Source organism: Brachypodium distachyon, chromosome 4, assembly GCF_000005505.3.
Source record: "Brachypodium distachyon strain Bd21 chromosome 4, Brachypodium_distachyon_v3.0, whole genome shotgun sequence".
Lineage (NCBI taxonomy): Eukaryota > Viridiplantae > Streptophyta > Magnoliopsida > Poales > Poaceae > Brachypodium > Brachypodium distachyon.
The window spans coordinates 17,688,281-17,827,239 of NC_016134.3; the positions used below are offsets into that span (position 1 = coordinate 17,688,281).

At 44.6% G+C, this 138,959-nt stretch overlaps 13 protein-coding genes, 2 long non-coding RNA genes, 1 other non-coding gene and 1 pseudogene across 20 annotated transcripts; 6 read left to right on the forward strand and 11 right to left on the reverse strand.

The window, feature by feature from the left end:
* Positions 1-1,477: 1,477 nt before the first annotated feature.
* On the forward strand, positions 1,478-7,829 carry LOC100835563 (glutamyl-tRNA(Gln) amidotransferase subunit B, chloroplastic/mitochondrial). The gene is made up of 9 exons (XM_003575943.4): positions 1,478-1,634; positions 2,633-3,313; positions 4,042-4,251; positions 4,935-5,075; positions 5,163-5,366; positions 5,465-5,662; positions 7,028-7,096; positions 7,304-7,420; positions 7,516-7,829. Exons 2-9 carry the CDS (start codon positions 2,690-2,692, stop codon positions 7,594-7,596), a joined length of 1,644 nt encoding a protein of 547 aa, XP_003575991.2. The 5' UTR covers positions 1,478-1,634; positions 2,633-2,689; the 3' UTR covers positions 7,597-7,829.
* A 1,074-nt stretch (positions 7,830-8,903) lies between these two features.
* On the reverse strand, positions 8,904-14,123 carry LOC100823511 (dr1-associated corepressor). Its single transcript, XM_003577444.4, has 6 exons — positions 13,965-14,123; positions 12,080-12,152; positions 11,605-11,698; positions 9,886-10,002; positions 9,746-9,800; positions 8,904-9,672 (listed from the first exon to the last, which is right to left on the reverse strand). Exons 1-6 carry the CDS (start codon positions 13,995-13,997, stop codon positions 9,277-9,279), a joined length of 768 nt encoding a protein of 255 aa, XP_003577492.1. The 5' UTR covers positions 13,998-14,123; the 3' UTR covers positions 8,904-9,276.
* Positions 14,124-18,976: 4,853 nt separating this feature from the next.
* Positions 18,977-27,786, reverse strand: LOC100823815 (HIRA-interacting protein 3). The gene is made up of 9 exons (XM_003577445.4): positions 27,586-27,786; positions 26,616-26,721; positions 25,129-25,406; positions 23,138-23,243; positions 22,661-23,014; positions 22,511-22,587; positions 22,311-22,435; positions 21,564-21,803; positions 18,977-19,289 (listed from the first exon to the last, which is right to left on the reverse strand). The coding sequence occupies exons 1-9, from the start codon at positions 27,684-27,686 to the stop codon at positions 19,267-19,269; spliced, it is 1,410 nt and encodes a 469-aa protein (XP_003577493.1). The 5' UTR covers positions 27,687-27,786; the 3' UTR covers positions 18,977-19,266.
* An 11,203-nt stretch (positions 27,787-38,989) lies between these two features.
* LOC100824124 (uncharacterized protein At1g10890) lies at positions 38,990-43,562 on the forward strand. The gene is made up of 4 exons (XM_003577446.4): positions 38,990-39,308; positions 40,787-40,972; positions 42,636-42,855; positions 43,008-43,562. Exons 1-4 carry the CDS (start codon positions 39,178-39,180, stop codon positions 43,272-43,274), a joined length of 804 nt encoding a protein of 267 aa, XP_003577494.1. The 5' UTR covers positions 38,990-39,177; the 3' UTR covers positions 43,275-43,562.
* A 652-nt stretch (positions 43,563-44,214) lies between these two features.
* On the forward strand, positions 44,215-46,781 carry LOC100824431 (protein AUXIN RESPONSE 4). Its single transcript, XM_003577447.4, has 2 exons — positions 44,215-45,477; positions 46,143-46,781. Exons 1-2 carry the CDS (start codon positions 44,230-44,232, stop codon positions 46,296-46,298), a joined length of 1,404 nt encoding a protein of 467 aa, XP_003577495.2. The 5' UTR covers positions 44,215-44,229; the 3' UTR covers positions 46,299-46,781.
* Positions 46,782-50,242: 3,461 nt separating this feature from the next.
* LOC100835872 (uncharacterized protein At3g49140) lies at positions 50,243-53,562 on the reverse strand. The gene is made up of 11 exons (XM_003575944.4): positions 53,224-53,562; positions 52,963-53,107; positions 52,461-52,563; positions 52,258-52,325; positions 51,984-52,127; positions 51,759-51,890; positions 51,520-51,640; positions 51,326-51,420; positions 50,971-51,123; positions 50,752-50,847; positions 50,243-50,613 (listed from the first exon to the last, which is right to left on the reverse strand). Exons 1-11 carry the CDS (start codon positions 53,478-53,480, stop codon positions 50,512-50,514), a joined length of 1,416 nt encoding a protein of 471 aa, XP_003575992.1. The 5' UTR covers positions 53,481-53,562; the 3' UTR covers positions 50,243-50,511.
* A 2,715-nt stretch (positions 53,563-56,277) lies between these two features.
* LOC100825040 (transportin MOS14) lies at positions 56,278-71,100 on the forward strand. 4 transcript variants are annotated; one of them, XR_732268.3, is made up of 21 exons: positions 56,278-57,015; positions 57,109-57,192; positions 57,277-57,336; positions 58,052-58,180; positions 59,084-59,145; positions 59,288-59,344; positions 61,068-61,188; positions 61,555-61,674; positions 61,953-62,036; positions 62,718-62,831; positions 62,941-63,020; positions 63,104-63,239; positions 63,781-63,930; positions 64,658-64,743; positions 65,882-66,069; positions 66,165-66,257; positions 66,584-66,771; positions 66,881-66,992; positions 67,722-67,879; positions 69,017-69,249; positions 69,420-69,536. XR_732268.3 is itself a non-coding variant. In XM_003577449.4 (21 exons), the coding sequence occupies exons 1-21, from the start codon at positions 56,371-56,373 to the stop codon at positions 70,248-70,250; spliced, it is 3,015 nt and encodes a 1,004-aa protein (XP_003577497.1). In that variant the 5' UTR covers positions 56,282-56,370; the 3' UTR covers positions 70,251-71,100. The 4 variants fall into 4 exon arrangements, 3 of the variants coding, with proteins under 3 accessions (XP_024319110.1, XP_024319111.1, XP_003577497.1); XM_003577449.4 differs by lacking the exon at positions 69,017-69,249 and adding an exon at positions 70,020-71,100 and having other exon boundaries at positions 56,282-57,015; XM_024463342.1 differs by lacking the exons at positions 69,017-69,249; positions 69,420-69,536 and adding an exon at positions 70,020-71,100.
* Positions 71,101-79,537: 8,437 nt separating this feature from the next.
* LOC104584533 lies at positions 79,538-80,455 on the forward strand. The gene is made up of 2 exons (XR_732270.3): positions 79,538-79,952; positions 80,023-80,455. It is a non-coding gene; the product is annotated as an uncharacterized LOC104584533 (long non-coding RNA).
* A 1,401-nt stretch (positions 80,456-81,856) lies between these two features.
* On the reverse strand, positions 81,857-82,852 carry LOC112268649. The gene is made up of 3 exons (XM_024454569.1): positions 82,346-82,852; positions 82,106-82,265; positions 81,857-81,999 (listed from the first exon to the last, which is right to left on the reverse strand). The coding sequence occupies exons 1-3, from the start codon at positions 82,811-82,813 to the stop codon at positions 81,857-81,859; spliced, it is 771 nt and encodes a 256-aa protein (XP_024310337.1). The 5' UTR covers positions 82,814-82,852.
* An 889-nt stretch (positions 82,853-83,741) lies between these two features.
* Positions 83,742-87,781, reverse strand: LOC100836180 (UPF0481 protein At3g47200). The gene is made up of 3 exons (XM_014901888.2): positions 87,572-87,781; positions 86,984-87,437; positions 83,742-84,810 (listed from the first exon to the last, which is right to left on the reverse strand). The coding sequence occupies exons 1-3, from the start codon at positions 87,688-87,690 to the stop codon at positions 83,992-83,994; spliced, it is 1,392 nt and encodes a 463-aa protein (XP_014757374.1). The 5' UTR covers positions 87,691-87,781; the 3' UTR covers positions 83,742-83,991.
* Positions 87,782-91,897: 4,116 nt separating this feature from the next.
* On the reverse strand, positions 91,898-96,342 carry LOC104584975 (annotated as a pseudogene).
* Positions 96,343-96,605: 263 nt separating this feature from the next.
* Positions 96,606-96,711, forward strand: LOC112269037. The gene has a single exon (XR_002960627.1). It is a non-coding gene; the product is annotated as a small nucleolar RNA R71 (small nucleolar RNA).
* A 1,779-nt stretch (positions 96,712-98,490) lies between these two features.
* Positions 98,491-100,157, reverse strand: LOC100836795 (UPF0481 protein At3g47200). The gene is made up of 3 exons (XM_024455373.1): positions 99,981-100,157; positions 99,439-99,886; positions 98,491-99,365 (listed from the first exon to the last, which is right to left on the reverse strand). The coding sequence occupies exons 1-3, from the start codon at positions 100,109-100,111 to the stop codon at positions 98,586-98,588; spliced, it is 1,359 nt and encodes a 452-aa protein (XP_024311141.1). The 5' UTR covers positions 100,112-100,157; the 3' UTR covers positions 98,491-98,585.
* Positions 100,158-103,086: 2,929 nt separating this feature from the next.
* On the reverse strand, positions 103,087-105,255 carry LOC112268965 (UPF0481 protein At3g47200-like). Of its 2 annotated transcripts, XM_024455372.1 has the most exons (3): positions 104,860-105,255; positions 104,136-104,772; positions 103,087-103,989 (listed from the first exon to the last, which is right to left on the reverse strand). In XM_024455372.1, exons 2-3 carry the CDS (start codon positions 104,724-104,726, stop codon positions 103,198-103,200), a joined length of 1,383 nt encoding a protein of 460 aa, XP_024311140.1. In that variant the 5' UTR covers positions 104,727-104,772; positions 104,860-105,255; the 3' UTR covers positions 103,087-103,197. The 2 variants fall into 2 exon arrangements, with proteins under 2 accessions (XP_024311140.1, XP_024311139.1); XM_024455371.1 differs by having other exon boundaries at positions 104,136-105,255.
* A 1,876-nt stretch (positions 105,256-107,131) lies between these two features.
* Positions 107,132-110,020, reverse strand: LOC100837413 (UPF0481 protein At3g47200). The gene is made up of 3 exons (XM_014901889.2): positions 109,812-110,020; positions 108,657-109,718; positions 107,132-108,126 (listed from the first exon to the last, which is right to left on the reverse strand). Exons 2-3 carry the CDS (start codon positions 109,269-109,271, stop codon positions 107,374-107,376), a joined length of 1,368 nt encoding a protein of 455 aa, XP_014757375.1. The 5' UTR covers positions 109,272-109,718; positions 109,812-110,020; the 3' UTR covers positions 107,132-107,373.
* A 3,760-nt stretch (positions 110,021-113,780) lies between these two features.
* Positions 113,781-115,047, reverse strand: LOC112272307. Its single transcript, XR_002965936.1, has 2 exons — positions 114,616-115,047; positions 113,781-114,533 (listed from the first exon to the last, which is right to left on the reverse strand). It is a non-coding gene; the product is annotated as an uncharacterized LOC112272307 (long non-coding RNA).
* A 503-nt stretch (positions 115,048-115,550) lies between these two features.
* On the reverse strand, positions 115,551-116,979 carry LOC100838504 (probable BOI-related E3 ubiquitin-protein ligase 3). The gene has a single exon (XM_003575952.4). It carries the CDS (start codon positions 116,838-116,840, stop codon positions 115,851-115,853), a length of 990 nt encoding a protein of 329 aa, XP_003576000.1. The 5' UTR covers positions 116,841-116,979; the 3' UTR covers positions 115,551-115,850.
* Between the last annotated feature and the right edge of the window lie 21,980 nt (positions 116,980-138,959).

The window sequence follows — 138,959 nt, forward strand, 5'->3', positions numbered from 1 at the left end:
CGGCAAAAAGACAAGGCCTCCTTGGTTATGCTTGTTTCTTGGGAGATCTATAACGAAAGAAATGCGAGATGTTTTGAGAGGTTTTCTATGTACCACATAAAAAAGGGGTTGCCACTTCGGGGGTCCCTTGTGCCAACCTTCTGAGATCCACGTCCTGCCAGGAGAGTAGTCTTGCTTGTAAGTCGATTCAGCTGGTTGTTTGTTTGTTCTTCGTTTTATACATTACTCATTCCGTTTCATAATTCTTAACGCAATTTTGTTTAGATACGGATCTAAACGCATTTTAGTGCATAGATTCGCACGTTTTAAAAAGAACTTGCGTCAAACAATCATGGAAAAGAGAAAGTACTTCTTAATCAATGTGATGCCTCCGTTTTTGAAAGAAATAACATTCCAGCACTTCCACCAGCCCCTCCCACCCCCACCCGCACAGAATTGTGGAGGCATGCACTCGTGCTTTAAGGGTGTATTTGGGACAGCTCCAGCTCCACGAAATTGGTGGAGCGGGTCATTCATAGCTTCACTTTTTGATGAAGCTGAAGCTGTGATTAATTTGGAAATGCAACAATATAAGATCAAAAAACTTCTTCCAATTATCCACAACTCCAGCTCCACGAAAAACTGGAGTCACAAATAACCCAGCTCTACCAAATCTGTGAAACTGGAGCTGTCCCGGTGTACTAGTGTACTAAGTGGGGTATGAACCATCCGATTTTCAACTTCCGGCTCAGATTAAACATTTGTTCATTTTTCATTTACCCTTAAGTTGTGTTAGAATAAACCCACACTCCATCCTCCCTCTCTCAGTTGTGGTCCCGTTTAAACCCTTAAGTTGTACCAAAATCAATCCGCAGTCCAACACTCTATCTCACAAATACTACATATTGAAAATCCGACGATTTATAATAGCTTAGTACACTAGTACAATCAAACTAGCTAATCGTACATAGCATATGCCCCCAGAAGAGTAAAATGCACTCACAGTCACTAAACTTGGTTTTGATTCTCAATTTGGTCACTATGTTTTGGAAATCTGAAGTTACAGTCCGTGAACTTGATGAAATATCCCACCTACGGTCACCGGTACCGTATTTCGTACGTATGGGTCCGTAGCTCACCTCAGATTTTTGCATTTGCCCCTTGAAAAAAAATGCAAAAAATGTGCTCGGGTCCCCGTGGATTATTTTTTAGGGGGCAAAATGCAAAAATCAAAACTGAATTGGCATACGCTACGAACTCATACGTACAAGATACGGTACCGGTGAACGTATGTGGAATTTTTGTCAAATTCACGGACCGAAATTTTAGATTTTCAAAATAAAATGACTAAATTGAAAATCGAAACCAAGTTCAGTTACCTTGAGTGCATTTTAATCCCCTAGAATTGTTGCAGCGTTGTGTTCAAAACTATGCATGAGGAGTTTGATGCTGCTACAATCCGACGGACGAGATTAGAGGTTCTAAGTACATCTGACGGGTGGACCAGGGCAGTACCCCTGACGCCTAGCGCGCCCCATTTTCTATCTCTTCGGCTGGGAAGCGGCTGCGGCGACCTGCACGGCGGTGGGCCGTTGGCAGCGCCGACCTCACCGGAGCTCCTTCCCCATCCCGCTACCCCGTCGTCCCGCCTGCAGGTACCATTCCCCCTCTCGGTCCTTGCTGCTGCGTGCTGCTACTGCCTGGCGCCACACGCGAGGTCCCTCCCGGCGGCGGCGTCCTCCCTCCTTCTCCGGCGCCGGTGGTCCTCTCCCTTCCTGCCGAAGCTCCCTCCCGAAGAACTCGCCCTCCCCTCCCATCTCTCTCCTTTCTCTGTGCTGCAGCTAAGTGAGACGCGACCCGGCGGCCGGCGCAGGTAGCGGCGGCCGCCTCTTCGTTCTCCTCCGGCGCCCGCGGTCCCCTCCCTTCCCGCGCCCTCCTCCTCCGGGTGGGCGCAGTGCCGGCATCCTCCGGCCCTCCTCCTCCAACCGCCAGCTCTCTGCAGGCCGCTCCCTGTTCTTCTGTCTTCTCTATCGGCCTGGCCACCCTCTCATCTCTCTTTTCTCTCTGTAGATCTCTCTTTTCTCTTCTCTTCTGCAGGTTAGGAATATTACAATGTTGTGGCTACAATGTCAAGATTACAGTGTTGTGGTTGTTGTGTATATTTTTCCAATGCATTTTCCATGTTTTTGGGAAGTTATAAGATGATACGACCATAATATTTTCTTGTCATCTTTTATTGTTTTATGTGATATATATAGTTATTCAAATATATTTCAAATGTTATTATACACAGAACATTTTGAAATGTGTATAAAACAGTATAATGACCATACTCATACAACTGCAATTCATCACTTTGACCATCCAAACAGGATTTGGCATTCAACCTCAATTTCAAGTTTGGGATTTCGAATACCTAAACATCCAAACAGAAATATTGGCATTTAATCTCAATATCCTATGATATTGATATTGAAGCCAATGCAATGCCAAACCTCCCAATGTCTACATCCGAACGAAGACTAAATTAATCTGAGATCTTGTGTCTAGCACGAAGAATTCATACTTATGTTAATGCAATTATATTTATCTTCTGTTATCTTTAAGTTTCAGTCTATTCAACTATTCAAGAGTATTGTTCTTTTCCTTGCAGGTTGTGAGCCAACCAGTATATTGTGAATTGCAATTGACGAGAAGTCTTTTGGCCACAATGGCTCTAACGCTTCTCCGAGGGATCAGAACTCCAACTTTATTTAGAACGAATGTTGGTTTGTTCTGTACCGCTCGACATCCTCCACTGGCCCACTTCACAACTAGGGCAGGGGGTATGCAGACTACTGAGCCTAAAGCAGCACCGAAATCAATTCAACAGGCTACCAAGGAGGCGGCGGAGCATAAGACAAGAGGTTTTGAAGCGGTTATTGGAATTGAGACCCATGTCCAGCTCTCGACCATTACAAAGGCATTTTGCTCCTGTCCATACAACTATGGCTCCCAGCCAAACAGCACTGTCTGCCCCACCTGCATGGGCCACCCTGGGACATTGCCGGTTCTTAATGCTAAGGTTGTTGATTGTGCAGTGAAGCTGGGCCTCGCTCTCAATTGTGAGATCTCTATGACATCCAAGTTTGATCGCAAGCAGTACTTCTATCCGGATCTGCCCAAGGGGTACCAGATTTCACAGTTTGACATTCCCATTGCTGAGAAAGGTTACCTTGATTTGGATCTTCCAGTGGAGTTTGGTGGTGGTCACAGGCGTTTTGGAATCACAAGGGTTCATATGGAAGAAGATGCTGGCAAGCTGCTTCATTCTGAATCCGGGAGTTACTCTCAGGTTTCTCTTGTTAATCCTGGCTAAGTACATGTTTTTTCTCTCGATTTTGTACTCTTGCAAAGTTCTTGTGCTATTCTGTTATGCTATATATTATGACTCTGGAAGCATGGAAAAAATTGACACTTACCACGTTGCAACAGTAGATTTTCTAAACCAAGCATTCGTTAATTCTAAAGATGGAGTGCCAGGATATCTACTTGAGTCAAATCCTCCAAAGCCCCTGCCTATAAAGTCAGAAGATCAAGTAATACAATGGGATTAGGTTTCTTATTCATTTGATGCCAGAGAGAATATAAATAAGAGGAAATCACACTTATCTATCAGTATAGTCTTTGGTTTAGACTCTGCCTGTGATACAGATTGTAAGTACCAGTCCCATTCCAACTGAAATTCAAATGTGGCACACCTCCACGGGGCAAGAGCAGCTGAACTGCATCTATGTCAGCATGGTAATGCCTTTGCCAAAAGCTAAGAGGCCTTCTCAAGTCTGATACACAAAGATGAGGTTGTGGCCATCTGCAGCAAGGCAGATACATGTGTAGTTATGTGAAAGTATTGCTAAATCAAGTGGTTACTTATACCTCAAATCTTAAGAGAATCAATGATGGGGAGAAAAATAAGATAGAGTGAATTCAACATCACCCAATCATTTACTGTTTCACCATACCAGTAAGTAGTAACTACAAATTTGAAGTGATTGACCGGTAGTTTCTTTTCTGGTTGGCTAGGTTGACCTAAATAGGGCCGGTGTTCCTTTGCTTGAGATTGTCTCAGAGCCAGATATGAGGACAGGGATAGAGGCTGCTGAGTATGGTGCTGAGATACAAAGGCTTGTTAGGTACCTAGGAGTGGGCAATGGTAACATGCAGGAAGGTTCCCTTCGTTGTGATGTGAATGTATCTGTTCGGCCCATTGGGCAACCAGAATTTGGTACAAAGGTAATGCTCAAAACTTTAGAACTTCCCAACTGATTATTGTTCTATATTCCGTGTCGACAACATCTGCAGCAGTGTTATGATCTGATGATTCATTAATACAAAACTTAATAAGGGGCACATGTTATATTAAGGCCATGAGGGCCTAGGTTAGTTCTTACAAATTTAACAGTTTAAATAAATGATGTAATCCCTTATCTTTAGAAATATGAGCTCGTGGATTTTCTAGTACTGCATACATTGCATGTTATATACCGAGCATGTGCAAAGATTTTGTCTGGTTAGCCATCCGGTGAGATCATGAAGTATGGAAATGTTCTCAAAGTTTAGAGGTTTGCTTCTTTGTATGGATGTTTTGACCAAACGCTTGTTAATTTTATTTCTGAAAATTTAGATATTTTCTCTTATATCTCCGAGTTATTTTATTTGCCTTCAAAATATCATGTCTTACGAAAACTGACTGGAGAGTCATGGACGCCAACAAATTACTATGCTGTTAAGAACGTTGCTACTGGCCATGGACATTACAACAGAAACATTTTCATAGAATTAAGCTGTTCCTTAGATCATTAGTTTGTTTATGTCTCATTATTTTAAGCGGTTATAAATTCCGAGTTTGTTTATTCACTTTTATTGTAGATGGCGATGTCGCATCACATGCTTCTTTTGGCTATAATTTCTGGCAGGTTGAAGTAAAGAATATGAACTCATTTTCTGAAATAAGTAGGGCAATAGATTATGAGATCTCCCGACAGATTCTTCTTCATAAAGAAAGCCAGGCTGATCAAATTGTACAAGAAACCCGGCTGTGGGATGAATCTTCTCAGGTTGTTGCCTCACCTTGTTGGTTAACTTGCATTTTCATGTGTCTTCCTATCATTTTTAAATTCGTTTTTCCTTATCTACATCCTCAGAAAACATTTACAATGCGAAAAAAGGAGGGACTTGCTGACTACAGATATTTTCCTGAGCCTGATCTTCCTGAAGTTGTTCTCACTAGTGAGTACATAGATGAAATTCGCAACTCAATGCCGGAGCTTCCAGAGGCAAAGCGTAGGCGTTATGAGAACATGGGACTCAGCATGCAAGATGTTATTTTCCTTGCTAATGACGATAACGTAATCTTCTCTCGCTTTGCTTTCATTTTTTACTAGTTGTGTATGTGGATGTTTACTGAAGTATATTTGGAAGTCTGATCTGTGTATCTTCCTCCCAGGTTGCTCATTTCTTTGATGCTACACTTGAGCGTGGTGCTGATGCAAAGCTGGCTGCCAATTGGATCATGGGTGACATTACTGCTTATCTGAAGAATGAAAAACTGTCTATTGATGAGATTAAATTAACACCTCTGGAGCTTTCTGAGCTGATTGCATCCATAAAGAATGGAACTATCAATGGGAAGATTGGCAAGGAGGTAACATTTCCTAAATACATTATTTTTTGGTACGCTTGTTGTATACAACACTTCTGGGGTTATATGCAGTCTCTTCCTTTTGATTGTCCTAAACTGCTTTCACTGATTATGATGGCCAAAACTTGAATTTTGACAGTTTCTTTTGTACTTGTTGGGCCTGAAGATTTGCATAGTGGGGAGGGTATGGTAAAATAAGTGTTTATCAATAGGAAAAGAAAACAATTTCTCCTCTCTCCACCACTGCCCACCAGTGAAAGTGTTTACAGATTGCACAAGAATGAACTTCAGTATACTTTATTTGTTCCTTCCCTGATGCATTCTGTTACAGACTTGCAATCTGTTCAGATTTTACCATTAACTAGTGTTATAAACTTATAAATTATACCCCCTCCTTTTTTCTCAAAGTAAGGCATAAATATTGTCAAGTCAAACTTTTTTTACTTTTAAAATACCAAATAAATACATTACTAGCACAATACCATGCATTGCTACTATAGTTGGCCATTGGGCCAGCCCAGGGCCGGCCAGGCATGGGGATAAACAGGCTGGGCTGGGCCAGCCCACATCGGTCGATGGCAGGACGGGAGCCTAGCCGGGCCGGCCCCGGCCCGTTTAACCTGGTCCACATACAGAAAAATGCTACTCAAAAGGGAAAATGTAATAAAAAGAAGAATGCTAGACAGACCGGCCTGTGGGTCTGAGGCCAAGGCCCAGTCACGGCCCAAGACAGGTCGTGAGCCGGCATGGCCCGTTTGGGTTTCATATCTAGCCTACCCGAACTTGCTTGGGACAAAAGGCTTAGTTGTTGTTGTTGTATAAGTATTTAAAACGACTCATGCATGTAATATATATTCCCTCCGTCCCAGTTGATCCGTCGTCTTAGAAATTCTGCAAATACTAAGAAAATCGCACCCGGTACAAACAGACCGAGGAATTTATTGCGTGCCGAAAAAAGCACAGACTGCATCAACGTAATTGGCAGCCAGCTGGCGAGGCGAGCTAATCCCTACGCTAAAAGCCCAACGGACCTCCAGGGTGCTCTACGCACCTCCTGATTAGATCTAAGACGACAGATTCTTTGGGATTTTTCAGAAATCTAAGACGAAGTTTAAAATGGGAAGGAGGGAGTACTTTTAGTTCCATAGCAACGCACGGGCATTTAGCTAGTAAGAGTAAAGGTACAACATATTTCATAGTTGATATATTGGTATTGATTTCATATTGTAGATGTTGATATTTTTTCCTATAATAAATTTGGTCAAACTTAAACAAGTTTTGACTCAAGACAAAACTTATATGCCTTATTTTGAGAAAAGCAGGAGATCTTTATAAGAGTAATACCTTCCATGTGATTCTGCCCTGCAGATTCTGGTTGAGCTCATTGCCAAAGGCGGAACTGTAAAGTCTGTGATAGAGGAGAAAGATTTGGTTCAGGTAAATTTGGTCACACTGGTTACCATTTGGAAATACAATTTGAATGTCTAAAAAATTAGTATAAACCTGTGGCCCTGCCACCAATGTCAAGCATGTAGGTTGATATTTAATAGTTGCCCCATGGTCCACTGTAGCTGATGCGATTTCAGTGCTTTTAGTTTCTACATGTGTTTCTAAGTGACAAGTTGTATTACTGGGAAATGGCAGATAGCAGATCCAGCAGCAATTGAAGCCATCGTAGATCAAGTACTCGCCGACAATCCAAAGCAACTTGAGCAGTATCGGGCTGGGAAAACCAAGTTGCAGGGATTTTTTGCTGGCCAGGTTTGTCGATTTTGAATGTGGTGCTGTGTTTCCCTTGCGATGTTCGTTTGCCCCTGCAATCATGAGAGCTGATCATGTTATTCAATTGATTCTAGGTGATGAAAGCATCGAAGGGTAAAGCAAGTCCTGTTTTATTGAACAAAATCCTAGCCGAGAAGTTGAAGGGCAATCAGTGAGAGGGTTTCAGCACATGGAGAATATCAAGTAGTTCTACTGGAAACACATTTTTTTAAGGGGGGGAAGGTTGAAATTATCTCCAATTCTGGTTTTGTAGCTCTTTATTTCTTACTTTGAATGTGGAATGTGATTCCACCTTCCCTCTATTTTCCTTGGCAAACGAATTTTGTAAGAACAATACACTTACATAATACAAAAATGAATGATATATGTGTTCGAGCTGATAATAAAATGGAGTGGCGTAGTATACAGATGAATATCGTTTGTATAGATTTGTTAGTCCATGCCATTTAGTGGCGTTTTATTACAGATGAATATCGTTTGTATAGATATGTTAGTCCAATATCCTGGAACTCACCGTTCTGTGTGCATATACTTTAAATTGTACGCAACTGTAACCACCTTTTCCATTTGGATATTGGACCGCTGCATCTGTTAGATCCTGACTGCATCAATTGTTTTTGTTGAAATGATCTGATCCTTTTTGTAAAGAATTTTTCAAAATCCGCTGCAAATGCTTGTATGGCCGGTAGAATTGTAAGCTATCCGTGGAAGAGGTGAAAGCAACGGCAGTATTTAATTTGACCGAGAAGCACTTCACTGCATCACCTTGCAAAATGTAGGAAACACGTTTATATAACTTATCATTTATGCTGACCTAAAATCAAGTTGAGATCACATGGACACCTGGGCACGCCCACGGGGCACAAGGCTTTTCTTTTTTTTCCTGTGAAGACTCCTCTACTCTTGGCGTTCCTCATTCTTAACGCTAGCAAGCACCACTCTGGCTAGTGTGGAGCACGGGAGGGATGAGCGGCGATTTCGCTGGAATGGCCGTGGTGGCCTCATCGGCGGTCCGGTGCAGCATCCCAGCAGCATCGACCTAATTGCATAAGTTCTTGCTATCTCCAATTGTGGCTTAGGGTTTTGGATGTTGGAACTGATGATCCGGCATGCATAGTAAACAGAAATACTTTAATGCTTTGCTACAGTGGTTACCAAAATTACACGCTCCAGATTTTGAATTTGTGGCCGCTATGAATTATGAACATACCCTTCTCATCCTAGCATACTCGGTCGGCGGCGCATCAAACATTCAAGACGTTGTTCCCACCAAACTTGCCAAGCGATTACAGCAAGCGTCCTACAGCCTGAACTGTCCTGAATCTGAATGGCATGAATCCATTGTACGAAAAAAAAATCCTACCAATATCTGAGCACGACATGAATTCACGCTATGAAGAAATAAAAATGAATTCGTTGCGAAAAACCCTATCAAGATCTGAATATATCCATGAGTTCACAATGCGAAGAAATGGCATTACCTCATGAGCAACATACTCTAGTTGAAGGTTACAACAAGATATGATAACACAAAATTACTGTTGGTTACAAGTTACAATGTAACAGGACAACAGAAAATTACTGCTGCAAATACATGGTTAAATTAACCTGACAGAACACTTCCTAGTCAATTATGTCAACAATGTGAGGCAACTAACAAGCAATTATTGGGAAAAAGAAACAAGTTACACAGGACAACTACATAACTGCATTTAACATCAGCAGCATATCACAGCCAGCTGCGGTAAGCCGGTAACTACTTGGAGCTATATTTACATTGTACAACACCAGGAGAACTGTCCTGTTAGTGCACATGATGATGATGATGACTATGCCTAATCCTCGTTGTCATAGTCCTCGTCTTCATCAACTTGCACCGTCAGATGTCCAAAACTGGATGGTCCAACACCAATGCCTCCAATGGCGTCTGGCATAGGCCAATCTGGTTGATGATTGGTGCTGGCTTCTTCCACCTTTGAAATTGCAGCTGGCACCCCAGTTGATGGAGCATCTGCTGGAGGATTTGCACTTTGGGGAATACTCTCACTGCCACATTTGGTCTCTGGAATGGCGTCATCTCCTGGTAAGGATTCACTTTGTTCAGTAAACATGCTGCTCTCATCCTCAAATTGAACGTAACCAACTTCCTTTCTCTTGGTTGGAGGCCGTCCTCGCCCTCTTCCTCGCCCTCTGCCTCGTCCTCTGGGACTGGTGTTCAAGCTTCTTATGGGCTGCAAAAGTAACAATTCTGTTATCAACTCTTCCACTACAAAATTACTTTGGTGATATATGATGGAAGTGTACCATTTTGCTGGAGCGGGGTTCCTCGTTTTCTGGGTCGCTTTCATTTGACAACTTTCTGGAAAGTGAATTTCAAGCAAGTCAGGTGCCTGTTAGTTGTCACAATTGAGTCCTGAGACGCTGGTTATGTTATCTGAATTTACCTTCTTCTGGGCAATCCTCTTTCATCTCCACAAGAGTCGGCACCACCAAGGTCTGGCACCTTGTTGACAATCTCAGTTAGGAAGTCAAAAGAGTTGTATCTCTTTACACATTGCTTCCTGAGCATCTCCGAAGAAGTATATAAGACATTATTAGTCACTAAAGGCTCAAAGTTGAAGCACCCAGCATAAATTAATTGTGCAGGCATGTTGAGAAGTGCAGAAACATAAAAGTGCATGATTTACTTGTGTAACTAACAAAGCCGTCAAAAATGGTGGATGACAAAACACCATTCAACCACATGCAACAAAAAAATAAAATTAATCACTCGTCTAGATTAACCTCATACAATACTTCAGATTTACAGATGAAAGTTTCAGCTTATAAATAAATTGGACAAACACATATTCTACGTATGAGCAGGCCCACACAAATTCCATTGGGAGGGCAGACCATCTTCTTATCCCCTAGAGCTCAGCATATGAGCCAGAAATCACACTACAATATTTTCCAGTGAAAAGCATATACCAGTTTCCAATTGGTTACCAAAATGAACCAGTCCGAAACTGACCTGTTGGTAAGCCTAGAGCCTTGAAGATATTCGTTCAAAGTCGCTTGTGGTAAAGGTGAAGGCAAAATACCAATGGTGCTTTCACAGAGGATAATGCAGAGTGGCTGGGGTGTTATAATTCAAGATGAGACTGGTAGTGCTGTGGCAGCCAATGGTGGGGGAGAGAGCACGTCAGTGATGCTTTTTCTGCCAAGTTGCATCCGCTTCTTCAAGCCATTTATCTAGGTCCTGAGATTGCAAGCTTGGTGACTGAGACAGATACTAGCTGCTGGCTCATACTATCGAATATCGAAGATAGAGAACAAGATGTTTAGGCATATGGAGTTCTGAACCAGGAAGAAATATTTTTCTTAGCTACATAATTGAATTGGTCTAAAGGTGTGTGTTTGTTGCTCGGTCTTGTAATGATATACGTGTTGCATGATGTCAGATGAGTACTGTTCCAGCTAATGCAGCTGGTGTTGTAGCAGGCTATTTGCCTTCCCAGTATGAGCAAATCCTAATTGACTTCTCAAAAAAAAAGTTTCGAATATATTCAAGTTTTCAAGTAGAGTGTTCTGAAGCCAAGACTTTGGTAAAAAACGTGTATACAGAAGTGAGACAGAAACAGAAGCTTGGTGTAATTATTTAAGTGACATTACTACAGATTAGATAATTACTTGAGGTAGTTATATGATCTAATCAATTCTGATTTGTTTACAGGAAACATATCGATAGTGCACATAAAAAGTTAACACATTTCAAGAGGTTTAAGCTCCAAGAGACCAGCCATTTTAGGATTGTGCAATCTCTAATCTTTACACTATCTACTGTCGTGAGAATTTGCAAACACACAAATAGAACAATTTTCTAGGTTCAAAATCAATAGATTGATAGATGAAAATTATATTGGAGAAAACAACCATATTACTACAGAATCAAGTACTCCCTCCGTCCCATATTAAGTGACTTTCTATTACATGTATCTAGACGTATTTTAGTATATAGATACGTCCATATTTAGACAAATTTGAGTCACTTAATATGGGACGGAGGGAGTATATGGTTAACCTCTGAATCATGAAACTTCACAGCTTTTAGGTCTGGGTAGCATCAAGGTATACAGTACATAAAAGCATAAAGTAAAAATAAGATTCAACATAGAACTCACAGGTGGAAGGAATTCAATGTCTTTGCCCCACTTTGAACTGTAATATTATATGAGCGGTCAATTAAATCTTGTAGAAACAATTCAAGCGCTCTTGCTGCATGTAAAAGAAAATCTGGATGTCAAATAGTCAGTTTATATGATTTATCATAGTTTAACTAGCATTATAACAGATGTATTATGTAAAGAAAACAATGATGTCCAAAAATCTAACAACAGAAAATATTGCCCAAACATACAGATTATAATATGAATATTAAAATTGTTCTAACGGGCAAAAAATATTACTCAGATGTAAAGTGTATATGATGAAAAATGGAGGTTGCAACAGTAACAACTTTAAGAAAAAATTTTCATTGTGGTGAAAGATGTAGCATAATACTTGCTAAATAATAAGCATTACCATATTTACTTTTATTTAATAGGTAAATTTCTAGAAAATGCATGACAATACTATAAATATCCTTGCCGAACTTACAAACTAAAACAGGCACAGCCAAAGCAATCTTGCCAACGTCCTCATCTGCTTGCATAATCTTTTTGATCCGTGCCTATCACAAATGAAAGATAAAATTAGTGATTAGAAAACATTTCACACAATTTACAAGTGGGTAAATCCTGTAGCATGCAATCTAACATGGAGTGAAAGAGCCACATGGCCAACACAAGGTACTAAGAAAAATTAACATGGGAAATAGCTACACGACAAGCTAAAACTTCCAATAATCAGTAGAGACGGGACTGATGCATCAAAAACTTAGGTTGGATTGCCTTTGCAGCCCAAGCATTGCGTGCAAGAGATGCTCCTCCATAAAGGTAGTGCTTGGAAATGGCCAACTCATGTTGTTCGTCTTGATTACTGGATTGATGGCATGACCATCAAGTACTTTGCTCCAACCCTTTAGGCGTTGGTGAAGCCCAGGGTGACAGAAAACAGGACAGTGGCCCAGTTGCTTACAGAGTTACACATAATACATGGGTGAGAAACATTTCAGGTGCCCTATCAATAAAAGCCTTGCATGTGTGTCTGTTGCTATGGAGTCGTGTTCCCTCCACGCGCCTCAGCGATCTCAGTCTAGCCAAATTTGCAGTACTATGTTCAATCAGCTTACAGAGCCCTCTTGCTTGACAAGTGTTTCTTCCCTTGCCACAGATCCCTCTGGGAGGCAAAGGCGCTGTCGAAATGACACTTCTTCCTCTGGCTGCCAGTGCAGCATTGCTGCTGGAGAGGCGTTTGCCTGGAGCGATGTCAGCTGTTTCACTGTGCTACGGGCAAGCTGTTCTCCCATGATCCTGAAACTGCTGGGCATCTTTTCATGTGCTATTCCTGAATAGCAGATCTGGCGCACCATCCTTCGCTGGGCCGTTGCTGCAGCATCTTTTTGTCTGATGACTGCAAAGCAAGATCGGTGCCAGACTCAGTGCACGAAGATCCTAAAGACCGGTGCAAGGATTTCGGTTCCAAGGTGGCACCAAAGCGAACATGGAGCATTGATGCCAAGCTTGTGTGTGTTAAGTGCTGCCAGGAGAGTCGTATTGTTTGGCCACTGCCACAATCTCTTATAACTTTGCACTTGCTTCTCTACTTAATGAAAATATGTGTAAATTTGCATGTAATTCAAAAGACACCATGACATGTCACACGAATTTTTTTTACCAAAATGACTATTCCACTAAAAATCATACTAGGGACTCCTACAGAGCAAACAATATAGGTCACAGGTAATCTCAAACCCGACCTCATAACAATAGAACAGTGAAATGTTCTAAATGTTCATGACGACATAAAAGCTCGCTATATAGATTGCACATGTCGAATCGTAAAGCCATCTTTTTCCTATCACTACGTCAGCACATCTTGTAACAAAGTGCACATGCTACCAGCAGTAGTGCATTGGTAGATCACAAATTTACTTCTTTTGACGCATCAAGGACACCAGAGAGATATAGCAGCAGGCACCACAATAGGCGAACTTGCACAGAGCAGAGCTCCTTTCCACTCTACCAAACAAAATCCAGTAGACTAACGAGTTCACCTTTCCTCCCTCCATCCACCACAACCAACGAACTCAACGCACACACATAAAAATATCAATTTCACTTATCCATTCTAAACAACAACGAGTCGATTCCTCGCCCCGCGCACCCGCAAGGAACACCAGCCGTGACCGCGCCTCCACCGGGGCCGGCGCCTCGGCGGCGAAACCCCGCCCAGGACGACAAACAAAGCGCGAGTCAACGGCGAGATCCGCGGAGGGAGAACCGAGATCCGCCGAGGCGGCAGCGAGCACGGGGCAGATCGGGTCACGGGCGCGGCAGATCAGAGCGAGACAGAGATGGGAGCGAGGGGAAAGAGCACGAACCGCGGGGAACCGGGTGCCCAGCTTCTTCCTCATCTTCGTCGTCGTCCTCCTGCCTCCGACGCCGCGTCGGGCTCGATGCCGGCTATCGTAGTCTACCTTTGGTTTTTTTTTTTTTCCTCTCTCTCTTTTTCTTTTTGGACGCTTTGGATTTCTTCTTCTTTTCTTTGTCTTCCACCAGCAACTTGCACCACCATGGGCACGGCACGCCGACGTACCTCGACGAGACGAGGCGCTCGTGTTCGCATCCGAAAAGGCAGGTGGCGAGGGCCGGGCCGGATTGTGCTATGGGCCTGCCTCTCTGGCCTAGTTTTCGGCTACCAACCATCCAGCCAGGAATTTCACTGGATATTTTCCCGAAAAAAAAAGGCCAATCTAACGAGGGAACGTGCCCAGCGTTGTCTTATCATGCCGCGCGCTTGGAGATTCGGACGGGACCGATCAAGTGGCTGCAGTGTGTGGACGTTGTTTCTCTCCCTCCCCTTCTCGGCTCCTCCTCTCCTGCAGTAGCGCCGCAAGTCCCGCATCGCCGCTAGCTGGCTGAGTCTCCTGCGCCAGGGCCGGATGGGAGAGCAGCCTCGTCTGGACCTCCCACGCCGGTGCTGTCCCGGACCTGCCTGGTAGCAGCGCCGGAGCAGGTGCCGCTGGAGGCAGACGAAGTGAGCAGCAAACGCGGAGCAAGGGCAGCGGTGGCAGGCTGACCAGGAGTAGGCCGTGACGGCAGAGCAGTGGCAAGATCTCTTTGAGGCCCTCCTCCTTCAGCTCAAACACGCCGTGCCCAACGAGGAAGAAGGATTAATGGAGGAGTGTGAGCTTGGGACGGAGGAGGAAGTGGACGCGTTAGCGCGGATGGCGAGGACGCTGGCGGCGAACGACTGCGTGGACATCTACGTGAAGACGTGGTACAGGCGGGCCGCCAGGCCATGATGAGGTTGGACCTGACGCACCTCAAGGCGTACACGGCGGAGGCCATTATTGATGGGATGGAGCGGGAGGTCGCGTCGCAGCGGCGGCGGTGCTGGAAGCACGCGAAGAGGAGCAGCAGGGGCAGGCCGCGGCGTGCGCCGGAGGCAGGCACGGTGACAAAGCAGCACGCATAATGGAGCAGTAGTAGGCCACGACAAATGATGGAGCAAGTACGACGACGGCAGAGCAGGCGCTGTGTAGTAGGGCGGCGGAGCAGCAGGTCACGTTCGTGCCGTGATGGTATAGCAGGTGCGGCGGAGCAGCGACAAGTCGCTACGTGGACAGTAGCCTGCGGGTACGAGGAGAAGGAGCGGCCATTGCTTCCGACTCGCGCAGAATGTCGCATCTCCTCTCGGATGATATTGTAGCGGCAGGGATGGTAGATCTAGCTCTTCCCTATCGATGTGTTTGTACTCGGTATTTTAGTCAATAATGCATATGTTACCAGGCATAAAGATATATCTCAAACAAGTGATTTTTCACCTAGTAAAACAATGACCATAACCCGGTAAACAAGTAGTATCAACCCGATAAAACAGTGACTATAACCTGTTAACGAAGATGTATTATCCTGGTAAACAAGTGACTATAACCTGTAACCAAGTAATTTTTAACCTGGTAAACAAGTGACTGTAACCTGTAACCAAGTGATATTTTAAGATGGTTACCATGTGGTATAATATGGTGAACAAGTGTTTAACGTGGTAAATCACGTGGTCATGATCCGGTAAACAAGCAACCATAGCCCAGTAGGTTCTGACGAAAAGAAAAGTTGTTTAAACATATCACCATGTTGTGTGATACCTAGGTGTTATGTTGTTTTTGACATCGTTAAACTGGTAATTAGATACGGATAACTTGGTAAGTAGGCTTAAATTAACTTGGTAAGGCATCGTTAACCTGGTAACTAGCCACCCTTAACCTGGTAACTTTGAACAACTAACCTGGTAAGTTGGCACCTTTAACTCATAAATACACACAATCAACTTGGTAAGCATGCATGGTTTTTTTCCAACATAAAACTTACCATCCATTAAAATATAAAGTGACCACTCTTTTTACTAACATGTTACCACGTGGAAACCCGCATCCAATTAGGACGTTGACTTGTTTATTAAAGTTATCATCCATAATGTATGAAGTTAATATGGTGTTAATGACAAATTACCATGTTTACTCCTTCCGAGGTAGGATGGCCACTTGTGCAATCTGGTCTAATAATGGAAGGGTCCGAAGTTTTTTCTTGAAACATGTACATGTATGATCTCGTTTTGAAGCACTCATCGATACAAATCTAGCGGTGAAGACGGTTTGTGAATTTGACACACGGTTTGAGCTATAACTTTTTTTGAATCTACGCAATCAACTAGTACAAAAATGCTCAACTAAAAGCATCAACTTTTGCATGAACCGGATGCAACTAGTAAGTGTTTGGTTCACCAAGTCAGGCCGCTCACGCGGTGCCAACTGACTCAAAAATATATTTGCTCGTGTTTGACTGTTGGGTGTGATTAGGGTAAGCCGTAAAAAGCCCCAAAACGGTAGGTGCGCGTGAGCCGTGAAATTGGCCGACTAACGCGGCTCACGATGGGTCGCATCTCTTGCTCGTCTCCCTCGCGCTCGATGGAACCTCTCTCGCTCGTCTCTTTTGCTCCCTGGCTGCCATCGCCGTCACCGGAGCCCGCCCTCCTCGAGCCAAAGCTCATCCACCTTGCCGGAGACGCCGTCAGAGCTCGTCTCCCTCTCCTTCGTCAGCCGCAGATCAGCCCCTTCCCCCTTTTCTGGACCAGCCCCGCCGGAGTTCTCTCTCTCTTTCGGTCTTCCATGCCGAAGCCCCTAGCCTCCAGGCGGCCAGCCGGCAACGCCACGAATCGCCCTTGGCTGATCCCGGCAACATCGTAGCGGTGGACTCCGTGGAGACACATGGCGTCGGAGCAGGGAACAGGAGGAGCGCGCATGCCTCAAACTCGGCAACGGAGCAGGGAACGGGAGGAGCGAGCATGCCTCAAACTCGACGGCGAGCGGCGGCGGCCTCGAGCCTGACGGTGAGCAGCTCCAAAGAGCAGCATCGTGGAGAAGGGGAGGTGTCGCGCGGAAGAGGAAGACGACCCATATTTCTTTAATTAAGATGAAGCCCTACCCAAACGTGAAAACTGGTTGACCCAATTTTTTTTTAACCAAACGTGAAATTGGTTGATTCCGCCCCTAAAATCTGGTTGGGGCTGACTCAACCTTCACCACTCACCAACCAAACACACGTTAAATCGTCTAGCTGGACCGCACTCGTCACCCGCGCCCGCTTGCTCATGCCCGCTCGCCTCATGCCCGTGCGTCCCTCTCGCCCCACTCTGCGCGTCGCTAACGGGCGACACGCACCCTTAACGGGCGTTGCATGCAAGCTTTGTGGGGCACGTTGCTTCATAGTTCGGTCCAAAAAAAAAGATGTCATTGGATACCAGTTGCTCCATATCCTGGGAAGTCACTAGGTACTGGTTGTTCGTATACACTCCAAACCTAAGGGCGTATTTTAGGAAACTTGCCCGTTTTTGTCGACCCACAAAAAAAAAGCAACTGTGAATGCATTTTGCAACAAGAAGGAGTTCCAAGATGAAAAATGGAATGTTCTAAAAAGTGTAGAGTCGTCGTGCATTCAGTCTTAAATCACACATTTCAAATCTTCCAAATAGAGAAAACACTAGTTCTTGGTTCCAAAAATCCATCTCTAGAGGTGTAAAAAGAACATACATCGCCTTCTGCGAGAGCGTAAGTTTGGATCTCAAGCCCCATGGAGCCTGAAATTTTCAAAAATCGAATATGATATTTAGAACTTACAGAAAAATTGAAAAATGCGTGTGTTGTGAGCGTCTGCGTGACTGCGTTTGTACTGTATTTCTCAAAAAATATATTTAAAAAACGTTCTATATGTACATTTGATTGTGTACATTACATGCTAAATTCCATTCAGACATAAATTTAACATGTGAGTTAAGGTACACAAAACACAAATATGTGCATGTAGATGCAATTTTTTTTGTAGCATACAAATGTAACAATTTATTGACAATATTATGCATGTACAAGTTAAACAAATCATCTGTATGCGTAGAATTGTTTTCAGAATTTTTTAACTTACTGATTTTATTTTATTTTAAATAAAAAACATGATTCATGGAACTTGAGCTCCATGCCTCCTTTAGGCCTTGTTTGGCACTAGGGGTTTTCTTTCCTAGTGTTTGTAGAGTATTATCCCAAATGTGAAAAGTACTAGAAACCCCAAATGAGCCGTATGGTAGGCATGGATTACAAGAATAATCACTAGATTTCTCCCACAAACAATCTCATTTTGTATCAATTAAAAACTCTTATTGTATTAGTGTTTTTGGCAGAAGGAGATCAAGAGCATCGGGTGAACACCCAATCCCCACGAATATTTAATCTTGCTTAATCCACTTGTGTCAAACAAGAATAAGGGTTTTCGCTTTGTGTCTTTCCTGCTTCCTCATACCAAAGATACCATGGCCTTTTATTTAATAACAGGATTCTGAAAACCACGAAAAGAATACCACGAGACTGAATTTGGACCGGGTGTTTGTTCAATTGCACCACAAGCAAAACAAATATATCTTTCACAGAAAAATGTTTTTTGAATCAATGGATGTTTTCCTACAAAAGGTAGTGCAAGAGAATCTTAAGGACCCCTTGATTTGTGGGATTCTAAAATCACGGAATTGTTATTTGAAAGAATTTCTATAGGATATTTGTAATCACCTCCCGCAAGAACAAGAAAAATCCTTCAAGTTGAATCAAAGAGGCCCTATGGTTCTTCAATGGTTGAGACGGGGCATATTATGAAACCCCTAATCACATTAGCAATAGTTTAGAACTCATATATAAATCATTTTTTATACTCACTCGGTCCCATATCAAGTGACTTCCTATTAAATGTATCTAGACGTCTTTTAGACATAGATACATCCATATTTTGACAAATTTGAGTAACTTAATATGGGACGGGAAGTATAAAAATGCCCTATCTTGTATACCACACCTGGTTCTGAAATGTTGAAGCTTCTTTTAAACTAGCACGATACACAATTTAGAACAAGATGATAACACACGTTATATTACACATAAGGTTAAGAAAGTACAGCAATAGACTGCCCTAATCTCTTAATCTAAGAGATATGTTCAGCTAATAAATAATAATTCTATTATTGTCACGCACATATAATGACAGAATAAATAGACGTCAGGGAGTTAACTTCTGAACAACTGGGTTCATCCACGCCCACAGCCAACCAGCCAAAGCTGATCTGCGTCCCCTAGTAGGCCGCCACAGTCAATCGCTCTTGTCTCCAGCATCTGGACCATACAAACACAAGTGTGTCACTCATGTAAGAAAACAGATGTGGACATTCCAGATATGCCGAGCTAGAAATTGATGGTAATCCGGCATGAGTAGATTTGCCATATAAACAACAACAAATAACTCAGAAAGCGAATGCTTAAAGTTTCGCTTTTGTTGGTTAGGTTGTGCAGCTCACACAAGCTTAAGCTACACAAAACCTAGGCTTTTCAACCATGTTAATCAATAATTATAGAAAAACAATGATGGTCCCTCTGTTAGTCTGCGTAGAAATCTACATAACAGATGCAAACGCAGGTGTTCGCTGGAACTAAATAGTGTAAAACATGGATGCAGGAGCTAATGGCATGTTTCATTGAACTCCACACTTCGTGTTTGTGGCAAGCCACAGTTTTTTGTGGCAGAAAATTTGGCCATCACACTCGTGACAAAAAATGGCTAGCAAATGAGTCTGGTAATGTGGAGTAAGAGGATAAGGAAGTGTGGCATGCCACAACCGTGAAGCCAACCTTGTCTGTGTGACGTTTGGCGAAGTGTTGGCAGGCCACAAACCAAAAATTTCCGTTACTAGTAGGAATTTTGCACAGAATACTAGCTAGTTTCCTAGAGTCCTCGATGTATGTTGGATGTCTAAGGCCCTACGAAGTTTTGAAGATCAATCCCAATAGTATTTGCAGGATAGGGAAGAGGATAAATATCTATAAACAATAATGTGGAATTCAAAGCATAGTTGAACCAAAACAGAAATAAACATGAATAGTGGCATGCTTGGATATTAATCCCGTTGCTTGGACTCTATTCATATATATTGCTGCCTGCAAGTATCCTTGATGCAAAGGAAGTAAGGAACTCAGCCAACTCAACGGTAATAAAAGTGGATCAGCTACATGGGGCAAAAGATGTCTTTTCTTTTCCAATTTTCCAATCTGTACTGAACCGGTTGTTTTTATGCTAGATATGACTTTCGTTTACGACTTATGAGTTGAAGGTAGAGTAGCTTAGACTGATATGTGTCAAAATCAGCTTCTTTTTTTATGGCCTGGCAAAAGAAATTTGATATGTGCTAGTAGTACAGTGCTAGATGTGTCAAAAACTCAAAATCAACTTTCAAGCTAATTTTCTTAGGGAGTGAGCAGAGCTCATTCATTTTGAAAATAGCGTACTTCGGTTGGCACCTTCAGCACTATAATTTTCACCCCATGGTAAAAACAATATAAATAAAGTTTAGACTTGACAAAATAACAGCTGAACAGACAGCTTGCCTTGGTCGATGGAGATTAGAAAATACTCACTCAACTTATCAGATAAGAAACAAATCTGATTTTCTTATCAATAAGTAAACAAAATCAATGTGATTGTTGATTGCCTCAACAGGACTAATGTCCCAGACAAAATTTGAGGATGTTGATGCATTTGTGTTGTCATATATGCCATGCATATGGCTGTGATATAATTGGGGAAACACACATAGAAGGTACTCCCTCCGTCCAACAATATGAGGCGTATTAGCTTTCTTTTGACCAATGCTTTGACCACGAATTACTCTATTAATATATAATTATATGACATAGATTCATATCCATTATGTTCCTACTCAAGGATATTTGCTTATGATTATGATTTTGATCACATTAGTCACACATTCATGAAGTAATTTGTGGTCAAAGACTTGGTCAACCAAATCCTAATATGCCTCATATTGTTGGACGGAGGTAGTATATCAAAAAAACAATCAATTATGTGCTCATAGTATATCAATCTAGAAAACACATATAGAAAACACCTACTCTAAAATTATACATACAGCTGTGATATAATTGGGAAAACACACATAGAAGGTATATGAAACTTTTCTTTTCATATGGCTATCCAAGGAAAATCGAACTACTCCATATATATAAAAAACTACTAATTATCATACATGATAATGGTTCCTCAAACAAAATTCACGAATCTGTTGTTTCCAAAATACTAGCCCATGCATGTGCACGGGTTGATGACTAGTTGATGTAACAGTGATTAAAACTGTATTAACACTATTCCTATTGCTGGCTGGCAGTTCCACATCTTTCGAATGCGGTCAAATTTGATTTCAGTCTTGCAAAGCAGTAAAAAACCACCTCTCCTACATCTTATGACTTTTTAGAACTTCCCCACAAAAGGAACTGGAAATAATAATGGATATTTCCCCAGAATACAATAACATTAAAATATTGAAATAACAATGCTTGTGACAGGAAACTTAAATGTTACAGATGATTGAATCATACCATCAGTAGATCCATCACCAGCTTCTGAGTCACCATTATCACCTTTATCTCCACCCACTACATTATCATCATCTTCTGCAAGGTCTTCATCATCATCGTCACTATCAGCCTCAAATCTAGGCATTGGCAGAGGTATAAAACTTGAAGCACTTCTCCGACGAGAACTCGTAATAATATTGCTCATGTCTATGCCCTCAAGATCCTTTGCTCTTTCCTTTCTTTTTTTAACTGCTTTAATTTCTGTGCAAAGAAAGCATAACAATAAACAGGCATGACAACTGATTGAATATATAGGCATGCTTCAAGTAATGTAAACACATCTCGAACTCTATACAGCAGTCATAAATTAATATAAAATATAACCTGCTACAAGAAGACATGAATGAGGTCATCCCATCACAATTCACAACAATATATCTTATTATTGGGAACAAACACTTTCTATAATGTTAATAGTTTGTGAAAAACACAGGACAGTTGTTCCTTTCTTATTCAAGATGCAATGGATAAGACTTATTACTCCCACACTTTTTGAATGAAGGCGGAAGTGAGCCTTGAATCTGGTGGGTGGAATCGCAACCTTGTGCACCCACCACTAGACCTTACACCCAACGAGAGTTCTCAAAAATTGACGATTTGATAACCTAACACCCTAATGCTACACTACAGATATAAATTTAGAAAAGAAAAAACCTAATAGAAGCTTCACCAGATATTTATTATAAGTAATTCAACAACAAACTGCACCTTTCTCAGAAGGATTGGAAGATAATCCTTCCTTTTCAAGTATATCCTCCAACTCCTTTATCAAACAGGCCTCACGATTGCTCTCAGGTGCCTGCTTTGCCCTCCGATACGTAGAAGGTGGGATACTAGTTAAAAGAAACATATTAGTAAATTCTTTGTTCCCAAATTCATTCAACCTGCATTCAAGTATGGAAAAGTACCTCATTCCACAAGATTTGATTACACACTTTAGACGCTCTACTCGTCTGCCATACACTGTTGCTGGCTGTTGTTTTTTCTGCAAATGAAAATGTAAAACAAGTAAGCTAACATAAGGAGCGATCAAGTACTCCAGAGGCTAAGATAAAAACCTTGCTATCCTCCTCAGCAGATGAATGGGAACTATCTTCTTCTGCATCTCCACCTTGCTTTTTACTACTTTTATCCAAGTCCCGTTTTGCAACCTTTTTAACCTTGGAAGTTGACATTTTCTTCTCCACTGTAACTTTCTTCTGCCGTTTTATAGCTTTACCCTTTTCGGACCCTCTCTTTTTTGGCCTTGTATCCTCGTCACTGTCTTCCCTCTCCCTATGGCTATCACTTATTACAGAGGTATCTGAGTCTTGACGAGCTCTTTTCGAGCCTTTACTTGTTTTCCCGTCAGCATCCTTCCTAGACTCCTTTTTATTATGCTCTGTTGTCCCATTTGCAGGTTCTAGCAAAACCTGTTATATAGAAAAATAAGAGAAACACCGACAAAAAAGTCATCACAAACTAAAGTTAATTCAAGAATCACACCACATGACCTAAACAAATAGACATGTTTCTAGCGTACATATTAAACCTACCTTGTCTAATTCTGTGGAAATAAAAACCTTGTACGCATCCAAAGCTTTCTTCTCAAGCTTGAGGTCTTCTTCTAAAGTCCGTCGAGCTCCTTGTAATGTAAGAGTTCTGCATTGCTTTCGTTTTGTGAGTAAATGCAAAATAGACAAACAATATATAAGAAGGTAAAATGGATGCTAATACAAAAAATGTTAGTTATGCTCTCTTACTTTCTTTTTTTAGTAGCAGCATTTGTAATCAAGACTCCAGGGTTTGAACCCAAAATCAAGTAAAATACAGAACTACATGCTTTTGGCGGAGTAAAATGCCTAGGAAGTATGAAAAATCCGAAGTATATCCTTCTAATACTAATCATAATCATAGATACCAGATTTGCAGTTCACTCGTTTAGCAATTCATCACCTTCTACGAATCAGGTTTGATGTGGGTGGGTGGGAGGGGGGGGGTATACATCTTCAATTCGCAAATGGGAGACAGGGTTCGCGAATCAGGAATAGGATTCGCAATTCGACCACATTTCTTTTAGACAACGGAACTGGATCACATAGGATTGTATTTTTAGGGGTAGAGTGGTAGATGTATAACAGAAAAGAAACACATTTTTAAGGGAAACAGAAAAGAAACAACTAAAAAAGGAAAGGGTGAGGTGCAAATAAAACATCAACAGCCCAGCCCATGTTGCTAACCCAATCAGCCTTTTACACTTAAGACAGTGTGCACTGCCAGCAAAATCAACTCTATGTCTCTATCCCTACCCTGTTGCCTTCACCACTGCTGCAGCACGACGCAACAGCTCCACGTCAGACCGGCAAGCGAAGTGCTCGCATCTCACCGGATTTTTGTGCTCCTCCTTCCCTCTGCCTCTCCACACTCTTCATGTAAATGTTCTTATCCCTGCGACGTCGGAGAATGAATTGGTAGCAATTCCGAATCACGGTCTACATCGAACGATCTAGATCAGGGTTCAACACCATTCCAGCAAATCCGAGAATTATGAGACTAACTGTCAAATCTCCGAGCAAGACAAGCTCTAAGTGTATACTTTAAACTCAAATGCAAAATTATCCGCACGTCAACAATCAATACCTAATAATTCATCCCAAGATGGGCACGGTATAATGCAATTAAGATTCCAAAAATTGCTTGATATAGGTCCAGTTCTATAGCTTCCGGCTGATGAATTATGCATTTACAACACCACTGCAAGTTATGCCGCTTTTTTTTTCCATCTGATCAAGTATGCATTTACAAGACCACTACCTGGACATCCCTATGTCACCTTTTCTAAATGATTTTGCAATTTTGGTAATCTGCAACACTAGTGAGAATGTGAAGCACTGAGGTGTAAAACAGCCAGTAACCAGAAAACAGACAGTTAACCAAGCACACTCTACAAGACAAGCAGATTAATAGTTTGTTATTATCACTTTCCTAATGAATAATATGGTCACTCCAAAAAACTAGACCTCACTGACTCTTTTTTCAAGTTCCACATCAATGCCCTCAAGTTTGCGCCAGCTTTGACACCACACCACCCGCATGTTTAGGCGCTATGCACTGCATATACAAGATTTCCCACCCTAATAGTAATGACAATTTGAAGGTTCAAAATTCCTAGCATGACAGTGTTCAAACAACTGTTTACTGCACATACAGAACTCAGTACGGTCACAACTATAAACATCTACAGTCTGTTGGATGCAAATTTAACCCTTTTTTAACCGTAGTACTAGCGAGATTATAATACACGCAACACTTTTCATGGTATGTGTGCTTATGTAATTGAAAGCTATATGTTTATGATCATCTTAGACACTTAGTCATTATTGAACAAACCCGTAGTTTTTTTTATTGCATGAATTCTAGAGCGTAAGACTTTTGACAACAAGGGTAGAATGGCTTCTTGATTGGTAAATATGACAAATGATAATTTTGAAGTACCAATCAACCATTAATGAGCATACGTTAACAATGACAGGTTGAGGACACATACCCTGAGTTCTCTCTAAAATAAGAAGCCCTTTTGCTAATAGCTTTCTTTATCTCCGCTTCACTTATATCACTACCATAAGTTTGATTTTTTGTTCCCTCTGGATCTTCCTCTGTTTTACTGGATCTTGCCCCCTGCTCATCAGCACCGGAGGAAATTTTGTTTGAACCAGACATCGGTTGGGCATCTTCTGGTACTTCTTTAGATGAGTTAATATGATCTTTAGCTTCAGCCTTCTCTGATCCATTATTAGCATCCTCGTCATCAGAATCAGAAAACACCTGGTATTGTACTTAGCCCAAAAAAGGGCACAAATGAGGATTACAGAAAGCTAAGTAAATAAAGTCTGACGAATACAAAGCTATAAGATTTAATCTGAGAATATGAAATATATACTGAGTGAACTAATTTTCTGAACTTCAAAGAATAAAAATTCAGGGAAATAGCATCTGAACTATGGCACCATTTTATAAAATATATGTGGCCTCAGTTCCTAACTATAGAAAGTTTTAGAAGCTCAACAGCGACTTGAGTAATCATGGAAACCAAGGCTTAACATTTGAAATAACAACGCATTAGCTATTTAGCTACAATATATCTTTCTACCATATAGCGTAGAAGAGAATAAGGAATACACAGTCCTCATCATCATTTCTTTATATATTAACTTATCACACGGAAGATAATACCTAAAGATCCTCCCGACTCCAGCTCATGGATAATGATATGCTATATATTACTCAAAGAAACAGATGATATCAATACATATAAATTCAAGAGATTTCATTCTCAGTTCTGAATTTTATTGCATGGTTATAATGCTTAGACATGAGTGTATCAGAAATTTAGAACTAGAAATGCATCGAGCCAGTACTGCTCAGTACTCACAACTAAAGGGTGATGTGAAGTGTTCGTTTCTACAATGTACTACATGTTATATCAAGTAAATGGTTATTCTGCGGTCTTTAGAAAATCTGTCATGGGTACTCAATTTTTACATTCATGTGAGAGGTTGCACATGGTCATGAAGAAATCAGCCAACTTTGCAACCAAATTTGCAGTGTTCTAAAAGGGACTAGGCACTAGGTCTGGTTGACACCTACCGCCTACTCAGGGCTAGGCAGAAGGGTGGCGTCTAGCTCCTCGCAGTTTTGAGATAAATTTCTTGATGGTCTTGGTATAGCATGTCCAGTCAATATGCAGAATACAATATTTGTAAGTTGTGACTCCATACTAGCTTAGTAGGAAATAAAGAAATACAATTACACTTCCATGCAGATAAATCAAATAGAGCCTGCATACATTTATATATGTCAGTACAATATCCCCTACCTTCTATAAATGTTAGAAGTGACGATCAAAGAGTTAAGGAAAGTCCGTGTTAAATGCTTAAATAGGGAACCATTAATTGCATCGGTCATTTTTTTCCATGTTATAATTGTTGTGCCATTAGAAGGCCCGTGTACATTGTCATCAAACGTCCATTGTACCTTTTCTACCAATTGCTTAATGAACTTTTTATGAGCATCAAGTGAATGTAACTCCAAATCCATGTCCTTCTCCAGTGTTCTCCTGACACCTTCCAGGGTCAAGGAGCTGAAAAATAAAAATGTGGTGTTATATTCCTCTTCATTTACCAAGCTAACAAAAGGTGATCACAAATTTCCAAAATCCTAAAGTAAGGAGGTAAGAAGAAAACGGGAAAACACTGGCCTCTACAGCCAGCAACCAGCTGGAGGGTACTATCCAAGGCAGCCAGTTCTGCAGCCGCACCTGAAGTTAGTTATCCTCCATTCAAATATCACATTTTTATGGCCTACAGCTTGCATCATATGTAAAAGAGAACAAGAAATCTGCTGCCCAGCCAACATTATACTTTAATAGCTGAATCCAGTTTAGCACCTGCAAACAGGTTTTGCAGAATACTGCAAAGCAGAAGAACCAACCACGCACATCACACTACAAGAAACCAGTCCAATCTCTCTAGTAACCCACGTGCACATACACAGCAATACAATCCCGCAGCATTGATAAAGCCAGCAGTCCACGACAATAATCACCCACCGGGGTCCATTTCCCTCTCCCTAAAGGCTTAAACCCTAGGGTTTCATTTTCACCCTCAAGAAAAACATGAATCCTAGGAGCTACGGGAACTATACCCCGTAGTCAAGACGGGCTTGGAATCAGTGCCTACTATTTTGCTTCTCCTTTCCTAACCAACGCCGTTGCACAGACCAAATCGAGTCCAGCAGTGCCAAGCAATTGAACAAGCGCCGAAAAGCGACAGACTGAAATTCGAACCCCGGAGCTGCTCCACCCCGTCCCCGAAACCCTAGGGCAGCAACACGCTCGGCGCCGCACCCAGCCAGAAACCCTAGAGAGCGTAAACCGTCGGGGCACCGCACAACCAACCAGCCCGAGGAGGGGGAAGCGAGGAACGGGAGAGGAGAAGACGCTCACTCGGCCTGCTCCTTGAAGAGGGAGATGCGGGCACGGAGTGCCTCCTCGATCTCGGCCTCCCGCACGGCGAAGGCGGCGGCGGCTGCGTCGTCCGCCGCCATGCGACGACGGTGGTGGTGGTGGTAGAAGCGGGGGCTAGTTCGGGTGGTAAATGGGACTGACCCGTCGCTTGCCTGCCTCGATTTGCTTTGCCGCTGCAGTTTATTTGTCCTGGCGCACGCGTATAAACACGCGGGGGAATGCTTGCGAGTATAGCTGGCCCGCTCGGCCCGGCACGACTATAAACGGGCCATGCCGGCCCGTGACCCGTCTTGGGCCGTGCCTGGGCATCAGCCTCGAGCCCGCGGGCCGGCACGGCACGGCCCGTTTAACATTGTTTTATAGGGGATGGATAGGGAGTGCCCGTGCATTTTTTGGCATACGCGGTGCTCCTTCGGACATTCCACAATAGGAAACACTCGAGCGGTTTGCTTTCCAAAAATGGCCTGACGCATGACGTGGCTCGTTCCACACACACGTTGACACATACACCCTGTCCGTTGCTCCCTCTGCCAGCTCTGACTGCTGCGGCTGCCACAACTCCGAAAAATTCACAGATATATGAAAAAAAAAGCGATCGATACATGCTAATAAAAGTCCCAGCAACACTAGATCGATCTATTTGTTCATCGACAACTAGGATTTCCCAATCTTCACAGTCGGATTTAGCTTTCAACATGTGATAAAAACCGGCAAGCTGATATGATTGCATAAAAAATAAACCTACCTGAAACAAATATATCCAACAAAATATCAACATCTTCTTCATTTTTCCACCGCCGTCACCTGCTCTTCCATATTGTATCTCCTCATTTTGTTTTCGTCGAGAACCCACTCATCTACCAAATTTTAATTTGTCCAAGGTCACAATTAGAAGTAACTTTAACATCGCAATTACATCTAAAAAATCAGAAAAGTAACTCGTAACATTAAAACTACATTTACTGGACTCATGAAAGTAACTCAAATATTGTAAAGCTACATGCAGCAAAAATTAAAAGTAACTCCTCACATCAAAACTACGTCACTAATCTCGTGAAAGTAACTCACATGTGTTAAACTGCATCCACCATAATCTAGAAGTAACTCCCATACTGAAATTTACATCGAAAAAACAAAATGATATCTTTGTGAAAGAAATTCTTAACTCAAAGATGTTAGTATGGCTAGAGGAGCAGAGCCCAGCGGCCGAAGAATAGGCCGGGGAACGAAGGGTGCTGACCGGTGAACCCATTGGAGGGGATGTTCAGCACCTCGATCGCCGGAAAGAAAGACTCGCCGGCGCTGGTGATGGAGCTCACGGGGACAAACTCGCAGGAGAGCGAGTTGGCGCTGAGATCGAGCACCCTGAGCGCTTGGAGCCGGACGATCGCAGCCGTGGAGACCCGGCCACCTTGCAGCGATGCAGCAGCTCGCGCAGCAGCAGCCGCAAGGGCGACGATGATGGGGGGCATCGCGGTGGAGAGCGGCGGCCGCGGCTCATGCGGAGGAGCGAGGGGGCCTCAGTTCGCGGTGGAGGCGGCCGTGCGGCTCATGTGGAGGGAGGCGGCAGCAACCAGCGGCTCCGGTGGAGGAGGGAGGTGGTGGCGGAGGCTCCCGTGGGGCGTGGGGGAGCTGTGTGCGTGCCGCATCATTGGGACTTGGGAACATCAGGTGTGAGAGGGACTCGTTTGTGAAAGGAGAGAATGTGTGGGGGAAGGAGATAGGGATGAGAGAGAGAAGGACAGGAGGAAAAACAGATGCGGTCCACAAAAATCAGGAAGAGAAACGCTCGAAATAAATAAATAATCGTACAATCTCATCGGACGGGCTCTCGTGTGCACACTGCGCGCAGGCACAAATAAGATTAGGTGTTTTTTATATTATTTACAGCCTACGAGAGAGAAATCGGTACATCACAAAATATTTGCAGAGGGAAGGACTCGAACACAACATCTCCACCTCACTAGCAAGTTGCCTGACCACTTGACCATGTGATGTTTTGCGACTAATACTACCATGCGGCCGTTTTTATGCTTATTTAGTTGGAAAAAGTTAACTGGGCTGCAACTGGACCGCTGCCAACGGTGATGCCCACCGTGCTAAACGCCTGGAACGGGTCGGCATGGCACAGTCCGTTTATAGGTGGGCCTCACGGGCCTGGGCCGTGCCGTGCCGGTTAAGTCGTGGGCCGTGCCGGGCCCAGCCCGGCCCGTTGGCCAGCTATCCTTGCGAGAGGGATCCCACGGCGGGCTGGTCTCGGCGCGTTGGTGGGCCTAGTATTCTCGGGTTTGGCTGGGTGGGCCTTTTGGCAGATATGGCACGACATTTTTTTTTACGGATATGACACCCCAGATGACAGAACGACTCGAGAGAGACCTCACGGAAAAACCCTGCACCTTGTTTGGATATAGGGGCTGTTTGGTTTGAGCCCCAACAAGCCCCACAGGGGCATGACCAATTTTTTAGTAAATAGATGTTGTTTGGATTACAACCAATGTAAATGGCCAAGTTTTTGGCAATTGCATGCTGCTACAGTTATTCATTGCAAGACTACCATGATCTACTTCTCAATAGTCAATTCAAGATCTAGAAGTAATCATGGATTAGAGAAGGTGATTAAGATAGAGTTGAAAAAAGTTTCTCGCAATAAAAAGGGGAAGTGTTGTTGAACATTTCATTTAATGCAGCCGTCACTTGATAACTAGAGAACATAGAGATAGGTAAGATCTTATTAGATGCGTACAGGCCCGAACAGAAGATACGCAAGGCTGTACTATTGTTCGTTTGACAGGAGGAGGTAATTAGCCATTGACCGAGTAAACAGGCTGGGACCCACCGTGGATTAAAGGGCGATGGCGCGTTGCCAATGCTCTTGCGAAGTTTTTCTCCACCCTCAACTCGCCAACGATTTCCATGGGATAGCAAGGGCGCGCCCGCGGCAGGCTGGGCGAGCCAAGTATTCGGCCTTCGTTCAAACGGTGGCCAAATATCACGGGCGGACCAATATTTTGGTAGGGTCAGTTTTGGTTGTAAACCAAACAGCCTGATAGACCCCATTGGACTTGGTATTAGACATTGACATTGTATATGTCCGGAATGTCAAGATTTAGGTTGTTTGGCGGGTCTTGACATTGGTTCGTGGTATTGGAACTCAATATTGAGCAACGAGTACCCAGGCAAATTTTGATCGGACATGATGTCGAGCAAAATAGTTCGACGTTGCTTGGCATTCGGGGATGCCCTACCGTTTCGACGCCCGATCCAGGTTCGACCCAAGCACAAAGCAAAAAAGTCATTTTCCCGATTATCCTCCCCAATGCCTCCATCCCGCACGAGATCCAAGACCCACCGCCCTCCTCCTCTTGTTTAGCATACGTGAATCCTGCTAGCTAGGGAAATCATCTTAATACTAGTGAGGGTGCACGTGCACGCACGTCCTTAAAATTTAAAGACAACTACTCGGCAATATTGCATCAGATAAATTTAACATGGTCTATCTATATAAACCCGCACGTCCAGTATACGATCCATGTACATTGCATCAGATAAAATCCACAGACACAATAAATTAAAATTAGTTGAAGAAATATTTAGCCCAGTTTAAAGCGATACTTATAGACAACTACTCGGCAATATTACTACAAGTATATTACATGCTCATTCGTAATGGACTTAGCATTTGAATATCCAACAACTCGTTAAATGAAAAGATTGGCTACTTCAGAACATCGAACTTTGCAGGAGGCAGAAAAGGTATTGTAAATAGAAAAAAATAAATTCCATCTCTAACCTTGACGCTCTTAAAATTACCACGTGGTGGCCTCCTGCTATAAGCTGCAAACGAAGCAAATATATGAAGTCAAGCCAGTTCGTAAATATGTGCAACCTCCAATTCGTAAAGCTTCAGATATCATCAACAGCTCATTGGTTTAGCTTGTGTTGGAATTCTTCCCCTTCACAATCTGGCCAATTACAATTATTTATACCCAATCACTTAAGTTTCACTGGATGCTAAAAGTATGACTCATACAATTAATATACCCAAGAAACAAGAAATTGTAGCACATAAAGTTTGAAACTTCTGTTTGATTCTTGAATAACCAAACCAGCAGACCTTGTGGTCCGTTTGGATCTCTACCTTACCACAAATTAAAGCTAGCTCAGCTGGTCATAGCTAGGAGGAGCAAGGCTTGTAGTTTGGTTAATATCCATTGCAAGCACAACGTCAGCAACGGTTTGCATAACAGAAAGCAGCGACGTGCGCTTGCCCGTGCGGGAGAGCAGAATTGGCTCTCTTCCGATGGCAGAGCAGTTACGGGATATCTTGCCAAGCAAAGCAAGACTTTTTAACCCCTACCAAACGAAGGTCATGACTGAAAACTCAATCTCATGAAATGGATACTATATACCTTCTTTTGCAACCTCTTAATTTGCTTACCTGGCAAGCATCATAAAGGCCAATAACCTTATTTGGCTCCATCAATTATGCGTAACAAAAGGCAGTTTATATACTGGATGATCATCGAGATGGGGTAGCAGAGAGCCTTATGTTTGGCTGAAACAGAAATCTGCCACCACAAAAGTTCACTCGGAATTAAGGCAATTTTGCTATATAGTTGGCTCGTATTAAGAATGCAATCCAATTTTAACTTTGCAACAGGTCATTATTGCCCATAATGACTCACTTTAGGAAGAGCACGGCTGAGGAGAGTCAAGATATGCTATAATGACCAAGGCCCTGCTAGAATTCCTAAATATTAAACTACAACCCGGCTTTGAGCAATAATGGCATTGTTATTATTATTGTCATTACCCGACATTCAGACAATCATCTCCGGCACATTGGTATAGCTTCTCCTCAGCACATGCCAATAAGTCTTTTTTACCTCTCTTCGCTGCAGCCATGTCATACCAAAACTAACAAAACTTGCAGTGAGATAGTTTGAAGCAACACAAAATTGTAAAGATGGTGTAAATTCAGTCAATTCCAGTTTGATGTAAATAGTTGATTGAGTCGAGTTTGTACCATAGCATGTCCGCCTGCGTGTTGAGCGGCGAGTCATTGCTTGGCTCTGCATCCCAAGAATGAATGACACATCAGATCAACCTATATAGCAAACATACAAATGCGGATAGTCCATTTGCTATGGACTAAAACCACGAGTGATGTATCTAACCAAACATATATACCTCTCGGAAAAGTTGGTCACAGGCATCTTAATTTCATAGGTTTGACATCGAGCTGCACATTGTTATATTTCCTTGTCGCTGCAACAACATCGATCCCAAGCCTTGCAAATACAACTTCAGTATCAGGAGTTGGGACGTCCATGTTGTCATTTTGACAAGCATCTGGTGTGCACAATTGAAGCATCAGAATCAGCATGTTGATAGACATATTGATTGTGAGCTGAGCTGCAGAACAATAAGATTTTGAAGTAATTAAACAACACAGCCATTTGATCAATACACACAGAATCAGCGCCCAAGTCCAACCTTATTGTTCATTACTAAATCGTGAAGCCTATACTCATATCATTAGAGTTCTTTGTGGATCTAAATCTTGCAACCTAATCGCAACAAAATAAAACCAAATTAGGATTGAATTTTGTCACCACAGCCAATCCAGTTTGGTGAATCCAACATCCTAACAAATAAGTCATCCAGCCCAAATTCTAATCAACCATCGAGCTAAGAACACAAGTACAGCTCGGCTGGCGCGTTAGGGCGACAGCGGGGATCGCGTGAGGGCGACGGGCGTGCTAGGGCTCGTCGGGCGCGTTAGGGCGGCGGCGGGGATCGCGTGAGGGCGACAGGCGCGGCAACATCGGGCGCGCGAGGGAAGCGGCAGCGGGAGGGCAGCGGCGCGCGAGAGCGCGGGTCCGCGGGGCGCGAGGGCTAGTGCAGCCGCCGCCGGCGGGCACAAGAGAGGAAGGCAGTGGAGAAGAGTCATATCGGGATGGGAGAGTGCGTCGTACCTAAATTAATCGCTAGAGGTACACACGTAAAAAAACAGCAGACCAAACGTTAGTCGTTAGACATGATTTAGTGGGTCTAATTATTTGGTAATTGTGAGGTGAGAATGGTTTGTGTACAATTTGTAGGGTGGCTTTAGGAAAGAAAATGTTGATGCCTTTATAATCATCTTAATATCAAGTATGGGTTCCGAATATCTAGACATCCAAACATAAATATCGGCATTCAATCTTAATATCAACTAGAGGATACCCGCGCATTGCTGCGGTAATATGTTGAAGTACTATATATACACGAAAAGCTAATAAGAGGATCCTAACTTTTCTTATTACTTTGCTTTGAAACCATGCCAGCTCTATATGAAACATCTCGACGTGTTACATTCATTAGCGGTTGTTATACAAATGGGCTACAAATGGCAGAAATATACAACCTTAAGCACAAATCAAAGGCAGCATGCATTCTCATGCATGATATCCACTTACCAAAATTACGGAAGGTTTGTTTGCTTGGTCCTACTTATTGCCATCTAACATACCGTGATACATAGAGAAACGGAGAAACGAAGTAATACAGCCGTCCATGACTTAAAATTCGGCCCGAAAAAACCCGGCCTAGCCCAGTAATACACATTGCCCAACAGAAAACCAGAGGAAAGGCCCGTTAGCCAGCCCAGCAAGTCGCTCGCCCCATACATCGGGAAAATTTCCCTAACCGAACACTAGACCAAATCCCCCACGGCTCCACCTTCCTTCCTCCCGCACCAGCACGCATACAGCCGTCCGCTGGCGGCGCCGCATCCATGGCCCGACCTGGCAAACGCCTTGGCCGGGGTGGTTTCTCGTCGTAGCTTCGAAACCGCATGCTGGACGCCGCCCGCTCAACAGGGGCAGAGGTAGCACCCAGGCCGGCACGGGCCCTGGCCCCCCCTAAGATTTGGAATTTGTAGTTAATCAACTTCATAACCTTTTCGACTTTATCCTATAAACTTCAGTTTTTATGCTTCAGCCCTCCCAATAAATTATCTCTTCTATTCTGGCCCTCCCTATGTTCTTTTCCTGCCTCCACCACTGCCGCTCGACCCTGCTGCTCGATGCCGCCCGCTCGACCCTATTGCTCGATGCCGCCCGCTCGACCCTGTTGCTCGATACCGCCCGCGGAGAGGCCGGAGGAGCCGGACGGGGTCCGGCGCGCCGACCTCGCGATCTCCCTCGCTCCGGAACCCGTTCACCCACCGCTGACCGTTGCGTCTCCTCATCGTCGGCCCTCTTCCGGGTGAAATCGAGGATGCAACATTGAGCTCCGTCTTTTAAAAGGGAAAGTTGGCTGCTCAACCACTTGATTCCTGGAATTCCACCGTCGGTTCCATGAGCATTAATGAGCAGGGGAGGGAGATGAATCGGGCTTGCATGAATCTGAGGAAGTGGATGGGTTATGTGCGTTAATTTCTGTTGATGTTTCTGGACTTCGAAAAGATACGTACGCTTTCTTGTGTTAGTTGGTGTTGCCTGCCGATGTTTGTTCATAAAAATTATCTAGTGGGCATATAAGAGATAATGATGTGGATAGGCTACATGTTGAGCTTGCTAAATTAACTGCACTTGGTGGGCTTCAACTTTATAGAGTTTATCGACATCTTGTGCTATTGATAGTGGAGTCAGTAGAATGCCAAGCCTCCTAATGTCTACATCCAAACAAAGCCTAGTTGTTTTCTTTGGAAGAAAGTTCAATCTTAGACAGTTTCACAAGTCTCCGACAGCTGATTTGATGTTAAGAGCAGGGAAACCACGATTCAACACCTGACATCTAGTTTTACGATCGTTCTTATTAGGTTTGTGTGTTGTTGACAATGTGTGTTGGAAATGGAGACAGTGTTGTCTAGACTAATGGTGTCATGACTTTATGAAGTAGACTGTTGTGCAGAGGGTGTTCTTGGACATGGTGTGTTCAATGATCTTATGTTGCCAATATCTCTGGTGGGTGGCCTATGTGTTTTTTCAAACCTATGAAGTTAGTCCAGCTTGTGAAAGTATGGTATTCTGCAAAGTAGAATCAAGATGCGAAGCGTGAATCTATAGAAGTTGACTTCGAAGGATCATGATGGAGCTGTTGATTTTATCGGGGTCATCGCAGTTTGCATTCGTTTCAATTGTTAGAAAAAATGAAAAGGCTAATTAATCATGTGTTGATTAAAAAACAAGGACATCATGTGGGTTATTTTTTCTTTGAAAACAAAAAAATCATGTATTAACTCTGAAAGATCGGTATGGTCGACTAGAGAGGGGGGGGGGGGGTTGAATAGGCGGCTAACAATTTTACCTTTTCTTTTCACTTTTAGGGATACAAGCATCAATACATGGGTTCACTAAAATATCTAAATGATGAACACCCCTAGTATGATGCAATACCCGAAGCACTAACACAAGCACAAGCAATACATAATATTGAAATTTGCTTGATAGCCGAAGCACAAGATAAACAATTAAGTTTAGCAAAGAAGTAAAGGGGTAAGAATGATACCACACGGGAGACGAAGATTTTCTCCGGAGTTCCACCTTTTGGGATAGGTGTACGTTTTCATTTGGAGGAGTGCTCTACCACAAAGGTAGAGGCGCCACAAAGGCTCACTCTATTCTCCTCTCACGACACCACAAAGGTGATGTGAGCTCCACTAATGGCTTCCTTGAGAGCGAACGCCGAACCCTTACAAACTTACCCGGGGCACCGCACCACAAAGAAATTGCTGGCTCCCAATCCAATCTTCGAGCTCAAGAACACCAAGAATGAGCACCGAGGCGACCGCTTCTGTCTAGGGTTCCCAACAATCCAAGAGAAACAAAATCCACAGACGAAACAAGGGGAGTCAACGTTTTGACTTGGTGAAACCCTAGATCGAGCTCTTCTCTTGCTATGCTCAAAGTATTGGCTTGGGGGATCAAGTAGGGAGAGAGATCTCTTGATTTGAAGCTTGTTTGTGAGAGAGGAATGGGGAAATTTTTGGGGCTGGGTCGGGCAAGAAGCCCGTTGGGGACGAAGGGGTATTTATAAGAGGTCCCCAAATCTAACCGTTATGCACTGCTCAGACACAAGCCTGAACTTCTGGTCCGGAGCCGGCACTTCCGCATATTCCCGTGGGAACAAATAGAAAGCAACCGGAGGTTGGGGCAGAAGTTGCACCGGAACTTCCTCCGCCTGATTGGGGTGGAAGTTGCACCGAAACTTCCTCCGCCTGGTTGGGGTGGAAGTTCCGGGTGGAACCTCCTCCCCCTGGAATGCAACCATCACAACAACAGTTCTTTGGAAATTGGTTTCTTCTTTCACTTTTTGGGTAGGCCTTTTAGTGGGTGCAATATATGTATTTGTGTATGTGAAAGTGATTCACCCATTACCTTCTCTTGTGAACTCCCTCTTTATAGGACAGAGTTCCTACGACTCAATATAAATAAAAAAGCCACTAAACACCGCTACGCTTCTTTCCTTTTTGAGGGCAACGAATCGTTTTGTGAAAATGATCTCAAATCTAAAACACTCAAGCACACAATTAGTCCACGTGTCATGTTGTCATTAACACCAGAACACTTAGGGAGGGAAATGCCCTTTCAAACTCTCCCAGGTCTATGTGTTTTTTTACTTCTAGCAAACAACGTGTCGTCTAGAGTGTTAGCTCAGATAACGTGGCATGGACGAACCAACTCTTATCACACAAAATGGTACCCCGCACAGTTTTATGATGGCATTGGAGGCGGGCAAACTTGACCAACATTTTGTTTTGTCAAAAGAAAGATTAATATGCACTAATCCATGAATTTGTAGCATGAGAACACTTTAGTGTACAGACCTACAAACCCCTCAATCAAGTCCATAAACTGGTTTTCCATAAACACTTGAGTCAAAAGTGCGCCAACGAGCATGCCCCCCCCACCCCCAACATAGCATGCTAACTTGGCACATGGACTCGTTTGGGTAGGCTATTGATGAGAACTCTTACCGTGCACATGAGGCACTCGAAGCATCATGCATCTTTGTTTTACCATCCACTTTTTTGGCGTGGGAGTCACTTCTCTCTCTTGTCTTCATTGTGATCGAAGTGCTTGTACTAGATGAAAGTAATTGACGGGTCACCTTGATGGCATGATGACATTGTTAACTATGAGAGCCCATCGACACATCAACGTCTAATCATCAAACCCCGACCCTAATCACCGTATAACCTTTGAGCGAGAGAAAAGAATGGGAGAGAGATTCTTGGATGATACATATCGTACAACACAAGACTGGTGGGCGGGGGCTCTCATGGTTCTCTACAGCGAGGTGCCAATTCTGAAGAGCCGCTAGTGATTGTCTCCCATTGCGAGCACTACGGTCGTCACCTATTTCACCACACTTCACCCCGCCTAGAACACAAGCATTCGAGATAGAAGGGTTTAAGGGGGGAGGAATGCAAAAAAGAAAAGAGATTGGGAGATACACAACATGATGACCGCCTTTCCATCCAAACGAGCCCCCATGCCAACCCAGTGCGTCTCTGAGACCCTCTTTGGGTGGTTGCCTAAAGGATTTGCAAGTTTGTGAAAAAAATGTTTTCATACTGCAAGTTCATGAATCAACAGTGTAGTTTACTCCGGAACAAATTATAAGAAGCTCATATCAAGTAAATGATTTTCTTGAACCTTTAGGGGCATAAGAACTAGAAAGTAATAGCAATAAAACACTGTTGATTCTCATTGAAGTATTGATCAACTACAATCTACAAATCTCGGTATCATTGAAAAGCGTTGTGATCTATGAAAGACACATCGCGGAAAATTTCTCGTTGGCTTCTGTCATGTTTCATGCATCTGCTTCTAGCTTTAGAAAAGGAAAGAAAAAACTTTATAGACTCTCTTTCATTTGCATGATCATTCATCTAGACCGAAACTCTTATTTTGGAGCTCAGGCTCCATGAAGCCTGAAAATTTAAAATTTCAAAATCATATTTTTGAATTCCACAACATTATGAAAATTTTCCGGTGTAGAAATGGATGTACATTGCATAACTTCGAAATTTTCATTACAAAATAAGTTAATTTATGATCTTTGCAAAAATCACAATTTCTGGATTTAGAATAATATCTTTAAACCTATTTAAAATCTATGTTTTTTGTTTAGGTTACAATCAACGGTATATTTTATAATGAAAATTTACAGAAATTTAACATATACTCATATCTGCATATATTTTCTAAAACTTTAAAAATGAGATTTTCGATTTTTTTTAAACCGGAGTCATTGTAGCCCAGATCTAAAACGCAGCATTAGCCAAATAATCTAGAGCGTCCATTCCCAACCGGACGGCCAAGACGTCGTGCACTTGTTAGCTGCGGCGTATAGCCGGTCAGTCGGTCACTGCTGGTAGCTGGGCCCACGACCTAGGTTTTCCTCATCCCTCCCGTGACTTCCCACTTTTCCCAGCCTCCGTCGCCATTGCCGTGCGCCCACAAAAAACACCCTTCCCGCATCGATCGGCGGCCAATCCGCTGCCGTACGTCCCCCATCTCCCGGTCTCCGGTCAGATCTGCTCGCTCCCGGCTCTATAAGGTTGAACCTTCCAGCCGGATGCCGCGCGACCTGTCGCGGTCGCCTCCGCGGCGGCGCCGGCGGTCGCCGTCCCCGCTTTACCGCGGCCGGACGGGCCGCAGGGAGCGCGTAGCCAGCCGCAGCAGATCCCCTTATCGCCCTTCCTATAGGTGATCTCCCCTGTCACACGCGACCGTAATCCGGCGCGACTTCTCCTTTTATTTCCACTCGTCAGTCTCCGTTGTGGGTTGTTGTGTATACTGTATAGAAACGGCAGGGAAGCAACAAGGCGACGCTAATCCGCTGATTAATTGTTTTATTTATTTTTGTTATGGCGTCGCTGTATTATATATATTGCAAACTTGTTAAATGGAATGGAAATTTTGGGTCTCCTCATGGTTGTTGGATCTATGGATGCTTAGTACGTGTGTTGAAGTGATTCTCAATAACAGTAAATGTGTTCTGCTATTATTGTGGTTCATGTGATGTTTCTCCGATGTATATAGTTTTCACAATGTTAAGAGCAATTAAGATTACCGGAGATGTCGTTGCATTTTATTTGTTACCTAGGTGTGAAATTACTAGATTATCAGTAACAGTAAGCTTGTGGAATTGTGGATAAGGTTCATACAGGGATATGATACTGGAATCTATTTGGGCACCTATTTTCTAGTAGGCCATAAAATCTTCACCATTCCATGAGGTTAGGCAAAAAGGGAGGATAATAAGTTAGTGTTACATGCGTGGTGCACCTTTGTTCACTTACATGGTTAGCTCGTGTCTCCCTCTGTGTTTTGTTTGGCAACAACCTTTGTTGCATTTGCCATCAGACAGCGGTGACATTCTGGGAAACAAGCATAAATTGAACGAAGAACGTCAAACACTTGTGATGATATCCTGTACTGATTTAGGTCGGCAGTCCAGCCTAGATAAAAAAACACTAATGATGGATCATACTGGTGCAGATGAGCAGTCCTGCGAGCTGCTCGACTTCTTCTGTAATCCTGACCCACGGCATACGTCTCTGGACTACCACACTTCCCATCCGCTTTTTTATCACCTGCATCACCTTAGTCACCTGCAATTATCAATAATCATCTAAATTTTCAAGAACATGAAGCTATTGAGATGAAACAGAGGAATGCCATACCAGGGCACACTGTCTTCTGGTACATCTTTAGGTAAAAATAGGACACAGGCCAAAAAGAGGTGAAGGGGAGCAATGTTTCTAATGGGTGGTTAGGTGTGAAATTGCTTATGTTACTGATCTATAACCTGTTATAGAAACCACTAAAATCAGTGGCATTCGTTTTAAATCCAAAGCAAGAAAAAGTGTTTTAGGATACAAAAGAAGGCAACTTAGCACATATGAGCAGATGATACTTGAATATAGTTACCCGTACCCTGCATTGCTTGCCTGTATAGACTGACAAGCGACAAGAATTCCTTTGTTTAAAAGCATGGCACCTACAATGGTTTTTACTCTATGATGTATTGCTGTGGAATCCGCCAAAGGTTATTCTAACAATGTTTGAGGTAACTGCTTTCGCTCACTTTTTAGGGCTTCAGTAAGCGACAACCAGTCCCTGTTTTATTTTATTATGCTCTTATGTTTTATCCTCACAATGGTAACCTTGGTGCATTGCAGAAGGAAGAGCCCTTCACCTTCCCCTCCTAGGAGGCGCAAGAGTCGATCTCCATCAGAAAGACGTTACAGAAAAAAGAGAAGTCGGAGCGTCACTAGTTCTCCAGTTGCCAAATCTAGTCCTCACCTTGGCCCTCCAGAGAATAAGAATGCCATTGATAAGCAAAAGCTAGAAGAAGAAAAGAAAAGGTGGGGAGTATCTGCTTTGCTCTTTAGAATCTAGATTACGCCATCTATGAAACAAACTGTTTGATACCCTCTTTGCCATACGTCTTTTACGATGTGAGCAAGCTATTCTTTAATGAATATTTTCGTAGTGCTATCATACTGTATTCATCCACCTGCTGTTTTCACCAGAACACAAGGTCAGGCTCTGTTCGGATATCTGTGCTCTCAATTACTCCCTCCGTCCCATATTAAGTGACGAAATATTGCATGTATCTAGACACTTTTTGGGTATAGATACATACATATTTGGACAAATTTTTGAGTCACTTAATATGGGACGGAGGGAGTATATGTTTTCTGAATACATGTGTTGCAGTTTGCACTATAATTTATGTTTTTTTTTCTGAATATACATGCCTCAATTTAATAATCTGTTTTTTCTCAATATGCATATCATAATGTAATTAAAAAATTTGAACAATATTTAAAAATGCTTAAAAAATGAATGTTACTTTTGAGAAATTTTGCTTAAATCTGCATTGCTTTGTTAATGAAACAAATGCACATCAAACTTACCATTTTGTTATGACCTCTTTCTTTTCATTTGTATATAACTGTGCTTAGCCGCTTAGGGTGTTGCAAGCTCGCTCAGGATAATTCTTGTATAAAATATGGGCAGAGTGCATGTACCTATGTTGAATTAATTATTCTGAGTGGAAAATGGAATTAGTTGCCTACTTTTAAGCATTCTAATAACATCAGTGCTGTTGGTATTTCTATGTTGTCTGTTGAATTAATAATTGCTTTGTTACTAGGCTATTTAGTCTGGTTGCCTGATGCTTGCTATTCTGATGTTCTTGTGCGTATTCAACTAAAAGTGCCCGGTAGAATTTAGGATGGCTAACAGGTGATGACATTAGATACTGGCCAACGGTTTCAGTTTGATGGTCTTTCTTGTTTCTTAGCTCTTGTTTTGTTTTGGCCTTTATGTCAAAATAATTTTTGTTTTTACTTCTAACTGCTCTTCTGGCTGACAAATTTGGATTAATTTGTTCAGTGCACTGAAATGCCTATAGAAGGGAATGAAACCAATGTGGCCTAATTTTGTATCTGTACATGGTGTGGTTTCGGTTCACTTCCGTTCATGTTTCTATCACCTGTCATTCGAAAGTGTGATAATATTTTTGCTCCCACTAACAAGTGATGATAAGCAAGTCAATCTGTATTAAAAAGTCAATGCATGATTGGTTTGGTACTTGTTCTGAGTAGATGCATGAAAAAAAATACGATTTAGTCAGAATATTGGATACTTGCATGATTAGCTCTAAACCTGCCACAAGTTACTTGACATTCTTCTCTACAGGCTTTTCCGAGGAAGCTACTGCTATAGTTCCACTTGTTATATTTGATGATGCAATTGGTGATCCTTTATCTACTCTTGACCAGTTTTGCTAATTCGTTTTTTGGATCTGGAATCATAATAGAGGTATGCCTAAAATGCATTAGTTTGTATTCAACACTATCCTGATCAAAGGTATAGTTGGTGATAGATAGTGTTAAAATTGTAAATCTCGCGCTTTGCTTTTGGCTGCTGCTGTGGCCTTAAATATTTGACGGAAGTGTTGGCCTTGGCAATATTCTGTTTTCCAAAGTACACTTGATTAACTTCTTGTCGCAATTGCAGGCGCCAAAAAGAAGCTGAACTGAGACTATTAGAGGAAGAAACTAAAAAAAGGGTCGAGCAGGCTATTAGAAAACATGTCGAGGATAGTTTGAATTCTGAGGAAATCAAACATGAAATACAAAGACGAATTGATGAAGGGCGGAAAAAAATTCATGAGGAGGTAGCTTCCCAAATCGAGAAAGAGAAGGAGTCAGCCTTGGTTGAAGCCCAGCGGAAAGCAGTAAGCTCCTTGCCACTGCCTTGTTTTTTACTGCTTCATATCGTGCATCCTTTGCATGATTGTTGCCTTGTTGGTTTTTCATGGCAGCACTGCTTTGAATCTTTGTTAAGGCTCATGAAAGCTTCTGTTTACCTTTCCTTTTGTTACCGCAGGAACGAGAGAAAATAGAGCGAGAAGAGCTAGAGAAGAAACTCGAAGAAGACCGAAAGAAAGTAGAGGAGGCCCAGATGAAGGTGGCTATGGAACAACAGCAGAAAGAGCTGGAGCGATACCAGGAGCTGGAGAGGCTTCAGAAAGAGAGGGAGGAAGCCATGAAGCAGAAACAGATGGAGGAACAGCAGCAAAAGCAGAACCAGATGAAGCTGCTGGGCAAGAACAAGTCGCGGCCGAAGCTGTCGTTCGCATTTGGGATGAAATAGAATCAGACTCGCCGACGGAGATTAGCTCTGTTAGTTCCATTTGTGACCACTTGTCCGAAACCGTTCATTGCTGGTAAGTCGTACAAACAAATTGACTTGTGGTAAAAGTTCTTGATCAGCTGTTGTAAGCTCCTTTCTGCGATGTGCGTTCCCGAGAGTGCGCCTCCTTGGGGCAACGTTGTTGTTTGGTTGTGATGACACATATGTTGTCTCGATTGGCTTGAGTGGGACGATGATCTCTCTTCAGCTTCATGTAAACAAGCAAAATGGCCAACCCGGTTGCAGGCATGAACAGACTCCGAGATTGCAGGGTTGATTCGGATGGATTTGTTGAGACTTGAGAGACGGCGACTACTACTACTACTAGCGGACGTACAGTCGTTGTTTGCTGACCCCGGACGTACAGCGACCAGCTTGATCATCTCTAGCGGAAACCAAAAACTGGCGACCTGAACTTTCGTTGTTTCCGTTGTTTAGTACTGAAAACGCAAACCGAATTGCGGAAGTTCAGTTCGCCCAAGCGTTTGGCCGAACAGAAGCTGAAAACGCAAAGCGAACATTTGAATTTGAATCTACCGTGAAATTAAACTATCGTCCAACAAAAGATGTCTTAACTTTGACTAAATTTGAATGCATTTATACACTAAGTGATGTCTAGATGCATCCAAATTTTGACAAACTCGAAACATCTTTTGTTGGACGGAGAGAGTACTAGTTCATCACAGGGTAGCTATTTAAACAAAAGCAAAAGAGGAGCCATTTAAACAAAAACAAAAGAGCTCCTTCTCGCCGGCTTCCGTTGCTTCACGTCGGCATTCCGCTCTTCTCGCCGGCTTCCTCGCGTCCGTGGCGCCGCTTACTCAGGTCGAGAACTAGGCGATCACTGCGAACACCGATCAAGTTAACTCTAGCGAAATGATTTGCTCTCGACGTGGCCAGCAATCTCAAAGTGCCCATGCTTGGGTGGCAAACCGGCGACATTCATCATCACACGCAAACGCACGCACCCGAAAGGTGCTTTCCCAAGCAAACCCGAGCAGACTTTTCCCACTCTCCCCCCCGCTCCCCACTTCTGTCGCTCCACCCACCCACGCCGCCGAGCGAGCCAGCAATGCCGGCCGACCCCGCCGCCGCCTGCTCGGCGCCCGACCAAGAGCCACCGCCGCCGCCGGCCCGGCCGCTCTCCCTCGTCTCCGCCATCCCCTTCTGGTTCTACCTCACCGCCGCAGTCTCACTCCTCGCGCTCCTCCTCCCCCACTTCCTCTCTCCCCACGCCGCCCCTCCCCTCCCGCCTCTCCTCCGCCGCCACCTCGCCGACGGCCGCATCCTCAAGCTCCACCCGTACCCCGACCTCTTCGCCGTCACCTCCCGCCCCGCCGTCCACTCCGCGCAACAGCAGCACCATCCCGTGCTCGTCCTCCCGGGCCTCGCCGCCGGATCCTTCTCCTTCCGAGGCCTCCTCTCTTCCCTCTCCTCCAGGGGATTCGTCGCCGCCGCCATCGACCTCCCAGGCCAGGGCCTCTCGCCGCCTCCTGCCGCCCCTCCCCGCGCGAACCCTCTCCGGGAGATCATCGACCGCGGCATCTTCCACGCCTTCGAGCACCTCGTCGAGACCGGCGAGGTGCCGTTCCAGGAAACCGGCCCCGAGCCGTCCCGTTCCTTCTACGCCGCCGACGAGGCGGCCGCAGCCGTGGCCCGCGCCGTGGACGCGCTCGGCCTCGCGCCTGTCCACCTCGTGCTCCACGACTCCGCCCTCCCTGCTGGGGCCGCCTTCGTGTCCGCCAACCCTGACGCGGTGCTGAGCGTCACTCTGGTTGACGCGACTGCCGCTTTGCCGGCGTTCCCTGCGGCGGTTTTCGACGTGCCGGTGCTGTGGAGGCTGGCGCTGCGCGTGCCCGCGTTGTTCAAGGGACTGATGCGTCTGTCCTGCGCACGTGGGATGGATGCAGAGGAAGCCGAAGCACACAGGGTGACGATGCGGGGGGAGGGGAGGAGGGAAGCAGTGTATGAGACTTGGAAGTCTCTGAATCAGAGCTTTGATTTGAGAGAATGGAGGAGTTCTTCAGAGAAATTGAGGAGGCTGCCGATGATGGTATTGTGGTCAGGTTCTTTTTCGGACAAGTGGATCAATGAGGGGAAAAAAGTGACCGCGGCGTTGCCGGACACCAGATTCGTCTACCATTATGGCGGCCGGTGGCCTCAGGTTAGCTTGATTGCTTACACTTGATTATCAGTTTCATTTCTAGGGAATATGTCAGGTGCTGTTTTGCATGAATCTAGTATGTTAGTGGAAGCATTACTAGTTCCTTTCCTGTTAACCATACACGAATCCTGCTCGCTAGGGAAATAATGTCTAATTACAGTTAAGTTTTGTTGTTACATCTAGGAAAGATGCATTCAACTGACTATATAACAAATAGAAAAAAAAAACAAGTGGTTTGAAAAAGCCGCCGCAAATTTCAACAAAGCTTTAGACCTTAGCTAATGTGGTTGGCCTGCTGCCTCTACTTCAAGTGAACTGCTTTTCATCATTGTGGGCAACAAGGTTGAGAGTTCATACAGAGTTGAACTGCACTTAAAAGTAATGCCACTTGAGGCATTACTTCATTTTTAGTCAGGCCTGGGTAGGGGTGCAACTTGGTGACCCTCAGGGTACCCTTTGACCCTCCTTAGTTCAAACAAATAAACTAGTTTTTCAAAAAGTTGTGTCATTTTAAAACTTTAGTTCATTTGGTTGAACTAAGGAGGGTCAATGGGTACCCTCAGGGTCACAAACTTGCAGCTCTAGGCCTGGGTGCATGACGGCCTATTGTAGCAAGTGGCAAGTTGAGATTATGACTCAATTATTTTCTTGATTTGGAATTTCAGGTGGATGCCTATGAAGAAATCTCCAATGTGATAGCAGAGTTTGTGACCTCGTTACCAAAATCTGTGGAGAACGAAAATGAAGAACACAGATCACATAGCATTGATCATTCATTTGATGAAGCAACAGATGGACAGAGTGATCGGCTAGCCGCATGAAACCATAGCAGTCAGATACATGCCCATGTTTAAGGATCAACATTCTGATTAACAAAATGACTAGCGAGCACTCATATGGCTCAGGGCCTCAGGCTCAACCAAGCTCTGCGCGTCTGCCTTGAACAAGTCATAGCTCCTACTGCTAGAAAGGGGATGATCACCTATTACATATGTATGGTATCTTCCTCCTGTGAAGGTTTTAACAAACACACGCTGATGTTTGAGGTGATGCTGTTGAAATGTGACTTGAAACTCTTTTTCTTCAGATTTCATGTTACGGTGTTCTGTATGGAAATTTGACTCGTGTAACCTGACTGGTGTAACATTGTTTTTGGTGTTACTGAATTGTTGGCTACTGCGCTGTAAACATGGGGAGACCCTTGATTCTGCCTAGCCTTTTGTGTTTTGCATTCAAGTTTGTTTGTACCTGGATCAATTCTGAGATATTAGCAATTGAGCATGTAAACTACGTTGTGTTCTTTAGCCAACCAGACAGATAGAAGTTCTAGCCTAGAATCATAGGGGTTGCGATTCTTATTCGAACTGGTATTTCTTGTTATGCTGTGTTCCAAACGGTCTTCGGTCTGCTTTCTTCTCCCATTTAAAGATGATAGTGTATATTCCAAAGATGTTGTAGCTATTTTTTCTCAGTTGTCTATCCTCCTCTCATCCATCATTACCTTAGATAAGTCTACATTTTTAGATTAGTTGGCTTAACCAGATTGGCAGCGATGTTTCTTCTGAAAATACATGGGATGAGTTCACTAACCAATTTTTGTTCAATGTCAACTAACCACATGTTACAAGAACCAGTTTTTGGCAAGAAAGAAGAAGAAATAACTGGGTATGCTGGATGCATCCATGTCAGGCTTCCATGACAACTCTCAATGCTTGAGAAAAATTAACAAAGTTATCTGAACGTAGTACCGAGCTATACTCGAATTTCAAATGAAAACCTTGCAGCGTCTGGAAGCAAAACCGAAGCCAGCGAGAGCTGCACTGACAATTTCGGATGAATGTGTCCAAAAGAATAAACAGAACATTAACCCCGAGGAATCCTGAAACATATCTAGCAACATAATCAAACAGAATAAACTTGTCAATGCCTGGTGAGCTTCATAACTTACTGCAAGCTTAGAAATTAGACTACTCATTGACTAATTAGAAACACGATTGCATCCTGACCTAGAGAAAAGAAACAATACTAATGTTTTCAAAAAACATTCGGCAGAGGAGTGCATCATTGACTGAATGTTTACAGATATCAGCACCAAGACCAGACAACTCGAAACTCAAAACACCAAACATTTGAGTTATCCACAACAATCAAACAACAATGGGAGATGCCAAATCAAGAGGAAGAAAACATGTGAGCTTTTCCTTTGCAAAAAACTCTTCTTTTGAGCGGTTCGCAAATATTAATGCTCATAAAATTGAATAATTACCGACAGAGACACAGAGTGTCTGGAGGTTGAATAATTATCAACAGAGACACAAAGCGTCCGGAGGCTTAAGTAAACAGAATTGATTGACATCCGGTAAACAGATAGCAGTTGTGATGTTCAAACTAAGACAAAATGGTTGGAGCCTTGAAATATTATGTGTATTAGTGCCATATGAACATAAGAGGCCCCTGTCATTGATAAATGAAAAGAACAATGCATGCGTGCTTGTGCTGTACTGTAACTTATCAGGTGGCATTGCAAGTTAGGGGCTTAAACACAATGATAAAAGATAATTACTCGGGTATCATTGCATATCCCTAGTCTACCTAATAATCTAGCATATGCATATAAGAAAGCACTTCTTTTCCTGACATGACACGTAGATGAACAAAAAAATTGAACTTGTGAACATAGAAGCTCACTACAAAACCTGGTGGGATATATATAAAGTGCCAACATCTCAACATAGAACTGGACAGAAGCACGCAATTCAGAAACTGTAAATTCTAGCTTACATAAATCGCCATCATGACTTATACAAAGACCTAATTTAGTCGTCCCACTCCAGATAAACAAACACCAAATTGTGTGTACCCTCTCTTGATCCTCTTGCACAGATCAAGACTAAGCTGATCAGTGCCTCTCATCTTGTTTCTGTCCCTCCAAAACCTCCTCCCCCTCCTAATACTCATCCTCCTCATACTCATCCTCATCCTCATCCTCATCTTCATCGAGATCGACATAGCCAACGGTGGCGAGCCGGGTTTTGACGAACTGCTGCAGCTCCCTCTTCTTGGAGCGGACGAACTCCCACGACTCCGTGACCGCCAGAGACGCCCTGTGGCGACCCTGGATGTCCTCCTCGGACCAGCCCATTCTGCGCAGCGTGGCGTCGTTCTTCTCCTTGAGCTCCTTGATGGGTTCGTGACTGATGGGCTCGTCGGGGATGACCCAGGACAGTATGCGGTCGATCTGCTCCTGCGGCATTCTACGCACGGGTTTCTCCTTCTCTGAAGTTTCCTCAAGGCACATCTCGGGAGTCAGTTCAGGGCCAGGCCTCGTTTTGCTTTCCTCCACTACTGCTGCCGACGAAGCCAGCGGTTTCTTCTCCGCCTCCATGGCTGTGCTGCACCGCCCAAGCGCAAAAACACGGGAACCCGCACCGGAAACGACCATATCAGCCGCCAGCGCCTTCTCATGCTGCTCCACCTCGAAGCCAGCCATCGCCTCTCACGGATCTGCCCTCCCTCGCCCTTTCCTCTCGATTTTCCCCTCCCTTGGAAGAAAGAGGCGCCTCCAGGTCTATGGATTTGGCGGTGCCTTGGAAGAAAGTTATATATATAGACTCAGGCCGACCAGGTCGGGATAAACGCCATGAACTCGGTTTCCTCGAGATCGACCCAGCGAACCGCCTCAGTGGGGTCCACAGGAATTCAAATCATTTAAGCAAGACCCTGAAAAAATCGTGAAATCGCTAATCATTGATGGCCATTTCTTTTCGGCTTTTTAAACCGGCTTTTTCGAGAAGTTGTCCTCTCCAGTTTCTTGGAGAAGCCGTCATCTAAATTTGATTAGGCTACCAAATTAGTTTGGTCTAAACTACTTTGGATGCTTAACTAAATCTGAGATACGGAAGAAACTACGTGAGAGCAGCTTTTAAGAGAAGCCGGTTCTAGAAGCCGAAAAGAACACACCCTAAAACCGTTAAAATTTCAACCCCTTCTGTCAATCTTTGTGTAGTCATGTCCTTTAGGTTGTGATTTCAATAATAATGAGATTTCGGGACAAATAATGCCTCCATTTGTTTTAATGCTTCAAGGATGGAAATTGCGTCTATCTCTTAAGTAGATCGCCCTGTAGCTTTAGGTCCTTAAGCTTTGCGGAAGAATGCAATTAGTCTGCCTGCCTGCATTAATACTCATCCAATTCTACTCACAAGCATCAGTTTCCACGATGAACATGGCAAGTGGTGAGTCTTCTTAGTTGGCACCTTGACCGTGGGTAGTTTTTGTATCGTCGCCATTTAGGATTCAAGGCCCAACCCATATAATGATTTTGTTTTACTACAACACAATGATTTCAAAATATATTGGTTTTTAATGTATTTTCAATCTGCATGCAAACATAGATGAATTTGTTCACACAAGGTATTTCTAGTTTTATGTTTTTTTGGAATTCAAATATTCTACTAGAATGGAGATTCCAAGTCTAGACATTAAATTTTAGAATGAACACTTCAACTAAATTTCCGAATTTTTAAATTTCTACACTTGGAAGAGACAAAAATTTTTTAGAGGAAATCGAATCAGAACCTGCTATATAATTGTTGCAAGTACTCATTTGTACTTTCAGAAATGTTAATTTCTAAACATTTACATATGTGAAATCTAGTTTTTCACAAATATTAATTTCTATTTATTTACATATTTCAAGTTTTCTTGAATAAGGTGAGGAAAAATACTTCCTAAGTTATTATCGGGAAAAAATCTACTCCCCGCCTGTCAAAAAAATGTTACCATGTCCCGAAAAAAACTGTAAAAAAATAGTTTACTTTACACCTCAATTGTCTAAACTAGGAAAAGGATCACCCACGCCTGGAAACCTGTTTCTCTAGTACGTCGAGCATGACTGGTCAACGTGCTCCATTTTTTTTTGGCTGCTTATACGTAATGTAATATAGAAATATACCATAATTTCATGAAGATGGCTAATTTATTTAGCTAAACTAATTTCCCCGCTAAATGAATAAAATTCATATCCCGATTACATCAAGACTCTTTCTGCTGGGTTTGTGGTGACTGCCCTTCTTGATGTATCCTAGGAAAGAGAAGTTCATGTATTTGCTTCTCTGCGCTGAACTCTGAAGTAGCCTACAGTGCAAAATATTCAGAACCACGTGAGAATGAAATGCAAATACCTACTAAACGAAAATGTTTATCCACCTTTCATCTATGTATCGCACATCGGACCTGACTACAAATTTCATACACACAAGCTGAATCACTGACCTTTGTAGGGAAAGCAAATCTCAGTGTCTGCACTTGTGTTCCTGAGCATAGTCTCAAGTCAAACCCGAGGCAGTCCACGCCGATAATTGCTGCTTCCTGCAGAAATATAGCCAACAGAACGAATTTCATACCAGTCTCAAGATTTGATGTCCAATGTACTTTTCTTGCACAATTTTCAATGTTACCAGAGTGCCAGCTAGCAATCTGAAGAAATTGTACCTCTACTTTAATGGCCTTGCACCTCCAACAGAGTGATTTCAGAGCTTGTGTTATCTTGTCTCCACCAGCTCTCAAGCGCGATATTATGTTTGGTGCCGAATGTGCGATGATGTCCGGCCTAGATCTCCGGTATTCTTCTATCTTTACCTTTGGCTACAAGTATTAAGACATGAAGAAGTTAAGCATGAATCCCCGCAAAACATGAAGAAGTTAAGCATGACTAGTGTTCAATAATGTATAATGGAAAATATGCAGTTAACTAACATAGTTTATTATTAATTCAGCCATGAACTTATTAATAATTCAGCGGTAGTTTGCATAAAGTACAAAGGCACATCAGATGAAAGAGACATACCTCAGTTCCATATGCAGTGATGAGCTCAATGCTCAGAACTTCGACCTTGAAAAATGTAGCCCCACTCTCCTTTCTATCTTTCAGTGGTTCATCACCTACAAAAAATTCAAAACTGTAGGAATTCTATGACCCAGACAAGGAATATCTGGTGAACAGAATGTTCAGTTTGAGGTTCATGGAAACAAGCCAACAACCATTCAATAAATGCCTGGAAACCATGGTGCTCTCTTCAGCAAAGGCAGGTCTCAGCTGACCCTCAACAACAAGGCTAGCAGGTGGCCGGTCCAACCAATCTATACTAGATTTATTCGCACTCTGGGAAAAAAGGTTAAGAGCACTACGGTTAATAAAAAATTGTCAGGGTCAACTGGTTAATAAAGTGATCAACAAAGAATGGTAATTAAACTGATGGGTATTAAGGTTCAATCAGTACCTCTACGATCATCCTTGCAAAGTACAGTGGATGGCACGAATTCAAGGTTTCAAGGTTGGACCAGCTAGGCGCATCTTCATCGTCGTCATCGTCGTCACCGCCATCTTCTTCATCAACATCAAACACACCCTCCTGCACGTTTTCAGTTACACATCATCACTGAGTTGCTCTTGGCAAATGGCAAGCATGAGTATCAAACAATCATTTGCGAAGGTTTGTCACCACCTCTTCAAAGTCATCTTCAAAGTCGCTTTCCTCATCATCTGAATCGTCATCGTCCTCGTCATCTTCTTGCACAAATTCAGCTGATGATGCTGCTAGATCCAAGTCGGCAAAGACCTCTGTGTTATCCAATCCAATGATAACATGCTGCAGGTACACAAAGCAACATATGAATTAAGGTTATGCACAACCATAACAATAATACATAATTAACCTGCTCATGCAGATAATTGGGAGACAGGAAAGTAAGGGGGGAATAATAACAGAATTTGGCTACCGCAAGCTTGTCGTCGCCCATGATGCTTTCCATGACGGTGTCTTCGTTGTCGACCTCGAAGTAAATATCTGAGTAGATTTCCACATAGAAGCTTCAAGGAAGAGAAATGACAGTGTCCCAAAGCAAAGTTACAAGAACATTTGGGGGGAGGGTGGGTAGCAGGCTGTGTTGTACAACTATCCCAAGTACCCAGCCGCACATACCTCCATTCTCGTCGGTCAAGTAGGGGAATTCTGGCAAGATGATCCTTTCGTGCACACCGTCGTCTATGAGTGTGGATATCATCACCGTCGCCTTGTTGTGCACCTGCACAATATGCAGCAGCAGAATTTTGATCAAGAACTGAACTGGGCACTGTGATATGTGCCACCAGTAGGAGTGATTCTCACTTGCAATGATATTTTGGAAATTTCAGTACATACCGAAAAATATTCTCCTTTTGGTCAAAATATTTCAATAATTTTAGTAGAACACGCGAATTCAGGTAGCATTAAAAATTATCAAAACCCCTCAAACTTTGTTGGATTTCAGTTAATTTCGAGCAGAGATTTCGGTCCTTCGGCCGAAATGCAAACTGAAATAGCCAAAATTTTGGAAATTTCAGTAGGGCCCAGAATATTTCCTGTACCGAAATTTGAAATCATAAGTCTAGTGAATGGCATTACCGTGGAGGGGCGTGATGGTTTGAATAATTCACTAACGTACCTCGACGATTGTTCGGGCGGATTCAGCGTCGGTGAGGCGCGCCGGCTCGCCGTCGTTCAGCTGCAGCGTCTCCGCGATATCCTCAGACGGATGGTAACTGCCGCCTCTCCCCGGCGGCAGCTCGTCAGGCGTCGTCGCACCAACCCTGCATTGCATTGTTGTTACCTTACCCCCCGCCGGCATGACCCAATCGAATCTCAAATTCAATTCAGCAATTGTACGGGCAAAATACACGATTAATTAAGCAGCACACACTCATACCGGCAATGGCGGCTCCGGCGTGCGTGCACATTGCCGCACCAGGAAGAAGGAGAAGAATGAGAGCGACAGTGGGAGGAGTGATGGCTCCGAGTCTGACTGCGACACCGGCGTAACTGGGCCCGCGGCGAGACGGCCGAGCCGCCGCCGGCGGCGGCTCTTCTCGCGGCGAAGAAACTAAGCGGCGGAGGAGGGAGGCGGCGGGAGAGGAAGAAGAAGGGGTGGTCCGGCGCGGCAGCAGCGGCGGCCGCCAGCAGCATGGTATACCATGGACCGGAGGTGGGCGAGGCGGAGAAGCGAAAGATAGTTTTATGTGGAGCTTGCGCTTTCCGGCCCGCCTCTCACTTCCTATCCCAATTTGTACATCGAAGCTGACGCGAATAATGCCGCGACGCGGACACTGTACAGCTAGCCAGCGCCGGCGATTTCGTTGCGAGCCTTCCGTTCCGTCCCCGTCAGGTATGTTTTTTTTCTTCCCAAAAGAGGATAAACCCGGTATCTGCATGGAGTGATGCACATTCATATACTCCATTCGTCTGGATTCGCAAGACTCGCGCTCAATTTTATGCCAAACTTTAATCAAAAATTACATTGGTAATAAAAGATTATTGCGGCACAAAAAATATATATTGTTGAATTCGTATTGAAAAACTCTCTCTAATGGTATAACTTTTATATACATACACTAAATATAATTTGAATAATTGTTAGTCAAAATGTGGCATGAACTTCAATAAGAGCCTTATAAACCCAAACGGAGGGAGTATTATTAAAGCCAGGCAAAGCCACGCAACAAAACCGAACAAAGTCGACCCCAAAATGAAAAATGTGATTTCACCAAACTACCACTAACCCTATGGTACATGTCGAAAACGAAAAGAAACGCAACTCCTAAGCAAAGTGTTTAAGGAGCGTCGCACGTGCGCCGATGATGACCAGTCCGACCTATAATCAAACTTGGGAATTTTCATCCCCAAGGCCAAGCTTCGAGCCATCATCTTCAATAAGATCACGACGCAGGTACGTGACGACATTGCCTAATCTGAGATCAAGTATTTTCACCGGAATTCGCAAACTTGACGTCGAAGCTGCATGTATCACCATCACATCACTGCCTCCAGACCAGTAACATGCATGATTTGACGCCTCGTCATGAGACATCGTGCATATCACCTGTGCCTCGCAGAGTCGCCGCCCACAGAGAAAAAGCAAACAAACATGTTACCGTCACGAATCACCAAATGCCAAGACACCAGATGAGTCGTCGCAGCACAACTAAGTCACGAAAAAAAAAACAAATCCACGAACTCGCAGAGCACGACGCCACCGCCACCATCCAACAGTCAATTTGGCACTGCCTCCCGCACTCCGTCCATAGCCAACAACACCTGTACCTGAGTCGCCGCCATAGTCAGGATTAGGATCACCTGCGGCGCCGCCACATGAATCACTGCCACGGGGACCCAAGTCCCCACCTCCATGCCGCCTTTATCAGCGCGTGGCTCTTGACGAGCCGCACCGCCATCGACGAACAGCGCCGCACACGTGCCGTCGCCGCTGGTCTTGGACGATCAACACGCGGGCCAACAGACCACGATGTTGCCCACATCTTCGCCACCGTCACATACGTCGATCTCCGCGCCCTGCAGCGGTCGCGCTCACCACCAACACGGGCATCTTGCCCCGACACCTCCACCTCCGCGTGGACAACCCCGACACCAACCACTGTCGCGATGGCCGACCGTCTCCATGGCTGCCCTCACGCAGCTACAGCCATCCCCAACCGCCTCCATGGCCGTCATCCTCGACGCCACCGAGCATAGATCCCCGCCATCCCCTTCACGGGAGGCCGCGAGGCTTCACCCGCCGGCCACCTCGGGGGACGACGAGGGAGGGCTGCGGGGGCGGCGCCTAGGAGGAGCAGAAGAAGGTGCATGGCCGCCGGCGGCTTGGGAGGCCTGGATCGCCGATCCCTTTTTTCTAGATCGGGAGTTCAGGCTCAGCCAATGATGTTGTAATTCCCCTCATCCAACGGTGTACAGTTTGAAGATGGCTTTTTAGACAAGAAGTTTGAGGATGGTTGGAATCAAAACGCAGGCTTTGCGTTTTGTTTTCCGAAAGAAACTTCACATAGGTTGCGGGATGAAACTTGAGATGGCTTTCGACTAAGATATGTGAATTAATGCAAAAATGTTGGTCAACTATACCGACTCTGATTCATAATGAATCTGTTCGGGACTTCAAATCTCTCCTAAGAAAGCCCAGCCCATGGTCTAGACCATGGATCCCCTCCTCTTTTGTGTGCCGCTCCGGAGACGGGAGGAGGTGGGGATCTAGACCTGCGTTGCAACGTGATAGTTAGGTCTCTTAGGTAAAATCACTGTGATGGATATGGCAGATCTGGACCTGAGTTCCCCCCTCACCTGATCCACCTCGTCGGGGCCTAGGGGGGACGGGACATTGCCTGCATACTATTTTGGAGTAGTGGATTAGTTTCGTCTTCGGGTATTGCAGTTGGTCTTCGTTTCTTGGTGCCTCTTCTCCGATCGATGTGGCGGCCATCTTCGACTTCGTCGCGGAGCTAGTGAGGTTAGGTCCTCTCGAATTTGTGAAATCACTGTTGCCGGCGTCTTCTGAGTCCAATCCTCATATTTCTCAGATCGATGTGCATCCGTGTGACGTGTGCTATATATCAGTGAGCTAACGTCACCTTGCCACAGGTGTTCATCGGACGCGTATTCTTGTGACTTAAGTTAGAGAATCTTCACGTGTGTTTATCATGTATTTATCGTGTGTTCAATATGCTTGAATCTGATTGAAAAAAGGATAACTTTTTTTTGGAAGCTTGCAAACAAGCAACTAGATCCGATAAATAACTGGGTGAGACGTTTGTAGCTTTGTTCATTAATGCTGTACCTTTCTTTTTGAAGATTATTCATGAATGCTGTATCCTCTTTTTTTAGGGATGTACTGGAATCATTTTTCTTTTCCGTGAAAAAGATCCCAGGAAAACGAATCGGTTCCCCCACTCGTCCCAATCAATCCCCTCCGTCCCCTTCGACCTTCGCTTCTCCCCACGCGAATCCACCCACCCGCCCGCGCACTCGCCCGCCCTCACCTCCCCGCGAAGCCGGCGGCGGCATAGTAGCGATGGACGGCGCCGAGGCGCGGGACCTCCAGGCGCAGCTCGCCGCGGCCGTGCAAGCGCTCAACCACGGCGCGCACCCGTCCGCGCGCCTCGCCGCCAACCAGTGGCTCCTCGCCCTGCAGGGCTCGCCGCAGGCGTGGGCGCTGGCGGCCTCGCTGCTCGCCTCCCCGGACCCTTCCCTGCCCGCCGACCTGCTCTTCTTCGCCGCCCAGATGCTCCGCCGGAAGATCCAGTCACCTAGCGCGCCGCTCCCGGACCCTGCGGCGCAGCTTCTCGACGCGCTCCTCCTGGCGGCCCGCCGGTTCTGCCTCGGACCCCCGCGGCTGCTCACACAGATCTGCCTGGCCCTCGCGGCGCTGGCGCTCCGCGCCGAGGGAGGCGTCGACGGCCTCTTTGCGCGGATGCAGCACCTGCCAGACCCAGCCCTGCTGGAGCTGCTCACTGTGCTCCCCGAGGAGGTGGCGCAGGACCAGAGCGGTGACACGGGGGTCAACGCCGCCGCACGGTGCAGGTTCACGCGCGAGCTGCTCGCGCACGCCCCTGCGGTGCTCAAATTCCTGCTCGCACAGTCTGAGAAGCCGGACGGCGCTGACGGGGTCTCCCTCCACGAGCGCAGCCGCAGAGTCCTGCGATGCCTACTGAGCTGGGTACATACGCGCCTTGCTCTGCTTCGCGCTCAATTCGATCGCATTCCTCTCTCCCTTTCTCTCCCTGTGCTAAGAGAAACGGCAATTTTGTAGGTCCGCGTCGGATGCTTCTCGGGAATGCCGGGAGCCGAGCTCGCTGCGCATCCACTTCTCACGTTCGCGTTCAACTCCCTGCAGGTGCGAACTTGCACCAGCTTGGAGGGATTAGTTGTGCATTCGCTTGTGCTCACTCGTTGTTTTGTTGTCATGTGGCTGACACAGGTTTCCTCCTCGTTTGACGTGGCCATAGAGGTTATGACAGAGCTTGTCAGCCAGTACCAAGTAAGTTCTGTTCTTCTGTACTGCATTGCTGCAATCAACTGATCGAGCGACCTTCTCTGTTTGAATCTTGTACTCCCTCCGTCCCATATTAAGTGACTTTCTATTACATGCATCTAGACGTATTTTAGTATATGGATACGTTCATATTTAGACAAATTTGAGTCACTTAATATGGTTAGGGGGGAGTATGAAACAGTGCTTGAATTGGGCCCATCATCAAGTTCTCAGTCTGCTACTGTATTTTACTGTTTATCCAGTGCATTTCTTTCAGTTAAAATGTAGTTATCTTTTGAAGCATCATGTAATAATCTGGACATGTCAGTTGATTCCATGCCAATGCATTTTTTGCCGCTTCTGTGTGGTTGGTAGCCTGGGAAGCCCCACTGGCACGGTATGAAGATACATAGCCTCAGTTCATGATTCGAATACAACTTGTCTTTCTTGTTCCATGATGGAGTATGTTGTTGCCTATTGACTGCCCTACTCAAATACTTCCTCCGATCCATAATAAGTGTAGTATAAATTTGTACTAAATGTTCGACACTTATTCTGGATCGGAGGGAGTAGTTGATTTGCAGCGCTCTTGACTTCCTGTTTCTTCTACTTAGATAACTCCTATTTTGAATTTACTGATTAATAACATACTCTTCAACTAATATACCTTCAAACTCATAATGAACGGAGAAATTTGATGTATGCTGCTATCTTGTTGTAGGATTTACCTCAGGCTTTTCTAAGCAAGATTCTGCATATCAGGGAAGTTCTTCTTTTACCAGCTCTAGCCAACAGAAGTGAGAAGGTTATCGCTGGTCTTACTAGTTTGATGTGCGAAGTTGGTCTGGCAGTAAGTTTTTTTTCTCTTGTTAAATTCTTGTGTTTTAGCATCATGATGTGCAGTGTAGTCACTAACCTTATGTCTATTAGTCAAAATTAATCTCCATTCATTGATCTGTTCATATGTTGGAATGGATATAGTAGTTGAATGACTAATATGTTCTGGATGTGCCCCCATCACTACATTTGGTTGAGTGAACTGAACCAAATGATACTGGATCAGGTGGGATACTGTGAATATTTCTAAAAAACCCAGAGCTAACTAATTTCCTTAACTAGGCTGGATGACGTGTTCCTTGACATGGTAATCCTCTTCTCACTCTTGTCTCTCATCGTTCTTCCCAACCATTTCTAGCTCCCTGTTCCACACTTCCACCTTGATGCCGTCTGCTCTTTCGTGCACTTGACCTCGTTTCTGGCACGACCAGTCTCCTCGACGTCACCTCCTCCCCGCAAGTTGCTACCTCTCCTTCTCCCCTGCTTGCGCGTCCAGGTCCTTCGCCGAAGCAGGGGTGGCAGGTGGCACAATGTCGTGTAGTTTCTCGGATCTTGTGGCTGGTTGGCCCAGGCATTTCATGGCTATTCATTCCTGATTCTGGTGCGTCAAAGGCTGAATTTTGGTGGGTAGCAAGGATGAGTGATTGTACCTTGATAGCTGGATTGCGCTGCCATTGGGGCTTCCACAAAACAGCTGTTGCAATTTCTGAGGAGTTTGAGCTGTTTTTGGTCCATAATGCCTAGTGATTTTTGGGATATGGAATTGTCCTTCAGTCGTGTTTGTTTGTATGTATCCTGCTGTCCTTCACTGATTGTGTACATAGTAACCTTATTTGCTTTTTATGCATCTTCATTATGCAGCTGTTCTTATTTGAGACTATGTTGAACTGAAGCTAATTAATGTTCGATTTCCTAGGCACCTGCTTTGGTTGCAGAAGGGAGTAATCAAGCAATTGCTCTTTCTGATGCACTTTTGAGGTCAATCTATTGTACTGCTTATGTGGTACTTTTTCCTGAGTTTTGAAGTTATTTGCTTTAAAACTTGATGCTAATGCTGCACCGCACTTCAGTTCACTTTATTACCTCTTATCATACTGAAGGACTGTAATATCAATTACAGATGTATAGCATTTTCTAGTGAAGATTGGGAGATTGCAGATTCCACCTTGCAATTTTGGTAACAATTTTTACCTTGTTATTATATTCATGAATCACACTCTTTCCTTTTCAGGTTTAATTAGCAATTAGTGCATGTACTTTAGAAACATACTATTCCTTCCATTTCTTGGTGTGTGTTGAGATATGCTTTCTCTTGTTTGTGATGAAATTTTGATTGTTGGGGTGGGTTGAAGGCCCATTTAATAGACAAAAGACTGTGACCAATTTAGAGTGAAACACCTGCTGGTTCTTCTAGTTGTGGCTGGCTTTTGTTCTTGCATCATATACCATTCAGTGTAATTTCACTGAGGTTTGGCACTTGGATTTTCCATATAATATTTAATTATGTGAACATCAGTAAAACGACAAAAATATTAGGTTGTACTCCCTGTTCAGGTATATAGGGCCGCTCTTAAAAAAAATCGTAATTCTGATTTAAAAGACTGCTTTTGCTACTTACCGCCCTCACGACTAGGGGTGGGCATAAAAACTGAAGAACCAAATCTGAGCTGAAAATTGAACCGGAATAACCGATTTGACAGGTTAATTCGGTCTTCGGTGCATAGACCGGTTAGTGATTTGGAGAAACCGAATTAATCTCGGTCATTACGGTTTTGACGCCTGAATTAACCGAAGTACCTACCCGGTGTCTTGGGCTGAACTCTGAGAAGCCCAAATTACCCAAGCGGCAAGTGCTGTGCAACTAGTGACTGCAATGTATGCTAAACTTTATCACAGCCACGATCTCTCGGCTTCTAAAGCAGTAGGAGGGAGCGCTACGTTTACTTCATCCCATTGAGGTAGTAGCATGGTAAGTCCATGACGGCAACCACAACACAGCATGACAGCACACCATACGTGGTTTCTTTCTTGTCCGTGGTTTATGACTATGGCCACACCACTGGATGAGTGTGATGTATGTATCTATACATCCATGTGTATGGCTGTACTAGTATTGCCCCTGGTATTGATGTGTTTTTGAGTTTGATCTCATGCATGTACAAATTACACATGCATGCAGATCGATTTTTTTTTTCTTTGCAGTAATTCTATTGCTACAATTAATGCTACTGCGGCCTGGTTAGTAGGTCCACACTGATGCATTTTTGTTCTGCATGCACGATCTTGTTTTGCCGCATGCAACTGCCGTAGCCTCAAACTGCAGATCACTTGTTTATTCACCTCAGCTTGTTCAGTTATGACCAAAACCGAACTCAATTTTTCAGTGCACCGAACTTCCGGTTCCTGTAAAGTTGCAGATTGGTTCGGTCACTATTTCTAAAGAACTGAAATAAATTAGAAACCAAGATAATCGAACCAAAATAACCAAGATAACCGAATGCCCACCATGTGGACGCCAGCTTTGGATTTGATTTCAGGAGGCCTGGGAATTGGAAACGATGGCATTAATTGGAGTATTGGAGGGCATGCAAATTACTCCCTACTACATGACGCTGAGACTTGCCCTTCCTTCTCCCGTCCACCCCACGCTTCATTGGAGCAATTTGATGGCATTAATTGTAGTGATCAGAAATACATGCGCAGATTGAGGAATAGCTGTTGCGTGAATGTTGGCCAGCAAATTTTCTGCTCTGATGGCCCTGTCTTGGTTACAGCGTTTTTTGAGAGCGGCCCTATGTACCCGAACGGAGAGAGTATATGTCTGCATATTTGAGTATCTTTTCCACATGTTGCTCTTCTGAAGTAAAGCTAAGGTCTCAATATATATCCACTGTGTACAGGTGCAGTTTGGCACATTTTCTTCTTGGTATTGATGTGCAAGCAGCCAAAAGGAATGCCACACGAGAGTTATTTCTACCTGTGTTTTCTTCACTGCTAGATGCTCTTCTATTTCGTGCTCAGGTTTGTCTCATTTCCCTTGATATCATTTACTCCCTCTGTTCCATAATTCTTGTCTCAAATTTGCCCAAAAATGGATGTATCTATTCCTAAAAAGTGTCTAGATACATGTAAGATTTCGACAAGAATTATGGAACGGAGGGAGTACTTATTTTCTCATGATCAAGTGATCAACTGAAGTTCCTTACAAATGCTAGGTTTTGGTTCATAATATACATTTATACTTAATTGAATTTCCTGTTTCACCCTTCATTATGCCCAAGTCAGTTCCCTATTCCCTATTGGTGATTGGTATATCCAATCCTTTTGTACAAAACTTCTTTAGATCCAACTATTTGCTCATGCCTTGTAAACTCTGATAATTCATAGATTACTGACACTGATGGAGTATCTACAATACCCGATGGACTAGCACAGTTCCGACTAAACTTGGAGGAGCTTCTTGTTGATATTTGTTTGCTTCTAGGTGCCCCCGCATATATTAATAAGGTATGTGATTTTTGCTGAAACGTAGCATTTTCTTCCATGGCACTTTTTATGGATCGATCGATGCGGAGGTCTGCACGTGTTTGTCTTGCATTGTCCAGATGATGTCTCGCCACCCAGATGCAGGTCTATAAAAACTTCTATGGGTTTCATGTAATGTTACTTACACGTGTGATCGCTTTGAACCTTTTTGTGACATTGTTTGAACATTTTTCTTATGCTCTCTTTCTGAGATCATTATGTCGACTACTTCTGTGCCTAACCCCTTGCTTTGCATGTAGCTTCTTTCTGGTGGTGGATGGGGTTTGTCTACCCAATCAATTCCTTGGAAAGAGGTGGAAGTTAGAATGTACGCACTTAGCATGGTAAGCGTGTCATTTCTATTTCTAAACTAGATCGATCATTTCCTGGGATAAACATTGGCAATTCTTATTATTATGGGATGTAAATGCAATTTGATCTGCATGTTGATTATGCTGATATTGATCTGCTTATCCTCCAGTTTCATTCTCTTAATATTACTTGGTTGTTGGTTCAGATCAGTGAAAGTCCTGATCGCTTAGTATTAAGTTGGTCCAGAAGATGATATAGTCTGCTTGGAGGTGCTTATGATTTTTTCACAAGTGTTAGTCCATTGGCAGGTATCCAATGTAATATATAAGAAGGCAAGAATAATCATTTTGAGGAGTTTGTTTTTACAGTACCCTCAGAAAGGTGTCCTAGTTCAGGGATTACGAAACACATGCTTTGAAATTGACCATAGGCATCAGGCATTACGAAACACATGCTTTGAAATTGACCTCTAAAACTATGTAAAATCTCTTATCTGTTTAGTCTTTAGCTTCATCAGTGATGCACTTGGGTATTGATCATATCAACCCTATCTAGAGTAAACTCTTCCACCCGCTTGCTTGTTTATTTTGGCACTCCTATATTATTCTTTCACTTATGTCTGCGTATGCATGCTGCTATGTAGTCAGACATAAGAATGCAGGAAATTAGTATGCCTGATCTACATGGTGTGCTCATAAGTTACCAAATTTCAGGTGTCTGACACAATTTTACAAGATGGAAGTCCCTTGGATTTTTCAATCATAATGCATTTCGTGAACATTCTGTCCAGCAGAACACCTGCTGAACTGAATGGATGTCATTTCTTGGTAAGACTTCCTCAATATGCTTCCTAATGTTTGTATAATATTATCATATATTTCCTTTTTGTACTTTGTGAACCGAATGTTCCCTTTTGTGCTTTCCTATTTGTTCTAGGTATACAAATCGTTTGGCGATGTCATTGGTTCTTATTCAAAGTGCTTATCGTCTGCGAAAAGCAATATTAAACCATTACTGTAAGTATTTTCAAAATGTATTGAAGTTTAATGTTCTTTTTATGTATTTATGATACTTTAATATGTTTTACCTTTATTTTCAGCCTATTCTGTGCTTCAGGAATTGCAAAATCTGTATCAGCAAATGCTTGCTCCTTAGCTTTGCGTAAACTTTGTGAGGATGCCTCGTCATTCATCCATGATCCTCAAAATCTAGAAATTCTTTTCTGGATTAGTGAGGTAATACTATTTGTACGATATCAATATATTCTGCCATGATATTTTGTTGGTCAGAGGCCAATGCAACCCATAACTTCTAGAACAATGTATTTATTAGAGATTCGAAAATGGCTACTCCTAACTGTGGGTTTTATTCCATTAGCAAAGAGTTATATATCCAGGAGAGACATGGGACACATGTGCAAACTTAGATTATGACCCTTATTGGCCAAGTCATCCTAGACTATTGACTTGAACGGAATGTCTCCTTCCAGTCAGGACATGGCTAGATGCACACTGAACAAAGATCATGCAGCCTTTTTATCTAGAAAGAAAACTAACTTTGATAACTCTATGCTCTCTGAGAGGTGAAAGCTTGTATTCGTCTTTTCTTTGACTGTAGTAGTCATATGTACGTACAGATTCATGTTTTAGCATTGCATGATTTAATTTAGTTGCATGAATATGGTCTACCACATGGCCATCTGCTTGGTCAATATAGCTTATATATTCATCTTGGGCTTGTATTCAATGTAGTATTCAAAGAGCAGTGTTCTTATAGGGTATGGATGAAGGGAACCTGCGGATAGAGGATGAAGAAGAGATCATTAGTGCTATTACACATGCTCTATGTTCCGTTCTTGATAAAGAGTTGAGGAAAAGTTCGCTGTCCAGGTTACTTTGTTCAAGCTATTCAGCTGTTAAAAAGATTGTATGTTTTCTTTCCTTAGTGCAGCTTTGCTTCAAATACCTTTTGTTTTATTATTTTCAGTTATTTTATTATGTTCAGTATCATTTATTGGAGCATAAGTTTAGAACCATGTCCAGTATTCATTAACAGCTTTACTTGCATATTTTTAACATCTTCACTAAACTTTAATCTCATGGAGTAATCCGGACTTATATTTTTTGAATTTTAGAAGCAATTTCCAATGCAAAAGCAAAGGTTTCTAAAAATGCTTTTTTATGGTCCACTCACGTGCTTATTTCATCAGGTGTCGGGCGCTCATAGGTGGTTGAACGTGTTCTCATTGTTGATTTTGAAGGTTTTTATGCCAGTACAGGAGTTTGATGTGAAATATTAAAAATATGTCTTTTCAGCTTTAGAGAATAATTGCTGCTGCTCTTAGTTTATATGAGGCTTTCTGTCCAGGGTCCACTCTAATTTACAATTGATAGATGACCCATGCTAAAGAGAAATAAAGGCTTACAAGTTGCAATAGCCTCAGTTGACTTTTCCTTTTTTGTGCACCAAGCCTGTCAATCTGTATTGTAATTATAACATTATCATGCTGTGCTTATCCCTCCTTTGTTGTTTCTCAAATATAACATTACCATGCTGTGCTCTACATGGAGTAATAAACTTTTCCATTCATGAACTGTTAATTACTGTATTATCTAAAATGTAAATCCATTTCATTTTCCTTTTACTTATACAGAATGACGTAGACAGAGATCAATCACTAAGGCAAGGCCCTGGTGCTTACACACAAGCCTTGAACCTTGCAGTTCGTGGACTTCACAGGTGCCTACATTTTTTTATTTAACTATTGTATGTTTTGCTTTGCTCTATGTTCTTTTAGATTTTGCTAGAAAGGATACTTCACCAGATTGCATATACAGATATACTTTGCGGTAACCATGCAATGTGATAGACTAATTCAAGCATGGTCCAGCTAATGGTTAAACAAATTCTTTTGCCACTTTGAAGGAAAAGAAAATATTCATTTTACTCTGAAGAAAAGGAAACCATATCTTTATGGCTGCATTATGCTTTGCGTCCACAAATAACAGACTACTGTGCTTGAGCTGTCGAAATGTTACATGTCGAGGTAATGATATATGATTGCAAAAGATGTGTACATAAAGGAGTACATTTGTTCTCGCAGTCATCAAAAAGTTAGTCGGCTAAATAGTAGAACTGCAGAAGTGCCCAATCTTTATGTATATAACTCTGGGAAAAGCTTCGCAGCATTGCTAACTATATTAGAGTCAATGGAGATGAAAGTTAAGCCATGTAGAGTCATTTGTAAGGATGGTAATTGACTGCAGCCACAATGTCAACTTTGTTTGTGGAAACCTAAATCAATTGAGATTAACGCTGAAGAACAGAAAAAGTAGATGAGCAAAAGCATGGTGGCAGGCATCTCCCTTGATCAATGTGCTGATATCCGACCAATTCATGGATGCATCATTGGCTGAGCATTTCCTTCCCCATCACAAGAATGTATGCTCGGGCATTCAAGTTAGCTCGTTGACTGGCAGAGATAGAATCTCCCCTCATCACCATATTTCTGTTTTGGATCTTGGAAATGTGGGCATCGTCCCACTTATGATCATCAATGGTCAGCTATCCAAGGAAATATGATATGATTTGACTAGTTCAAACACATTAACAGGGGGTATTAACGTCAAAGTTGCTCGCTACTAATCAAACATCTTTTCTACCCCCCTGGTGGCAAAACTTGTAATTGTTGTTGCTTCCCTTCTTAATGCAAATGTCATGCAAAGCTTTTGGATACTCCCTCCCAAGTCTGCCTTCAAAGCTTTTGTATACTCCCTCCAAAGTCTGCCTTTAAAGCTTTTGTATACTCCTCCCAAGTCTGCCTTTTATTTTCTTTTACAAATTTTACACTATAAGTAAATGCACCGTTGTCTTTCAGAATGGGCGCTTTGTTCAGTCATTTGGCAGCATCGGTTGCATCTGGTCTGATTGATGATGATACAATTTCGGTTCTTCTCGGTATATTCTGGCCACTCCTTGAAAAACTTTCCAAGTCATCTCATATGGAGAATACTAGTTTATCTGCAGCTGCTTGTCGTTCTCTTTCTTCAGCTATTCATTCTTGTGGTATGTTCGACTGGACTTTTAGATTGCAAAATTTCAAGCTTTGTGGCAGGTAGATCATTGGGCTGAACTGCTGATCAAGAGTTTACATTTTACAGGACAACATTTCCAAATTTTGTTACCTAACATTCTGGAATGCTTATCTACAAATTTCTTGCTGTATCAAAGGCATGACTGCTTCTTAAAAACAGGTAACAGTGATACTTTCATACGCAGTTAAGTTCTGCTTGATTTAATTCAACTCTACATGAATTTTCCTGTACACCTTTTTGTTCTATTCGCAAGGGATTAACGTCGATGTACACATAAGGTTTGGGTGGCAGTTTGCTGCTACATAACTTACAAGCATCAACTAAGCTCACCTGTACAATCATGTCGTAGTCTTGCACTCTCGCATTGAAATATAAATAATGATGCCACACCGTAAACTGATAGCATTAAGATGCTACTTACTACTGCAGCATCTTATTTCAATATTTTGAAGTCTAATCTACCTTGACATCATCTATATTTTCAGCTGCTAATGTAATTGAAGAATTTGGCCACAAGGAAGAATATAGTGTTGTATGTGTCAGAACTTTTGAAACGTTTAGCTCTGCAGCTTCACTGTCGAATTTGAATTCTTCTTATACATGTGATCAAGAACCCGATCTAGTTGAAGCCTATGTGAACTTCACATCTGCATTTATACGCTGCTGTCCAAAGGTCTTTTTCTTTCTCATGTCCCGTATGTTAAGGTGTTTATTCTTTATTATCACATGATATGAACTGCCTGTTTGACACCAATTCTTGTTTTGATTTCATGATTAATCAGGAAGTTATCTTTGCATCTGGCTCACTGCTTGAGTTGTCATTTCAAAAGGCAGCTATATGCTCTACAGCAATGCACCGAGGAGCAGCACTTGCAGCAATGTCCTATTTATCATGTGAGTGTCACTTATCCACTCATGTGTATAGCCTGATGCTATATCAGTTAACCATGATGATTGCTCCCAGTTTCTGTGGATAGGTGTGCAGTGAGTAAATTTGCCTGTTGTATAAATGAAGATTAAGAGATAAACTAGTGTGTGGGCTGAGGACTACTGGTAGAAGAATGATATTTGCAAGTTAGTTTTTACTGCAAATGCATTAGTGTAAGAGTCAAGGATGAAGAATACTTTGTGAATTGCGATCAATAAAACAGTACTCGGGCCATAGTCTGCTCAAGTGCTGATATGATATAATTGTGCGGCACAATTTGTGCCAAGTTAGTATTTTTACTGCAAATGCATAGTATCTGTCTAGTTTCTGCATTTCTGGTGTTCTGGATAGCAAAGGCAATTTGTATAGCAACACAGGAGCTACAGTTTATCGCATTTAGTGAGTTTTTAGTACTTTCTGATTGTGTAAAGGATTTTTTTTAAGCCAAGTTGTTATGTCACTGGAAAGCACCATGGATTGTTTTTAATTGCCGGTTGAACTTCCAAATCTTATTGTACTTTCTGCATTGTTCGTGTTTATTTGACCGATCATGGACTGGTGGAGGCCTTACCAGTTTATCACCTGCCATGTGGCATACTTAAGCTCAAGCTATTGCACTTAACATGGTGACAACTATTGTTGTTCTTGTTTGATCATTTCAATCTAGGAGTTATAAAGTTACGTGAAACCTGCAGGTTTTCTCGATGTTAGCCTCACTGCTGTGCTGGAATCTCCAGAATGCCTCTCTGATGGATCACGTGATGTGGTGCTAGTTCAAATTTTGGCACGCTGTGGTGAAGGTCTTATGTCTAATGTACTTTATGCTCTACTTGGTGTCTCAGCCTTGTCAAGGGTGGGTACAATTTGAAGAGTACTTCATATTTGCTTTCATGTCACTGGTCCTTACACCCATTTTCTTCTTCTATACTCACCATTTGCTTATATGAGACATCAAATCTGGCCATGTCATTTTGCTTGTGCATCATCTGAATTTTCCTCTGACATAGGTGACGTAGGCTAATAATGATGATCATGCTTTTACTTAAAGAAACTTTCTTCTGTTCTTCATCTGTAGTAGTACTTGTCATATCTGTGATTTAATTTATGCTCTGCGTAGGGCATATATTTTAGACTAGAGTGCACCAGGCGTCTGGGTGTCCAGGCATCCTATATTGGGGCGTCAGTTTGGTCCCAATAGTATGAGAGTGCACCATTGGGTCCCGAAAGTGCCTTAAGTGATCCATTGGAGGTCCTAGGTCAACCAATTGCCGTTTTACCTGCATGCCTGGATGTTTGACCATTTATTACGAGTCGCTCGACTAGCTGCAACAGTGCAACTAGTCTAGCAGCCGCAACCTGGGTGCAACTAGGGACTTTGAGTTCACTGGTTGGGGCAGTCGATCAGATGTTAGACTAGTTGCTCAAACAATTTGAGTTAAGACTCAGACTAGACCCCCTGCCAGGCAACATGTGAGGATGTATAAAGGCTTTCCATGGAACCCTAGCTTCTCCATCCTCCAGGTTCCGGAACGAGTCGTACCTCCTCCTGGGTTGAACATGGCCTTGGTGGACCACCGCCACCGGCAAGCAATCTTCTCCTCTGCTCACCTTCCCTCGCTCTGTTTTCCCCTCCTCTCCTTTCAATCCTATATTTCCAGAATCCAGATCTGTTATTCTATGAGTCGATACCCTAGGGACTAAAATCGGCTCTTAACCCTGACCATTGTCACATCAGCTGCATCATCCTAAATAAATACTCCCTTTGTTCCAAAATATGTGGCGTATTTGACTGCAACCAATAATTAATCCATTAAATGTGGGTAAATTTGATACTATTGGATTCATATTCAAAAGCACTTTCTTTATATTATTATTTCGTAACTACCAATAGAACATGGTACAAGAAATTTATCACCGAAGTTAAAAAACTTGTCAATCAAAACACAAACTACGTTTTTCAATTGAGGGAGTAAATTTTACATTTGGACAGAGTTGAGGAAGACAAAGGAGGCTTCCAGCGAGATGGGGAACGTCAAGGCCGCCGGAAACATCTTCTCAATGGGCACCTATGATGAGTTCTGGTCAAGATGCGGTCACACCTTGTCACCTTATGTCTCCCTCCTCTGTGTCACTCTCACTTTCACAGTGGTCCCATGAGTCAGACATATGTGAGCATGGCCTGGGCATGCTGAATTGCTATGGACGATCGGTGACTCAATTAATGTACTCTCGGGACCCAAAATCTATATTTTCAAAGAATCAGAACCTAGCCGACACCCTGCTGATACTTTGTGGATCCGCGGTGCACCTGACTATAAATTTTAATTATGGTCAGAAACCAAATCATGTGATCATAGAGGTGTTACAGAACATTGACTTTTTTTCCTTAACAGGTGCATAAATCTGCAACAGTGTTGCAGCAGTTGGGGGCATTGTGCAGCCTCTGTGAGAGAACAACATGGAAGGCTATTCTTTGTTGGGATTCCCTTTGTAGGTGGCTGCAGTCAACGGTAGCATTTCCACAATCACTTTCGTTTAATTGTGGCAGGCAATGACGTCATATTTTTCATTTTTGTTTGTGTTCAGCTAACTTTGGAAGTATCAACATCAATATGCTCTAATTTATATGACCACTTATGTTCCAATTATCTGTTCCAGATGTGTGAACACATGTTGTCATGACGGTACAATTTGAAAGTTTAGCAATGCTATGCTTACTGATTATTTCGCATAACTACCTCTAGTGTTTGAAACTTATAACAATGAAAGATAGATTAAAGAAATCATCAAGATGATATTTCTCTTCACTAGCAAGTTGAATGTATAGATGGAGATCCATAGAATGTAGTCATGTTAGACTAGTTGCAGGCTGTCACTTATTGACACTGAATTTTTTTGTTGCCTTGGTAAAGAAGCTATATTTGCTGTTGTGATTTTTCTTACTAGCTGTTCTGTACTTCTGTCCCATTTTAGCTAAAATGATTCTTGATCAGGTGAAATCTTTGCCCTCGGAGTACCTAAGGCATGGGGAAGCTGAGATGATAATTCAATTATGGCTCAAGGTTCTTCAGGATGCAGCCTCAGACTATCTTCACAGCAGGACCGTCAGTAATGGCAGAAACCATCCTGGTTACATGCAAGGAAAAGGCGGAAGAACCCTTAAACGCATAATTCGAGACTTTGCAGAAAGCCATCGAAATATTCCAATCCCGTGCCCTGCATGATAGCCGGTGGAGTGGCCTTCGACAGTCCTGTTTAGTTTGTTGAAGAAGCTTCCATGAGCTTAAAGAGGGTCTGTGTTTTGGGGTCACAGTGCATAATGTTGATCCAAGGTTTTATGTCCGTATTATCTTTAAGCTGGCCAAGCAGGATGTTTGTTGATTTATATGTGAAGACTGGGTTGGGAGCTTTGGCCTGCTTTCTATGCCATTTCACTGAAGAAGGGGACGCGATCAGCCAAGACAGGTTGCTCGGCTGAATATTCTTTATGAAGCTATCCAGTATGTTAATGCAACCCGCTGCACTGAAGAATGAAAGTTAGAGATCTATATCCCACGCTTGTGCAACGCTTGTTATTCTTGGAAGCTTGGAAAGAAGAATAGGGAAGGAACATGTGATGGTTGTGCATATTATTCTTTTGCAGTTAGGCTGACGTACAAAATCATCTGCATTATTTGTTGCAAGATGCAAGAGGGATAAGAATTATCCTTGGCACTTTAAAATTTAGGGTAAACAGACTCAAAAACCTTAGTGTGTGGGTTCACTTCCATGTGTGCCCATCGCTGCACCTACACCCCAGGAGAGTCATAAAAACCTTATTCGGTATTACAGGGCAAAGTGGCATTTAGTCAAATATATTATAAACTGAGGGTTTCGAAGGCAACATTTTTAGGACTATGTATATTTGTTACTACATCTGCGTCGCCCCAGCAAATTTTCACCCAGTGAATATGCTGGTTATTGAAGTCCTCTTATTTGCCAGATGGGAGCATTCCCAATATCTTCTGCATTGAGTTTGGTGTTGAAAAACAAGAATTGATCTCTTTGAAACCGTACATGAATTTTCAGCTGTCTGCATGAAGGATTCATTTACATAATCAGGCGTTTCTGTTTGAGTTATTCGATGCTTGCCGTGACTGTTTAGTTTTTAAATGCTGTGCGCACTATTGGAGGGCAACTTCTTTACAACCTTTCCGTACTGTCTGATTTTTTCAGAATAATACGAGTCTACGAAACACCTTACAATTGGACAACACAACATTTGTACTCAACTGTTTAAGATACGATCGTCTTGCATCCAGAGGATGTGCATAGCAATAAATTGTTACATGTGGGGTAGAAAGTAAAGGGGTCATCTGAACTGTTTAACTTACGTTTGTATTTGACTAGGTTTATTAACTTTGGTAAAAAAAATATAGTTTTAAACAACAAAAAAGAGATAATAAATTGAGCGGCATCGATTTCAAACAAGGCGTCGTATCAGGTGAAAACTGGTATTCGGTGCAAACATGCAAACTTTTCTTATAGCCCATTAGATCAAAAACGTGTGGCTGAGATCAAAGGTGGGAATCCCTTGAGCCACCTAAACATGTTTTACAGATAACTCCTGTCCTTACCTTCTTCCTCGGCAATGATTCATAAAAAAAAACACGGGAGGCGATTCATCTTCGATCGGCCATGGTTCCGCTCCTAGGCCGAGCGCCGGCGCTGGTCCTCTGCTGGCTCAGTTCGCCACGGGATTCAAACAAAGCTTGATAAAAACCCATGAAACCCGATATTCAACATAATACATGCACCAAAGTTTTCGCATACGGCCAGTAAACGATGAAGAGTTTTCATGTACACCAGGACAGAACATCAGACTGGCAAGCGAGTGTTAAAAGCGCCAAAATCTCACCCTCAAATCCATTAAAAACAAGATCAAATTGCTTTCTGTGAGCTGTGCCAACCCATGGGTTGTCAGAAATCAGTAAGCCTGTAATATCATCTTGAGAGTGTCTATTTCTCGGTCGACTTAGAAATAGTTATTTTTCAGTCGACGATCATAGCTATTCAATTAAGATTTTTTTATCATTTTATACTTATATGAATCTTGCACGAATATCAATGATTGGATCAGATGGTGATGGTTGTTAGCGTCACTTAGATATAGTTAGTTATTTTTCAGTCGGCTTATAAACAGCAGACCTGGCTAACCGCTCCACGGTTGCCCCAAAGCGTAACGCCACCTTGAGCCTAGCCGTCACTCGGGCTAGTGTCTGTGTCACTGCATACCCCCGGCGGCCGCATCGCACAACTAGGCGAGAAGAAGGAAGGTGATGACTTCAAACAACTGCAGCCGGACAAACAACGGCGGCTCATGGGATTAATTTCCATGTTGCCGGCGTTACCACAAACTTACACACATTATTTAGCATGATTGCATGAAGCAATATAAGCAAGCACCTCTTTGGCTCTTCCTTCGTCCAAAAGGCTAGAGCCGTCCAATCGACCAAACTAATTAGGTCGCTCAAGCTAGTGCCTCTAGTGACTTTAAGTGTTAACTCCATTTTTACAAAATTAAGCCGTGAACGTGTCGTCAAGAGTTGTCACAGTATAAAGCTCCTCCCATTAGCATCACGGGGTCACGCACGCCACAAGTAAAGCGCGCGCCACCGGCCAAAAACAAAACCAATTGCTGCCTCCCCCGGTTAGCCGCGGAATATGATGAACTCCACTGCCCCGATCTGAGCACGGGTTCGCATGTCGTCTTGCGCTGAAGCCCACGGCGCAACAGTTTCATAGGCCATAAAAAAGCGCACGCGCGCGGCTGCGGGATGAGGCTGCGCTGGCGTCGTCCATGCATGGAAAGATTAAAATTGTACTAGCCGTCAGGCACTTTTGGTTGGGTTGGGGTCGGTGTTGGTGTCGCAGCATACCACCACCCAAAGCTCGTGTTAAATACCTGATCCTTCTCTCAGTGACCGTTGTCTGAAGTTTTCTTAAATTTAAGTCAAATTTCTGATCCTCTTGATTAGCACCAGGCCATATTTAATAATCTTCAAGTTACTCCATATATTACGCTATACTAACATCGGAGAAAGCTCCTGCCAGTGGCCCCCCTACACCCTGCAGTAGGAGTACGATGTAGGAGTCACGTCCAAATTGCACTATGTTGGCACATTCTTAAAGAGTATAATTTTAGACTTACTAGTGTGCAATATTAGATGAATAAAAAACTAATAATGCGATGTGCTAAATACATGATACTCCTTTGCCATATCATGGCCGCCGCCACCAACTTGCACCCTCGTTTTTTTTCGAGTAAATTTCAAAAAACCATACTTTTTGCGTGTAAGTTTTCACAGAACCACATGTATTGCTAATAAATCAGGTGACACGTGTTCCGGCTGATCTGTTTCCTTTGACACCTATGACGTATGTGGCATGTATGTCAAGGAAACGGGCTAGCCGAGTTGGGTCCAAATCTGACGTGTGACAAAGAAAAAGGGCCAGTCGGGACACGTGTCACCTGACATGCAGGCCACATCTGTCAAATGGCGGTTTAGTCTACCGGATTTGGGTTATGTGTGAATGTCTGCCTGAAGAGTGGTGGATGTTTGATGCAATTAATGGTAACTTTGATTCTGTGAGACATAGACACAAATTAATTAAAAAGGAGTACAACCTACCTGGTAAGCGGCGATTCTACTGGCTCCGCTACGTAGCGGTGTGTTTAGAGGCTGCCACGTGGTATCCGCTCGGACCAATACCATATACCATTAAAAATATATACCATATTCCATTGAATTTGGCGTTCGCGTACCATATACCTTTACTATATACCATTGCATATACCATATACCGTTGCATGTACCATTGATTTATACCATATACTAATGAGAAGCAATAAGTGAGGTATGCCAATCCAACCACGCATGGCAGCCTCTGCAGGCACCGCTACATAGTGGAGCCGGTAGAAAAGAGTTTCCGAGCCTACCTTGTCACTCTGTTGTACTGCTAATGTGCTTGAGCATATACAATGGTGAGATTAGGACTTGTACAAACACTACTACAGAAAGGCTTATCAGTAACGGTCGAAAAACAATATCAGTAATGGTCGGGGCCGCCGTTGCTAACTTCGTGTTACTGATGATGGGTATCATCAGTAACGGTCGCGGTGACCGTTACTGATGATATATACATCAGTGGCGGGCGGGCCGACACGACCGTTACTGATGTATATATCATCAGTAACGGTCGCGTTGCCACATCAGTGTCGGTCGAGCGACCGACACTGATACATTTTCAGTATTTAATTTTTTTTTAAAAACCACAGAAAATAGACAGGAAATACACATAATTGTATATACAGCACAGCACAGATTGTGTATACAACACATCACATAAAAATACATATAAAGCCGTATTACATCACAGCACAACACATCACATCACATCACATCACATCATTTAAACCATATAAATGTATATAAAACCGCATCATTTAAAGCATATAAAGAATACAAAAGTATCTCACTTCACGACATTGATTACAAAGTGTCAAAATTTCATAGAAGCATAATTACAGAGTGTCAAAATTTCATAGAAGCATATAAAGAATACAAATGTATCTCATTTCAAGCTAGATCCTAATGTTGTGGGTGAACCCTAGACACCACTTGTTCCACACGTTCGTAGAAGTCCCCACTAGGCTTGATGACCTCATTGTTGATGAGATGGGCGAACTCCCTTTGACTGTTATACACGACCCATTTAGGTCGGTGTCCCATTGTCATTCGGGTCCGCCAGTACTCTTCCATCGCCGCGACTGATCCCTTCCACTCAGGTTTGAACATGCTGGCATTCTTCATAAGGATGTGACAGCAGTAGTAGCCACAGAACACACTGCCGGGCGGCCGTTGCTGGCAAGGAAACCTGTAGTTGTGGTGAGGCTCGTCTTTATAGCCTTACCAACTAGTTTTCCCTTGGTCGCCACTTTCCAGGCAGTGTTAATGAGTGATTTGATGGGTTTCCCGAACCTACCGCGAACACCCTTCTTCGGAAGTAGTGAATCGAAGTAGTACACCACGGACCAAGGCAAACAAATGAGTAGTGTGACCCAATGGTCTCTGTTTTCAAAAGAAACAAACTTTAGTATCTAAGGATGTATAAGAAAGACTGAATTAGAAAAAACAAACGGTTCCATATATAAAATTGAAATTACTCCAAATTAAGGAAGAAGAGGATAAAGTCGTGGTTTGCGTATTTTTCGAGACATGCCACCAAGTATTTAGATGCAAGGGTTCTTGAGGCATCATTTTCTGGCTCAAGGCCGATGTCAACATAGTTGAACATCGCGGGGTCTAGAATAGCTACGTTTTTGACCTCCATTCACCGCAGTTCTCTTATTTGGCAGGCAGACCACAGCCTTAAGAGGTTGATATCAAGCTTTTGGCGGTTGAAGAGGTGAAACAGTTCGTTGAACTCCACACCAAAGGTGATAGGATGTTCCTGAATGTTCCCGGTTTCTTGGTCAAAGAAGCCATAGTCTTTTGGGATTCGAACATTGATCTGTTGGGCATGCTGTTGAGAACCAGCGGATGCTTGCATGTAGAACTGATGAAGCTTTTGCATCTCTCTGGACACGGCACGCAGGGAATCTTCGGTGACCATCGGTCTTCCTGGATAGTAAATAAGCACCCGGTCAAACTCCCTAGCCACAAAATAGGATCTGTCTTCGAATCTTTGGCCTTGACGGGGGTTATTTATGAGAATGTCAGACCTATTGTCCTCCCAGACTCCAGTTATGTCAGGCACATAGTGCATCTCATCTTGAGTAACATTGAAGGACTCCTTGATGGTCTTGCCGCCGCGCCCTCTCTTTTTATGCCTTCTCTTATTGTCCCATGCCTTCTGCTCCTCTGCCTTGTACTTGTCATCGATTTTGCGGCCGCCCATGGACTCAGCGGCACCCAAGAGAGAGAAGGTAGAGGGATGCTTCCAGCCTATGCCGACCCCATGGTCTGGCTATCTTTGAGCTGTGCAGGCATCGACATTGCCCGCTCTTCATCTCCGTCGGCATCGACAGGAGGAAGTATCCTAGGGGAAAGGCCGAGCGGTGAATGAGAAGTACCTTTGTGGGCGGAGGGAGATGGAGTCATAGAAGGCCGGCGCTGGTTGTAGAGAGATACCAAGCTCCTAGGCCACATAATACGGTAGTTTGGACAACCGCCTAGGATATCCACGCCTTCCTCCTGAGGTAGCGGGATAGCATAATCCCGATGCTCCTCGACGACGGAGTCCACCATCACACTCACTTGTGCGTCGTTCATAAGAATTCCGTGCACCAGTGGCGGTGATTGTCTGGGCATCAGGGGGCCAATGGCGCCTACAGGCTTCCCAGGCTTGTCAACGTGGATACGACACTTCACCGGTGCCTGCGCGTAACAAGAAGAAGGCATATGTGTGTAAGATCTTTATTCATGAAGGTAAGGAGTGAAAAAGAGTTTGAAAAGTATGCTTACAAGGATGTTGTCGCTCGGACCCGGATCGTTATCCCGGATGCCCTCGCTTGGGTCCGGTTGGCTAGCGGGGGGAGGGGGGGGTTGTCCATGCTAGGAGCCGGGCTGTAACCTGGGGTGTAGGTGTCTTCGTCGTCCATACGTGTGTCGGAGACGGCGCTGCTCTTCAGTGGGGTGCTCTTTCGCGGGGGAAGAGGAGGAAGGAGGTTCCTCAAACCTTCGACTCCTCCCCCGAGTATGGCATCAAGGACGGGGTGGTCTTTGGCCAATGCTGACACCAAATGATGGACGGCTTGCACTGCATATTCCCGCGACACCTCTTGAGACACGATAGATGCCTGCTCTCGCGCCTCCCTCTTAGCTTGTTCTATTATTTCATCAGAAGCGGGGAGCTTTTTTTGGACCCTGCTTCCCTTCGGAGTAGGCGGGAAATAATCATCCCAGCAGGCCCCTTCGCCTTCCTCTAGAACACGGCCCGTGTGCTCCGCCTTTTGCAAGCCGGCGGTCACAGCCGACTTCCACCTCTTACTCTGCACGGAGTTGTCGGAGGTTTCTGACCTCTTGCTCTTCTCCCATTTGTGGGCATTTTCCTGTTATCATATAAGACAGGATGTGAGTCTATATGGATCAGGAGTGTCATAATTAACGTCGAAAACAAATAAATGCACGTGAACCCTTACCGTAAAGTTTTTAACAGGCAACTGCATTGGCTCAATGCCCGCCCACTCCTCGGGTGTCATGTGCTGACGTGCATATTCTCTAGCACGTTGGTCCTCCAGCATGTCATGCACTGGAGGCACCCTGCCTGCCGCCTCGAGAATTCGGTCCTACTTGCCCCAAACCTTCTTCCCCTCTTTCCCTGCACTCCCTAGCCTGTGATTCAAGGGCTTCCTCGCGCGCAACGCCCTCATACGTTCGCTCTTCGCAATGAAGGCAGGGTCAGACAATTCCTTCTTAAATTTTTCCCATTCGGCCTAATCAGTTACCGATGGCCATTTCTTCTTGATGATCTCGTAGGGTTTGTCCATCCACTTTTTAGCAGTGGTTTTTCAATTAGCAAGTCCATTGCGCACTGCTCTGTTGACAGCCGGTAGAAATTGCTCGCGCCACTCGTCAGTGACTTGGAACCTCCTTGCAACGTCCGCGATGCACGTGTTTCTAACGACTTCGGAGATGTCACTCCACTCGTCGGTGATCTTGCAATGCGTACAACTTAGTTAACATTCTACATGTATATTCAAATGAAAATAATTATTAGTATTGTCTCTTAAGACCATAACAAAAGATAAAATAACAATGTAGAATTTTACAGAATATCCACACAAAATGCGTGGGTCAACCTGCTAGTTATGTATACTTCCTTTTACAGGTGGATGTGTATGGTTACAAGAGACTAGTTTCCCCAATGGAGTGGATGGGAAAGCATGCTCTACTGATTTTTGTTCTAGTAGCATGCAACATCGGCCCAGGTGTTCTACTGGAGGGAATCAAATAAGAGCCTCGTAAGGCGCATCGAAATTTCTGTTCAACATAAATTATTGAGTTCCTTTTAGTTCACAAATTTGAGAACATATGTATTTAAGAATTTTGCTCGTTTTCTGGAACAGCTGAAATTCGTTGGAGCAGGAGCGTGACTTTCCCAGATGCAAGCAGGCGGCTGGCTCATGCATGTCCGGGGGAATAGATGGGTATCAGATAGTATTTGGCGCACTAATTAAGCTCTGGTAGTCTGGTTCTTACAAACATCTAGCTTAATTGGTACTACATGTCTGTGTGCACGTGTATTTTATTCATGATTCATGAAGAGGTTTAGGGAAGAAGCCATTCAATTCAGAGATACTTTGCAGCTTTACGCACTAGTACAAAACAAAGTCATATGCGACCCTATCAGTGTGGGGTGCCATCAGTGACGGGTCAAAAAAACCCGTCACTAATGGCTCTCTCATGAAACCCGAAAAGCCCAAAAATCATCCATCAGTGACAGTTCTTTTAAAACCCCTATCAGTGGCCATGCTATCGGTGGCTGTTTTTACCACCAAAATCCGTCACTAATGACCCTTCTATCATGGCAGGTTCTAGCTAAAAACCGCCACTGATGGATCCACTTAAAACTAAGAAAATCATAACTAAAAAGATCAAGAAAATATGGTTCTTTTTGTAGAAGTTAGATCTTGCCATTACAAACAATATTGCGAAATAATCTTACAACCTTATGTTACAAAAAATGATTTTTCTCATTTTCTAAATGCAAAAATTAGAGGTGAAGCAAGTACAATTTTTATCGTTGAAAATGGCACCTATGCAATTGTCACATGAAGTACACCATATTTCATTGCTAGTGTCCAAAGTTTATGAATTTTATAGCTTTAGAGCTATTTGTTCCCATTTAAATGAATTTCTAACTATTTTCCAAATGTAATTCAAATTTGAACTACAAGTATGAGATAGTTCATTCAAACAAAATCCAGAAATCATTTTAAGGTACCTAAATAATAATTATGTAAGATTCATAAAAGGTGTTGAAATATCCAACATCTTGTTATGAAAAGATGTGCCGACAATTTTCACCACAACTTGAGAAAAATCAAACAATATGAACGACATGTCAAAAAAGTCAATTCTTTGGCATGTAGTCTTTTTATGTGTAGTAGTTACTAAGAAAAATGAAAAGCTTAAATTTTGACAACTGTTCGAAAATATCATTTACAAAACAGACTATCATGTATGAATGTTTAAGGCTTCCAAGCTAAATGGCCATAGTCACGACTATTTCTGTACCATAGTTAGTGATAATGTATCAATTTTTTTTGCACAGAGGCTCATCCTTGCATGGCAAACAATATTGACAAACATGTTTACAACTTTTATCACAAACAAATGTTTTTTCCTACTTTGTAAATGCATAGAACCCATCAGTGTCGGTTCTGCTTAGAAACCCGCCACCAGTGGCCTTATATATGCAAAAAGCAGCACATCCCTCCGTATAAAAGGTAACACTAACACTAACTTATCCTCTCCCTCTCCTTATCTTTCTCCCTGCCGCCGCCACCCCCTTATCTTCCCAATCTCTCTTCTCTCCCCTGGTCTCTCTCACTCTCCCCGATCTCTCCTCTCTCCCACGATCTATCACTCTCCCCTATCCAGCCGGCGACGAAGACGGGCCGCGAGCTCCCTCTCTGCAAGGCGTGCCGGCCTCCCTGCCATCCTTGCCTCGCGGCGACCGGAGAAGTAGGCGCCCTGACCTCCGGTGCCTCTCCGCAACGTGCGCCGCCCCCGACCTCAGGCATCCCCAACCGCCGGCCCCGCTGGATCCGGCTGCTCCGGCCCCGTCTCCGCTTGATCCGGCCAACCCAGCCCCGCCGCCGCCGGATCAGGCCCCTCCGTCGCCGGATCCGGGCGCCTCTGCACCCTCTCCCTTGATCTGTATGTTTCTCGCACTCTCTTCCTCTCGATTTTCTCTCACTGTCTTTCTCACTTTCTCAATCTCCTGCAGTGGCTCCGCCCCCCGCCACCATGGAAAGTAGGCCTCCGCTGCCATGTGACGGCGTTCTCTACCTCCGCCCGCTGTACGGGTGCTGCACTGCTGCTACGTCAACGACTTGTTATATGTTCGTTCCGTGATTTGTTGTATGTGATTTGTTGCATGTGATTCGTCGATTAATTCATTGATTTTTGAACTTTTGATTCCGGGCCTGTGGCCTGCTTTTTTTTTAATTGACGAAAATGCCATCAGTGTCGGGTGTCTATTTGACCGTCATTGATGGGAACAGGTACCACTGTCGCACACGCCACTGATGGAAAATCCATCAGCCGCCAGTAATCAGTGGCGTGTGCAACACACGCCACTGATGGCGATTTTCACCTGACACTGATGGCATGTTTTGTACCAGTGACGTCCCGTTCAATTCAGCAATACTTTGCATCTTTACGCATGTGCCATTCCCTTTTCTGGCACGCACCGACATACGTGCTCATAAGTGGCAAGTTAATTCGAGGAGAGACAGAACTTCATCCAAAGGTGAAACTGGAATGATGGCTAGGTCACTAATCATTTTGAATCTGTTTTGAAAGAGGAGAAAGAAGACCGGTGGTGCAACATCATTTTGAATCTGTTTTCCACATAGGGATCATCTTTTACTAGCGACTTGAATTGACGAGACCTCGGCTCCCTAATCCATGATCTGCATGAGTTTGGGGCTGTTTTTTCTTGGACGAGGTTCGCCAAGGTGGCAAACAATTATTTGTGGTCCCTGGCAATAGGCGAACCATCTAGAGCGTTTTCACACAAAGTGTTTTTTCGTGACACTCGTTTACGGGAAACGATTTGTTTAGACTGACTGATCCAGCGCTTCCGATCGGCCGTGCGGAGTCACGTGTCCATCCTATCCATCTCCTTCGTATCTTCTTTGTTCTCGACCTCTCTCCTCGCTCTCTTTCTTTATGTTCTCGTCTCTCGGTGTGCTGCATGTGCTGGAGCCTACAAGCAGAGCCGTACTCAACGGATGTCGTCAACGGCCACAGCGAGCCAACTTGGAGTACGGCGGCGGACCAGTGAGGTGAAGTTGTTTTCACCATTAATTGAGAAAAATGGATTTGTGGTCACCTGATTCGACTCAAACGAGCCGGATTAATCTTCAGCGAGCCTGGATCGGGGAACACAGCGCCTCAGATGCGTGTTCAGTGCAAGGTCGGGGATTTGAAATTTTTGATGTTGCAAATAGTGTTTCAACAAACACACAATTATTTAGTCCATAAGAAAAACGGTTATGTTGTAACGATCTTGAGTGTGTTGAGAGATGTTGCAAATGTATTTTGCTGCATATAGTGTTTTCTTTTGGAGAGGGCTAATAGTGTTTCAATATGCTAGAAACACACATATTAAGTGCTCCCTACAAAAGCTGCCGGCGTTGGAAAACAAGAGGTCACTGATTTTCTTTATTTGATGTTGCAAACGATGTTCCAAATGCTAAAAGCGTGCAATTTTTTTGCTACATATACATTATGCTGCAACAATTATGGATGTGCTCCAAATGTTGTGTCAGGATTTTTGTTGTTGCAACTAGTTTGAGGACCAATGTTTCGACGAGTTTTTTATGTTGCATGCAGAATTGTTTATGTTGCGATGAGTTTTGAGAGACAAGTGTTGCGATTTTTTTTATGTTGCAAATGTTTGTGTGAGATTTTTTTGCTTCTGCAAGGGTTGGACGGATGAGTTTCTAAGGTTTTTGAGAGTTTTGGGGACTGGTGTTGCTACGATGTTGCAAAGGTACAATGTAGAGGCAACCATTGCATCATCTTTGGGTTGGATTGGGCATAGATTGACAAGATCAAGATATGAACTCGATGCAACAAAAATCCTGTATGCAGCATTTCATCGCAACATTGGTCTCTTGCAACATCAAAAATCTCGTATGCATCATCCATGCAAATCCCCTCACAGCACACCTAGAATCATTGCAACATAATCCCCCTGTGTACGTACCAAAAATAGTGCGTGCATGTAGCATTTAAAAACACTGTTTGCAACATAACATAAAAAAAATAAAGCCAACAATCTCATCTTAATTCTCTGATACCGGAAACGACGGTGTCGAGGTCGGCGGCGCAGCCGTGGCTGCACGGAGACCCAACGGGTGACGAGGTCACGGTGGCAGAGGCGAGCGGTGGGGCGACGTTGTGGCTGCAGCCTATGAGAGCCGGCGCCGCGAAGGCACCTAGAATCCTTGCAACATAATGCTTTTGTATTCGTAGCAGAAATATATTTGTTACATTTTTAGAAAGACCCGTTGCAATATACAAAAATCAAATAAATTTACCTCTTCTTCTCTGGCGCCGGGCGGCAGTGTCGGCATGGCAGCATCGGCGGTTCCAGCGAGGGAAAGCAGCAGCAGGGTCGCGTCTCCTCTGGCGCCTACGCTCCCGCGGCAAGACGGCGCGGCGATCAGCACGCAAGGCGGCGGGGCAGGCAGGATGTACAGCGGTGGGGCACGGGGGTGACGATCAGGAGGCCGGTCCAGCTGCGGAGCATGGTGGCGAGGACACGGCGGCCAAAAGCAGTGGAAGAGCATCGGCGGCGCTCGATGGCGGGGATGCAGCGGGGATGCGCAGTAGGTCCAGCGGCGGCAGTTCCGCTGCCGCGTGCTGCAAAGGCTGTGACTGGAACGCCCACGGCGAGCAGGCCGATGCTGCGAGCTGGCAGTTGCAGAGAGCCCACAACCTGGACGAGCGAATGACAGATCGATCCCACCACGTAAATGCCATCTAATTTCACGCGTTAGATCCATCCAATCGCACGGCTACCGACCCGGCCGATCCACACGCGGGATCAGCTGGCCGACAGCTAGCGTTCCCTCATCGTTTACACAGGTAGTTGAGAGCATGATAAAATGCACTCGGCAACTACCGCCATGATTTTTGTGGGACTCGGTTACAAACTAATGAGTTTTCATTAGTGATGGAGATAGTATGATCAAAACCCATGATTGTACATGGATAACCATGACACTAACGCCGTCTACTTTTTGTTGCCAATACTTATCAACCAAGTTAGCTACAAGTTTTGATTATTTGGATTTAACTCTTTGTGTAAGTTTGTGAGATGATATACACGGGGAGCGCTAATTGACGGAGCTCCACCAGGGAGAAAGTTTGCGGATGATCGGGCAGTCCATTTTGAGGCCGTCGGAAGTGGCTTTTTTTTATTTATTTTCATGCCCTATATTTTTTCATGCCCTTTACTTTTACTTTTCCCCACCTTTGATTTTTCTCCACTTTCGGTTTTCAGAACTTTTGATTTTTTGAAATTTTAATTTTTTAATCTTTGAACACAGGTGGTGGGATTGTACATCTACTCCACTAACCAAGTAATTTAGACTCTCTCCCGTTTGTTCATACTTAATGATGACATAAATAATACACATCAAAATGCAGTTATGTTTTTAGAATTCATAAATTTTGGTTATATTGGAATGAAAGCTGACTGTGGAACCAAATATCTCGAAGAGAAAATAAAAAGGGTGTTGCTATGTATCGGGCCCATGATTTTTAAGTAAAAAGAATCTAAGTTGACGAATCAGAACGGTTGGATTAGTATTTAGATGTCATTTTACTCTTTTTTTTTATCGTTTGTTTCAAATCTTAAAGCACAATTCATGTCAGATGAGTGAGGAATCAACTTATTTCTACTTAAAATTTAGAAAATTAGATATAGCAAAACCGAAATAAAAAATTAAAATATATAACGGTAAGTAACAAATCTAGTTGTGTAAATGCGTATTTCACAGTATTAGTTATCCGTTATTTCGTAAAACTTTCTTCCTCTCGGGCACAAAAAACAGCAGCAGCAACACAAACGCACACACAGGAGCAGATTAAGACACACATGCATATTGTAGAAGAGTTTACGATCTCAAGCTTCACTTACACAACCGGCTGCCATACTCACGCTGCTCTTCATGCATCTTCAGTGCTTTGTATCCTTTAATTGTGCTTGTAGAGATTGTTTGGCAACTTCGTAGCTCATGACGGCATAGAAAGTCTGCATGATGTCGGTTGCGACCAAGCAGATGGCCGCGACAAGCGCTATGAACGTCCACGGGCTCCTGAAGTACTTGTTCTTGAGGAAAGCCCACGGCTCGAGCACCAGCCATTTCATGACGCTCCTCTTGTAGTAGTCCTCCATCTCCTCGCGGACGCCGCACAGCCGGCTCTGCCCGTACTTGCACACGTCCCTCGTGAGCGTGTTGAACATCTTCACCACGGCTTCGTCGTTGTCGGCGAGGTCATGGACGACGATCCCTTTCCTCCTCAGCAGGGCCACGTCCTCGGCCGAGTCGATGATGTCCTTCATGAAGAGCACGAATGCCGTCACGTATGCCGTCACGTCGTTGCTGGTGCGGACGTGCAGCGCTTCGAACGCCATCACGTTGTGGAACTTGTACGGGGTGGCGTCGTCGAGGAAGACCCGGGGCATCATGAGCCTGCGCGTCATCCTGTGGAAATCGATGTCGTTCAACTGGAATTTCTCGCTGTTGGTCCTGAACCGGATGCCGGCGTCGGCGAGCTTCTGTGCGGAGCGGGGGACGTCGCGTTCCACCCGTTCCGGTTCCGGACGCGCGGTGCCTGGAGCCCCGCGGTGAACTGGGGCGGCAGAACACTTCAGTAGGCTCCTCCGGAAGAGGTCGAGGGGATGGAGTCCCAGGCCATCGCACGGCACAAGGGGATCCCAATTTGGGCACAGGAATGTCAGTACCATTTTGTTGATGTCAACATCTCCGTCGTTCTGCAAATTCATGGCCAGCTCAAAATTTTGAGTAAATTTCAGAAAATCACACCTTCTGGAACTAGAGTTAATTTCAGTCAAGCACAACATGAAGCTCCCCGTCTGCCGGTCCACCTGCGACCCGCAATGGCTGTATGCATCGATTGATGCAGAGGCTGAGGACTCCTCCCCTTTTTCTTTAAAAAAAAAAAGCTGCGGCCCGCAGGGATGGGTGTCTGGCTCGTGTCTATGGCAATTTAGGATTGTAGGTTCAAATACAGAGGAAGCCAGGGGCTGGGTTGATAATTGGACGTACAAAAAATTGCCACGTGGCTTCTTACATGTGGGCCTGAGGTGTCGGTTTATCTGTCACAGACATTAATTCGGTAGTTTTGGGATACGTGAAAATCATTCTTCCTGAAGTTTGGAGTAACCGTTACGAACACTTCGAGTTGTGTCTGGCTGAAACCTAGGCTTAGAAGATGCGATTTTTTTTAAATTTCCTCCAAAATTTTATAAGGATATACTCCCTCCGTCCCATATTAAATGACTTTCTATTACATGTATCTAGACGCTTTTTAGATATAAATACGTCCATATTTCGGCAAATTTGAGTCATTTAATATGAGACGGATGGGGTATATTATTACCACTAGACGCGTTTACATGATTTCTCGTCTGTTCCTAATGCCTCGAGGAGTAATAGTTAGGAGGGTTGGTTTCTTTACTGCCCTGATCTATAAGAGCCAAATACTCCTAAATATAAGATGTTCCAGTTTTGTATTAAAAAGTTTATTCAAGTTAATAGAAAAATATTTTAGGCATCTGGTTTTTAAGCAAAAGCTTTAAATTTCAGTCAATGCATTAGATTCGTTGGATTAAGATATGGATGACATCCTCACTTCCCTTCTCACCCATTCAGATTCAACGGACAAACACCCCCCCGACTTATCTATAACTAGAAATACAAGTTTTACAATGGTTGTCGATTTTAAAAACCGTCCAACCTAGTTGATCCATCGGTGAAGACAAATGAAATAGTAGAAAGTACTAAAACAAAAATATTGAAAAGTACATGAATTATCGATTTATTTTTTAACTAAAATGATCGATCGGTTATTAACATCACTGGTTAGTACGTATTGGTTAGTGGAATATTTGATCAAATTCCCCCTGGTTAGTCACTCTCTCATCTCAATCTTCTGACCCGAGTCACCCGACACTGCTCCTTTTCCTCTCGTTCCTATCTCTTCAGCGACTCTACGATAAGTTGTCTTCCCGATCCTTTCTCCTCATGGCCATGGAAGAGAACTCAAAGGCGAAGAAGATGCAACGGGGCTGTTGCGAACGACGGCGGTGCGGTGCTGCGACTGACGGCCCAATGTGTTGAGACTGGCGGCGTGCGGTGCTGCGAGGCGACCAGCGGCTGGCGAAGCTGCGACTAGCGGCTGGCGGTGCCGTGAAGATCCCCCGGCAATGCTGGAACGGGAGGCAGTGATGCTTCAAACGGCAGCCGGCAGTGCTTCGAACGGCGACCGGCGATGTTCTGACCGTTATGCAGCGTTGCTACAAGAGGCAATTTGTGGTGTTGAGAGCAGCAGGTGCCATGGCTGCAAGCGGTGACGCCTCCTGCCGGCGTTGCTTCAAACGGCGAGGCGCGGATGGTGCTGCAAACGGCTTCGCTTGCTGCTGGAGGTCCTGCGGACTACAGGCGCTGGTGCTGCAAGGCGGCGGCGCTATGCTGCGAGCGTCGGCCGTCTACTCACCGCCCCGCATGGCACCATGAGATTACATGGGCACATTGTGTGGGGGAGACGAGGAGGACAGGGGGGGATTTGTTTTATGCAGAGAAAGAAGAACAGAAAGGAGAGGACGAAGGGATCGATTGATTCATTTCGTCTGTACGGGATCCAACGCCTGTGGCAGTTCCAATCGGGTGGTCCGGGAGGAGCTGGATTTTTTCCCCAGATCGCCCGGCAACGCCTAGCCGCGCCCATAATTAAGAGTACATATCAACGGATAGAATTAATTTTGGCGTGAGTAAATACTCGACAATCCCGTAAAAGCGCCCAGCTAGAAAACATGCGAACTCTCCTTAGCAAAACCGAATAAGTATATATACATGAAAATATATCTCATGATGCATGAATTTAATGAAACAAATTTAAAGTCGAAGTGGGTAGCAGGCACGTACCGGAGGTTTGCCAGTCTCCATAGCGACGATCCTCTGAAGCACCTTCAGCGGGAGCTGATTCTCCAGCATGAGCATGTCGCGCTGGACGAACGGCCTAATGTGCTGCATCCCGTTCTTGCTGAAAACGGGGTCGCTGTCTAGATAGTCGTTGCGGTCACCCTTCCTCATCACTTCCAGCAGGAAACAGCCGTCGGCGATCATCATCTCCAGGAACTTTCCCCTGTTCTCGCCGCGCCACTCGTCGCCGAGGTCCATGTACGCGTCCTCCAGCTCGTCGGCCACGACTTCGACGGACTCGACGAGCTCGCCGATCGTCTTGTCAGCCCGGTGGAGCAGGTGCCGGACGGCCCTCATCTTGTGTTCCTCCATGGGTTTCAAGCCTTCGTTGCCGTGGTGGAACGGGCCCAGAGCCACCGTCTGCGGCATGAACACACTTGTCTCCCCGCCACTGGCCCTGCAGTTCCCGGCAGGATCGGAAATCATGTGTTAGCTCCCCTTTGGCGTCAACATAATTCCGGCAAAATAACCGTATAAAAATTTTGGGGTTTAGGATGGATGTGGATATACGCCGCTTCTATGCTTACTTACCTGCCATGGACCATCTTGAAACGCGGCGGCACGCAGAAGATGCTGTGCTTCCGCCATTTCGCCGTCTTCGCCGATGGCTCCGAGTCCTTGATCTTCCTCTCCATGTCGACCACCCACATCTTGCAGTATGCTGTTAATCTTTCTCCCTACCCTTGAATTTTGTGCTTATGAATTCCGGTAATTAATGCAAATGGCACATATCATGCACGAGTACATATATAGGAGAAGCCGCAGGTTTCTATCGTCCAACGTTCCTTTCTTGCTTATAGTATCACGTATGATACCCTAAACCTTTACAGGTTAAAGCGACATATTAAGTTACTATCTTCATAGTGGGTAGTAATTTATACGTGATGTCATATAGGGTTGTAAACTCATCTTGTCTTGATTTAATTTGTGTGATGTTATGGTAACATATTTAGTTATCACCTCACTTTCAGTTTTCATTTATTGCCATGCCACGTCACAAAATTGCTTAGTTGGCACTTATGTTACTACCTAAGTTACTCTCAATATGAGTAGCATAAGGTCGAAAGAAGGTGTTACTACTTGTCTTGTTCCCTAGTATAGGTCCAAATATGCAAATTGATTAGTTACATTAGTGGATAATGCTACTCAAGTCTCCTTGCATGGTTGTGTCGGCTAGGTGCTTTTTCAGATAGTAGCGAGACCGGAAAAGGTGTTCTCGATCTAGCTGGCAGCATCCAGGCTTTACGAACAAAGTTTTTGTTATGGTTAAGCCAACCCAAAACTTCCTTTATATATACTTGACTTCAAGGATGGGTGATGAAGTACAGGTTTTCAAGGGATCATCAAAGTTCAGATCAGTTCCATAGATGGGTTACATCCAATTTTTGAATTCCATCAGTAGATCGATTCTTCTTTTAGCTACATAGACATGATGATCATTTACATTAGCGGATAATGCTAGCTACTTAAATCGCCTTGCATGGTTGTGTCGGCCAGTGTGCTTTTACACATAGCAGCGAGACAGGAGAAGATGTTCTCTAGCTGGCAGCATCCAGGCTTTACCAACAGAAATTTTGTTATGGTTAAGCCAACCCAAAACTTTCTTTATACTTGACTTCGAGGGTGGCTGATGAAGTACAAGGTTTCAATCCCATCTGTCCATGGTATCTTCTTTCATCAAACTTGAGATCGGTTACATAGATAGATTACATCCAATTTTTTTCGAATTCCATTGGCTGATTGATCGACTCTTCTTTTAGCTACATAGACCTGATGATCCTCACAAGTCATTTGGAAATCCATACAAAAACGGTGTGCTGAAATAATAGCTCCGAGATGCAATCTACATCAGCACACAAACGGCGGCTTCCACATATCCGTCGACTATACGTGCAAGGTGGAGCTAATATTTTTTAAATAATACGAATTAAATAATCATTTTTAAAAACAATACATGTTTTTTAGAATTTTCAAAAATAATACGCCCTCGGTCTGGCCTGACCCAAGCCGATTAGGGGCAGTCGGACTTGGGCTTTTGCAGGTTTTGACAGGTGGGGACTAATCGGCTTGGGCGAAGCTGATTAGTTCCAGTTGGTCTGTGCAAAACTGATTAGCCAATTGGAACTAATTAGCTTCCCCAAGCTACTTAATTGCATGATCAATGCATGTTTAAATGGACGTAGCTTTTGTTTCGTCCGCAAACCCAACAATTCGAGTTGGTTACAGAACTAAGCCACGATTGAACTATTTGCTCTCTTAATTTTTACTTTCAGTCCAATCGTGTCTTAGTTCTACTTTATATTTTTTTCAACTTTTACTTTTAAAAAATTAGCTTTTAATTTTTTGGACTTTTCATTTTAATTACTTGCTTTCAGGCTTTTAATCTTTGACCTTTTTATTTTTATTGTTTTATTTTTGGCTTTTTATTTTAAATTTAAAAAACTTACTCGGAAGGTGGCATCCCGGCGGCAACAACGAAGGCGGCGCCGGGCCACCAGATCCGACCGTCGGAGGGCTCACGCAGCCCAGATCAAGGCCCACGTGAGGTCGGCGGCGTGAGGAGCGCTTGCGGCGGCGGCGACTAGATCCAGGTTGTGGGCGGCCAGAACGGCGCGGATCATCTGGCCTCCCTCGGGCAACACGGCGGCATGCGCGAGGAGGGAGATGGGGAGGCAGCGTGTGAGGAAGGAGATGGGGAGGAGGAGGAGGCGCGCGAAGAAGGAGATAGGAAGGCGGCGGGGAAGCAGGCGTGGGGTGGGAGGGGGGAGAGGAGGCGCTGCGGCGGCAGAGCGAGGTGGGGCCGCGGGCGTGAGGTCGGCTGGGAGGAGGAAGAAAGAGGTCTCTTAGAGAGTAGCTTCCGTCCCGGGGGGAACTGCGCCAAAGTAACAAATCTAACTCGATGATCTAATGTTTTTGGGGTTTTCGGTTGACTGTAGCAAATCTGACAACAAGGTACTGACTAACTGAAGAAACAGACACAAACAAGAAGATTTAACTGAAGAAAATCAACACTAGCAGAGCAGATCTTTCTGTGACGAATTTAGAGTTTAGACAGCAAGGGTCTTAGAGAAAGGAGATGAAATAGTGAAGATCTAGAGAAGGCAAGCAGCAAAACTAATAGACAAGGAGAGAGTTTCAGATCAAAGAGTAAAACATCACGAGCAGATCATGTCTCTACTGCACAACAAACTGATAGAAATTTAAAGAAACATCCAAATCACCCAAGAACAGCTCTGGATCTTGCCAGCTTCCTCTCTTCTTCCCCTCTCTTCTCCATGTTTCTGGATCTCAACTACTCCACCCCCCTTGCTTGTGTTGTCCCGAAGGAAAGAGATACACCACCCTTTATGCTCTCTCCTTTTCTCCCCTTCAGAGGCTGTCACCATCACCTTTGAATTATGCAAATGACCCCTTGCTTTTGCTAGCTTGACACTGAAGAAGATCCTTGCTTTATGCTCCTTTTTGCTTGATCACCCCTTCCAGCATGTTCTTTATCTCTTCTTTTTTCTCTGCTTCACTTTTTTGCTTGGTACCTTTTCTTCAAGATGTGAAGAAGATTCTGGTGCCTTTTCGCACCCTTTTCTGCAAAAAGACTTCTGCAAAAAGACATGTAGTGCTGTAAAATGACAGGTTTGACCCTTTTTTACAGAATTAATTCAAATGATTCAAATTCAAGCATGATCAGCACCAATTATGTTTGAAATTGATTTATAAATATGTACCGATCATACCCCCACACCTGAATTTTGCTTGTCCTCAAGTAAAAGGATTTAGTACTCAAACACCAATTAATTAGTAATGCAAAGCAGTAAACAGATGAGAGGAATTGACAAATGCAGTTCTCCGTCAGAGTGTTCATATAAATTGTGTATCAAACATTTCAATGATTTCTAGGCATCAAAAATGATCTAGGGTAAATGACTAGAAACAAATGATATCTAAAGCATAGTACTGAACTGAGCTGATTAAAACTTCAGGGAAATGTGGCACAACCACTTATTTGTAGATAACTGTGACTTTTGTCACTTATTGAAGGCTGAAAACTGTCGCGAAGCCACTTATTGAATTTGTAAAAAAATTTAGAACGGAACTGTGGCACAGCCACTTATTGCAAGCAATGTGACTTTTGTCACTTATTCAAGGAAGAATAAACACATGTGGACCTTGCCACTTATTGAATTTCAGAAAAACCAAAAAGTAAACTGAAGTAACAATGCTCAATGACACATGTTTCAGAAATCACAATCCCAGGATCATGACTCCTACATAGTGACACCAAACAACTAGCTCAGAAAAGTAACAAAGATTTAGAACACAAAGTTTCTGAATTATTTTACAAATGGTCAGAAATGATTGAAATTTAAGATAAACAGTTTAAATGATCATTCTGGACAGAGAACTAACTTTTGCAACTTCTATTAAATGTTTTCTGTCAAAGCATAACCATGAACAGTGCCGAGGCAAAAGTTTTAACAGTATAGATTCATGTAATCTTTTCAAAATTATCAAGATGGGTTAATTTGAATCATGAACACACAATATTTATACCAAAAGTATCAAAAAATGGAGACTGAAACAGCTCGCCAAGTTTCTGAACATTAATTCCTTGACTTGACAGAATTTGTTGCAAGAATTTCCTGCTCTCACTTCCTACTTTCCCATTTTTCTTCTAGCTTATTATGCATCTTTCCTACTTCTCCTGCTGCTGATTCTTGCATAAACCCTACGAAAAGAAAAGATAAACAAAAATAAAACAAATCTCATAGAGGCAAAGGAAAGTTACTGAATTTTATTTCCAGGTTGCCTCCTGATAGCGCTCTTTTATGGTCATCAGCTTGACCCCTGGTTTGAAATGGCTCAAGATGCTTGACCACTGTCAAGGCTTGCCTGCCTCAACTCTGCTTCTTCTGGTCTTGCATCAAAATCAAGAATAGGATCTCCATTGAAATAATGCTTCACTCTTTGGCCATTAACTGAGAATATCCCTTCTGAAGGACTCTGTTCTTCCAAAGCACCATTGCCCAACACCTTCTTTATAACACATGGACCATACCATCTTGATTTAAATTTCCCAGGAAATAGGTGGAATCTTGAATCATAGACTAGCACCAGCTGTCCAGGACTGAACTCTCTTATCTGAATATGCCTGTCATGCCACTTCTTGGTCTTTTCCTTATAGATTCTTGCACTCTCATAGGCATGTAATCTCAGCTCATCAAGCTCACATAAGTGAAGTTTCCTGAGTTCACCAGCAGCTTCCATATCCATGTTCAATTTCCTGATAGCCCAATGTGCTTTGTGCTCAAGTTCAACAGGCAAATGGCAGGCTTTTCCATAAATAAGCCTAAATGGGGACATGCCTATTGGAGTTTTGTAAGCAGTCCTATAAGCTCATAGAGCATCATTTAACTTTAATGACCAATCTCCTCTGGATTTAGAAACAACCTTCTTCAAAATTTGCTTGATTTCTCTATTAGACAGCTCCACTTGCCCATTTGCTTGAGGGTGATATGGAGTTGTTACCTTGTGATTGAACATTCCATATTTTTCAAATAACTTGACCAACTGATGGTTATTGAAGTGGGTCCCTCCATCATTGATCACTACTCTTGGTACACCAAATCTGGAAAAAATTACATTTCTGAATAACTTGCAAACTGACTTTGAATCTGCATGGACAGTTGGGACAGCTCCAATCCATTTAGACACATAATCCACGGCAACAAGTATATGCTTGAATCCTTTAGAAGAGGGCAATGGACCAATGTAATCCACACCCCAAACATCAAATAACTCAACTTCAAGAATGCTCTGCTGTGGCATTTCATTTCTGCTAGACACCTTTCTAGTTCTCTGACAAGGATCACATTTCTGAATAAAAGAGTGCACATCTCTGAAGATAGATGGCCAATAAAACCCAGCCTGCAAGATTTTAGCTGAAATTTTGGATACACCAGCATGCCCACCAATAGGAGAGGCATGACGGTGATATATCACACTCTGGACTTCTTCCTGTGGAATGCATCTCCTGATTATTCCATCTCCACACTGTTTGTACAGATTAGGCTCATCCCAATAAAATTCTTTAACATCATGCAGAAATTTCTTCTTAAGATGAAAAGTAAGATTTGGAGACAAATGATTGCAAACCATATAATTCACAATATCAGCATACCAAGGAACATTGTGACTAATCTTCATTAGCTGATCTCCTGGCAAACTGTCATTAATTTCAGACTTATCCTGGCTTTCATGAACAATTCTGGACAAGTGGTCAGCTATCAGATTTTTAGTCCCTTTATTATCTTTTATCTCCACATTAAACTCTTGCAATAAAAGAATCCATCTTATCAGCCTTGGTTTTGCATCTTTCTTATTCAGCAGGTATTTAATAGCTGCATGATCTATATAAACAACAGTTTTTGAACCAACTATATAAGGCCTGAATTTATCAAATGCATAAACTACTGCTAGGAGTTCTTTCTCTGTAGTTGTGTAATTGACTTGAGCATCATCAAGAGTTTTACTGGCATAATAGATGACATTAAGCTGCTTTTCCACTGCATAATCACTTGCATCACACATTATTTCAAATGGGTATTTCCAATCAGGTGACTGCACAATAGGAGCTGAAATCAAAGCATCTTTCAGTTTAACAAAAGCTTCATTACAGACTTCATCAAGCACAAATGGAACATCATTTTTTAGCAAATTAGTCAGTGGCTTTGCAATATTTGAAATATCCTTAATGAATCTCCTGTAAAAAACCCTGCATGTCCAAGAAAGTTTTTGATCTCTTTGACATTAATTGGTGGTGAAAGCTTTGCAATAACTTCAACCTTAGCTTTATCAACTTCAATTCCTCTAGCAGATATCAAATGTACAAGAACAATCCCTTCTCTGACCAGAAAATGACACTTTTCCCAATTAAGCACAAGGTTATTATCTGCACATCTCTGCATTACAGTACTTAAGTTCTTCAGACAATCATCCAAACTGTCCCCAAACACAGTGAAATCATCCATAAACACTTCCATGATCTTCTCTACAAAATCTGAAAATATTGACAAAACACATATCTGAAAGGTACCAGGAACATTGCATCTGTAAGCTAAAGTTCCATATGGGCAGGTGAATGTGGTTTTATCTTGATCTTCAGGATGAATTGGAATTTGCAAGAATCCTAAGTATCCATCCAAATAACAATAGAATTCTTTTCCTGTCATTCTCTCAAGCATCTCATCAATAAAGGGCAAAGGAAAGTGATCTTTCCTAGTGGCATCATTTAGCTTCCTGTAATCTGTACACATTCTGTACCCAGTGATAGTTCTTGAAGGTATAAGCTGACCTTTATCATTTCCTACCATTGTCATGCCACCTTTCCTGGGAACAATGTGTATAGGACTGACCCACTCACTGTCTGAAATTGGATAGATTATATCTGCAGACAACAATTTTAGAACCTCTTTCTTTACTACTTCCTGCAGGTGAGGATTCAATCTCCTTTGATGTTCTCTAGTGGGTTTCTTTCCTTCTTCCAAAAATATTCTGTGCATGCAAACAGATGGATGTATTCCTTTCATATCATCAATAGAATATCCAATCACTGCCCTGTGTTTTTTCAGAACAACAATTAATTCCTTAACCTGTTCTGGTTTTAATGCTGAACTCACAATCACTGGAAACTGATCATTATCTTCAAGAAATTCATACTTCATATGAGCTGGCAATTGTTTCATATCAACTGGCTTATAAGGGACTAAACTGGCATCAACTGAAGTAATACCATCTTCAACAATCTCAACTGCAGCTACTGTCTCAGCTTTCTGAACTTTCAGAAACTTGTCATTTAATCTCGAGTGATTTGTATCAGCATTGTTCTGTAACTCGTACACCTTTGCAACACATTCATCTATAGCATCAACAGAAAGACATTCTTTTGTGCAATGAGGTAAATGGGATGGGTGCTTCATATCAAAGATTATTTCTTCTTTTCCAAATTTCAGGGTTAACTTTGCACCTTTAACATCAATCAGTGCCCCTGCTGTAGCTAAAAAGGGCCTTCCAAGAATCACAACCTCACTTCTGTCTTCCATTCCCAACACAACAAAATCTACAGGATAAGTAAATTTGTTGACAATGATTGGGATATCAAGTAAGATTCCAGCTGGTTTTCTCAAAGTCATGTCTACTAACTGAAGTGTTAGTGTTGTTGGGTTTAAATCACCAAGTCTCATTTCTTGACACACTGACAAAGGCAAGACACTCACTGAGGATCCTAAATCACATAAAGCAATGAATTTCCTGTTCCCAACACAACAAGGAATTACCAAACTGCCTGGATCTTTCAATTTAGGAGCCATTTTGTTCTGAATCAGAGCACTACATTCTTTAGTCATAGCAACAATTTCAGGTTCTCCCAAACTTCTCTTCTTAGTGATCAATTCTTTGAAGAATTTTGCATACATTGGCACATGTAACACTACTTCAAGTATAGGAATTGTCACTTGCACTTCCTTCATTATTTCAAGAAACTTAACATATTGTTTTTCCTCTTTGGTTTTGTCATTTCTTTCTGGGAAAGGCAGCTTGACTGATGAACTCTGAACACTTTCTGATTCAGCACTGCCACTGGCCTCATTTCCCTTCTGTACTTCCTTCCTTTTAACATTTTCTATAACAAATTTTGTCCTTAGTTGAGGTGGAACATAAGGTTTCACAGGAACAGGTGTTGGGAGAATTGGCTCAACAATTTTGCCTGATCTAGTAGTGATTGCACCACATAAATTCTTTGGATTACTTTTAGCTTGAGATGGCAATCTTGCTTCTGACTTTTCTGAAGAACTCCCAACAGACAAATCATCCATTTTACTAGCTAGTTTGTGAACTGTATTGTTCAAGCTACTTAACATAGCCAACTGAGTTTTGTTCACATTAGCCATCATTTCCATTTGCTTCTCCATTAACCTCTTCAAGGCTGTCATTCCTTCCTGCTTCTGTGGATGTGGAGCTGGGTGAGAAACACTTGATGAAAATGATGATTGAGTTGGAGCATTTGATTTATAAGAAAGGTTGGGGTGTTGCCTCCACTGTGGGTTATAACTCTGAGAGTAAGGGCCTTGAGACTGAGCATAATTAACTTCAGAAACTGACTGAGCTGAAGATTCTGCAGTTGCATATCCAACACACTCCCCATCATGCCCAGGAACACCACAGATACTGCAAACCTGAGCTGGCTGAGTAACTACTGAAGATGCAACTGATCCCACTGATTTGATAGAAGAAATTATGCTTGCCTGCATCTGTGACATATTTTTTGTTCATGATCTCAAGTTGAGTTGCAAGAGCATATGTTGGAGAAATCTGATGCATTCCTGGCTTTGGAGGAGCAACTGATCTCTCGCTTGTCCATTGAACATCATGAGTATCCATACTTTCAATAAGAGTAAATGCTTCATTCAGAGTTTTGTTCATAATTCCTCCTCCTCCAGCTGATGAATCAACATAGGATCTAGTACCAGGTGATAACCCTTTATAGAATGTTTGTAGTACTAACCATCTCTCTAATCCATGATGTGGACACATTCTGAGCAAAGTTTGATATCTATTCCAAGCATCATGTAAACTCTCATCACTAAACTGCACAAAGTTGTTTATCTTATCCCTGCATTCAGCTGCTTTCATTGGTGGATAGTACTTCTCAAAGAAAGCCTGCATAAGATTTGCCCAGCTGTTTCTTCTGGCTTGCTGGTAAGACATTTAACCATATCTTTGCACCATCTGTTAGTGAAAATGGAAACAAATGAAGCTTAATGACATCAGCTGGAACCCCATTCATCTTCATTGTATTGCAATATTCCAAAAACTGGTTAATGTGCTCATGAGGATCATTAGAAGCTGAGCCACTGAACCGAGAATGCTGCACCATACTAATCAATGCTGGTTTAAGGTCAAAGTTGTTTGCCTCAATGACTAGTTGACTGACATTAGCAGCCACATTCTGATGATTTGGTATCCACAAATATCTGACTAAAGTGGTATCCCCCATCTCTGAACTTTCTGTATCTGAATCGCTGACAAAAGAATAGCTATCTGAAGATTCAGGTTCAGGTTCAGTTTCAGCTGATCTTCTTCTAGGAATCTGCCTCAATTCTTCTCTGATTTGATTAAGTGTTTTTCTGCAGTCTGGACTATCTAACAATTGTCTTCTCTGTCTTCTTGTGAGCATTCAACAATTTCCTGCATTTAAATGATTAATCTTCTGCCCAAAAGCACAACTAAAGAATTGATTATGGGTAAGTATCCTAATAAGCCGAAGCAACAACAAAATAACAAAAGAAATCAACAAGGTTTAGTTTAGAGATTTTAGTTAGAAACCATTGATTAATCCCCGGCAACGGCGCCAACTCATCAAACTGTAGTTTTAGCAGTAATAAAAATGAAGTTCTCCACAGGGATTAATGCAATGATTCCTTTTCAAATCTCAAGCTAAACTCACAGATTAACAAGCTTTGGACTGAAAAGTAACAAATCTAACTTGATGATCTAATGTTTTTGCGGTTTTTGGTTGACTGTAGCAAATCTGACAACAAGGTACTGACTAACTGAAGAAACAGACACAAACAAGAAGATTTAACTGAAGAAAATCAACACCAGCAGAGCAGATCTTTTTGTGACGAATTTAGAGTTTAGACAGCAAGGGTTTTAGAGAAAGGAGATGAAATAGTGAAGATCTAGAGAAGGCAAGCAGCAAAACTAATAAACAAGGAGAGAGTTTCAAATCAAACAGTAAAACATCACAAGCAGATCATGTCTCTACTGCGCAACAAACTGATAGAAATTTAAAGAAGCATCCAAATCATCCAAGAACAGCTCTGGATCTCGCCAGCTTCCTCTCTTCTTCCCCTCTCTTCTCCATGTTTCTGGATCTCAACTACTCCACCCCCCTTGCTTGTGTTGTCCCGAAGGAAGAGATACACCACCCTTTATGCTCTCTCCTTTTCTCCCCTTCAGAGGCTATCACCATCACCTTTGAATTATGCAAATGACCCCTTGCTTTTGCTAGCTTGACACCGAAGAAGATCCTTCTTTATGCTCCTTTTTGCTTGATCACCCCTTACATCATGTTCTTTCTCTCTTCTTTTTTCTCTTCTTCACTTTTCTGTTTGGTACCTTTTCTTCAAGTTGTAGAAGGAAGAAGATTTTGGTGCCTTTCCGCACCCTTTTCTACAAAAAGACATGCAGTGCTGTAAAATGACAGGTTTGGCCCTCTTTTACAGAATCAATTCAAATTCAAATTCAAATGATTCAAATTCAAGCATGATCAGCGCCAATTATGTTTAAAATTGATTTAAAAATATGTACTGATCAACCCTAAAACAAAACATCGTCAACATTCAACAACCTTCAACAATACACACGCACACACTGGCAGATTCAAGACAGAAATATTAAGAAGAGTTTATGCTCTCAAGCTTCACTTGCACGACCGGCTGTCATACTCACGGTGCGCTGCTATTGATGCATCTTCAGTGCTTTGTATCCTTTAATGTGCTTGTAAAGATGTTTTTGCAACTTCGTAGCTCATGACGGCATAGAAAGTCTGCATGATGTCGGTTGCGACCAAGCAGATGGCCGCGACAAGCGCAATGAACGTCCATGGGCTCCTGAAGTGCTTGTTCTTGAGGAAGGACCACGGCACAAACCACAGCGATTTACAGATGCTCTTTTTGTAGTAATCCTCCATCTCCTCGCGTACGCCGCACAGCCGGCTATCCCCGTACTTGGGCACGTCCTTCGTGAGGGTGTTGAACATCTTCACCACCGCCGCGTCGTCGTCGGCGAGGTCGTGAACGATGATGCGTTTCCTCCTCAGATGGGCGACGTCTTCGGCCGAGTCGATGATGTCCTTCATGAACAGCACGAATGCCGTCACGTCGTTGCTGGTGCGGACGTGCATCGCCTCGAACGCCATCATGTTGTGGTACTTGTAATGGGTGGTGTCGTCAAGGTAGAGCCTGGGCATCATGACAGTGCGCGTCGTCTTGAATTCGATGTCGTCGAGCTGGAATTTCCGGCGGCTGGTCCTGAAACGGATGCCGGCGTCGGCCAGCTTCTGCGCGGAGCGGGGGACGTCGGGAGGCGGCCTTTTCCGACCCAGGATACCTGCAACTCCGCGGTGAACTGGGCCGGGCCACTTCAGTAGGCTCCTTCGGTAAAGGTCCAGGGGATGGAGTCCCAGGCCGTTGCTGGCCACACGGGGATCCCAGTTCTCCGTGCACAGGAATTTCAGTAATATGTTGTTGATGACAACATCTCCATCGCTCTGCCAATTCATGACCCGATGATGTACTTCATGGTCAGCTCAAAATTTCATGAAGTTGGTATCAGGCACGTACCGGAGGTTTGCCAGTCTCCACGGCGACGATCCTCTGAAGCACCTTCAGCGGGAGCTGATTCTCGAGCATGAGCATGTCGCGCTGGACGAACGACTGAACGTGCCGCACCCCTTTCTTGCTGAAAATGGGGTCGCTGTTCACATAGTCTTTGCGAGAGTCCTCCTCCCTCATCACTTCCAGCAGGAAACAGCCGTCGGCGATCATCATCTCCAGGAACTTTACCCTGTTCTCGCCGCGCCACTCGTCGCCGAGGTCCATGTAAGCGTCCTCCAGGTCCTGGGCCACCTCCTCCATGGACTTGACGAGCTCGCCGATCGTCCTCTGGGCCCGCTGGAGGAGGTGCCGGACGGCCCTCATCTTGTGTTCCTCCATGGGCTTTAAGCCGTCGTTGTCGTGGTGAAACGGGCCCAGAGCTACCGTCTGCGGCATGTAGATACTCGCCTCCCCTCTAGGATAGGAAATCATGTGTCACTATTGCTCCGGCAAAAATAACCGTATAGATACTACTCCTACGATCTGGATCTTGATTCCTGAATGCTTACCTGCCATGGACCATCTTGAAACGCGGCGGCACGCGGAAGATGCTGTGCTTCGGCCATTTCTCCGTCTTGGCCGACGGCTCGGATTCGTCGAGCTTCCTCTCCATGTCGACCACCCACGCATCTTGCAGCATGCTGTTAGTTTTTGCTCGCTACCCGTGAACTAATTTGTGCATGCGCGCTTACGAATTCCTGTATGCAAATGGCATATCATGCACGAGTACTTATGTAGGAGAAGCAGCCTACAGGTTTCTTTCCAACGTTCCTTTCTTGCTTTTATTATATCACGTGATTATTTCATATACGGAGTATATGATACCTTAACCTTCCCAGGTTAAAGCCACATGATAATTAAGGTCTAAAGAAAGTGTTGCTTGGCTTGTTCCCTAGGACAGGTCCAAAGATGCAAATCGACTAGTTACGTTAGTGGATAATGCTAGTACTTAAATGGCCTTGCATGCATGGTTTGTGGCGCCTAGTGTGCTTTTGCAGATAGTAGCGAGACCGGAAAGGATGTTCTCTACCTGGCAGCACCCAGCTTCACCAACAGAAAATATTGTTATGGTTAAGCCAACCCGAAACTTCCTTTATACTCCGTCGGTTCTATAAAAATTGGCACGGATTTGAACTAGTTCTAGTTTAAAGCCGTGCCAATCTTTATGAAACGGAGGGAGTACTTGACTTCGTGGGTGGGTGATGAAGTACATGGCATTTGTGAGCATCAAACTTGAGATCAGTTCCTATAACACATACATTGAATTGCATACAACATAACTAACTTTATTTTAGATCAGCAGGACATCGGCAGGAATGTGATGCAACACGTCCACCAAAACTTCAAGCAACATGTCGGCCCCACATCGAACACCATGTTGGCCTCCTTTAGAAGTTGTAGCACTATTGCCGCCTTGCAAATGCCACATGCCGAAGGTGTTAATTGCCTTTTCACAAAAGCATCGACGCGCACGGGCATTAGTACACCATTGACGGACACATCGGGCTCTCCACCATTGACTCCGCCATGAGTTTAGAGTAGTGGAGGGATAAGCTGTCGACTTTGAAGGAGCGGAGCGGGCCGTTGATGTTAGGGGAGATGTCAATGCGTTTTGAGGCATTGACCTCGGCCTCAGAGGAGTCAGAGGCGGTGGTGGCATCGGCATAGAGCACCTCCAACCATGGGAGGCGCACGTAGGTGGCAACAAGACTATGAACCCTAGCGGACTGGCCAGGCATGCACTTGATGTAGAGGTGGAGTGCAAGCCCGACGGCTTTTCTAGCCAAGACAAGATGACGAAGGGACCGGAGGATGAGGCAACAGACCGGAAGGGGAGTCAAACAGACCCGAAAAATGGGTGTATCTGCGTCTTCTTGAGGCATCACTATGGCTCGATGGGTCTCAATGGATCGATCTAGATTTGGCGCCCATGACATGATATAGGGTCAACATATATCTGAGGCATCACAAGTAGGCAACTGGTGACTGAGTCATCTACGATGCGTCTCCTCTAAGGCGTGTCCATTATGTATATATCGTCGCTAACACATCCTGCGGGTGACGCACCGGAGATGCTTAGTCTAGACTTTGACGTATAAGGGTCCCGCAACGAGGTACTGTTAACGTATTAGGAACACCATCAGAAATGTCGACCAGCCATCAGGTGTGCGCCACACTTGGAGGTGGCACAGACTGTCGTCACTGGCTTGCCCAGTGCGGACATTTCAGTGATGACTCATCAATGTTGCATGTGGGAATTTATCGCTGACATTGCCTTATAAAACTTGTCAGTGATGGTTGTTAGGGCTGAAGAATTGTTCCTGACAGGGACAGAGGCAGGAATCAGGATTGGGGGGGGGGGGTTAGGTTGGCTGCCTTTTCATTGATGGGCTTTAGAGAATAATGGGCCAAGACCCCGGGGGCGAAAAGGATTAAAACAAACCCAAATCACAGGCTCATTACGTAATCACAAAGGGATCGCTGATTTGTTAGGAGGGTGCCCCCCCCCCCTCCCCGCGTCCCTGCCCATTGGTGATGACCGGTCAAGAATGACGAGTTTTGTAGTAGTGTCTCCCGATCTCAAATCCAAAGCTCATCTTCTTCATCCACCTTCGAGACTACCTCTCGTGCCACTTCCACCGAGGCCCTTTTGGATTCTAGGACGAAGGAATAGTGTGTACGTGCGCCATGGAAGCTGCAGTTGGCTGGAGGATGAGGGTGAGATAGAACCCCATCTTAGAACGTAGTGGTCAGCATGGCACTATCATTGGACAAGTGGTGGCACGGCAGCAACTTTTCCAACGACAATCCCTCGAACAAGTACGATGGGCCTATGACTTTTTTGGAATTTTGTTGTATCACCACTGATGCGTGTGGTGTCCCGTGAGTGGTTAGTTTTTGTCTCAACTGAGAGGTAACTAGCGAAAAACGCTAAACTGGTTGTAGCGGTTTTTTAGCCTACCGTCAGAGGGGGTATATGAGCTATTGACATGCCGTAGGTCCGCAAGACACCACTGAATAAAATTATGCATGAGTGATTATAATAGAACTAAACATTCATCAAACATATATGTGCCCACCATGACGGCGCATTGGGTAAATAATCCGGAAAAACTATGTAAATAGTTTAAAAAGTTCTCGAAAAAAATTCATACGTTAAGGAAGTGATGTTTGATACTCCCTTCGTCCCGAAACAAGTGACGTGCCACGTCGCTTATTTTAGGACGGAGGGAGTATATGTGTAAAATTTCAGGTCCAAATTCAATTGCATTTAGCGGCAGGCAAACAACAAATTCAGTATAAACAGTGGTCCTTCACTGTTTGACAATATTTTTTGAGGGAAAAACTGTAGGGGATAACCCCTGAAGTATACTGTGAGCACCAGGATTTGAACCCTGGTGGGTGAAGTCGTGCACCTACAACTCTAGCACCACACCCAGAGGTGCTTCTCCTGCTTGACAATATTCATTTGTATGTTCCTCCTTTTTAGTTCTTCCAAATTTTTTGCAGTTGTGTTTCGACTTAAAATTTGTAGGTTCGTAGAACATCAATATAATGTATTTTTATTTAAAAATAGAGACTTTTAAACATGTTTTTTTTATGAAGTTCGCATAATTTGTATCGAAAATGTGGTTTTCACTTGATATTTTGCCAACACATACAGGTGCGACCATCTAAACACAGGAAAGATCTCCCCATGCTCTACTCCAGTATACACACGCGCCTTCAGTCCCACTTATGATGCTCCCTCTTCCCCTGCACCTCGTACGAGAGCACAGCATACACGGTCTGGATAATATCCGTGACAAGTAACAACACTCCAGCCGCGAGCGACAGGAACGTCCAGGGGTTCCCAAAATACGTCCTCTTCAGGTAGCACCACGAGACGTGCAAGAACACCCGCGCGCTGCTCCGGCAGTAGGCCTCGACCTCCCCGTGCACGAAGCAATACAGCGCCGAGGTCTCGTCGCAGACCACGTCCTTGGTCATCCCATTAAGCAGCCTGACCACTGTCTCGTCCCCGTCCACCCAGTCGCTCCTCACGATCCCTTTCCCCCGGAGCAGCCGCACGTCGTCGGCGGATCCCACGATGCTCCGAAGGAAGAACACGTACGCCGTCACGTCCCCGCTGCCGCTGCCGGCGCCCGCGTGGAGGGCCTCGAACGCCATTAGGTTGAGGAACTTGTACTCGGTGGAGTCGTCCACGAAGAGCTGGGGCATGGTGAGGACGCCGTTGTGGAAGTGGACGTCCCGGAGGCTGTCCTCGCGCCCGCTGTGCTTGAAGCGGATGCCCGCTTCGTAGAGCTTCCGCGCGGAGCGGACGTCCGCCGGTTTCTCTGATGGCGTGTCGTCGAGGTGGATGTCGCGAAACGGGTTGCTGCTGCTGCTGCAGCCAGAGTGGAGGAGGCTCCGTCGGTAGATGTCTAGCGGGTGGAGCCCCAGGTTTGCCTCTGGGTGCTTGTCGATGTTTCCGGCGCCAAGGAAGCTGAGCACCATCCAGTGGATCAATGCACCGGCCTGGCCATTCAAGATGTACATGAGTTATCATTGCTGGGTACGTTAACACTGCGGAGCATTTTCCACAACGGATTTGGCGTCCTCTGCTGTTAGATCAAAACATACTGTGCATTCACACAGAAAAGCAGAGGAGCATCGTAACTTACCTCTGTTTTTCCGGTCTCAGCAGCGACGATCCGTTCGAGCAGGAGCAGCGGCAGCTGGTTCTCGACCATGAGCATGTCGCGCTGCACGTACGGGGCCATATACAGCAACCCGTGCCGGCTGAACACGGGGTCGTTGGCCGCGTACCCGACAATGGCGCGCCGCCGCCCTGCCGCGGCCGCCGTCCTCATCACCTCAAGCAAGAAGCACCCGTCCACGACCATCGTCTCCACGAACGGCCTGCCCCCGCCGCAGCGCCACTCGTCGCCGAGGTCCACGTACGCGGCGCGCAGCTCCTCCTCGACATCGGCCACAGCGGCGACCAGGTCCCCGAGCGGCCTGGCGGCACGCCGGAGCAGGCATAGCAGCGCCCTGCGCTTGTGCTTCTCCATGGGCGCCAGGTCCGGGTCGCCGTGGTGGAAGGGACCCAGGGACACCATCTGCGGCTTGTAGGCGCCCGGGTTGAGGTTCCTGATGCGCGCGGGCACCCGGTATATAGAGTGCTTCCGCCATTGCTCTGCCTCTGACGAGGGGTCGTGGGCTTCCAACAGGAGCTTCTCTACGTCATCAACCCACGATGTCGGCTCGGCCATGGTGGCTTTCACGAAATCAGTTGTCCGGTTTGATGTCTGCAAGGAACTGTACAGGTATATGTCATTGTCGGGCAGAACGAAGAGGATTCATTTCACATGGTTGTAAAGGTAATGAAAGATGAAGCTTGCTTACAGTGTCTGCTTACTTGCCTGCTTTACAGTCTGCTGCTAATTACTATACGCATCAAAGCTTAATCTACTGAAGGATGTGAAAGGTGGAGTAAGAGAGCAGGATAGGTATATCGATCTGAGTTGTATGCTAGTTTATCTTTGTCCTCCTCAGACATCAGATAAATTCGATACAGTGAGTATTAACATGAAAATCTTCTCTTCCACTATTGTTGATTCTCGTACTTTGTTTTCGGAAGGACTCTTTGGCGCCTAACCGCGCGTAACGTGCTCGGCGGACGAAACCGACGCAGAAAATCCCGGATGGGTCCCACCCTGACTTCTCTCTACCTGCCTTATCTCTTACCAGAATCCACGATCCCCTACCTTATCTCTTCCCACGAGGCCACGACCCCCTTCCATATCTCTCTACCGAGACGGAGCAACGCAGGGGGCTGCGGAGGCGCCGGCGGAGGTGAGACGAGGGCGAGACAGCGGCAGCGCAGCTGGCTGCGACGACGAAGGCGAGGGCGAGTGGAGATTGAGCCAGAGTGGCGGCGGCACGGCTGGGCGCGGCGGCGACGGTGGAGGCAAGGAGGTGATAAGCCACCGGAGAGGTTAGTCCGAGGTCGAACTTAGGGTTGGGGGGTGGGGGGAGGGTGTTCGGCGCCGGAGAAGATGCAAGGTTCCCAGCTTAGAGGGGTGGCCAGGGCGGCGGTGGACCAGCGGTGGTGGCGGATGGGGCAGGGCGGAGCGGCGAGGAGTCGCGGGAGCGCGCCGGCCGTGGGTGGCGGGAGACAACCGGTTGGGCCAGGGACAGCCGGCGGCTCTCTTCCTTCCTGTCGCGTGCCGGATGCTCACGTGGTCGAAACGACCGCGGCGTTCACACCGGTCGGAAATCGTCCGCCCGGCGTTGACAAATTGAAGAGACAATATGTTAGTTGATTTCATTATACTTCGGTTTTTCTTTGTGGCCTCGCGTCAACAAATCGACTGATAAATATACAACCATATGTATTGTTCCTCGGTGACAATTGGCATACCTGTATAGCGGCGGAGCTATGTACAAACCAGGCACCATCATCCTATGAAGTTTTCTTGAAAATTACCTTGTTAAATGTGTGGGTCCAAATCCGACAACATGACGCTAGACAGACGCATAGATGAACACGTACGTAGAATGTGTGGGTCCATGTCTGTCAAGTGGGATAACTACGGTTCTGTGATAGATACATCTGTCAATGTGTTTTTGGGTTGAGCCGTTAGTCGCTTACGGTGTCCGCCTATGGCCGTCGGTGACCAAGATCCATGGCAGAAAATGTTGTACCATCGCCGATTCATGCTGTCTTTGATGGAACTTGAGACCGTCAGCCTGGAACTCAAACCTGATGTTTTGAAGTCGCGGGGCTTCGTTTTCGGATGTTGATTCCTAAATTTGTGAAAAATCTGTCCACAAGGTTTTGAGACTTCATGCATGATTTTTCAAAATTCAGATTATTGAAAGTTGATTCCATAATTTTGGACAGCTCGTCAATCATTTGTTGGAAGCTCGTGAAATATATGTGTTGAAAGTTCTCAACACCCACCAGAACCTTCCTCATAAAACCCTAATCACAAGTACTTCGTGCGAGTGCTGCCAGGATCTCTATCACCTCTTCCCAAGCTGCCCACTTGCAATGTAACTTTGGGACACGTTCCACATCAACCCTGCGGGCCTGAGCTTCAATGAGCTTTGGTTCTTTCCTCCCTGCATGATCTACCAAAGGATAGTTGGCCTTCGATACTTCTTGCCATCCTTTGGTGGATTTGGTAATCTAGGAATGCAAAGGTCTTCTAGAATGAAGATAATCATGTCCATGGAGCGACTGAGAACTTGATTCATGGAGTTACTCTTTGGTCTTTTAGGTTGAAATTCAATTCTAAAAAAATAGCAGCTGGTATGTTATGTGACGATTTGTCATCCTTGTTATAAACTCTTTCACTTGATTCTTATTGTGAAGAGAGTTTCTGAATGTTAGTGTTCAAAATTCAGAAAGTTGATTTTATTTGTTTCTTTTGTCTTGTTCTCAATTGAAAGGAGGAACGGAGAGAAGGGGGACCCGATCAATGGCCTCACGCGAGGGGTGCTTCCAACAGGTACTGAACCTGCCGAACTTAGCTCCCTAAGCATCGATTGAATGTTTGGTTATTTCTCGTGAGAAGAAGTTATATACATGTATGAAAGTTCGAGTAAGTGTTAGTTGTGAAAATAGTTCGTTACCACAAAGGATCACTTGACAATAATGGTGGTCTCTGAATAACACATCAATAGCAAGCAACAATTCAATGTGAGAGGAAGAAAACTCAAAATTCACACTAAAAGGAAGACAAAACAAACATAGTCACAAGCACGCCTGTCTTCCTCCCTGTCTTTCGCTCCGAGTACAACAACAACACCCAAAAAGTTCGGAAAGCAAAACTAATTCTCGTAGCCAGGATCTCTTGGTGCAGATGGATTAACAAACATGTGGATCAGGCAATGAATTTTGTCACGGTTGGATCACATTGGAGATGGAGCCGAAGGCGAGCTGTTGTTGTCCTGATCCCGGTAGAACGGCAGCACAGTGTAGACGGTCTGCGTGATGGTCATAACAAGGAGGAAGACGGCCGCGGCGAGGGAGAGGAACGCCCAGGGGCTCCTGAAGTAAGTATGTATGAGGTTTGCTCTCCACATATTCCACGGCTTCCTAAAGTACCCATTCACCTGCCGCTGCACGGCGTCGAGCGCGCTGTCGGGCTCCAGCACCACGTCCCTGGAGATGCTGTTGAACAGCTTGGCCACGGCCTTGTCGCTGCCGACGGCGTTCTGGATGATGCCATTGGAGCTCAGCAGCGCCACGTCCTTGGCGGAGTCGATAATGTTGTCCATGAAGAAGACGTAGGCCGTGACGTCGTTGCCGGCTCCGACATGGAGCCGCTCGAAGGCCATCATGTTGAGGAACATGTACTCGGTGGAGTCGTCCACGGGCACCGTCGGCATGCTCAGCACGCCGTGCCGGAACCGGATGTCGTGCAGGCTGCTCGACTTGCTCTTCTTGAACCGGACCCCGGCCTCGTAGAGCTCCACCGCGGACCGGATGATGTCGGTGTCCAGCGTGTCCGCATCAGAGCTCCGGACGGTTTGGTAAGGGCCGAAGAGCATGCTCCGGCGGAAGACGTCCAGTGGGTGCAGCCCGAGGCCTGTGCCGGATTGTGGTGGACGGGAAGATGTGGCCAGAAACCTTAGCACCATCTTGTGGATGACCTCGTCATTCTGGCCATGCAAGCATTCAAATGTTTAGTCAAAATTGAAGATATACGTACGCACATTAATTACTTCTTCGATCCATGATAAGTGTCGCGGATTTAGTATAAAGTCGTACTAAATCAAAGACACTTATTATGCATCAGAGGGAATATCGATTTAGTCTGGGGCAATAGGATGTTGCTTCACAGGCAAAGTTATAAATCTAGCAAGAACGCTAGTAGCCTAGAGCGGGTCAAACAATAACGATCCATAGTTGTAAGATGATGCTACTACTGCAAAAGTGCAAGAGGTCAAATGCACACCGTAGCTTTGCTTTGCTTGCCATGCACGGAGAAAGCAAAAGCACAAACTAAAGAGAGCCTAGATTCTTTTTTCCCGATAAAAAAAAAACTAAAGAGAGCCTAGAGAAGAGAACTTAGTTGACATGCTGGCAAACGACTACGACATTTTATTTGACGAACGGCAAAAAATAATATCTCCCAAACAAGAAATCAATGTACTAATACGTGGCATTGATTAATTAATCAATTAATTACCGGAGGTTTTCCACTCTCGACGGCGACGAGCCTCTGGAGCAGGAGCAGGGGAAGCTGGTTCTCCAGCATGAGCATGTCCCGGCGTATATAAGGCACCATATACAGCATCCCGTGGTGGCTGAAAATGGGGTCATTCGGCGCGTAGTCGTCGGCGTCGTGCTTCCCGGCGGCCGTCCTCATGACCTCCAGCACGAAGCACCCGTCGACGATCATCATCTCCAGGAACCGCTCCCTGCAGCCCCCCTCGCCCACGGCAGCAGAGTGTCCGTCGCGCCACTCGCTGCCGAGGTCCATGTAGGCGCTCTCGAGCTGCGCCGCGGACGCTTCCACGGCGGCCACGAAGTCCTCGAGTGGCCGGCCGGAGCGGCGGAGCAGGTGGCGCAGCGCCCGGCGCTTGTGCTCCTCCATGGGGAGCAGGTTGGGGTCGCCGTGGTGGAACGGGCCCAGGGAGACCACCTGCGGCTGGTACGCCTTGCTCTTGATGTCCTTGATGCATGACGGGACGCGGTAGATGCAGTGGCTCGACCATCGGGATATCTCCACCGACTTGTCCGCGTCCTTCACCGTCTTCTCCATTTCCACCACCCACGTCCTCTTGCTGCTGCCGCCCGCCATTATAGCTTAATTGTCTCTAACTAACGAACTATACAACCTATAGGTTATATGTAGATTGATACTGCGTATACTGACCTATATATGCATGCATGTGGATCGATCGATGCTGGTGCAGTGGAGGCTATGGGAGCTATAAACCTATAGCTATATGTAGAAGAGAAAAATGATATAAAAAATGTAGAAGAGAAAAGGAGATCACGCAGTGGCTAGCGGAAGTCACGTTACCTAGGTGCATTTAGGGTTAATTGCTTGGATTGCATGCCACATTGCGCGTGCTAGCTAGAAACGACAGGTACCTAGCTACAAAAAGAGTACATAACCTTGTCTCCTTGTTTCACTCATGGTAGGAGCGAGTAACATTTAAGAATTTGAGATGCGATCGATGCAGCGGCAAAGGCAATCAGCTAGGTTTGGTCCCCGCTTCCTGAAGTTGGCTGGTCGATCGACCTGCAAGGAAAAGGAAGGTGAATATTGGGAGGAATTAGAAATACAGTGAGAAGTGTCATGGTCAATTGGTTATTGCGTGCTCTGTGCTATTACCTCTTTACAGCTACGAGATGTTCAGATGTTCTCATTACCAACGTACGGGTCATCAGCCAGGCTTTAGGTAAAGACATATAGTACAGATGTTAGGGGCCAAGGATGATACGATATCGCGATCGACGTGCCTAAACAACGGAGGGAGGTGGGGAATATGGGAGCAGCTGGCCGGAGCCCTGCGGAAGCGAGGAATATATGTGAAAGGTGGCCAGCGTTGTGCATGCAAGATCCGAACATTTGGCCTAAGATGGAGTAGAGGGTAGGGGAGGCATCGATTGCATGTATTATTTGCTTTTTCTGTACTTTTTCTACTTTGTGGAGTGGATGGAAGGGATGGAAGGAAGGAATATCCCCCCTTGCATGTGAATCACGTGATGCATGCGTGATTAACAGATCAACCGGCCAATCCATCATCTACCGAGCCAGCATAATTGGACAAAATAACGGTTTTGTTATTTCTTAGTCGTATGAGAAATAACTATTTTTTAGACGATGATAACAACTTTTTGATTCTATCGTTGAGATTCATGTAAGATTAATGTGGGTCTAATGGATAAAAAAAAATCTTCATTGGATAGCTATGCTTGTTGACTGAGAAATAACTATTTTTTAGGCGATTGAGAAATAGGCACTCCCAAAAAAATACATTGCATCTCACTACTGCAGAACAACCCGCCAGTGGTGGTTCAAAAACAATCTTACTGGCCGTTTGTCGAACCCCAACTAGTTTGATGCTACTGTTAAGCTGCAGCTCTAGTGGCGTGTTGTAGAACCGACACTGAAGGTGTCACTGAATTTCTAAAAGAAAATCGGATCTGGCCGCCGGAGATGCTCCTTCCCGCGCTACTCTCCGACCGATCGCCTCCTGTCGTACTCCCCCGCCCCGCCGGCCGCTGCCCACCGTGAACCCCTCCCTATAGAACTCTAACCGTAAAAAAAAATCCCAATGCTCGTCCATAGGGCATACTCGTCGACAGTGCCCATTGTACATCCCTCGGAGCAGCTTCTCCCCGCGCTGCTCACCGGCCGCCGATGTCCTGCCTAAGGAAGTCCGGAGGAGGAAGTGGTCGCTTGTGACGGGGTGGGAGGGGGGTTTGAAAGGGAGGAGATGATGTGACAGGTGCTTTTGTGCTGCATCAATAGACATGCTATATACGTTGTTCAATTTCAGGCCGGTCGAAAGCGCACAAAAGATGTGTGGTGGGCCGGACTATAGACATTTATGTACCCATATCGTTTTAGAGTGCACGGACTCTTTCTTTTTTTTTGTGAGAAGGTCAAGGCCATATATTAAAATCAATCAACCCTTACAGAGCCATCTTTAGAATAAAAGAAAATTACACTTGAGTTCTTGTAAGCAAACGTCATTGTCTTTCTCCTGCACTTGCCAGTGGAGCGCCGTGAACCACGTCGGAGCCAGGAAAACGTTGTTGACGTAGCAGCCGGAAAGTCGCCGGTTGGAGTCAGAAGACACCGGAGACAGTGCTCTGAGAAACAGACCACCGTCCCGAAGAAGAAGACGACGAAGAGGGTTGGATGACCATCCTAGATCCGGACAGATGGATCCGAGAAGCCCTGGCCGCACTAACTCCATGATGAGGTCGAAACTGACCGAGTCTCATCGATCGGAAAAGGAACCAATAAATCGAAACGCATAAATGACCTGCAAAGCACAAACACAGAACCAGATCCACCACTTCAGAAGACTAGCGACCAACCGTCCCAAAGTCCTCAACGCCACCGGCAGGATCGCCGTCGACGAGGTGGATGAGGAGTCGGAAAAACCTTATTATTAACCCGCACAGTGCCGCCATCACCACCATAGCTCAGCTGCCGGTTGACCAAATTATAATTTTTTAAGACATACTAAATCCCTAAACGTAGAAGAAGCAGGGACGTCGTTCACCGGCCGTCCGGCCGGGAGACGAGATAGATCTGAAGCGGCGGTGGGTGGCGGGTAGGGTTCCTTTTTCTATTGGGTGGAAAACTGACACGGATTCTTTCCTTTAGTCCTACAGCTGCACGCAGAACTCTGTTGTGTCTTATCTTGCATGTTCTAGCTTGATATATGTATCTTAACCTCAAATTGTAGCCGTTAAGATTTAATATCGATAGTGGATACATTTTAGCGGACAAATATGGTGGCTTCATGTTCTATTTATTTTAGTTACATTCTGCTACTTAATGTCTATATATTTAGGTTATTCTAAGATAAACTTTCTAAACTTAGCCTGAATTTATTTTATACAAAAAGATACCAACATATATAACACCAAAAAGTATAATATACAAAATATTTTATAATAATAGTCTGGTGTTATATATATTTATATTTTTCTAAAAAAACAACTAAAATTAATAAATTTTGTGATAACATTTCAAAACGGAGGATTATATGGTTGCAGCAAACACAACGCGGTACGTTTCCTTTTTTTTTAGGGGAAAGGCCCGTATATTTCCAGTTAGGAAATGATGGCTGCTCTCACCTGCTCTGGGCCGGCCCCGTCGCCTGGAGCTTATGCGATGCTGTATATTGAATGGGCCGCATTTTATTTAACACATGGGCCGCATATTTAGTCTGTAGGGGCTGATACCCGGCGGGCTCCTGCTTCATGAAAATAAACAGAGCCAGAAGAGGCCAGTCCTACCGAGGCGGCCCGGCCAGAAAGTAGAAAACTATACGAAGAAGAGTCGCGTGCGTCGGCGAACACACGCCCACACGGGGCTCTTCGTCCACCACTTGCATCCCAGATTGCGGCCCAAGTACGGTGATTAGCGTTCTCTTTTTCCACGCATGTGTGTACACTGTCAGGCCGCGGAACTATTGAAGAGTCCTATGCTAACGGACGATACAGTGTCACGACACCGTTGGAGCCGCCTCCGAAACGTCCGTTTCGTCGGGGTTAACACGTTCAGCAGGTACGACTGGAGTTCTCCAGGAGGAGGAACGGACTTACTAGTGATTCAGTTTGCTTTTCTCTCAGGTCACGTCTGTGTACGAGTAGTTGACCAATCTTTAATCTGTATTGCGACCCATCATCCCATGTCACATCTCATCTCGAAGGACGCCGCGTGATTGCGTGAGAAGCTTTTGATCCTTTTCTAGGTCTTTAACTAGCGATAGTCTATAGCTAGGCTGGTTTGGGGCATGGCCAGTACAGAAGGCATGTGTGAGTGCCAACGCAAGAGCACTTTGATTTTCGGGTAGCGCAGCGTCACAAAGGAGGACGATCCATCCAAGATCGCAAGCACGCGATAGATGGCTTTCTTGTCTCAAAAGCTCAGCATTGGTGGATAATTAATAAGATCAATTATAAGATGCACATCAGTGCGTACTCGAGTACATTCAAGGGGACAACATGATTGAGAGCTATATATCCCGGCCGGCGATCGTGCATCACACATACTATCTGGCCAGCTTCATCGATCGATCCTTGGGGCCTTACACAAAAGCTAATCAAACAACAGAAAATTAACCGTAAAGCACCACTAAAATAGCCAGATCCCACGCATGCATATGCCTGGCAGTGGTATTGGTGCTGCATATCTCACATTATGTTTAGTGCCTAAAGTAATGATGAAAGTGAAGCTGCACTAGTCTAGGTGCCGGTAGTACGACGTCTAATTAATTAAGCTACTTACTCCCTGAAAAGAAGCATTGATACGGCATTTGCGTGTGGACAAATGAAGTACAGGTCGCCCATGAGAAGCGCGTGAATGCACTGCACACTTCTCGATAGCTACGGTAGAATAAGAACATAACGTACATGTAGATCCATCAGCTGACAGCGGCGGCACGCTCCAGCGTGTGGAAGAAAAGACCGGCCAAACGGTGAAACGGCCATGCCAAAATCATGGCAGCCCTGGCAGCGAGGTCAGTAATGATCCAAAGGTCAAACCACAAATCACAAATTTCAAGTATGGACAAGGACAAATTGGAATTGTCTGGCCCAACCGCCCAAGTATGTCTTTGATTTTCAACCGCCCCTGCTTAAATTTTCCCAAGAAAGGGAGCACTGCACTAGAAGGGAATCAATTACATGTATTTACATGGATGTTGCCACTGTGGCCTTTCTTGGAGAGATTGATCAAGAAGGTGAAGAAAGTAATAAGAAAGCAGTCAGGAACAAGCAAAGGGAACCTGCCTGCAAGAACCTATGCACACACATGAATAAAGAGGAGGAGAAAAGGAAAGGCACAACGACCAAAAGGTATCATCGATCAAGTCAGTCATCTCCTGCTTAATCATGCCGAATTTGTAGCATCAGAGTACTCATGTTCCTTTTTCCAGTGCGATCTGTGTCCTATGGCATCATCAATCGCTTGCTTCTTTCGGTTGCATGCCTGCTGCCGCGTCAAAGGGAGGAGTACGAGCACTCCGGACCAGAAAGAAGAGGAATTCAGACAGGCTGGGTGGAGATTAGTTTCCGCTCCATTGGCAGATCAAAAAGTTGGCTAGCGTACGTACTCCGGTACTTGCCTGGAAGGCTGGAATATTAGTACTGACGGTGATTGTATAGCTAAGCGGATGAGTACTGCCAAATGTACCTAAGCGGATGGCACCAATTGGCCCTTACAGGTATGTAGCTGCCATGGATCCAATGAGCAATGTATGTACGGCCGGTGGTGCGTGCTCGCCCCCATTCAATTTTGTTCCAAAGTAGATCACCAAGTCACCAATAATTTTGATGTTTTCCTTTCCCTCTTGTTCGATGATAGTACCTACAGATCACGCAATGACCGGAACCAATTAGCCACCAAATTAATCAAAGCAACTTTCAAAAACCAAATTAATCAAAGCTACCTGACAACGCTCTTTCGCCCCCCTTTCGGTTGTACTCCAGACTAAACAGACAGACAGGGCAGGGGCAGGCATGCATATGCAATGGCAGAAGATGCGGCCACACGCGAATCGGGCTGCACGCACCACCGACACGCGAATATGATGCACCGGCTCCACTAGCCTCGGAAAGCTGCAGAGATCTCGACCCGATCGCGAGTAAGCCTGCGCTGCATTGGCATGTGCGTGCGTCAATTTACTTGCTTCTGCTCCAACCAGGCTGGCCAGCCCAGTGACACACAACAGACAATGGACAAGCAAAAGCAGCAGCATGAAAAAGGCAATGCTGCTGCTGATGTCAGGCAGAGAGGAGTGCTGGAAACCAGAGGGGCATCTGGCTGCACGCGACACCAGCCAGGATGGATGAGTTGAACGTCGACAAATTGATATGGACCTGCTTATCTCCCATCCATCCAGCACTGGTACTGTGATACACGGAGTACTGTCCTGCCTGCCAGCAGCTGCTGCTGTAAGAAAGAAGACTGGTACTAGCAGTATCTTTCAGAATCCTGCAGCATGAACTACTGCTCCGGCATTCATGTGGATCTCTACGTCGAGCCGTCCATTTTTTACATTGAATTGTCCGCCTCGGAAACTGTAGCTATTGGCCGTCAACCCTGCTCTTGCGTAATTAATGCGTGCAAACGGCCGCCCCACCCACTCAACCATGCTATGTTTAACAGGTCATTTACACTCGCACCGTCGCACGGAAAAGACATTGGTTGCTTTCTTGAAACTTCACGCCAAAACAGACTCTGCATTTCTTCGAACGGGGAGACATTGGCATCGACACATCTGTGATCTATATCCAAGTTCCTAATAAAAAAACCTTCCAACAAAAAGGTTCTAAAAAAGTACGTATTGCGATCGAAGCCTCGTAAGCAAAGGCCAAAAAGAAAGGTAATAATAGGAGATTACGGACCATGTTACGCTGAAAAGTAACTCAAAAGGGTCCTGATTTGGAATAATAACGTGGCAAGAGATCTTAACCTTCCATTGTGCGCTAATTTTACCGCAGTACAAAAGGCAAATGGAATTCACCATGTTCTAAACCTGCCGGTCTCCCGGGAAGAACACAAGCTAGGAACGGTATCAATTAGTTTAATCTAACTGGCTAATTACTGAGCTGGAACAACAAATTCCAAAGAAACGTCCCCAAGGGCATTCATCGGACGGCGGCCAGGAGCAGTGGCTGCTGATCAGCTGGCGTCGGCGATGTGGACGGATGCGTTCTTGGCGGCTAGGCAGACGGGGCAGGCGTCCAGCCTGGGCTCGCACGCCTTGCAGAGGCAAAGGTGACGGCACGGCAGCAACAGCACCGACGCCTCGCCCTCGCTGCACGACTTGCACGCCCACTTGGAGCACGCGGCGCCGGCGTCCTCCTTGGGCGCCGCGAAGCAGCAGGACTGAGCGTCGTCCTCGGCTCCGGCGGGGGAGTTGAAGTCCGATTCGCCGAAGCCCTCGGCCGGGGCCGGAGCCGCGCGGAGGAGGAGGTGGTCGAGCGTCGCGCGGAGTCCCGCGGCGACGGCCTCGTTGCTGCGCGCCAGGCCCCGCCACGCCTGGCTCTCGGCGGCCGCCTGCCGAAGCCGCTCGCCCAGCTCGGCCGCGCGGCGGCGGGCGGCGTCCAGCTCGGCTTCCTTCTCCCTCAGCCGCCTCGCCGCGGACGCCGACGCCGAGCGCACCAGCGACACGCACTGCCGCTTCCGCGCCTGCTCCAGCCCGGCACGCATCCTCTCGAGCTCCGCCCGCACCGTGGCTTCGATCTCCGCGTCGTGCTGCTGATAGTACAGCTCTGAGAAGGCGAGCGTGTCGAGGGCGAACGAAGACGGTGCTGCAGCCGGGCGCCCGCTGGTCGACGCTATGGCAGACTCCACGAACCGGCCCGCCGCTGGCAGCGCAACAGGCTTCGCCATGCCCGGGATCGGCAGCAGGGCCGACGACGACGGCGCGTGCTGCTCTACCGCCTCCCTGCCGCGCTTCCGCGAGACCAGCGCTCCTACGCCGGCGCCGTTGTTGTTGCACGTCAGGTCGCTCTGCGCGCCGCTGGCGCAGTTGTTGTAGAAGCCGTGATGGTTGGCCGCGGCCGCGGGGAGGAACGCGCCGTACTCCTGCGCCTCGGCGTCGTATGCCGCATGGACGCGGGGGAAACACGGCGCCGGAACGCCGCCGTACTGCGCTTGCACGGCCATGTGAAGAACACCAAAGACAGGAAGGTTCGGGAGAGAAAGGGTGCCAAAAAGATGTGGCAATCGGCAGGTTGGCGTTGGGGACTTGGGGGGAGGTGGCTCGGCTGGCTCCTTTATATGAAAGCGAAGGTGGCGATGCCACATGGATGGATGGTGGAAGGAGAAACAAAAGCAGAGGAGACCAGATTTGATGCATGCACGGGGGGGTTAGGAAGGAAGGAGTTAATTAGTTGCCGGTTAATAGCTTGACTCGTACTAACTCTAAATTAACGGGGAGGAGAGGGCAATAATGGCCTGCCACTCCTGTGACCCAGCGGCCAAGACAAGCAAATCCAAAGGTTGCGGTGGGACCGCACAGCGATCAACATCTGGAGTACTAGTATATACGTGTGCGCTTGCATGTTGGATACGACTATTTCTGGATTTAATTATTAACAAGTCGCGTCTGATCCCTGATCCCTCCTGATCCGGTCATATCTTCTTCCTTTCCGGTGTCTCGTGGTGGAAGAGCATATAATCGAATCTAAACAAATACGTACTCAACTAAGCTAAACCGATATGATACAATAACAACATGTACCTGGCCAGGCCGCAACGGGAGATGAGTGCCCTGTCCTTCGCTTCCACCCTTGTCTTTATTTTTTCAAAACAGTGCTTCCACATTTGCTTTGTTCAGTTACCACAATATACTATCTTTCTTTCTAAAGGAAATAAGTTCAAGGGCATTTGGACCACTGAATGCTGACAGCGCGGCAGGAACGTGTAAGGAAATTAAAAGTCTACACGCTGTGTTTCTGAGGTTCCGTATTTAGTTCAAGAACTGCCTGTTTAAACTTCTAAAACGATGGTTTCAAGCATTCATTTTTATCAAATAATAGAGGAAGAGCTGCAAATTTGAAAATAATTCATTTCAACAACCTGCAGAGGAAAACAACATCCTGCAAGACGATCTATGCCCCAGTTGTAGCCCCGAGATTGAGTCCCGCGAACAGCTACTCTTTTACTGTAGCAGTGAAAGATTGAACTGCAAATTTTAAAATTGTAACAAAAAAATGAACATATACACTGTCAAACCACGGTAATATGAACCTATATATTTCACAATAAATCTAATGATCATCATTTAGCACCATACATGCATATTGGTATTTTTATTTGTTATTATAAAATTGTGGAACTTACTAATACCAACAAATGAAGACAGTATAAACCAAAATACAAAACCTACCCAGCGTTGATGCATGGGTTGATGACCTGAATAGCTTAAATAAATAATATTTATTATAGAGTATAGACATAAGACACCCATCAACCATATATATTGTGTGGTTAATTAGTCAATTACTGCTTGCCTGACCACCTTTCCAACAAACAATGCTTTTATCTTTCAAAAACAAACATTGCTTTCACTAGTTATATGTATTTAAAACACGATTGCTTGTTTTTGCTAATTTTCCTACCACATGTGCTCACAAGTTGGAAGAGACGAGGCTCTCTCACATGTCGCTTTCATCCATCTATATCTCTCAAATGGTGACATTTTGTGCGTGTCTGCGTTGGTTTCGCATACCCTTTCCTACTTCATTTTTCTAGTCGCTTATACCTCCAAATATTATTAAAGTGTAGTGTCACACTTCATTTTTCTACTCGATAAGACTTCCAAATATTCTAAACGTGTAATTTAAACTAGAAGAGAAATTTCCACCGGTATCTTTCTTATTTAATCATAACGTCGTATTGATTCGCATAATCAATTGGATCCATGTGAGCAATAAAATAATCATGGGCTGCATGTCACCTTTGATGGTGTTGCCGCTGGAGGATGCTAACCACTAGTCCAAGCTTTTTCATAATATGATATTTGGTGGAATATAATGTTGGCAACTTTGCATGTCTTCACATGCAAGCATATAGACGACTCCAATTGATCGATATCCTGTCAGAAAATGTTTCTTATAACATGGGTTGAGGTCTATATGACAATAATGACAGTACTGGCTGTTAAAAATTGTTTCTTATAACATGGGTTGAGGTCTATATGACAATAATGACAGTACTGGCTGTTAAAAAATTCTTGGATTAAAGGTTTCTTGCACGCAAATTGAATTAATTATTTGCTTATGACAAAGTTAGAAAAGTAATAAATTGTCGGGGTCCAAGCGTGATAATATATCAAACACATAGAAGCCTTGTGGTCAAATTGGATGTTGAAATGGATTTAAGACGTATTATAATTGCCGTCTACAATGGTAGAATCGGCATTGACGCTTCATGTCACATAGAGTTAACTGAAAATAATACATACATATATATATACATATATACATATATATATATACATATATACATACATATATACATATATACATACATATATACATATATACATACATATATACATATATACATACATATATACATATATACATACATATATACATATATATATATATATATATATTGATACCTAAGATTTTTCATCTTCACGTTGCATATAAATATTTCACCAAACACACATATTTTCATGATATGTATGTATGTCAATTTTTCTAAGATCTGCAAATATTAAGGTTGATGAAACTTCACTTTTCGGTTTCTTCAAAATTGTTAATGTTTATGTACATCAAAATTACACCTATTGTTTTGTTGCATAGGCGTTATGAATGATAAAATCGTTTTGTCTTACAATATACATATTTATTTTACATTAAATCATATTATTATCATTTGTTTTTATAATCGTAATCAGACGTGCATATAGAATTTTCCACGGCAACGCGCGGGGAATCACCTAGTTAAAAAGATAATACCTTCCATCTTAACTATATTTTCGACCGAAATCTATATTTTGGTGGTGAGATGGTGGAGTCGTGGGAGAATGACTTAACTTAGAGACTTCGAATCCTTACTAGAGTTTAAATTCAGATGCTCGTATTTTCACATGTGGGTGCAGTTTATAGATTTTATTACTCCAAGGATTTAAATATATTAGTTGTAGGAATGTTACGTGTTAAAGGGTTGCTGAACAACCTCCACTCCACAAAATCAGCCAACTCTGCTCTCAATTCTCAAATCCGCACTCCAAGGATTCAAAAATCTTGTTCCGCACGGGGTTCCATTCCAGCTTGAAGATGATTAAAAAACTCTTCAACGACAAAGGGCACATGGATAGACCGTGGCTATCAGATAACATCTTGGGGGGAGGGGGAGGATGTCATCTACAGAGGGCGTTGTCATCAAAAGTTGCCCTTGGGGGAGGAGGCGGCGCCGACAATTACCGCGGGGTGAGAAGGGCTGTGGCCGTGGGCGGCATCGGCAGGAGAGTTGTCAAGAGGGGGAGGAGGGTGACGACAGCAAGCAGCGGCAGAGAGAGTTGCCGAGGGGGGAAGGGGAGAAGGGCCGCGGGGAGCGGCAACTAGCTAGGTTCTCTTCGTGTGAGCCGCCTTGGTGGTATCAAGAGGAGGAGGAGGAGGAGGAATAGACAGCCGATTCGAGAGGGGGCAGCGAATCGGTAAATTTGGGAGCTGGTGGCGGCAGATTACCCATAATATGAGCAAACTCTTCGATCTGAGAAAACAAGGAATCGCACTACTACAAAATGGTCTATATGCAATGACACATCAGTAACGGGTCCGGCGCGACCGTTACTGATGAACAACATCAGTGTCGGCCGCGGCCGCGACCGTTACCGATGAACAGAGCGGGGTCTGCCCGTCCCCGCCTAGCGCGACCGCCACTGATGAACCATCATACCTCGCGAGATACATCAGTGGCGGTCGGTTAAGAGGTGACCGCCACTGATGAACCACGCACCAGTAACGGTCTCCCCAACGCGACCGTTACTGATGTACCCACTATTATCAGTAATGGTCACCCAAATCCCAATCGCCACTGATGATTGTCGCGGTTTAAATACGAAGAGCAGAGCCGCAGCTGGTCGCGCTGCGCATCGTAACGGACCAGCTGCGGCCCCTTCTTCTCCCGCGATGGCGAAGCGCTGCCTGACGGTGCCATGGCCGCCCGCGAGCCCCCCAGGTAGCCCCTCCTCCCTCTCCCTTCCTCCTCTCTCCAATCCCCGTGCCGGAGGCCGCCGTTTCCATGGCCGGCCAGCGGCCGTGGCCGCCAAGCTCCATTTTTGGAGCTCCGGCGGCCGGCGAGCTCCGATTCTCGACCTCGAAGCTTCCCTCTCCCTCCCGATCTATCTCGCCGGCCTCCAATTTCTCTCCGAAGTTTCCCAATTTCAAATTTTTGAGCTCTCGCCGCCGGCCAAAATGCGGCTTCCTCGTCGTCACCCGGAGCTTCCCTCTCCCTTGCGAGCTCTCTCTCCCTCCCGTCTTTCTAGCCGGCCTCCAATTTCTCTCCGAATGTCTCTAATTTCAAATTTTTAGTTAGCTCCGGTTAATTAACACCTTAATCCCCTTGTCAATGATTAGGCTAACTATTTTGCTTTGTTTGTTTTCTTGTGTATTGTGTTGTAGATCGAAGGACCGTTCTTAGATGTACGCAAAGGAAAGAATCAATGCTCGATGAATAACCGAATGGACGGTCTTTTTTGGAGTCGCGAAAGGTGATATGGAACGAAAAGGACTTGTGATGATGCGTTGTCCATGTCGCAAATGTGGAAACACCTGCATGATGAAGTCTGAAGATGTTCAGATGCACGTGTTGGCATCAGGTTTTGTGGAAGGTTATTCTCGCTGGACTAGTCACGGGGAGGATGCGGTTGATGTCGGTAGCGGTAGCGAAGGTGATGATGTCCTGCGGTATGATCTGGCGAATGATTTTGAGGAAGAAACAAGGGTCAATGAGGAGGCTAATGTGGAAGGTGAATGAGCTCCACGTGGCAGGATTGCCGAAATGCTAGATGACCCGTACCTACGGGAGCAGCTGGAGGACCCTGAAGATGAGGCAGAGTCTGCTCAGTTCAAAAAATTGTTGGAGGACACAAACACACCCTTGTATGATGGAGCTGGCGAAGAAAATAACGTGCTCGAAGTGACACTCGAACTTTTGAGGCTGAAGACAGCATCATGCTGGTCAGACAAGGGCTTCACGGACTTGTTTAGTTACCTTGCTTCGGTTTTTCCACAGGCAAATAAGTTGCCCAAGAGCACATACGAGGCGAAGAAGATTACATGCCCGCTTGGATTAGATTGCGTGAAACATCATTCATGTCCAAACGACTACATGGTATACATTGGAGAGTACGAGAACCATGAGAGCTGCCACATATGCGGTGCATCGAGATACAAGAAGAAAAACACCAGAGCTGGCGAAGACGATGGGGAAGAAGTGATGAAGGGCAGGCCGGCAAAGACTATCTGGTATCTTACGGCAGGTGGCCGAGTTGAGCGTTGGATGCAGAACGTTAAGGACGCGAGATATCTCGTCTAACACGATCCGGCGCAGGCTGCATTTGATCCTGACGGGCACTACCGTGTGGAGAAAGCCGGGGTCCTAAGACACCCTGCCGATGGGACTCAGTGGAGGAACTTCGACACGGCATTTCCTGATTTCGGCGCAGAGCCCAGAAACCTGAGGTCCGGTCTCAGCATTGACGGGATAAATCCTTTTGGAAACATGAACAATAAGCACAACACATGGCCAGTGATCTTGTTTGTTTACAACTTTCCTCCATGGTTCATCATGAAGAGAAAGTACATCCACATATGCATGCTCATACAGGGTCCAAAGCAGCCGGGAGCTGCCATAAATGTGGATTTGCAGCTAGTGAAGGATGAGCTGAAACAGCTTTGGAACCCTGGCAGAGTGGTTTGGGACACAAACAGGAGGCAGTACTTCACGATGAGAGCAGCGCTTCTGACCTGCGTGCATGACTACTCCGCGAATGGAAATACTTTATGCGAGGTGACACATCGCTACAAGGGCCTGTACAAAGTGCGGGGGAAACACGACATCGGAAAAGTTGCCCGCTTCATCCAAAATTGTTTACATGGGCCACCGAAAGTGGTTGGATGCTAAAGACCCTTGGAGGGATGACAAGGAAAGGTTTAATGGGAAGACGGAGCACGGGACAGCGCCGAAGGAGAAGTCTTGTATGCAAATCCTCAAAATTGTGAACGATCTTGAAGTTGTCCCCGGAAAGATTGCTGCGAAAAAATATAAGGAACCTGAAGGCGTCGTGTGGAAAAGGTGGTCCGTATTCTGGGACCTGGAGTACTAATCACATTTAGAATGCCACCACAGCATAGATGTCATTCGATGAAGCGGAACGCACGATATTAACGAGGAAAAGGAGAGGGAAACGAAGAAGTGATGGGAGCGAGAGCGAGAAAATACCTACCTTAGAAGCAGTTCTGCGAGGAGTCAAGTTATGACTTACCGAAGGAAGGAGAAGCACTAGTAGTCACATTGTAAAATGTACCCGTACTGAATCTTAATGCAAGCTTTGTACTAAGTGAAATTATGTGTGATCGATGTACTTTTGTACATGGCTTTGTCACTCCCAAAAAAATCTAGACAAAATGCATGAGTTTATTCATCAAACTTCAACATTTTGATTTCATCTATTGAATGTGACAAGTACATGTCCTAAAACACTCAGAAGGACAGGTTTTAAATTTTTTAAGCGTTCCTGTAATTTAAATTGGTACAAAGCTCAACAAGAATTGGAACACATCAGTAACGGTCGCATGGTTACACGCCCGTTACGGATGAATATATGCACACATCAGTAACGACCGAGTAACAAGGCGCCCGTTACTGATGTGTTGTTGGGCATTTCTCATAGGCACTCATCAGTGGCGGTCGCATTGTATCCCCACCGTTACTGATGATTGAGGGAACATCAGTAACGGTTGCCGCCCTTATCCGCCCGTTACCTGATGATAGTTGGGTATATAAAGGAATACTTAGAAAATTTTAGAGTCATTCTCGCATGCGCGTCCTCCCCTAACCCGCGAGACCAGCAGTGGGCGCTTCCCTAACCCTAGCGAAGCGCTGCCGGATTTTCGCGCCGCCGCCGCCGTCGACCCCGCGTGCTGCCCCGAGCCCGCCGACGACCTCCTCGTCCTCGCCTCCGCGCCGTCTTACTCCTCCGCCCCGAGCCCGCGCCTCCCCGTCCTCGCCCGGAGCCCGCCGCCGACGGCCTCGTCGTCCCGCGAGCCCGAGCGCCGCCACCCCGCTGTCTTCCTCTCCCGAGCGCCGCCACCCCGCGTCGTCCTCCTCCCCGACCCCGCGACCTCGTCCCCTCGTCCGAGCGCCGCCACCCCGCGCCGCCGTCTCCCTCCTCACCGAGCCCGCGTCGTCTCCCTCCTCCCCGAGCCACAGGTGCGTGCCTCTGCCTCCTTCTCCTCTGCCTCCCTCCCTCTCCTCTGATTTCAACAAATTTAGGGTTAGGGTTAGGATTAGGATTTGTTCCTGTTAATTTAGGGTTAGGATTTGTTGCTGTTTATTTAGGATTAGCTAATTTGTAACATGGATACATTTTATTTACCATTGTGAATTTGATATAGTATTGAGTTACAGAGCATTGTAGTGAGCACATTTTACATGTTGTTTTCCGCATTGTAATTTATAGCACACATGAGTATATGCATTTGAAAATATATAGCACACATGAGTATATGCATTGTAGTTTTTTATACATGTAGTTTTTTATATGCTATACATGTAGTTTTTTATATAGCGGTTTTATATACTATTTTGGAGAATTGAGTAATGAATTGTAGGCCCGACCATCGTGTCGGGTCATTGGAGAAGGGGCCGGCCATCGTGCCGAGGGGGTACATATGCGGGTGGGTTTTAATGCAGATTTTGAGCTCCTAGTAGAGAAAAATTGCTAGTTTTTTTAGCATAGGTCATGCCGAAATTTCCGGCCGATATATAGTTGATGGTTTTGATGGCATAGGTATGAAATGGGCAAGAGTAGCAGAAACCAGTTCTTGATCGGGAGGAGGTAGATCGTGTCGATGAAGAGTCTTCATCGGGAGAGCAAATTGCCAGCTCTGGCTCAGGTAGCTCTCGTTCAGAAGAGCGCGACAATGAGCGACGGGTGGAAGAGAGTAACCCGCAGCCTTCTGAAACTCCTACTAAGAAGCCAAGGAAGAAGACGCCGAGGGGGAGCCACAACTTGAAGGAGTTCTGTTACGTGGTCACCCGGCACTCTGAGGAGGCCTCTCGGAGTCGCCTGAGAGGGCACAGAAGGCCTTCGCAACGACCTGTGGAGCCGTTGCACGTAAATATTGCAAGATCACCGACGAGTGGAGTGACATCTCCGAAGTCATTAGAAACACGTGCATCGCGGACGTTGCAAGGAGGTTCCAAGTCACTGACGAGTGGCGCGAACGATTCATAGCGGCCGTCAACATAGCAGTGCGCAATGGACTTGCTAATTGAAAAACCACCGCTAGAAAGTGGATGGACAAACCCTACGAGATCATCAAGAAGAAATGGCTGTCGGTAACTGATGAGGCCGAATGGGAAAAATTCAAGAAGGAACGTCTGACCCTGCCTTCATTGTGAAGAGTGAACGTATGAGGGCGTTGCGCTTGAGGAAGCTCTTGAACCACAGGCTTGGGAGTGCAGGGAAAGAGGGGAAGAAGAAGGTCTGGCGCAAGCAGGATGAAATTCTTGAGGCGGCAGGCAGGGTGCCTCCAGTGCATGACATGCTGGAGGACCAACGTGCTAGAGAATATGCACGTCAGCACATGACACCCGAGGAGTGGGCGGGCATTGAGCCAATGCAGCCGCCTGTTAAAAAATTTACGGTAAGGGTTCACGTGCATTTATTTGTTTTCGACGTTAATTATGACACTCCTGATCCATATAGACTCACGTCCTGTCTTATATGATAACAGGAAAATGCCCACAAATGGGAAGAGAGCAAGAGATCAGACACCTCCGACAACTCCGTGCAGAGCTAGAGGAGGGAGTCGGCTGTGACCGCCGGCTTGCAAAAGGCGGAGCACACGGGCCGTGTTCTAGGGGAAGGCGAAGGGGCCTCTTGGGATGATTATTTCCCGCCTGCTCCGAAGCGAAGCAGGGTCCAGAAAAAGCTCCCTGCTTTTCCTGAAATAATAGAACAAGCTAAGGCGGAGGCGGAAGAGCATGCATCTATCGTGTCTCAACAGGTGTCGCGGGAATATGCAGTGCAAACCGTCCATCATTTGGTGTCGGCATTGGCCAAAGACCACCCCGCCCTTGACGCCATACTCGGGGGAGCAGTGGAAGGTTTGAGGAACCTCCTTCCTCCTCTTCCTCCTCTTCTCCTGCGAAAGAGCACCCCGCTGAAGAGCAGTGCCGGCTCCGACACACGTATGGACGACGAAGACACCTACACCCTAGGTTACAGCCCGGCTCCTAACATGGACAACCCCCCCGCTAGCCCACCAGACCCAAGCAAGGGCGTCCGGGATAACGATCCGGGTCCGAGCGACAACATCCTTGTAAGCATACTTTTCAAACTCTTTTTCACTCCTTACCTTCAAGAATAAAGATCTTACACACATATGACTTCTTCTTGTTACGCGCAGGCACCGGTGAAGTGTCGTATTCACGTTTACAAGCCTGGGAAGCCTGTAGGCGCCATTGGCCGCCTGATGCCCAGACAATCACCGCCACTAGTGCACGGCATTCTTATGAACGACGCACAAGTGAGTGTGATGGTGGACTCCGTCGTCATGGAGCATCGGGATTATGCTATCCCGCTACCTCTGGAGGAAGGCGTGGATATCCTAAGCGGTTGTCCAAACTACTGCATTATGTGGCCTAGGAGCTTGGTATCTCTCTACAACCAGCGCCGGTCCTCTATGACTCCATCTCCCTCCGCCCACAAAGGTACTTCTCATTCGCCGCTCGGCCTTTCCTCTAGGATACTTCCTCCTGTCGATGCCGGTGGACATGAAGAGCAGGCAATGTCGATGCCTGCACAGTTCAAAGATAGCCAGACCACAGGGTCGGCACAGGCTGGAAGCGTCCCTCCTACCTTCTCTCTCTTGGGTGCCGCTGAGTCCGTGGGTGGCCGCAAGATCGATGACAAGTACAAGGCAGAGGAGCAGAAGGCATGGGACAATAAGAGGAGGCATAAAAGAGGGGGCGCGGCGGCAAGACCATCAAGGAGTTCTCCAATGTCACTCAAGATGAGATGCACTATGTGCCTGACATAACTGAAGTCTGGGGGGACAATAGGCCTGACATTCTCATGAAGAACCCCCGTCAAGGCCAGAGGTTCGAAGACAAATCCTATTTCGTGGCTAGGGAGTTTGACCTGGTGCTTATTTACTATCCTGGAAGATCGATGGTCACCGAAGATTTCCTGCGTGCCGTGTCCAGAGAGATGCAAGAGCTTCATCAGTTCTACATGCAAGCATCAGCTGGTTCTCAACAGCATGCCCAACAGATCAATGTTCGAATCCCAAAAGACTATGACTTTTTTGACCAAGAAACCGGTAACATTCAAGAATGTCTTATCACTTTTGGTGTGGAGTTCGATGAACTGTTCCACCTTCTCAACCGCCAAAAGCTTGATATCAACCTCTTAAAACTGTGATCTTCCTACCAAATAAGAGAACTGCGGCGAATGTAGGTCAAAAAAGTAGCCATTCTAGACCCCGCGATGTTCAACTACGGTGACATCGATCTTGAGCCAGAAAAGGATGCCTCAAGAACCCTTGCATCTAAATACTTGGTGGCATGTCTCGAGAAATACGCGGACCACGAATTTATCCTCTTCTTCTTTAATTTAGAGTAAGTTTAATTTTATATATGGAACCGTCTGTTTTTTTAATTCAGTCTTTCTTATACACCCTTAAATATTAAAGTTTATTTCTTTTGAAAACAGAGACCATTGGGTCACACTACTCATTTGTTTGCCTTGGTCCGTGGTGTACTACTTCGATTCACTACTTCTGAAAAAGAGTGTTCGAGGTAGGTTCTGAAAATCCATCAAATCACTCATTAACACTGCCTGAAAAGTTGCGAGCAGGGGAAAACTAGCTGGTAAAGGCTATAAAGACGAGCCTCACCACAACCACAGGTTCCCTTGCCAGCAACAGCCGCTCGGCAGTGTGTTCTGTGGTTACTACTATTGTCACATCCTTATGGAGAATGCCAGCATGTTCAACCCTGAGTGGAAGGGTCAGTCGCGGCGATGGAATAGTACTGGCGGCCCCGAATGACAATGGGACACCGACCTAAATGGGTTGTATATAACATTCAAAGGGAGTTCGCCCATCTCATCAACAATGAGGTCATCAAGCCTAGTGGGGACTTCTACGAATGCGTGAAACAAGTGGTGTTTAGGGTTCACCCACAACATTAGGACACTTTGTAATAAATGTCGTCAAGTTAGATACTTTTGTACTCTTTATATGCTTTAAATGATGCGGCTTTATATACATTTGTATGGTTTAAATGATGTGATGTGATGTGATGTGCTGTGCTGTGATGTGATGCGGCTTTATATGTATTTTTATGTTCTGTGCTGTAATATACAATTTGTGATGTGCTGTATATATACAATTCTGTGTATTTTCTGTGGTTTTAATTATTTTTTTTAAATACCGAAAATGTATCAGTGCCGGTTGAGCCTGATGTGGCAACGCGACCGTTACTGGTGATATATGCATCAGTAACGGTCGCAGTGACCGTTACTGATGATGCCCATCATCAGTAACACGAAGTTAGCAATGGCGGCCCCGACCGTTACTGATGTTGTTTTTCGACCGTTACTGATAAACCTTTCTGCAGTAGTGTCGGTAAACACTCGCTCCGGCAAAAAGACCTACAAGCCAATCCACTCCTTGTTTTGGTATCTACGGATTTTGACCGCTTAATTTGGCCCCGCTTTGCCGATCCAAATCAGAAGCAGTAGGCTTAAGGAACACATCCTAAGATGGTGGCGTGCGACATATATGTGGTGATATAATGTATACGAGTATGTGTCTCCTTTGTAATCCGAGAAAGATCCATCATTTTCTTTTGGCCCAGATTTTATACGAGAAATGTGTTAATTTACGTGCATAGGGAAAAAGATCCATGTTACACAATGAAAAACGTTTAGATATGTGCGTCTAGATACACAGCTGGGCTAGTAATATGGATGGAGAGAGTACAAAAATGCGTTAATTTACGTGCATAGGGAAAAGATCGATCAGGTGATATAATATATTACGTGTCTACGTGAGTAATGTTCTGTGTTATTTGTAGTCCTGCCTAGCACTCCGGTAGTGCTGCCCATAAGCATATAGGTCAAACAAATCCATGATTATTGAGATGCACGTCACGCGTTTACAGAGACGACTCAAAAAGAAAACTATGATTATTGAGACTGCTCATAATAATACTTGCTCTGTTCTAATTTGTCATTATCCCGACACGCGCACGGACCAAGCAACAACTAAATCCTTGAGAGAGAAAAATGAAGCACACACATTATGTAGTTTGACTGGTCCACTAGCTCGGACGAGTATATAATTGCACGAAGTTAGCAGGAGGAAATATATAATTGCACGAAGGTTAGCCATCCCTGCAGTTTAAGGAAACCTCAGGCACTTGGTCCCTGAAATATTAGATTTTGGTAGGTTGCCCAACTTGCACATGGTTTGCCGATTAAGTCTAGTCGAGCTGTGTCATCAGTGGTGGAGGCGGAGCGAATCGCAGCTCAAACTTGTACCGACTAAATTGCTTGTCGGGCATCTTAACCTTTAGTTTACTTCAATCCGCAAAAGCTAGTCTGGCGATTAGATTATGAAGTACATGTACATGATCTGTCAGAGGTACCTACATGGCACTAAATATGATTGTCGATTAAAAAAAAGTGCAAATTAGATAATATCATCAACACCATGCATGTACATGGAGTAGTTGACAACTCAGTTAAAGATGTTTCTGTAAAGATGATCCATGGTCAAACTCAACCCTTGGATAGCGTTTCCAATAAAATAAAAATGAGTGTCAGATTAGTAAAAGAGCTAGCAGCATCTTGTTTTCAGCAATGTCGGCAGGATAGACCCCTTACCTAAATTTCATTAAAACGGCCCCAAAGGGATTGACAATACAGCAAAGAACAGTAGACTGCGGGGAAGAGATTACATAGACAGAGCTAGCTTTAACTAGAAAGAGAACTGAAACACCGGAAGAAGCGGTAGCGTTTAGTCCGGCCAGGACTCAATCCATGATTTGGCCGAGAGAATTTACAGATTTTTGGCTCTAAACTCCACAAATTCTGAGTCATCCGAGCATTGCCTAACAACAGTTGTACTAACAGACAAACAGGGACCTCAATGTTGTCGAAGAGTTTGCGATTTCTCGCCAACCAAGGAGACCAATAAACCACCGTGAACACCAAGCCGGACGTTTTGCTTGGTCTAGAGCATTTAAGGCAGCAATCATGGAACACACCTCCCAGACAATTAGTCCCCGTGTGATTGATCCCTAATGCGAACATAAAGTTTATCGTGCGGGAACAGTCCAAAGCAGAGTAAAAGATACTCCAGTTTCGCTAGCATTAACATAACAAGGGTTTATGTGTGACAACCAACCGTCTCTTTCGTTGAGCGTGCTGCCGGCCTGTCCCCGTAAAATCAAGCGTTCAACGGATGTATACATCACATGGAGATAGTAGGTGGTTTACCGGGACACTTAATTATTCGGGATGGATGGATCGGTGGCACAAAGGAAGAAGGGAAGCAAGAAATTATAGGGGTGGCTGCTTGAAAGGATCCAAAAAATGCCGAGGGACTTGCTCCTGCTGGCATAGGAGTCTCATGGACTCTCTTGGTTCTCTTAATGGACTGTTCAGATTCAGACTATTACCACCCCAGTTTCTTCGGCAATTCAAGCGGAAGCTCTAGGATCCTCCTTGCTGCTAGCATCATTTCACACCTTAATCAACAGGAGGCAAAACAAATCACAGACAATCAAAGTCTTGTTGCGCTAGCCTGCCATGAGAAATATGCTGACAACAATCCAGGTCATTGGAGTATCAGATCTACCTTGATACAAATATTAGAAGTTCATTCCAAATTTAATGCCTCAATGGTGTACACTCCCAAGGACAATAACACCTTAGCACACCATTTAGCTAAGAAAGCCAAATCTTCTCTTAGAGCTCTCCTGTCGTTCATGTAGGAATCAAATGCATAACTCTACCGTTTGTCCTTTGAGGAGGCTATGTATGCAACAAAGCCTTGAGTTTTTCAGGCTTACACCCATGTACTTTGTTGTTAACTTTTAATAAATCTCTCTTTACAAAAAAAAGGGGTGGGCGTCAATCACTAATGTATCCATCCTGATGACGGTAGATCGCCACGGGTGGTCTCTCGTCACGGGCTTTCTGTGCTCACGTCCTCCTTGACCGTCCATCGTGTGGAACGGTGGGCCATCGTACGTGCACAGCGATCAATACAGCACGGGCTACCGTGGGTTCATGCACAGAGCACAGCGGCTGCGAGAAGTGCTGTGTACGTAGTAGGTCTGAAATCTCGCCCCGCCCCCCCCCCCCCCAATGGTGGTGGCCGGCCTGCCGGGTCACCGTCGCCGAGCTACCTGTCATCGTTGTTATTGCTCGATCCTGTCAGATCGCCGCCCCCCACGATTCATTCCACAGACCCCCACCGCGTGTGGGGATTATTGGTGGCTTGTGAACGTGAATCATGGCTGGGTCCTGGCTGGAAAATGTTTGACTGTCCGGAGTGGGCATCATAGGTGGGTCTAGTGGGGTGATTTTCCATTTATTCGGCTCATAGAGGAATATAGACGGCAGGAAGTCTTCCTTAAAGATACTATACATAAACAACCTTGCAAACAAAGAATAAAGCATCCGATCGATAAAGAAAATGTTCTACACATCTAATAATGGTGTTGATACTGTGGTGCACCGATTCTTGGAAAAGATTGATCAACATGCACATGAATAAACTTCACACACATTGCTAAAAAGAAGAATAAACTTCAGATATAGGCTAATTTTTTTAGAAATGTAAACAGACCGCATGTAAGAAATTAAACATGTCTCCAAATAATAGTTTGTTTAGTTCTACAGCTAGATCGTGGTACTTTATTATGATAAAGGGTATTCTCTCTGATCCAAAATAAGTATCGATTTGATCCAGTTTTGTACTAAGTCTAATTCAAAACTACGACACTTATTTTGCATCGGAGGTAATAGTAAATAAACAATTCATAAAAAAAGATAAGTGGCGGTTCACTCCCCTTAAGGGCTCGTTCGGTTGCATCGTTCGTTATGGGGATTGAAGAAGATTGAAGAAGATTTGAACTAAAAATTGACAGACTTTGAAATGCGTCCGGTATTCTACCGTGACGTAGTGGGCCTGTTAACGTGGATCTAGTTTTGTTTATTGCACAAGCGACGTGTAACATGTTAACGTGGATCTAGTGTTGATGCAGGCATGCTCTTGTTGATGCAGGTATGTAGTACTTCAAATTTTCTACAAGTTGGTAGATGCATGTAAGAGTGCTGGAAATGAAATGCAAAATAAAGAAGTTTCAGTTGCGAGCTTGGGAGTGGGGACAAGTTAGGCTAGGCCAGCAGGTGTGGTCCACAGATTAATTAGCGTGCTCCGAGAATCTTGATCTGCCTAACCAATGCAAGTCATGCAACCCACGGTACACAACAAAGGCAGGCCATAACAGGCAGCTGGTGCGGACAAGAACAAGGCGACGACGGGAAATCAAAACGCACGTACGTAGTGTTGTGCAACTTTCGCCGGTTGGATGGTCCCGAAGTTGCACACCAAGATCGTAGTCGAAGAATCGATCACACGCACAATCAAGAAGTACAGTAAAATAGATGAACACCAGGTAGTAGAAAGAAACATGAGTTTTTTATTAATTTTTGATCTCAAGTGTACATATAAGGGGTAGTCTGCTCTCCTTTATATATGGCCAATGGATAAGAGTCCACAATAAACTATTAGGTGGAGAAACGAGTCAACAGGGGGGTTGGTGGGGGCGCACGACTCGGTGGCCACCCCACCCCGTCGTTGCTTCCTCAACACTTCCCATTGGGCAATTATTCATACGCAATATGCCTCAAAAACTCCAAAAAAACCCAGCGGGAAAAACACATGGAGAAAGAGAGCATATGATACATTGCCATGTTGCACAGATTGCCTCGTTAAAAACCTCATGCGAGAAACACAAGAAAACTCATTGAGAGAAAAAGAGTACAACCTACTCAATTTCCAAGATGAGTACCTAATGGCCATGATCAAGATTTAACGATGAATATGCGAAGTATCTCCCGCTAAACCTTGCATCTCTCTAAGTCTCAACATACTGATTCCACACACACACCTTTCAAAAGTGGATGCCGGTAGTGACTTGGTGAACAAATCAGCAAGATTTTCACACGACTTAGAATGCAAGACCTTTACCTCGTTCATCTTTTGCAACTCATGTTCATAGAAAAACTTAGTATTTATATGTTTGGTGAGATTACTCTTCACATAACCCGTTTGTACTTGTGCAACACAAGCTGCATTATCTTCGTAGATAATGGTGGGGGTCTAGACGGTGTTCAGCCCGCAAGTCTGCTGAATGTGGAGAACCATCCGTCGAAGCCATACACACTCACGTGATGCTTCATATAGTGCTACGATTTCTGAGTGGTTCGTCGAAGTCGATACAAGACTTTGCTTTGACGATTTCCAAGAAACAGCAGTTCCACCACATAGAAAAACATATCCAGTGTGAGACTTGGATGTATGCGGGTCCGACAAATACCCTGCATCAGCATAGCCTATCAAAGATAGGTCTTTATTCCTTCTATAAAATAGCCCAAGATTTTTGGTCCTTTGCAGGTACCGAAAGACATCCTTAACACCTTTCCAATGCCGTTTGGTAGGTTCAGAGCTATACCTAGCAAGCAAATTGACGGTCCGTTCGTGTACAATTCGCGAGGTACATGAGTGCTCCAATAGCACTCAGGTAAGGAAATTCTGAACCCAGAACTTCCTCCCCTTCTTCTTTCAGTCTGAAAGGGTCCTTGTCTTGCTGTAATGACCGCCCAATCATGAAAGTCTTTGAAGGATATGCTTTGTCAAATCCAAATCTTTCCAACACCTTTTGAGTGTAGGTAGACTGGTGCACTAGAATCCCATCATGGGACTGTTCCAGTTGCAGACCTAAACAGAACTTGGTTTAACCAAATCCTTCATCTCAAATTCCGACTTCAAGTAGGAACTTGCTTCCTAAATGTCCTCAGGTGTACCGATGATATTCAAATCATCTACGTACACCGAGATTATACAGAATCCATCTTGGGATCGCCGTATAAATACACATGGGCAATCTTCATTGCTCGTGTAGCCCTTTTCATGTAGAAAATCGCTCAGACGATTATACCACATTCTACCCGATTGTTTAAGTTCGTACAGTGACTTCTTGAGTTGAACACTGTATAGACCTCTGTTTGTTCTGTCTTTGTTCGGAACCGGGAGACCATCAGGTATCCTCATATAAATGTCCAAATCCAAGTTACCATACAGGTAAGCAGTAACAACATCCATCAATTTCATTTTTAAGTTCATATTGACTGCCATTGAGATCAAATATCTAAAGGTAATTCCATCCAGGACCGGGGAGTAGGTTTCCTCATATCTACCGGGGAGTAAACCCCTGAGCAACTAACCTTGCTTTGTACCGTACTATCCCATTATTTTCATTTTTCTTGCGGACAAATACCCACTTATAGCTGATAGGGCGTACGTGGGGAGGGTTCGACACACAGGTCCAAAAACCTCTCTTTTGTGCAGAGATAATAATTCGGTAGTTATTGCCTTCTGCCAATCTTTCCAATCTGATCTCTTTTTACAATCGGCGAGCGAGATAGGCTCGGGGTCAAGATCGATGATTGCGGCAATTTTCTTAGCAAAGTTTATGTCGACATTAGCAGTCGCTCGGTTTATTCATTCTCCCGTGTTAACATAATCTATGGCCATTTCGTCATGGGGCGCATCATGCGCCTCTGTCTCCACAGGATTTCCCATTCCTGGAGCGAGGTCCTTTAGTTTTTCCGCGCCGATGTGTGCGCTCACATCTCCGCTAGGTGCTTCCATTGTTGGAAGGTTAAAGTCCGGAATTCCTTGCGCTGGAGATTCCGTACTTGTGCCAGGTCTCAATTGGCTCCCCTCACTCTCTCTGGGCTTTTTAGTAACCGAGTGTGATAAATCCCCCTTGTCCTTTTTCATCGGGCGTCCCCGAGTACTTGGGATTTGAGGAACCAGATTTCTCGTCCTTTTAGGCCTTTGGAGTCGAGCGGGTAGACCCACAGGATCCTTGGGTATCTCTACCCTTTCCGGTACATTGCACGCAGGCACATGTGATTTTGTCACACTTCTCAAGTCTCTAAAGTGATCAGGCAGTTGATTCGCTAAAGCATGCAAATCTATTATATTTTGGACTTCTCTATGTGTCTCACTTGTGCGCGGCTCATTTGCGTGGATCCCCGTGGCTTGCCACGTCAATTCTCGACTTTTCTCATCAAGAGGTTGATTTCCTCCCCCTAAAGTCGGGAAGAGATTCTCGTAAAAAATGCAGTCAGCAAAGCGGGCCGTATGACAGTCTCCTGTCATGGGGTCCAGATACCTGATTATGGACACAGTCGCATAACCAACGTATATCCTCAACTTACGGAACGGTCCCATTGCTGATCGCTGAGGGGGTGGTATCGGTACATATACCTGGCAACCGAACCTACGAAGGTGGGAAATTTTTGGTGCCGACCCTTGCGCTAGTTGGACAGGTGAATGGATGTTGTAGGCCGTGGGTCTATAGTTGATGAGATTTGCGCGTGCAACACTGCATGCCCTCAACACGTGGTTGGTATATTACAACCCCGAAGGGGTGGTCTGGCAATGAATTTAGTCCTCTTAATCAATGCCTCCGCTAGTCCATTTTTCGTATGGACATGTGGCACAGAGTGCTCAACCTTAATGCCAAGTGCCATACAATAATCATCGAACGCTTTTGAAGAAAATTCTCCAGTGTTGTCCATTCGAATAGACTTTATACGATGATCCGGGAAATTATTCCTCATTTGTATGATTTGCGACATCAACTTGGCAAAGGCATGGTTCCGTGTAGACAACAACTTAACACAGGACCATTTATACGAAGCGTCTATAAGCACCATGAAGTATCAAAACGGCCTCGAAAGGGGCTGAATCAGACCACATATATCCGCTTGGATGCGTTCCAAAAATGCAGTGATATCATCCCTCACTTTCAATGGTGATGGTCGAATGATTAATTTCCCCGTCGCGCATGCCGAGCACACGAAATCATCATGATTCAGGAAATTTTTAACATTCACTCCATGCCCATTTGAGTTGTTAATTATATTTCTCATCATTCTAATACCCGAGTGGCCTAATCTATCATGTCATAAGCAAAATAGTTCAGAGCTTCTAAATATAGTCTTTAAGGTAGTGTATACGGGCGACGCTACTATCTTAGTGTAGTAAAGCCTAGTGTCAAAAGAAGGGAATTTTCAGCAACATGCTTCCGGTGGGCATCGCGCTTTGTGATAAGTAGGCACTCTTTGCCATTATTATCATCGGTCTCCACATGGAGGCCGTTTGCGCGGATGTCCTTACAACTCAAGAGAGTTCGAGTCGACTCTGGGTACAATAATGCTTCCTCAATGAGCAAACTTGTTCCCATGGGGAGTATGATAGTAGCTCGTTCAAAGCCTACTATTTTTGACTCGCCCCCTGCGATAATCATTATACTCTCCGGAGTCTTTTTAATGGACTCGAAATAATGAGTTTCTCTCAAGATAGTGCTTGTGGTACAACTATCCACAAGGCACGTTTCCTCCGTTCGAGCGCCACGTGTTCTAAAATATAGCATCTAATTAATGAATGAAGCGAGGAAGTATAAAGAACAATCTTTCGTTGATGCAATATATTTTTTGTCTCTACCTAGAGACAATTTTGAGACAGAGTTTCATGTAGAGGCAGTCTATGAGGCGTTATGGATAATGTCATAAAGATAGAGACACTGGTTGAGACATTATGGTGTAAAGACATTTTTTGAGACATTTAATAAATTGTCACAAGACTCATGTAGAGACATGGTTTTGAGATACTTGATGAAATGACCTTACGGTATGGTTAGAGACACTATTTGAGACACATTTTATGTTGTGTAGAGACATTCTTAGCAAGTTTGAGACATGTAGCAGACTACTCATAATAATTTCATTAGAAGTATAAGCAAGAAATGGTATCAGATTGAGATGGTTAGGTGAGTGTGTAGTTTTCCTTAAGGTCTTGAGTTCGAGGATTGGTTTCAGCGTAATTTTTTCAATGTATATTTTCTAGCACATGAGTATAGAGACACAATTTAATGTCTTTACAAAATGTCGCATTGAATATAGAGACAATATAGTGTCTCTATGAAATGTCTAAAAAGTATAGATACACAATGCAATGTCTTTACTAAATGTCGTATTGAACGTACAGACGGTATAGTGTCTCTATGCAATGTCTAAAACAATAGAGACGTTTTATTAGTGTCTCATCACACATAGCGACACTGTCCGTAGTGGCAGTTTTGTGGCATTGTACCAAGTATGTTTAAAGTTATGTAGAGACAATTATAGTGTCTCTACGAACCAAAAATAATGTCTCTACGGGCTATTTCTCTTGCAGTGTAGCAACATAATTAAATAAATGCATTACATATTTCCGAACATAACAAGCCATCAATATTAAATAAAGGAATTAATGGATGAACTCACAAATCATCCAAGCGATGAAAGAACAATGTTTTGCTTGCTCAGAGCATATACAACCACCTCAAGTGATTTTATATCATAGAATCATCAAAATCAATTGACAAATGAATCATTAGGAGGGCCAAGTGCACTTGACGATGGTGTCCTCATCCTCTGCATATGTCATAGTTCGGCATGGTCTCATCCCATTATCAGCTATCACGGTAGCGATAGTCGGGAGAGAGACGTGTGTGAAAGCACACATAGCACAAACTCAACTGGGGTTGGCCAAGCTTAATAGAATCAGTTAGTGCTTCCATTTTGCGCCTCCCCCTCTGAATTATAGCAAGGTTAAACCTCGAGCTATTACATAGCCTGAAAATACTTATGACATGCGAGGATGAACAACACATGTGGAACCAGGACCATCTAGTAAAGCATAACACTTTGCCAACATGTATGTACTTGTCCAAAAGTACAAAGGGATGGTGCAATGCCTAAATGTTCTCCTTGCAGGGTGGTGGCGGTAGTCAACAAGACACCAAGCCAATCAACCTTCTCAAAAGCTACCAAGCTCCGAGAACAAATCCACATCCAAAAATCAAGGCCAACCATTTTAGGTCGGCTCCTCGAACCGTAGGTTCGTGATTCATATCATTAATGCGAATTTTTACGAGATTTCAACATATAATCTCGAGGTAACCTCATGTAACCCATCGCATAAATGTGATAAAATGATATAGTTGTTCATAACAACGTTCCAATATTTAAAACATGCGAGTTCATGTCTTACTTAATGATTAAAAACAATAAAGCATATTTACAATTAATCAACAACGGTAAAACATGGTAATACAAGCATGTGCATAGAGATGGCAAGTTAAACGTTTCCTAAACGTGAAAAATATGCCCCAAAAACACATTCCAAAAGCCATTTTGAGCCAAAATACGCGAATTCAGCAAAAACTGACAATTCCAAGGCCTTAGTCGCAAAAACGCAGCACAGTAAACAATGTGCGTAATTACAGAAAAACTAAGGGCTGAAATGCAAATCTACCGTCCTAGACCGAATCTGGCCCGCCCACTCGCCTATTGGGCCGGTGGCCCAACTCCCTGCCTAGCCTGGCCCAGCCTGGCCGCGCCAACCCTCATTAGGGTTTCCCCTTGGGTGGCGGCGGCAGCTTGTGCCCGTGACTGAGGCGGCGTCCGTGGCGGCCTGCGCCTGCGCGCTCTATGGCGCGGCGGCAGCTCTCATGCCCGAAAATGGAGCGACGGCGGTGGCCCCGCGTACAGGGCAGCAGTAGAGGTGCGGCGGCGGGGCCCGTGTGGCAGTCGGCGCACGAGGTGGGGACGGCCCGTGCCCGCGCACTAGGCAGTGGCGGCGGCGCCCGACGCTCGATGCAGTGGCGGTAACCTGC

What these genes read in the sequence shown, in the direction of transcription:
- LOC100835563 (XM_003575943.4), top strand. Translation starts at nt 2,690, where the DNA reads ATGGCTCTAACGCTTCTCCGAGGGATCAGAACTCCAACTTTATTTAGA. An exon ending in TCCTTGCTAATGACGATAAC is followed by an intron (nt 5,367 to 5,464) that starts GTAATCTTCTCT and finishes TCTTCCTCCCAG; the next exon opens with GTTGCTCATTTCTTTGATGC. An exon ending in AGGAGAAAGATTTGGTTCAG is followed by an intron (nt 7,097 to 7,303) that starts GTAAATTTGGTC and finishes GGGAAATGGCAG; the next exon opens with ATAGCAGATCCAGCAGCAAT.
- LOC112268965 (XM_024455372.1), bottom strand. Translation starts at nt 104,726, where the DNA reads ATGGCCGAGCCGACATCGTGGGTTGATGACGTAGAGAAGCTCCTGTTG. An exon ending in CTGAGACCGGAAAAACAGAG is followed by an intron (nt 103,990 to 104,135) that starts GTAAGTTACGAT and finishes TTGAATGGCCAG; the next exon opens with GCCGGTGCATTGATCCACTG.
- LOC100823511 (XM_003577444.4), bottom strand. Translation starts at nt 13,997, where the DNA reads ATGAGGAAGAAGCTGGGCACCCGGTTCCCCGCG. An exon ending in GGCTGTGCCTGTTTTAGTTT is followed by an intron (nt 11,699 to 12,079) that starts GTAAGTTCGGCA and finishes TTTTACATGCAG; the next exon opens with CAAGAGCGCTTGAATTGTTT. An exon ending in AGAGGATTGCCCAGAAGAAG is followed by an intron (nt 9,801 to 9,885) that starts GTAAATTCAGAT and finishes TTCACTTTCCAG; the next exon opens with AAAGTTGTCAAATGAAAGCG.
- LOC100824124 (XM_003577446.4), top strand. Translation starts at nt 39,178, where the DNA reads ATGCCGCGCGACCTGTCGCGGTCGCCTCCGCGGCGGCGCCGGCGGTCG. An exon ending in CCTTATCGCCCTTCCTATAG is followed by an intron (nt 39,309 to 40,786) that starts GTGATCTCCCCT and finishes GGTGCATTGCAG; the next exon opens with AAGGAAGAGCCCTTCACCTT. An exon ending in TTGAAGCCCAGCGGAAAGCA is followed by an intron (nt 42,856 to 43,007) that starts GTAAGCTCCTTG and finishes TTGTTACCGCAG; the next exon opens with GAACGAGAGAAAATAGAGCG.
- LOC100836795 (XM_024455373.1), bottom strand. Translation starts at nt 100,111, where the DNA reads ATGCTGCAAGATGCGTGGGTGGTCGACATGGAGAGGAAGCTCGACGAA. An exon ending in TTCAAGATGGTCCATGGCAG is followed by an intron (nt 99,887 to 99,980) that starts GTAAGCATTCAG and finishes TTCCTATCCTAG; the next exon opens with AGGGGAGGCGAGTATCTACA. An exon ending in TGGAGACTGGCAAACCTCCG is followed by an intron (nt 99,366 to 99,438) that starts GTACGTGCCTGA and finishes ATGAATTGGCAG; the next exon opens with AGCGATGGAGATGTTGTCAT.
- LOC100835872 (XM_003575944.4), bottom strand. Translation starts at nt 53,480, where the DNA reads ATGCTGCTGGCGGCCGCCGCTGCTGCCGCGCCGGACCACCCCTTCTTC. An exon ending in CGCCGGAGCCGCCATTGCCG is followed by an intron (nt 53,108 to 53,223) that starts GTATGAGTGTGT and finishes AATGCAATGCAG; the next exon opens with GGTTGGTGCGACGACGCCTG. An exon ending in TTGCAAGGATGATCGTAGAG is followed by an intron (nt 51,641 to 51,758) that starts GTACTGATTGAA and finishes CTTTTTTCCCAG; the next exon opens with AGTGCGAATAAATCTAGTAT.
- LOC100838504 (XM_003575952.4), bottom strand. Translation starts at nt 116,840, where the DNA reads ATGGCCGTGCAAGCGCAGTACGGCGGCGTTCCGGCGCCGTGTTTCCCC.
- LOC100825040 (XM_003577449.4), top strand. Translation starts at nt 56,371, where the DNA reads ATGGACGGCGCCGAGGCGCGGGACCTCCAGGCGCAGCTCGCCGCGGCC. An exon ending in AGCTTGTCAGCCAGTACCAA is followed by an intron (nt 57,337 to 58,051) that starts GTAAGTTCTGTT and finishes ATCTTGTTGTAG; the next exon opens with GATTTACCTCAGGCTTTTCT. An exon ending in GCAGTTCGTGGACTTCACAG is followed by an intron (nt 64,744 to 65,881) that starts GTGCCTACATTT and finishes GTTGTCTTTCAG; the next exon opens with AATGGGCGCTTTGTTCAGTC.
- LOC100836180 (XM_014901888.2), bottom strand. Translation starts at nt 87,690, where the DNA reads ATGTGGGTGGTCGACATGGAGAGGAAGATCAAGGACTCGGAGCCATCG. An exon ending in TTCAAGATGGTCCATGGCAG is followed by an intron (nt 87,438 to 87,571) that starts GTAAGTAAGCAT and finishes CGGGAACTGCAG; the next exon opens with GGCCAGTGGCGGGGAGACAA. An exon ending in TGGAGACTGGCAAACCTCCG is followed by an intron (nt 84,811 to 86,983) that starts GTACGTGCCTGC and finishes ATGAATTTGCAG; the next exon opens with AACGACGGAGATGTTGACAT.
- LOC100823815 (XM_003577445.4), bottom strand. Translation starts at nt 27,686, where the DNA reads ATGGCGGCGGACGACGCAGCCGCCGCCGCCTTCGCCGTGCGGGAGGCC. An exon ending in TTAAGCAATTGGTAGAAAAG is followed by an intron (nt 25,407 to 26,615) that starts GTACAATGGACG and finishes GTACAATACCAG; the next exon opens with GTGTTTTCTGATTCTGATGA. An exon ending in CTGCTGAGGAGGATAGCAAG is followed by an intron (nt 22,588 to 22,660) that starts GTTTTTATCTTA and finishes TTTCATTTGCAG; the next exon opens with AAAAAACAACAGCCAGCAAC.
- LOC100837413 (XM_014901889.2), bottom strand. Translation starts at nt 109,271, where the DNA reads ATGGCGGGCGGCAGCAGCAAGAGGACGTGGGTGGTGGAAATGGAGAAG. An exon ending in TCGAGAGTGGAAAACCTCCG is followed by an intron (nt 108,127 to 108,656) that starts GTAATTAATTGA and finishes TTGCATGGCCAG; the next exon opens with AATGACGAGGTCATCCACAA.
- LOC100824431 (XM_003577447.4), top strand. Translation starts at nt 44,230, where the DNA reads ATGCTTGGGTGGCAAACCGGCGACATTCATCATCACACGCAAACGCAC. An exon ending in ATGGCGGCCGGTGGCCTCAG is followed by an intron (nt 45,478 to 46,142) that starts GTTAGCTTGATT and finishes TTGGAATTTCAG; the next exon opens with GTGGATGCCTATGAAGAAAT.
- LOC112268649 (XM_024454569.1), bottom strand. Translation starts at nt 82,813, where the DNA reads ATGGATCTAACGCGTGAAATTAGATGGCATTTACGTGGTGGGATCGAT. An exon ending in CCGGCGCCAGAGAAGAAGAG is followed by an intron (nt 82,266 to 82,345) that starts GTAAATTTATTT and finishes CGAATACAAAAG; the next exon opens with CATTATGTTGCAAGGATTCT. An exon ending in CCTCGACACCGTCGTTTCCG is followed by an intron (nt 82,000 to 82,105) that starts GTATCAGAGAAT and finishes GTACGTACACAG; the next exon opens with GGGGATTATGTTGCAATGAT.